This window comes from Crocodylus siamensis, chromosome 6, assembly GCF_052110815.1.
Source record: "Crocodylus siamensis isolate JL-2025a chromosome 6, ASM5211081v1, whole genome shotgun sequence".
NCBI lineage: Eukaryota > Metazoa > Chordata > Crocodylia > Crocodylidae > Crocodylus > Crocodylus siamensis.
In genome coordinates this window covers 60122962-60238630 of record NC_143400.1, presented here as the reverse complement: position 1 = coordinate 60238630, position 115669 = coordinate 60122962, and the positions used below count along the sequence as shown (strand labels likewise).

Here is a 115669-nt window from a genome sequence, read left to right as displayed (position 1 = left end):
CTGAAAGTTTTAACAGCTAGGAAAGAAACCCTCCTACACAAAAGACACTGGCTGAGGCAAAACTGGATTCTGGTGACAAGACTGCCACAAAGAAGATCAGTCTCCGCTAATGGTTACACCCCATTGGGCACGAAGTGGAGCTTCCAGCACCCAATACCAGGCACATGCCATAAGATGATAACGGTCATAATGAAGGCTAGGGCAAGACTGGATGAGGATAATGAGAGCACTATCAAGAAGAACAAACAGTTCCTCCGCTCATGGTTGCTATCCACTAGGCCTCAACCCTCTGCCACAGCAAAACCTAAAAATAAAAGAAATGGTTCCTCTAAAAGGAAAATTGTTGGCAGAGACCTGACACGCTCAACGTGTTTATAACAAAGCTAAAAGAGCAAGAGAGGGACACGGACTGTCTGTGCTAGTGTAACTAGAGAAAGCGGGAAACTACGTACACATTTCAACTGAACTAGTAACTAAAGACTAAATGTACATTTTTCTTTTTCTGTCATCTAGTTTTATAGCTTGTTTTTGGTATTGTTATTAAAGCCTTTCTGCCATGAATTGAACAAGGTGTCATGTCAGTCCTTAACTAAACTAGGTTTAAAATCCTACTTTTAACTGCAACACAAGGGACCTCCAGAAGTCATCTAGTCCAACTTCCTGCCTAGGGCAGGATCATCCCTTATTCAAACCCATTGTCTAACTTATTAGCAATGGAATAAATAAAGGAGGAAATAGAAGAGCTGGTGAGAGTAGTATGAAGGGCTGGTAAAAGAAATCAAGGAGAGGGATGAGGTGGAGTTTGAAGATTATGCCACAGGCTTTGCCTAAACAGCAGTCAGGAGCGAGTGTAACATATGTAGACATACCCTGGTTGACTTCAATTTAGCTAGTTCAGGTACCTACAGATGTGTAGCCATTGTAACACAAACTTCACAATGAGCTGAATACCTATCAGGGACTCTGTAGATGTGCTCAAGCAGTTAACCTGCCATGGGGTCTTTGTTGTGCCTTTTTCATGATTCTCAGTTCACTTACTAGCTAAGTTAGAAACTAGCTCAGCTACACCTACATGGGCTGCTGTGATTCAGGTGGAAAAACAGCAAGTCAAGGGATAGTTGAGTCAAATTCTAGTAAGAAACAGCCAAATGGTAGGAAAAAGGGGTACCTGGTACTAAATGGGCTGTGGGGCAATTTAAGTAAATAGGCTGAAGATTTTCCCACAGCAGAAAATAGGTAAAGTGTGAATCCAATTACACCTCCACAGACTAGAACGGGAGTGTTATCTTCCTGTAGTAGCTGGGTGAGGCCGGCCTTCGAACCATTCTTTGCCTGGAATGTGACATTGTTTTAATGAAATATCTATTGGGAAGGAAAAAACAAGCGCTCTCTGTCCTTTCATATTAAGTACACTTGAGCTTTATGTGGACACGTGGGCTTTAGAATGCCAGATTTGGAAAATGGTGTCACAGCTAGGTAGAATAAGGAGCAGATCATACTCATGTGTGGTAGAAAAAAAAGGATTCTCAAATTGACAGCATAAGGAGGTGGGGAGAGAGTTCCTCCTTCTGTAGGACATGGTCTTCCTCCAAGGATCATGTAAACATATTTTAACCAAAAAAATATTCCCTGCCATTGTCAGGGATATGAAATTGGCAGTCCTTGTCTCTCCTGTTCTTTATCTGTGGCCTGATAAACAGTATTGTTTTGGGCTTCTTGTGTTTATGGCATGTGAGACAGTTTAAAGTGGGTGATCATGTAAACCCTTTTGGAAAAATGGTTGCTTGTGAATGCAGGGAATGGGACTTTATGGCCCCTTCTAGTCCAATGTTCATAAGAAGATAAAAGGTCATGGTATTACTTCAATGATAATATCCATGCAGTCACTATTCCCTTAATTTTTCTTTCAAAAATATTTTTCTCCTGCTGAACTCTCTGGGATAGGTCATACACAAGCTGAAAACTGTAAGTGAACTGGACAACTCCAACAGTATGTGTCATTCTATTACCGTGTCGTCTTTTGAAAAACTAGCAGAATTTGATTTTCTCACAGCTGTCACAAGCTATGATGGTTCTGAATTTAGCAAGTAAAAGAGAAACAGGCAAGTGATCCGTACTATCTTGTGTAGTAGAATAAGAACAAGGAGCATGTCAGTGTGGTACAATGCTTTTGTTGGATGCCCCACAGAGATTATGAAGGAACTCTTTACTCCTTCTCATTTTGTATTGCAGTAGTACACAAGAACGCCACTAAGGCTAGGTGCTGTGTTACTCCTGCAAGCTCAGGAAAGTCTCCTTAAATGGTACAACTGAGGTGCATTTTTATCCTTTCAGAGTTCTAGTCCTGGCTGTATCACATGGCTGAATTGTATAATCGCTTGCTAATGATGCACGTATTTGTTGGACCAAGGCAACATACCGCTAGATGAAGTTCAGTCAGCAGCATAAACTGAATTCAGCCCAGATTCTTATGGGGTTAAAGACTAACAATTTGCCTAAAGCAGCATTTCCCAACCTTTTCCAGCATGATTACATTAATATGTTTTCTATAGCACACCTGTTAAGGCATTCCCCATCTCCATACTTACCAGCTCATTGTAGCTTATTGCCACAGCAAAATCCTGCAGCACACCTGTTCATATCTGACCTTACACCATTGTGCTGTGGCACACTGGTTGGGAAACCCTGCCCTGAAGTAACTACAGCTGTTCTTTTACATCTTCTGAAATGTGCTAGACTAAGTAGTTATTTCCAGCATTTGATTTAATTAACCAGAATTTCCAAAGAGGGGACTTAGGTGCTAACGTATTAAAACAAAGATTCCCCTAAGGCACAGCAAAGGCTAGCTTGCAGGTACTTCACATACATTCATGATTCTTATTACTGTTAAATAGGATTGCTAATCACCAAGCAGCAGTTTTGTGAGTGATCTCAATCACTTGGCAGAGGAGATACGGATCTCATTTAAAAGTAAGAGCTGCTATAAACTCCTTCCCTCACCCTCCACCAGTGCCAGATGGCAAGTAGCATAGGCTTCCTCTCCCCTCCTGTAGGTGAGTTTCTAACCACTAGCCATGCTTACTGTTGCTTGCTCTCTTTCTGGCCCAATGAATATTATTCAGTGTATGTGGAACAGCTTTAACAAAGAAGGCTTGAGGGAACTGTAGGCAAATAAAAACCTAGGACTCCGGACTAGCCCAGGGATTGATTTGATACCTCATTTGATGAGTAACAGAAAGGCTTTATTTACTACTACTATTTAAAATCAAGTTAAGTGAGCCCAAACCAAATCAAAGTCTGGTAATTAGTTATAAGATTTTTCACCAAACAGGCGATGAAGAGGCAGCCTGTTTCTCTTCAACTTCTTGAGTAAGTCCGATGCATCAGCAACTGGTGTCAGAGAGATTTCTTACTTTTGAAGCGTGCATACTGTTTGCTGTTTTACTGCCTTTTTATACCCTTAGCTTAGTATTTTTAAAGCATTCTGTTACTTGTGTAAATCAAGAGAGAGTCCCAAGTAATAACTGACAGCAAAATCCTGTTAATCAACCAGCTCATTACCGGTTATCAGAAATTTCTAATTTGAATGAGTTACTTTTTTCAGTGATAAGAGGTTATCTAGTTTGGAACATATCAAGAAACTGATTAACAACTAGGAAAAACATGAGTCCTTGGAAAACGAGGTTTACCAGACTAATTAATTAAGGATAGACATTTCATATGGTTTTACACCCGACAACTAGGAGCCTGCCTGAAATCATCCTGAATATAGCAAGATAAACTGGACGAGATACCTTATTATTTCTTCTCAGATGGCCTAGCCATGAACTCACATCCTCCTGCATTATGCAGTTAGCATCAGTAGTCTGTATTTTAACTTTTGTGAATAGGCCCCAGCTTAGCATGAGTTTCAGAGTCATCAGAACCCTGGCCCCAAATACCATTCTAATACATAAGTTAGTGTTCCCACAGTTACAAATCACTTGGAAGAGAGAATACTAGATCCTGGTTCATAGACCATTTTCATCCATGAATGAATCATTATGTATAGCTTAGGTAGAACACAGCACATGCTTTTATCAGTGCCAGAAGCATTAGACAATGTTAGGACAAAAAGTAAAAAATAATACGTGAAAGAAGATTTAAGCAAGTAGGAATGTGATTCTCCAAGGTGGAAGTAAGCCAAGGCACCGCTCTTAAATAAGAAGCATAATGGAATCTGTTTGTAACAAAAAGAGACTGGAGAAATTCTCCCAACAGAACACTGTTTCCCTCCTCTATGCCATCGAAGCACTTGGTTTGAGGTCTTTTCCACCTCTCTTTTTTATGATGCTATGGTTCAACTCTGACTGAAATAGAGCCAACTATATTCAATCACTGCAAAAAAACTGCACAGAAAGGAACAGGAAAACAGTATTATGGATTAACTAAATGTGTGGAAAGTGTCATCATGTCTTATGAATGTAAATAACAATCTGGCTGTCCTGATTTTTAAGAATTTACAGGTTAAAGTGTTACAGCTTGTGTTGGAAAGACATTTTGCATTTAGTGTTTATACATCTTCTTTCAATCTACATTCCCGTCAGCTATGACAACTTTTATACTATGACTAGACAGCATCTAGGCTTGCTAGGTGCCATGATAACACAATAATAAATACATTAAATATAAGGTGAACTGTATTAAGAGTGAATACAATTTTTTAGCAAATAACACATCACAAGTTTTACAATTTACATGTTTCAAGCAGATTTGATTCTCCCTCCAGTCACTCCTTTCCTCTCATCATCTGCTTATTCTTTATCTGTAATTGTCTATGATTGCAGCTTGAACAATCGGAGTGCTCTTTAGTTTACAGGAGCCATATACAAATTTAGACCTCAAATGTTTGTGTATGCATGCTTGTGTGTCTATTATTTTTGCTTCTTTTATATCAGAAAAATGGTATAGGATACCTAAGTAACACACAGACCTGTGTGGGTAAACAGGTGAGCCTGGGCATGGTGGCATGCGTCACTGCTTGGGATTGCACAGGAAAAGAATTGTTCATTTGTAAGCTCTGGGTCATTCTGTCAATCAAAATCATAATTCTTCTTTAGAAGTCTTTTCTTTTGTAACTTTAAGGACCAAATCCTATTTCATGTGTTATCATGATTACTTGGTTGGGATAGTTTAGTCAGGGACAATCCTGCCGCGAGCAGGGGGCTAGACTAGATAACCTCAGTCCTGCTTTCCTATGATCCGTTCAGATCAGAACTCCTTCCAGCCCTACATTCCTGTGATCCTATGACCCTGTGAAGTTCTGAACAGCCATGGCATGAAGCACATCAACAGCTATCTAATACTAAAAGACAAGATGCTGTCTTGTTAAGGCTGCTGCTTTAAGTGGATATGGGAAAAAATAAGGCTCATTCAGTCGAGGACTGTCTTCCTTTTAGCCTGGACCCACCATTCTGTTTCTCCTCTGTTCTACTTAATGTTGATATGGAATTGTGGCAACTCTGATCTTGATGCCAAAAAATGTCCTGGATTTCTGCAGTGTCTCAAGGACCTGAGAAATCTCCATAATGCCTGAAACCAGGTTGGTGTTTTTCCCAAGTGGGGGGAGAATGACTGATCTTTCCTCCTCTCTTCCTACATAACTTCCATTCTTCCCTTTATGTGGAAGAAAGGTAGTTTTCAGGGTATTTTCAAGAGCTGGACAGTGAACATACTAATGTTAGAAATAGAATATTGTTAGAAATGCACAGCTTGCATCTTGCGCCTGATAAGAAAGAGATACTGCCAAGGACTTTTTTCCTCTCCCAGCCTTGCTACAGTCTTTCTCATGCTAATTGCAGTTTCTCCCCCATCCTCTCCCTAGTCTTTCTCATACAGATTGCAGGAGCCAGAATTCAATTATCTGTGTCCTTGAAAAGGGGGGGGAAGTAAACTCTTGGTGACCTATTGTAGTTTCTGAGCATGCTTAATTAGCTGATGCATATTTACCTCTCCGCCCTGCATACTTAAGTAGTTAATTATACTATACATGCGATGTATGTAGTGATGTAACCACATGTATGCTTGTATGAAACGGAAGTGAGCTGTAAGAGTTCCTGTTTCTGCACACGTGCCCAGGAGGGAGAAGATAAATATTCCCTGCAAAATTCCTTTGTTGGTTCGGAGTAATCTGAGTTCTTGACTCTGCTCTGACCCTATTTGCAAATACACCTTTTGTACCATCTAATGTATGTGTGTCTGTGATTTTTTGCGGGCCTCCAGAGAAACGAACCGCTTTATGCATCGCTAATCTGGCACAACTAGCTTAGTAATAACAAAGCTGCTTCCATCAGCTCTACACTAGAAACTTTTGCTAGTATAACAATGGCAGGTGTGCAATTTTTGTAATATTTCCAGGCCTTCAATAGGTGCTACCTGTGGCCATGTCTGGGCCATGTCAACCTCCCAGCCTCTCTGTGGAGTACTTTCCCCACACACTGGAGTACATACAGTCTAACTACTTACACAGTTTGTTATTTACAAAACAGTCAACATATGAATGAGATTTATAGCAGAACAGGATATCAATAACCTAATTGTCGAAGGTAGGTATCAATAAACTAAAACACTCTGTACAAACTGAATCAAAGATACCCTCAGTACAACTCCCCAGCTTAAACCTTGAGACTCCAGTGAATTTCAGCAGGAGCACACAGGGTTAACAAGACATCAGCTCTGTTTCACACTGGCAGCCCAATACTCATGGCAGATATTGTTGGTCCAGAAAGTCCTGCTCTCTGCTACAGCCTGTGTGGGGAAGAGCAGCTCTCCTTGCTTCAGCTGCCTGTGGTATCTGCAAAGAGATACACACTTTCTCCAATCCCCAGACATGGCCCCTTGTGCTGATAACTGAAACAACCCTGGGTTTATCACCCATCCAGTCCCAGGCTGGTTCTCACTTAACTCTCCCCAGAGCCTTCCCAGGTCAACACCCTGCCCTCCTAGGCAAGTCTACCTCACCACCCTTTATTCCTCCACATGGGCCCTCTGCCTCACAGAGGGAAACAGGATACCAAGTTATCTTCATCTTGTCACTAAGGGCAGGTTCACTTCACAGACAGTCTCCTCCCCAAGCTCCATCCTCCCAGGACTCCTTCCCTTCTCTGAGCCTGGCTGAGTCCCTGGGCTGAGTTTCTCCCTTCTCCTGCCTCAGGAACCAATCAAAAACATGCATATGCTCTTGCAAGCAAGAACTTTCTGCAAACTTTCCCCCTCTGCCTTTGCAGGGATCCTGAGCCCTGCTGCAAATCCAGCAGCAGCTGTTACACTAGTGTAGATAGGATTATACCAGCAAAAAGTGCTTTTCTTGGCATCACTTTTACTGCTCACTGCATCAATATAAAGCACTATTATAAACTGTGGCTATAACAGAACAGTTTTTTCTGACATAGTATATACAGTGCATACAGTGCAGCTGTACCATAACACTTTTAGGTGTAGACTAGGTTTTAAAGGCCTCAGTCATAAGACTGTGGGTTCTGCTGATCTCAAATGCAGTCTCACTACTGTGAAACATCCAAATGTGTGTTGGGTGTCAGGTGAAGGACAATTGAGGAGTGCCATCATTTATTTGTGACACTCCTACTGAATGGGAAAGAAAGCAAAAGCCTCAAGGCCCTAGTTCAGGGGTTCTCAACTAAGGAATTCCTCAAGGCATCCCTCACTAGACTCAAGGCAGCCCTAGAAAAATACCAGCTCTTAGTTTTCACTCATTTTATGACTATGGAAAAATAATACAATCATAGGAAATAGGGCTGGAATGGATCTCACGAGATCATCTAGTCCAGCCTCCTACTCAAGGCAGGATCATTTCTGATGCAAACCATCCCAGCCAAGCGTCTGCCCACCCTAGTCTTGAAAATGTCCAGGGAGGGAGATTCCACAATTCCTTTTGGTAGCCTGTTTCAATGTCCAACAGTTCCTCCTAATCTCCAAACTAAGGATGAAATTACATGTTACACATAGCCCACAATAAAAGCACTTAAAATGTGAGAATCCGCATTACAACTTATTCACTGCTGCTAAGTGTGCTCTGAGCATCTCAGAATTATGCTGCTTCTGACAACAGTTAACTTTGGGCCATGCTCCCCAACTCATGTTAGGACAATTTCAGTCCACTTCCCAGAGATAAAATGAGCACTTTGCAGTCCTCCAGCATCCCAGGATGCACCACTCCCAGTCCCTTCTCCCCCACCCTTCAGCAGGGATAGTGGCCACCTATCCTAACCATGCCCCTGCTTGCCAGCCTCTAGTGGTCAGGAAAGAAGAAACTGTTAACTCCTAACGTGTGACTGCTCACAGCGGGCTCTAACTTTAACACCGCTTCATCTTCCACAGGTTCTGCGTGGTCTACATGTACCATGTGACCTCCCCCCAGGGTCCCCTGCTGTAGCTTGAGCCTGTTGCTCCTAGTCCTGTCCCCAGGGCCACAGAGAATGGCCCATTTCCATCCTCTCTATGCTGGCCCCAAAAGCTAGGAAGGGGGTTGACACAGTGGAGTCCTATTTGAAAGCTCTGGGATATCTTGTGACTTGTGTTTGTGCAGCTCTCACGCTGCCACTGCCAGATAGAGTCTCAGGGTGGGCTAGGGTGCTGCAACACCCAGTGGAGAATCGCTGCCTGGACAGCGAGTGCAACAGTGCCCTGACAATGCAGACCCCAGCCCAGGGGCTGAAGGCTGGGAATGGAGCAGGCAGACCGGGAGAGGGCAACATCAGGGGCGGCTGCCTTTCTGTGGCAAGGTGCCCTTGGGGCTTTTAGAGGCTACAGGGAATCTGCATACTGAGAACTATGACTAGATGGTCTTTGGCTCCATCATATACTGGGACTTTTGCCCAGCGCCTCTGGAGCCTCACTTCTAATCCTGATATTACAGGCGTCACTCCCCCTCTTAACCTGCCTTCTTGCGCTGCTGCTTTCTGGACGTGATGGCACCCTCCAGCTGTGCATCCTAGGAGGGGTGCCGCTTTTCTGGACATTACGGGACTCTCCAGAAGAGCGTCCTATCGGGGGTTGGGCGCCGCTGCTCCGAACATTACGGGCCTTTCCTGCGGCGCGCCATTCCGGGAAGGGGCGCCGCTACTCAGGACATTACGGGCCTTTCCTGCGGCGCGTCCTTCCGGGAGGGAGGTGGGGCGCCGCTACTCCGGACATTACGGGCGGCCTCCAGGCTTTTCCCTGCGCTGCCGTCAGCTGACGGGCGCTGGCAACATGGCGGCTGAGATCCATTCGCGGCCGCAGAGCAGCCGCCCCGCGCTGCTCAGCAAGATCGAGGGCCACCAGGACGCGGTCAGCGCTGCGCTGCTCATCCCCAAGGAGGACGGCGTCATCACGGCCGGCGAGGACAGGTGGCGCCGCCGGGGGGCCCGAGCGCCGGAGCAAGGGCCGCCTGGGGCAGCGAGAGCCGCTTCTCTGCTCCCCTCGGGCCGCCCCGGGACGGGAAGGGGAGGCGGGGCGGGGGAGAGGCAGACATGCCCAGCGTATCGCACCGACTCGGTAGCTGAGATTGAAGCTCCCAAGCGCCAGCCACTCTTCCTCGGCTCTCGGGGGTTTAGTACCTTCATCTGAAGAGCGATGGCACTAATTACACCCCCCCCCCCTTCAGTGTATTGCTGAGACTTTCTCTGGGGTTAAGCAAGACGTTGGTGTGAGTTTAACCTCTCTTCTTATGAGGAAGAGGCAGAAGATGGTGAGGGTGATTATCATGAGCACCTTGTGTTTTGATGTACACGCGCAGATTGGTGGCTCACTTCCTTTGGCAGGTGCCCTTAGAGGCCCATGGGTCATGGGGCGGGGCTGGGCAGCACCTGGGCCTGCTGCAGTACTGCTGAAGGCCTCGGCACAGGCACCAGCCCTTGTGCTTCTGCTCAGTGCTGTCAGTTTGGGGAGGGGGTCCCTGGGTCTGATCTGTGACCACGAAGCCCGGAAGAGCCCTGCCAAGAAAGGCTTGTCAAGACTAGTCCCTGCGGCTGGAGCGATTATTTTTTTTTGGCAGAACCTCCTCAGCACAGATGCAGTTGCACATCTGCCTTCGGCTGGTTTAGCTAAGGGGGCTAAAAAGTGTGATCTTCTTCCGACCTGAGTTGGCAGAAGTATCCCGGCAAAACTTAAGTAGCGTACAGTACTCCAAGTCCTTTAAATACGATGTGAGATGACAGTCTTCCGGCTTTTTAAAATTCCGCTGCCTTCTGCTTGACTTCAGACTCACTTGGCTAACTGTCTGTCTGAAAATTATGGGCTAAGGTGAAGTGTTTTTAAATTCTGAATTTTTCTTGGAGACCAAGATGATGCAGTGTATATATAAGCCATATTACATTTAGTGGCACTGCATTACCACTTATTACTATTATTTCATTTGAGGGGTTGTGTTCTTTGATTCAGTGGCCTCCAAGCTAGTTTTTACAAGCAATAGTTTCTGTGCCAGAGCTTGGAAAAAGCTGCTTGAGATTAAACTGTTTTTGTTTTGTTCATTGCTGAGACGGTTAACCACACTGGTTTGATTTACAGCTTCCTCATGGCAGCAGGTTCTAAATCTTGTCTTTCAGCTACAGTCTTTATTTTCTTCTGAAAACCCTGTGCAGCCTTGTTGGCAGCTATGGTAAAAATGGGTCAGAAACCTCAGTATGTGGACTCCACATTTTAGTTCTTCCATCTTGTAAATCCACCTCCTCAGACTAGGAAGTAGAGGCAGACTTCAGGGAGATAAGGAATAAAGGCTGCAGTGACTGATTGATACATGCCCTCCCCTGTAACATACAGAGCTACTTCTGGAACTTGCAAAGGTTAGGGGGGTGGGGTTGGGAGGAAAGGATCTAAATGAAGGGTTTGGTAATGTGTAGTAGACGTATGCCTCCTTTATTCAGCAGCAGTAGTAGAAAGTCCTACGCAAAGAAAGCAGAAACCTAGAAAGAGCAGGATATGAGTTGCCATGGCTCTACTGTTCCTATTGACTGTGAACAGGTAGGCTGTAGATTCTGCTTTTAGCTACACTTTACATTTCAAAGTGTTTCCAACTGATTTTGTATGACTGCGTCAAGTCGGAAGCTAAATCAATTTTTAATCTATTTACCTGAGCACCCGTGTGTCTCATGAGCAGAGATCCAAGTTTTCCACTTCCCATGGGAAAAACAAAGTAAAACACAGATTTTCCCCCTTTACTGGAGGAAAATGAGGATTTCTCATTTTAACAGAAAAAACAGTGGATTTTGCTATTTTGCAGTGAGCCCTCTGCAGGCTGACAGACTTCCAGCTTTCAGGGGGCTGGGAGAGAGCAGGAGAAGGGCAGTTGGGCGTGGGGGGCCATGAGCATGAAAATGCCCATGGCCCTAGACAGCCTGGAGAACAGCTCCCACAGGTAAGTGGGGGCAGGGCAGAGGGGATTGAGGCCCCCATAGGAAGGAAAGGAGTTGGGCAGGACTGGGGCTGCTGCTACCCAGCCGTGCAGAGTGCAGGGCTTGGGGCCCAGGGCCACAATGCATGGCCGCAGTACAGGGCTGCTGGTGGCTCACTCTGGGGGTGGGGGAGGGGTAGGACCAGCTCTCCGCCTCTGTATGCTCCGGGGGGGGCGTACCCCCCAGACCGTGCACAGGGTGGGGGCAGGTGCAGGATGCCTGTTGTGGGATTCAGCTCCCTTCCCCAGGGCCTCTGCGGCCTACCAGGTGTGATCTGGCACTGCAGGGAAGAGTAGGGCTGTGTAGGAAAGCTGCTTGCTGCTGCAAGCTATGTAGTGCCTTGGCGATGCATCCCCTATGTGTGGCAGCAGCACTGGGGCCAGGTGGCAGCACAGGGTTGTGCCACTCGCTGCTGCCACGCACACACGGCATGTGTCTTAAGGCCAGTGCAGAGCTCGCAGCAGCAAGCAGCTTTCCTATGTGGTCTTGCCGTTCCCTGCAGCGCTGGGTCGCATCTGCCCTGTGCACAGATCTGGGTGGTGTGGGTTCCCCCTGCCCCCCCAGAGTGCCTACAGTGATGGGGAGCTAGCCCATCCTTCCCGAGCCTGCAGCAGGGGGGTGGAGTGGGGCTGATTTGTGCTTCACTAAAGCAGCTGCTGCTGCCGCCTCCTGGAGGCAGGGGGCTGTGGGCCCAAGTCCCTGGCCCCATAGCCCTGGCAGCTGGGACCCCCCTCTGGCAGGGCTGAGGGGGGAAGGGGCAGTATGTGGGGGAAGGGGGGAAGTGAGGGGTACCACCAGCAGGGCTGGGGGGCAGGGAGTGAGGGGTATCAGCAGGGGCTTTGGAGGGGCCTTTCATCTTAATCATAGACTTTGGGGGTTTTATCAGAAGTTGTGACTCTTAAATTGGAGGGGGTGGGGGTAGGAAGCAGGATCTCTGCTCATGAGATTGGTGCTCCTTTAGTGTTTCACGTGCAGAAAATGTTATGTGGATTATGGAAAGCTTGAAAAGGAAACTTGAGGGAGAGATCATAGAGTTCTGCAGAATAAGCACTGAGGTATTTGTCTCGGCAGTTTCTTTAAATGTCATCTGTTTAGTGCGTTCACAGTAGTAGTTGTCTATAACTTCAGTAGTGTATTTGTACATAACCAAATTCTGGAGCTATAGAAGTTGACTTGATTGCTGATGTGGGGGGTGTTGGTTTTTTCAAACTAGGATTTGACTTTGAGGCAGTAGCTTAGAGGTTGTGGAAAAATAGCATTTTATGTAGCTAGGTATAAATACAGTTACAGAATGAGTTGATGATATTTGTTGAGGGGAGAGTTAGGGGCCAGGTGTTGCCTGGTAGCTTGTCTTCCAGAATATTCTTTGAAAGAAGCAATGTGAAAAGTAAGCTTTCTTGGGGACTATTGTTGGAGTGCCAGCCTTGGACATGAAAACCCCGGGTTCAGTTCTTTGCCGTGCTGTAGACCAGTGGTCACCAACCAGTAGATCGTGATCCACCGGTAGATCTTGGAGTCGATCTGAGGCTGGGGTGGGGGGCTGAGTATGCACGTATATGCCCCAGCCCAGCAGATCAGTCCATGGAGGAGGAAAGGGTTAGGGGCTATTGAGGCCCCCATGGTCAGGGACAGTGCTGCAGAGGCAGGAGCAGGTGTAAGCTGAGTGGGGCCCTGGCCAGCCGGGACTTGCTTGCTGGGGAGGTGTGCCCCCAAATAATTTTTTCTCCTTCTGCCTTGATCTGCTCCTCCCTTCCCTCCCCACAGACTTAACTGCTGGGTGGGGTGGGGTGGAGGGGCAGGGTGGCAGCCCACAGTAGATCTTGGGTTGCTTTTAAATGCCAAAGGTGATCCCCTACTTAAAAAGGTTGGAGACCACTGCTGTAGACTCTGTGTGTGACTTTGGGGTATATCTGCATTGTCCAAGGGTGGCATTGCAGCTTGTTCAGATGTCTGAATTGGATATTAAACTGTCTAGCTAAGGCACTAAGTGCAGTGTGGCTGTGGCCCAGGCTGACTTGTGCAACTGAAAGCAGTGGAGTTATGGCAGCACAAAGTATGGCAGCCTGAGCTAGCCTGGCTGTATGAGCTACAGTTGCACCTTTTGTGTTGCATTTTAGAAATCCCATACTATCATGGTATCTGCCTTCTCTATCCACAGCAGGGGAATGATTTTTAAGCATTCCTGGCAGTGCTGGTCATACAAATACATGAGGGTAAGGGGGATCTGAAGTGCTCAGACACAATGTTTATGTGGTCATCTAACATGCCGCCTCTCTCTTCTTTGCCTCCCCCACCCCCAACCTTGGCAGTATCTTTTTAGAGTAAATAATGACCATTGTAACTTTTTATTGGTAGGAGCAACTGAAATGCAGAAGTTGGGGGTTCCACTGGACCCATCAACTTTTCCATGCTCAAAATGTCTTTAGGAGGCATACAAGTAATGTCGCACTTGTTCAATAACCCATTGAGAGAAGTGTTCTTGTTGACCCCATTATGAGGTAACAGTAAATGTTATGTAGCAGTACCTGTTACAATCCTTTAACGTGTGGGTTTTTGTTTTGTTTTCTTTTTCTTTGCCTTTTTGTTTGTTTGTTTGTTTTTTTTCCAGTGCATTTTGTTCACAGTGCAGTGTAGAAAACTGAAATTCATTTCTGGATCTAGCTATGAACTGTAATATGTTTTCACCAGGATTCTGTTCCTTAGTATCAAGACTCTTCAATTTCAGTGCAGCCACTTAAACTAGCTCTCAAAAATATTTGGAAGAACCATTCAGCTGAATTGAATCATGCTTCTAAAGAGTCTCTTAACTAATGGGTCACACTTTTGTAAAGATGCTGATAAGGTTGGTCTCTCAACATACTTTGAGGTAAGCTAGTATTTATTTCTAGCTTGCATAACAGAAACTTGAGCGCCAACCAAATTCTGTTGGGTATTGAACATGAGACTGTTTCCTTAAATAAAACTTGAACTGAAACTGGAGTTCAAGAAAGATTGGGGGATTTTTGGCTGTATAGTTGTGGAGCTCAGATGAAGAGCCTTCTTCAAGTGTGAGGAGACTGTGGAAAGAGAATTATAGGAGCACTCAATCCAAGTCCCTTGTTTTTGGATTAGACCCTTGTCTACCAAGAAGTTCACTTTTTTCCACCCCCCACAAAGAGGAGCATACCATAGCTGGCAGTGGGGTAATGGAAATACTGATTTAATTATGCATCATATGTTGAAATTTCATTACATAGGGGAATCTCTTCAGGTTTTTGTTCTGCTGTTTAGAATCGTATATGTAATACTCTGCCCTCAGCAAGAAGTCTGTCATCCGTCTCTGACTGAAAAATGCACACCGACTATTAGTTCACTTCTTAACTCGCATCAATTAAGGAAAAACTTTGAGGCAGAGTTTTGCCAGTTTTGTGATTTCAGCTCTTGTTTGAGAGGAACTCTGTGTTCATAAGGCTAAGTACATGCTCAAGATATTACTTGATTAGCAAATAGCTGGCAAACCATGGAAGTACAACACAGTTTCCAAGCTCAGTATAATGTACAAGAGTCTTGAGAGGTAACAAAGGCTATTGTAGGTGCAAAATCTGCTATGCGTTTTTTTTTTTTTTTTTTTCCGATTTTTTGGTATGGTTACCAACGGTTTATTCTGACAGTAAGTAGAAAACAAAGGTAACTGAAGGGCTCTGGTCAGAAGTGGAAGGGGTTTAAATTTATTCAAACCAGTGTTGTGAGTCTAGAAGTTGTCTAAAGCAGTGGGTAAAAAAGTCAGTTTTTACTTCTGGCTGCTTTAAATTTACTGTTTGCTGACTTCAAAAAGTTGGGCCTAAATGGAAGAGGTATATTGCTATGGATCCTCATGTGTCTCATTTAATGAAACGAAATTTAGCGTCTGGTTCCTGCAGCAAGCTGAGGATGGTAGGGAAGCCATGTCACTTTTTAACTGCATGACTTTTTGATATGCTGCATGATGATGAGCTTGGGAAGTATGCAGTGCATGAGGATAGATGCTGAATGAAAGCTCATTTGTACAATAGCTTGCTTTCTAGGCTTTGAACTGAATAAAGCAGCATCCTTGGGGCAGGAGAATGGTGTCTAGCCATACCTCAAAGCTTGTCTTGTAATGCAAATGCGAAACGACCAGGCTGGAGGATGTATGGCAGGTCTTATGTTAATGTGCTAACCTGAAAAGCCTGCTGAGCTTAAGCATAATTTAAGGTTAGAATCTTAACGCAGTGGGCCAACCCGGAATGTACTAGTTGTCTGCATAGGCTTGCCCTCCTTCTGTATCTATTGTAACTAAATTTATCTTGGTTAACTAACAGATTTGCATGAGTAACTTTTTAAAAATTTAATCAGTCTTATGTTTATGTAAGTTCAAACTTTAAATAATTTCATTAGTCCACTTGAGAACACCACTACTAGTTTCTGACTTTGTTTGATAACACTTCAGTGGCAGAATCCTGTAATTTCAGACTTCCTTGTGCCTTCAGGGCATAATCTAAATATTTCCAGTATACCACTATAAACAAAAGTTCAAGTTTGTTATTCATGGATCCATAACAGAAGGTGAACAGTAGCTTGGAAAAAGCATAAGATTTAGCTTCTGCTTGAGAGAGAAACTTTAAAGGATGCTTATCTACTTGAGTTATTTTAAAGTTGGATTTTTTTTTTTCCTGATGGAGCCCTCTTCAAATATATCCAGGATGTTTTAACAAGTTTTCTGCTACTCTGCTGACTCGATCAAATTCTCAAGGTTTCCCACTCCCTTTTTTTCTGAGCATCTGATTCTGCGCTATTAAAAACCCAGGGCTGACTGGTGCCTCCTGAGTCTGGGGCGGCATAATATTTTGTGGGCAGGCCCAAGGACAGGCCAAAAGCCCCATATCCACTCCTATACTTCTGTGCCATGGCTTAAGTAGCTGTGCCCCTCCCCTTCCCCCCCCCCCCCCCTTGCTGGCCCGTGTGGCAAAAAACTGCCGTGCCCTGAGTGGTGCTGAGTCAGGGACCAGTGCCTCCTGTGCTTCCCTCCACCCCCCCATCACCTGTGTTAAAAACCATGTAAGTTTTACCTTTTTGTCCTCAGATTCAAACTGGGGCAGCATCAGGCTTATCTGTCACATCTTTACCTTGACTGTTTGTTTCAGTTCCTGGTCAATATTAGTCAATTTTTCTTTTCTGCAGCCCATGGGGAGCATTGTGGAAGTGAACTTCATGCATGAGCCAGCTCACAACCTTTAAAAAAGGAAATATGATCATACACAGAGCAAATGCTGCAAAGAGGGTTGTTTGGTGGGGTGTCGGGAGGGCAAGAATCCTATCTTCAGCAGCCTGTTTATGGGTGACTTTTCATTTGACTTTGTATTTTCATCTCAACTTTCATTTGAACTGTGGAATGGACTTCAAGAAGAAGAGGCTTGGGCCCAATCAGCCTGAGACTTGAACATTAGCCACTGGTAACATGGATGCTACTATTGTCAATCTTTGAAAAGTACTGAACAGAGTGGTGCCTATGAGCTGAGTGTGCTTGCATGGTAGAAACACTGAAGTTGCTTGTATTCACAAAAATAAAACTGAGTCTGTTTTGACAGCAAGAAGGCCTAATCTATGTATCTGCCCTAAGTCAGACCTGAGTCTTATCTTTTTTTTTTTTTTTTTTTTTTTTACCAACAGTATCCACTTAATAGACATAAGCCAGACTTTTGGGCAGGAAGTTTGAACTGGTTGTGCAGCATATAGACGGCTATGGGGGAAGCTTATTGGTGGCACTTTATAGGGAGGTTATTCAGCACTAATAGCTATTGGAGTAGCTGGAAATCCAAGAGGCCTGGAGATTAACCAGTGCAGTTGTGTGCATCACTCCTCCTAACTTCCCTTTTTTTCTCCCTTTTCCCCTTCTCCCCCTGCACAGAACAATTCGAGTATGGCTGAAGAGGGACAGTGGGCAGTACTGGCCCAGTATTTACCACACCATGTCATGTAAGTATCAAGGTCTCTCAACATTTGGAAACTTACTCTTGCCAGGCTCAGCCGTACATAAGGCTCTAGTTCTATGGAGCTGATGTAACAGCCGTTTGCTATTGTCTTTATTCATATATGAAGCCCCCTCTCTTCCTTCCCCCATATAGGTTTCATTAGAAGGGCAAAGAGATGTTTACCCAGGTATTGCAGAGAAAACTGATTTGCAGCCCATCCCACACAAAATATGTCCTAATAATTACAACTTAACTAATGTAGAAATCTATATGATGAAAGAGACTCTGGCTATGTCCTCCTGAGGATGTGTTGTCTCACTTTAATTCCTTCTCCCTTTGCCTACCCCCCCCCCACTTCTGAGCACTTTCTTCTCTGTCCTGCAGACTGTATTTCCAAGATCCTCCTTCTCTTTTTTGAGCTCTTTTTTTCCTGGTCTTACACTAACTGTCAAAAGAGCCTGTAGGTAATTAGGTGGCCACAGACAAAATTTATCACTCCCCTCTTCCAAGATGCAGATCTTAAAGTGCTTTCTTGCATCAGGTTAACATGATCAAATGTTACTTCTGTCCTGCCATTCCTGTCCTATAGTGCTAATTACCATGATCAGATCCCAGAAAAACATGGTCCGATACAATTGTACTGCCCCACATGTCATACCTGGCACTTGAAATGCCATTTCTTTGGCTTTTGATGTGAAGGTTCAACTTCTGATCTGTAACTCTTTTGGCCTTGATCAAATTCTTTTTTGTCTTTTTTTGCCTGTCTGGCTTGAATCTCCTCTTCCAGAGGCAGAGCGCCTTCATGGGGGATTTTTTTTTCTTATGGTATATGTACTTCATAAAGTAGTAGAGGAAATTCAATCAAAAACTATTTCTGCTTGCTTCCCCCCCCCTCCCCCCCGGGCCAAACAAACCTGAAGGCAGTCTAACTGTCTCCTGCTCATCAAAAACAGTCTTTTGGTCCTTGTGGTCCAAAAAGTTGAGTTACTGTGATTATATATGTACTCTAACACCTGTCTAATTTCTCAATGTACTGGCTTTCTTGGCAGCTCCTTGTTCAGCTATGGCTTATCATCATGACAGTAGACGAATATTTGTAGGTCAGGATAATGGAGCTATTATGGTAAGTTACTGCAGCAGTTTCTCTAAAGATTTCCAGTTAAGTGTAAACCGTATCAAGCTGCCTGCTGGAAAATTGTGGATTTTACTAGACTGAGTGTAACACAAATGGAGTTAGTTATAGCTGGTCCTTTATTTTGTAATTAGAAGAACTGAAAACTGTATTTGAGGCTTCTCTTGAACACTGTTTCTGTGCTGCTGATTATCCTTGCTTGTAGTGTAGATGTCTGTAGAACTAGGTTTTTCAGCTCTAAGGGGAGGGTTAACTCTGTACACCTTGCATCCTTCCTTTGTGTAGACCCTGTTCCTCTTTCTTTGCCTTTCATGTGTGTATGTAGGTGGGAAGTCCTACTCCTGACTAAACTTCAAAATGATTGAGACTGGAAACTTCTTTTCTAGGAGGAACTAGTATATGGTGTACTAAATGAATGTATGCCTGAAGTATTAGAAGACATTTTTACATTTTAAACAGCTAAAGTTAGCTAGTTAATGTATCTCTTACTTGGGCAAAACCTGAGGAGGATGCTTGAAAATAGTAGTGTGCCATTGCAGGGTGGGGTACGGTAGAAAGGAGTGGCTGTTTATGCCTGCTCAAAGTGATCGTTTTCACTTTCCCGCTGCTCGCCGGCTCTCTCCTCACTTGCTCACTCCCTCCCCAATAGGCTTTTTGTGACTTTTTTTTTTTTTTTTTTTTTCAGCCAAGGATGTATTATCTGTCCAGGCAGATGATAGTAGTAAATCTTTTTACCTTAATCTGCAGTCCATATGCTAACAGAGCATCTGCTAGTTTTTGGGGCTTCTGAAACCTTATCAATATGTAGCACAAGACATTTTCTGCCTCTGGGTGCTAGCCTGTTCATTCTGTGAGGTTATTGCTTTGCTTTCTTTGCCTTGTTTTGGTCTTGGTATGAAGGATCTTCTTCAGACAGGCTGTTTTGCATCAGCTTGAGTTCATGTACCCTTCTGCTATCTAACTTCTTTTTTTTTTTTTTCCCCCTTCCTCCCCCCATCTTTTTTTAGGAGTTTCATATCTCAGAAGACTTTAATAAGATGAATTTTGTCAAGACCTACCCAGGTAACATAGTGTGGTTCTACAAATATATTTCCTTCCCAGAGAATTTTAAGTTTCAGACCTGAATGTGAGAAAATGGAATAGTCTGACATGCAGTCTGAGTAGTTTTTGGGTGGGATGTGATTACTGTTTTTGTTTTGTTTAAGTGCAGCTTGTGGGGTGTTGTACAATTGGACACTATCATCAAAAAGTTGAGTTTACACCTGTATGGGATTTTGATTTGATAGTTAATCTGCAAAATGCTGAAGATTTTAGTTCTGACTATTTCTGTTCAGATGTAATATGTCCCTAGATACTTAAATCTGTGGATAACTAATTTATTTAGGGGCCAGTGGAGGTGGCAGAAACTGACTTGAATACGTCTTATAGAAGACTACATAGACTCTCAAAATAGCAGTTGGTGTGTATGCTAATAAGGGGAAGACTTGTATGTAGGTGATAATTAAGCAAGGATACCTTCTGACACATTGGAGCTTAAGTGACTTAAGAGCCAAGAAAGTTTTCCCACTTGGGTTCTAACATTATCTTCACTAACAGAGACCCAATGTGGATGAAATAGCTTTCTTCCAAGCATTTAGTACTACTTATAAAGAACACTTGACCAAAGTCAGTTGGTTAAGTTGCTAGTATTCAAGTCTACTTCTCTTTCCCCTGCATATTTCTGGCCTTTAGCATAAGGCCGTCTGTAGGCCTTTGAGGTAATAATCAATTGGTCTTATGACTTTCTGACATAATGTTCTTGCCTAAAATAAAGACCTCTCTTTCTTAAAAGCAACAAAAGCTCTTTTATCATAAAGCAGATGATTTTATGTTTTAATCAAGAAAAAATGCAGGGGGGAAGGTGTCTTCTACTTTTTGTTTTCTCTTCAACTTTTTGCATTAAGCTTCTTTTTTGCAGCATTCTACATAATGCTGAACTACCTAATTCACTGGGGATCAGCTACCAGTCTGTCTTGACTAGAAGGGGTCTTTCGTTTTGTGGGAGATGACTAAATGAGAGTTGTCTTGGATTTAAACCAAGTTGCTCCCCCCCTCCCCCCCCCCAATGCAACCCTGCTCCTTCAAACATGCTGATTTCATTAATCCAATTATTGTAGTGGTGAATTCAGAGCTGAACTATGGTACTCTTACTTCTGGGTTGCAGTCAGTATGGCTAGAGGTGAGGTAAAAGTCCTGTTCTTCTGGAATTGGTATCTCCAACTGCCACATACTACTTACCTTGGGTTTTTGTGTGCTTTTTTTTTTTTTTTTTTAAATGAGACTTCAGCTGAAGCACTTGTAGCAAAAAGTTCCAAAACCATTTTATTTATTTATTTATTTATTTTCCACAGCTCATCAAAATAGGGTTTCTGCTGTCACTTTCTGCCTGACATCAGAGTGGGTTATCAGTACTGGTCATGATAAGTGTGTCAGCTGGATGTGCACCAGGAGCGGAAGCATGCTGGGGAGACATTACTTTACCTCCTGGGCTTCATGCTTACAGTATCCTTTGCTAACAAATTGGAAGAACAGATTTCTTCCCCTCACACCAACTTAATTAGCTTGAAATCTGAAGTTTCCTTTCTGTATAACAATGAGGTTCAGATTTGTTTGTTTTAAATCTATCTATACCGCTGCTTCACTTACAAGGAAGGTTCTTAGCCAGTTCTTAATGGCATAAGTAAATTTCTTGGTCTTCTGCCATTCATTATCTTCTATACTGAATACAGGAGTTTTCAACCTTTTTGGGTCAGTATGTACCCCTGGCGGCCAGTCAAGAAGGCAGGAGTCCCCTGACAGCCAGTTGAGTGGTGGGGGGTGGCCCTGGCAGCCAGTTGGGATGGTCTCAGCGGGTAGTCCACACACTCACCAAGTACCCCCAGTTGAAAAACCCTGGAATATAATGAACCCAGCAACTAACTCCTAAGATAGCACCTTGTTTTTATTTTTCAAGCTTGTAAATTTAAATGACACCAAAGGAAGTGAATCTGAAATGTATCTACTGGTTACAGAAATGAATTGCAACTCCTACCAGATGTCAAAGCCTAGTTACTTTTTGTTTGGTGTTTTTTTTTCTTGTTACCAAACTATAAGAAACTGGACTTTGTGCTTTACAGCTTGTCTGCATGATATAACTTATGTTTATCAGGTTATACTTTCTTTTTAGTTGGAGACAACACTTTTTAATTACACAAGACAATGTATAAATAGTCATCAGATTTGACCTTGTGTAGAGAGAGAAAATTAACTGACTTGTATTTCCACTAAGATGTATTTTAAGTACTGGAGCAAGGTAGCTGTGCATGCTGGTTAGGTTGTAATCTCTTCTAGGAAGGCTTATTCTTGGATGCACCTTTTATTGGATGCTCTGGGTTCTCTCTCTTACCTGCCATCTCCTACTTAATCTCTTGTTAAAGCTACTCCATATCTGTAAGTATTGCTCTGTTAGCACATGGCGTTTTATGGCAGTTGGAACACAAACTTAGTTCATTGTCCCATGGTAAGTCTATCTTAAGGAGAAGGTTGTTTCTTCAACCAGTCTTCACTTTACTTTCTAGGGTTTTCTAGGCCAGCTGGAGAATAGCTTCTTTGGAAGCTTATCCCTCTGCATAGTAGGGTTGTGCTGTAGATGAGCCTTATCTGGCACTCAGTCTTATGTTTTTTCCCTTAATTTCCTCTCAACCCTAGTTGGATCTCTTCTGCAACTGGTCTCCCTCTCATTGCAAGTTTGTCCCTGTCCCAGCTGGGTGCAAGCTATGCATTTCTTCAAAATTGGTTAATCTTGCCAGTCTTTGCAGTTTTGTATTTATTGCTATTTATGAACTGTCCATTTTTGTCAGTTACCAGTTTTTATGTTAATTCCTCTGTAGCCAAGACTTCATATGAAAGCTACAAGCACCACATCAAGAGGCACTTCCTATCTTCCCCTTACTGTCCTCTTATTTCTGTTTGACATAAGTTAATTTTACAACCTTATCTTCAGTCTCTGACCTTCCAAGTATAGGTCCTTTCCAAGGTGCTCTAGCAATTGTTTCCAAGTTGGATCTGACTTATTACTTGCTGCTAAATTATTTCTGTCCCTTAATGTTCATGTTCAAGAGTTGCCTGCAGCTTGCCCCTCTGTCACTAGTTCTTTTTTTTTGTCTGAAAAGCTGTGACGTGTTCCCTTCATATAGTGCTGTGGGGTTTTCAGTATGTAATTAATTTTGCGTGGGAAGTATGTGCATGAATAGTATTATCATCATGGATTTTTTTAACGTGCTTTAAACTTGGCGACTTGTTAGCAAATGATATGGTCATAACAGCATCACCTCATAAACTGCTTAAGACTGCCACATTGACCTTCAGCCATAGTCTACTTCCAAGCCTGTCAGTCCAAAACCTGGATTTCCCAGCATTATGAACTGTAATTCCCCCAAAAGAAACAGCTGTCCAGCCCAGTGCCATGCTTACTGCTTGATTTTTATTATTACTTAATTAGCTGTAGGTGTTCAGAATTTGTCATTCAGAAGTTAAAAACAAATACATTCTAGTACTTGAGTTCCTTAGTGATTTCAAAGAAATGTACTTACAGAATTGGGTTCTTTTTAAGGTCTCCCATCTGTGCACTGGCTTGGCTTTCTCTATTTTTGAGGAATTGAGTTACTTATGAAGTAACACTGGTAGTGTAGAAAACAGCACTAAAATTGAAAGCAGTCCAATCTTACTGCATATTTATTCCTAATGCAATGCTGCATGTTCTAAATTGCCACCCCAGTGAGAATAATGTGCGTTTCTGTTCTCATTGTGAGATTGACCTGAAGGGCAGGCAAGGGAACCAAATCCATAGGCATCCAGTTTCCACTCTTATTGTGAACCAACTCCAGCTACCTTTGTAGGAATATTCTGGTATAGACTGTTAGGGTGGAAATGTAAAGCTAGATTTTTTTATTTATTTATTTATTTATTTTTTAAACAAAAAAACCCTTATTTCAGTTCTTAGTGACATGACTCCTTTTCTTTCTCTCTTAGATGAAATATTTAAATAGCAAACAGCAGGTAGCAAATACCCTTTTCAGTGTGTTCTGAGTATTCAGCATCCTTTATGAATCTAGATATACTAGTTAATTAATCCTTTTGGAATTCTCTATAGAGAGAGAAAGCTGAGTACATGTTTCTTGGCTGAGTGTTGTCTTCGAGGTGATGGCAACATAAACTTCTGGAAGAAGGAATACTGATAGACACATTATTAAAGGTCTACACAATGTATAGCCTCTGACATGAAACTTAATGGGCACACGGTGTTTGAACATGTTGCAGTAAACCAGATCTTGAAACATCTGTTTTCTTACCCTTGTGGTAATAGGCAACAGACCTCTGTCGGGAGTCTCCGTAGGTTTATTCCCTTGAGTAGGGTGGTTAGACTTATTTCTGAGATCACTTCTATCCCTGTGCTCCTAATGGTCATCCTGATCACTTAGTTTATGTGGTATCCTTTCTTTTTTTTACCCTTTGTCTTGCTTGTTTACATTGCTGGCTCATGAGCAAGGGACTTGCTTGCTGAGCAAAAGGAGATCTCTTGTCCTCTGCTTTTAGGCACTAAGTGCCTAATTTGGAATAGGCAAATTCTAATAGACAAATAGACAAATCTAACCCCAGCTTGCTTCTGTTAAGCCTTAGTTGCCATGACAATGAAACATGCCTCCCCTCGTCTCCCCCCCCCCCTTCTCCTGGCATGAAATAAATAGGCCATTCCTGTTCATATAAATGACATCTGCACACCCCCATCCCACTCCCCACAGCCTCTGCCTCTTTTCCCTTGCTCCCCCACAACTGTCAGATGCTGGCTGGGCTCTGTTCCCTGGCAGAGTTTGCCACATAGAAACACGGCCCTTCCCAGGTCATGCAGTGGTATTGGCTGCTGATTTGGCTGAGTAGGGGGCAAAATTTCCATGTGCCCTGTGCTCAGGAGGGAACCCAGCCTGAGCTAGAGCAGAGCTGCATCTGACAATATTGGCGGGGGGAGGAAGGGGGCACAAGTGCAGAGGGCAAATAGGGGGTGGAGGCAGGAGGCTGCTGTGGGTCTGACTGGCCCTGAAGCTTCCTGCCCCCCACCTTCCATTTTGTATGCAATCTAAGACAAAGGGCACTTTTTCCTTGCTCCATAATGATATGGGGAGGGGGAGGGCATCTCACCTTAGATTTGAGTAGATACAGTAATTATGGGGCAATAGAAAGTCTCATTGGAAAGCTTTGGCTTCTGTTGTGGTGTTTGTTATAGCTTGCTTTAGTTATCCAGATTGTGAGTATATTAAGAGGGCAGGTAATGCTAGCTTGCTGGTCCTTGACTCTTCTTCAGATATGATTTTGATACTCAGCATGCTTTTGTTGGTGATTACTCTGGACAGGTCACACTGCTGAAGCTTGAACAGAATATCTGCTCAGTTATAACAACACTCAAAGGGCATGAAGGTAAAGTAGCTTCCCTTTCACTTTGATTACCAAAATTTAGAATAGCCACTTTATAGCAGAAGGCATGAAATTCAAACTTGCATAACTCTTGATCTAGGTTCTAGATCAGTGGCACACTCTACCTTTTTTTAGTCTTTTTTTTTTTTTTTTTAAAAAAAGGCACCCTGCTGGCTTCTGAATGTAGTGGGCCCCCCATTTAAACAAAATAGTGTATTAAAAGATACCATGACTGGAAATGTTTTTTAAAATAAACTGGAAAAAACATACATGAATAACATTAATATTAATTATAAGTCTGCCAGTCCCTGAATGAGAACTGCTGCTCTAGAAAAGTACTATTATGGCTCCTATTGCTATAAGGTCCGAACACCCCAGACTTCATTTAGTTCCTGAAAGTGTCTGAGGCACTTGGGTATTTAAGTGTGTGGTCCAGAAAGGCTTTTTAAAAGCAAAATAAGGTTCCTTCTAGGAGCAAGGGCTTCTTGTGCAAGACATACGATTAGCAATAAAGCCAATTTTCCCTAGGTTGGTGGAAACCACTCACTTTCTCTCTTTTTTTTTTTTTTTATTTCTCCTCCCTTTTTATGCAGTATAACGAAGGGGCAGCCCTGTGAAACAAGGAGAGAAAAAGCTTCCCCTGCAGGAGAGATACTTTTACATAATAGCTGGCTCTCTGCTGTGGGAGGGGTCCAGCTGGCACAGTGCAGTGTGGCACAGCTTGATAGTACCTTTCACCAGCTTTACCCTGGGGCTCTGTTTACAGGTTCCTTCTTGGAAGGGCCTCTTGGCATAGGGCTGCCCACTTTTCCTGGGGAGCAAAGAGGCTGGCTTCCTTCCAGAGCTCCTGCCTCGTCCTTACCTGGGTCTTACCTATGTCCCCAAGTGAGCCATATCCTGTCCCAGAGTTGCATTAGCTTTTTACTGCAGCTGTTCTAGCATTTAGAACCAGTGGGGCAGCTGACCTGGGAGCAGGGACACTGCATTGCCCCTAAAAGGATCTTGTGGCACCTGGGTTGAGAATCTCTCCTTGCTGTTTGGCTTATTTAGAAAAGTGAAGTAGTGAACTTGCTGAAGCTCTGTAAGTACTCCTCTAAAGAAATATTAGGAATTAAACTTTTGATGCTTCCAAATAACCTGACAGTTCAAGTAGCTAAGAACTTGAGTTTTTTCCTAGTAAGCTGTATGGTCTTCACTGAAGGACTGACCTCTTGACCCTTCCTCAAAAGCTGGGTAGCAGCAACTTTTAGAAGTAACTAAGTTTGTGCATATAAATAGTTAAGTTTGCAGCATATATGCACCCACCAGATGGCTACCTTTCTCAAATCCAGCTTGCATTCATTGAAAAAAGAAAAGGAATGATCCATCTAGGTGATTTTAATATTTTTGCCATTTCTAAGGCAAAATGGCTGTTTGTTTTCTGCATACATTCCTTTTGCACAATTTAACTTTAACCAATGATAACTGTGTAGAAATGTGTAGGGTAGCTTCTCTAAATTATGGGATTTAAATGATTGGATTGATGCATTTGATTTCTAATTCCATATCTTGAAAATAAATGGAGAACGTGATAAGCAGGGCTCTAACTAACCCTAAAGTGGAGAATACAAGTTTCTGTGTATTGTGGCAGCTTTTCTTTCCTGTTTCTGGCCAAGAGTTGCTAACTTTCTGCTTTCAAGTGCCTGAAGTGTGTAGATTTTTAGGCAACTGACATGTAAGTACAGGGGGTTGAAAGGAAATGGGTAACTGAAGTAATCTTTCAACTCCCTGTGTCCTACAAAAAAAACAAACTTGCCATTTTAGTTGCTTCTATTTTAAAATTAAGTGATTTCTTACTTTTATTTGGAAACTTGAGCTACAATGTGAATGTACTTTGATACACAACCGAGAGCATCCCATAAATAAGTAGTAGTCTTGCCAAACTAAACAGTATTGGTTGCTTGTTTGTTTGTCTGCCCTTTGCCCTTTTAAGGTTTATTTGTGTAACTGTAGTGATTTATTGTTTAAGCTGGTAAACTGCTAAGCATGTTTACAATACGGCATATTCCCTTTTGAGTTGGTTCTTAAAATTTCCTTTCTTCTAGGAAGCATTACTTCCTTGTGGTGGGATCCTGTTCAACGACTCCTCTTCTCTGGAGCATCTGATCACAGTATTATCATGTGGGATATCGGTGGAAGAAAAGGACGAACACTGCTGCTTCAAGGCCATCAGTATGTAGCAGTGAATTATGGGGGGGAGGTTCTTCCTCGTACTCTGGCTTTGGGCATCTCTTCAGAGAGACTGAATGGTGGAGCAAGCTGTCGAGTATTAGTCATATCCTTTAGACAAGATGGAACTCAGCAATGTATCAAGCAGCATTGCAGTTGTAAGAGAATTTTTCTGTCAGCTTGGGCTCTCCTGGAGTGGGGAATGGCAGGATTGCAGGCTAAAAATAACTTTCTGAAGCTGAGGTGGGAGAAAATATTGCCCATCTGATGCTCCTAAAAGTTCCTAATATTGCAGTGCAGCGGTCAGATTCCACTGACATAATTCACCTTTCATTGGAATACTTTCAGAGGTTGGAATAGAAATGGGAAGGAAAGGGATAAAGGTATAGCATTTTGAAGGGAGAGCCACAGTCCCTCCAGGGAAGAGGGGCATGCAGATTTGAGAGACCTGTGCAGGGGCTCCCCTTTGGAAGAGATAGTGGAGGGAGAATGGGCCCACAATGGCAGACCAAAAAGTGGGAAGAGGGTTTCTGTCTGCATAGGACCCAGATATGAATGGAAGTTTAGAGTGGGGGAGAGGTGGGGGCAGAGTGTTGCTTGTAGAGCTTGTTTGTTTCATACTTTGAGCTTCACTATAAGCTATCCTAAGCCACCTTTTTATACAGGGTGGCATAAATGCATGTGAATGCACATATTTATGTAAAGTCATTTGTTCTGATGTGTTGTCTTTGTCTTGGCTTAATTGGAAGAGTACTTTTTACCTGGCACAGCTACAAAAATCTCTAAAGCATCTACACACACCTTTTGCCTTTTTGACAATCTCAACTAATTCCTACTAGTCTGTATAGCAACATGCAGGTCTAATGGGTTTGCTTAAATGTATATTGCTCTATAAATTTTAGATTGAAATAAAAATAATTAGACACTTGTATGGGTGTTTTTTTAGCTGTATCTTAATCTGTATGGTGTATGGAAATTAGTTCAGATGTTCATAGAGCCTAAAAAGTCCCATTAGTTATGACAGTGTCTTGCTGGTGATCTCCCTTCAGTGTAAGGATTTAAACTTGCTGCTTCCTGGCCTAACATAGTTCTAGCATAACTGCATCATGGCTGAGTACTCAGCAGTTCAAGTACCCAGTTAATTTCTAACCTACACTTGGCCATTGCCAGCACATTAGGCTGTTGCTTGGTAGACTTGCTTTAAGATAATTCGACAGCTGACAGGACCTGGTCACTGACTTTCAGCTTCTGCCCCTTAGGTGGGTCTTTGAAAATTCACACCTGAACATAAAAGCATTGCTTTTTGCTTCATTTTTTCAAGGGCAAATAACGTTCACTCTGTTTACAGTGACAAGGTGCAGGCCGTCTGTTACCTCCAGCTCACACGACAACTGGTGTCCTGTTCAGCTGATGGCGGAATTGCTGTTTGGAATATGGATATCAGCAGAGAGGAGGTAAGAACTTGTGCTAGTGAAAAGACTTACACTGCTGCCAGGCAGACCCATCCTAGAAAATCTTACTAGGTTAAGTTAATTTTAGTAGCCTTAGCTGTATAAGTCCGTTTCCCAGGAAATGCTAGAAATTCCCGGAAGTTCTAGAAATATTTGGAAGCATTACAGACTTGACTAAAGTGTCTCAATGCTAACTTCAGTGTCAAGTTTTCAGATGACAGCAATATTTCTGAGAATGGTAGTGCAACTTCTAGCACATCTGTAGTTCTCTTAATGCATTAATCTCTAAAGCCTGGCCAAACACTTGCAGAGAAGGTAAGGGGGTTGTGTGGAAACTAAGCACTACATCTTGTAAAAAAGATGAGGTTGTGGGTGGTGTCATTAATCCTTCATTGACAGTTGGGGGAAAAAGGATGTTAACGCTGGAAGTGGCTAACTAGATGAGAATAAGGATGTTCCTGCATTTTTGGCTTACTCCACAGCCCTTTCCTGATCAGCAGGATCTGGACAACAAGATCCAGACTTCAAACCCTGCAGCAAACTAACAATTCAGCTATAGCTTAGTCAGTTTTTCTTATTAAAGTACTGGTAACACACAATGCTGTGGGCTAAAAGCCATGTGTCGGAGGTGCATGGAGATCTTGTTAACAAATAACTGCAGTTATGACTCCTTCCCCCTGCACGTAGCTCAGCGCTGTATACTCTGGTTTTTGTGTGGCTAACTTCATGCAAGACAGTTTTTAGAACAACTAGTGTAATGCCTTTTAATGTCCAGAGCTGTTGCAGGGAGTATTTCTTTAAATTTCACTGTGAACATCTAAAACAGCCCCTACTGGTCATGGTACAGATGATGACTAATATGCCAAGACTGGGATTCTTTTGTTTCTTTCCCCAGGCTCCTCAATGGCTAGAAAGTGATTCTTGTCAGAAATGCGAACAGCCTTTCTTCTGGAATATAAAGCAGATGTGGGACACAAAGACACTAGGGTTGAGGCAGGTGAGGATATGACTCCTAAATCTTCTGCAGTGCTGCTACTGTTAATGGACTATGATGTCACAGGTCTCTACAATCTGTCTGTTCTTCAGCACTTTTAAATGTAGGGGACACACCCACTTTTTCACTTACTTTTCAATGTTAAAGGTTTAATTAAGGAAGCTTGTGTGGCTTTAGTGGTCATTGTCTTGTGTTTATATTGGGTGGTGTTCAGTTTGGAGCCAGTGAAAATCATCCTCCTCCTCCCCACCTCTACAGCAACCTAATGTAAGGGAAGATTTTAAAAAAAATCAGTCTTAATGAAGTGAGCTGGACTTCAATGAAAGTACACTGTGATTTGGTACAATAACTGTATTGTGAAAGAAGACAAAATGGCTTCAGTGCTTGCATTAGCAAACTGTTACTAGTATGCAGACCTTGCATTGGACACCTAGATGGTGTACTGAAACACTAATGCTCTTTCCTGTGTTGTTTTGCTGTGTTCATTCTATAGTGTGCAAGGTGAAATCTGTTTACCTTTCTGGGGAACCCATGGGTAGGGAAAGGATGTAGAATATATGGGATAAGAACCTGGCTCTGGAAGTCTGCTGTCATTCCAATTGAATTAAATGGGACTAGGTTTTTACCCATGGGACTATGGTCTTTAGGTGTTAACTGGTATGAAATTGTACTAGTTTTAGTCAAGTGATGCCTCCCGATGAAGTTGCTTTTAGGTAGGCCCCTCATGTTCTGAAATGCCTGTTTTTTGTTCTTGTTTGAAGCATCACTGCAGAAAATGTGGCCAAGCCGTGTGTGGTAAATGCAGCACCAAGCGGTCCAGCTACCCAATCATGGGCTTTGAATTCCAGGTCCGTGTCTGTGACTCTTGTTTTGAGTCCATCAAGGATGAAGAGTAAGTATTTTGAAAGCTCAATCAATGGTTAACTTCTTCCAACAAGTATTTTGTTTGTGAAGTGAGAACTTTTCTAAATAATTAGATGAAGTTATTTTGCCCTATCTTTCTGAAGGGGTGGGAAGTTTGGCAAGTTACAGGAAACTGGTAAAGGTACATGGGGAAACCTACAGGGTTTTTCTTGTTTGGTTGGGGGTTTTTTTTTTGTTTTTTTAAAGAACAGCAATGTAAAGGAGTATACCAGTACCTAGCAGACCTCAGTCTTCTCTAGATAAAGCATAAAAAGAGTGCCACAAACCACAAAGTTCTAGCTCAGGTTTGTGAGCTCAAATTCTGCTCTTAAAATTGAACAGAGCCTGGACTAAGCAGGGCTTTCTTATAGATAGCCACTGTTGTGAGGAATGATTTAGACTTTATAGAAGAGTTGTTTTACTTGACTGTTCTGTATTGCTGTAATGTATTGTCTGGCTCTGTCTAATGACTGTCTCCTATTTAAACTGTTTTCTCTTGCTAGTCGTGCTTCCTTAGCAACCTTTCATGAAGGAAAACACAACATTTCCCACATGTCCATGGACATCTCTAGAGGCCTAATGGTGACCTGTGGGAGTGATCGAGTTGTGAAGGTAGGATTACTTCTTCTCTACACAATGTAACACTCCATCTTTATAAAGATAAATGACAGTGTTAAGCCAACAAACCAAATTAACTTTCCTTCTTCTTAGTGGTTGCATTTCTCAGTCTGCTATAAACTGTGTAGATCTGACTCCCCTGACTTTACTCTGACTCTAGCAACAATAGGGGGGAAAAGATTACTTGGTGGGTTAACATGGAAATGATCTCCATAGATTTAAAAGATTGCTTTTATAGTTCTGCTAGTTTGGGATGATAGGGAGATAAAAATCCCTTTAATTTAAAATGGTAAGGATTCAGTTTTACAAAGCAATCCCAGCCATGCATGTGACATCCACTGACCTGCTCTGTATTATACAAATTCTCATTGTGCACTTAAACTTCCCTAGAGATCATCCTGTCTCTTGTACACTTTAATTTAATTCCCACATGTAATGAGGGGGGAGGGACTTTAAGTTTAGTGAGCATCTTGGCTGCTTGCAGACAAAGAAGGAAAAAACCAAAAAACATGCTTTACTGGAACAAGCAGCACATTACTTCAGCCCAGCTCTGCAGCATCTGTATAGATTGGGTGCTTCAGTGGGGCTTTTTGGCACTTTTAGCTAAAACTGTTTCAGTCAGGTATTGCGTAAAAGCCCCACTAAAGCACCCAATCTTTACAGATGTCAGGTAAGCCACGTCCAACGAAAGTGCTGCCTTTTTGGTGGCGGGGCATGTGTAGGGCTTGGCACAGGAACATACAGAGTTTAAAGTAAAGCACCATTTGTCTTTTTGTTTTTTAAGGGCTGCCTGCAGCCCTTAAGACTAGTCTTCTGCATGTGTACATGCTTGGACACTTCTACCTTCTTAAGTATGGGCTAGTGACTATTTCAGACTCTCAAATTTCAGATAAAATATTTATTTCCTGAGAGGCACCACTATGCATGCAATGCCAGTGTAACAGTTTTATCATAAGACCAGGCTGGCAGTAGAGCTTCTAAACAGACCACAGTGAACTTCTTACTGTGATTGAAACTACCTGCATTGTTTTTCTTGCAATCACAACTGGTAAGTAACAAGATGCCATCAGGGTCCAGTATATTTGCTTCTGTGTGCTGGGGAAGGAGATATGTGGAAGAAAGCATAGTGTATTCCTTTAACCTGCATTAGATAAAGCCAGGCATTGTGGCATAAGTAGCTGCTAAGAACCCTGGCTCCAGTGCTGGTGGTGATTTTAAGCCATGTTGTAGCAATGCTACTTTTGGACTCTAGCTGAAAATGTGCTTCTTCCGTGCCCAAATCCCGCTTTAACATCTTTTAAAAAGTGGGGGGAGAGCTGCTGTTGGAATGTGCTGTTGAGTTGCATTGGGTGTTGTACTGTTTCTGCACAATTGCAGTGATACAAGTAGGTTAAATAGTCCTGACTTATCTCGTTGGTGTTGAATTAAACAGGACTAAATTCCACTTCCACTGCATGATTATGTAGTGATACATAAACTGTTCATAGCTTATTTGAATTGAAACAATTATTACCTCTCTGTACCTTTATTCTGCTTTCAGTAAGCAGTTCATGTAACCTGTATGCTGTTTCACAAACATATTTGAAACACATGTTTTCTTGCACTTCCTCTCAGCAAAATGTGCTTTTCCTGTGCTCCCTGCTGTGCCTCATGTGCTCCACCCTCTTAGTACCCTCCTACCCTCTGCTGTCTTTATGTGCTCTCACCTGGTTGTACATACTTAATTGCCTCCTAGCTCCTGAAAAATGTACCCTTGTCAAACAGTAATGGTTTTGCATGTCAGCAACATCCATCTTAGCTTTTAGATATGAAGCTAGGGTTAAGCCAACAGCAGTTCCTTCCTACCATTGTATAGGACGAACTTTTTTGGAAGTAGTGTGTCTTGTTTTGGCAGGTGGTCAAAAAGGGATTGAAATTGTTCAGTATTGCATGATGTCCTGTGCAATTCCCCATATTGTGTTTTCTTTCAGATATGGGACATGACACCAGTAGTTGGTTGCAGCCTTGCAACTGGCTTCTCATCACGCTGATGTGGGACCTAACTGATTTATGCACCTTATGTACAGCACCATGCACCGAATGAATGAAGTCCCTCCTAAGTTTATTGCCACAAAACACTGGTTGCTTGATCTTCTGCTGCTCTTCCAGGATGGACAGTCACTGTTGTACAGCACAGCTCTACTGGACTTGACAAGAATCACCTTGATTACAGAAATGCAGTTTTGCAGCCTGTTAGATGATTGGGGGGCGGGGAAATAGCTTCACCTGCAACATGTCACCATGATGCAAGGACCTGGTTTACATGTGTTTTAATAATGTGCTCTGTCTGCTGATAACTCTTTAGATACTGTACAGGAAGGACTTATCAGAGTAAAATGGGTTTAGTGCTCTCAAATTTGTGCAAGTAGTAAATAACTTATTCTCACTTCCAGTAAGCAGTCTCTTTGGAACTACTTGTCTGGTACATAGTCACTGTCTAGATTTGCCTCCAAAGGGCAGATTTGGTTAACTTTTTGGAAGGAGGAAATATATCTTTCTTTTAAGCTGCATTTGATTAACAGGGTAGACATTCCTGTAGAGGCAGCACTGGAAGTAACTGTTTTGATTTGTAGGAAATCTTATCCACTAGCTGGCTTGGAGTGTTGTCTGCAAGCTCAGTTATATGAGAACTCATTTTTGTAAGGCCTCTGTTCTGTTCAGATAGCTTGCAACCATCTGCAAATAATCCCAGGCTCTTAGACATGCTCAAGTTATATTTAGACCCTCTTTTGGCTAATATGTATACTTTTATAATTCTTCTATAGTAGGAAAAAACTGCATGTGTTCACAAATAGTGAGAGCAGCCCATGATATGCCTCAAACCATATGCACAGTACAGATTTATTACAGTACTGTTCCAATGGAGAACCATACAGACCTTTCTTTGAGTGTAATGTTAAGAAAAATAGTCCCCTATATAATCCTAATGGATTCGACCTTTCTTTTTGTAGAAAGGTTGATAGTTCCTTCCTTTATCATGAAGAAACTGTCTGCAGTTAAAATGTAGCATTAATTTGAATACTATCTTGGTTTTGCTTTAAAATTGACGTTTAACCTTGCTGAAATATTATTTTCTAAAGCAATAATTTACCAAGGTACTGAATATTTCCTGGGAATAGTTGCCCTCCACTGCACCTTGGGTCTAATACTAGGAAATGTTGTCTATAGTACTGGTCCTTGTCTCTTCTAACCTGAGAACAGTGTGGTAAAACTGTGGCACTTCTGTGGGTGGTGTATTTGCAGGGAATGTGTAGATACAGTTGTGATCCATTGGTCTGTCAGTTATAAATTGCCTACATTCCATAAATATTTGTGTAATACCATAAGGTTATTGGCTTACAAGGGCATATTAAATAGCAAAAACAAAATCTTTTTAAGTTTTTTCAGCTTTATCATGATAGTGCATGGTGCTTTATCATGTGCTTTATCATGATAGTGCATGACCAAGTGGTGCTATGGATATTAGAAAACTAAAATTTATTGTTGTGTATCTTGATAGGTGATGATGATTGCATTCAGTAACATACTGCGAGTAGTGATTCGTGATGTATTATCAAACCCTGATCTTAACAATGGACAACTGTTATCTAAAAGTAAGCTTAATTGGGTATCCATTGAGGCACTAAAATCACATTATCAAATTTTAGCACTGGTCCTCTTCCTTTAAAACTGGCTTTGTCTAACTCCTTGTATAAACCCTCTTCAAACATACTCTTATAAGGAGAACTTGCTGGACTTCCTGTTGCCTCAGACATGGCATCCCAGCTTGCCTACTTTTTTAAACATTGCCCTTTCTAATTTGTAATGTAAAAGAATAAGTAGCAAGTGAGTCTTTTTTTGCCCGGTTTGTATTAAGAGAAATACTAGAGAAACAAGTACGTCTCTTCCCAAAGCTACTGACATCTTTTTTTTGCCAGAAAGCGCACAAAACTTCAATTCATAACTGCTTTAGCTCATGATACACTAGGAAGGGAACACATGTTTAGAATGGATGAAAAGATATTTATTTTGAACATTCTCACTCTTCACCTGTTTGTGTCCCATCTTGCGTGGTTTGCTAGCAAAGAATAGATGTAACACTTGTGAAAACATTCTTCTCTGTGATATGTGCAAAAGAAACCAGAGGCTGGGTCTTGTAGTGAAAAATCAGATTTAGTCCAATCTTGACTGTCACAAAAGAGAGACTATTTTGGGAGCCACAGTATCATCTGTTCCTCAGGGGCTTTTGCGGGGAAATCCTGGTTCCTCTTTAATAGCTACAGTATCCCAAAGCAGAAGTCAAGAATTTTAGGACTAAATGCCAGTTGATCAGAAGTATGGTGTTCTTAAAGTGGCCTGTGTTTCAGGGATGATCTTTACCAGGAGGTAAAGAGCTAGCACCACCTAGCTTCAGCTGCTTCAGTTCTTATCACACTGGTATTCTAGCTGTCCAGCCCTTTCAGTCTTTTCCCTTTTCTATGAACAAGTTCTTCCATTTTGACAATCACTTTTTTTTCCCCCGATTCTTACTTCAAGGTTTTACCAGTAGATTATACATTAAATCTCCTTCAATTAATCCTAAAGAATATATTTTCTATGATGTGCATTGAAATAAGAATTATAGAGTCACTTGGATACAACAAGGTAGTTAGAGCTGACAGGAGATCAGTTGATCACTTAAAATTAAACCTTGAGTAATTTGTACAACCCACTTTGAAGTGTACATGTCTTGCTTTAATTTAAAAAGGCACATACTGTATCTTGTGCAATTTTAACACATAGTAACTATCCCAGTGAATCAAAACGTGCAATTATTGAGGACACTTGATTTGAAGTATTACCAATATCTTTTTTGTATGACCTTTTTCAATAGAGTGAGGAGTCCTAGTTAATGTATCGTTGTTTCATTACTAGTTATTTCTGTACCCTGCATTGTTAGAAGAACTAGATGAATCTGTTCCTTGCTCCCTCTGGTCTCTCTCTCTCCTTTTTTTTTTTTAACTTTTGAATAAATGTATAATAAAATATTTCTTGATATTCTCATAGTTGCAGCAAATTAATCTGTTTTTTGACCAGCTTGCAGAAACATGGGTGTAAATGTACTACCCACAGAGTTCTAGTGCTCTAACCCAGCTTCTGAACAGGAGGCAAACTCAGGCTCCTGGTTGAGAAGATGGACATGTTGGACTCACAAAAATCATTTGGATGGAGGTCCTACACTGCACTGCAACTATGACTAAGGGCACTAACTAGTAGAAGCAGGATGTAGCCAGGAGTGTTACTGAGTGAGTGGCCACATGATTTTAAATCTTATGACATTCAGCTGGCAACCAGAAACTGTACTATGGAGCTCAGTTCTGCTAACAATGGAAATGGCTACCTTCCTTATTTCTTACTCCTGACCACTTGCTGTGACCTCTTTCCATTTACCCTTTGTCAGTGGAAGTCACAGACTAATCTGTTCAGACACCATGTAAAATGCAGTGCTTTCCTATACCTCATCTAGTTAATACGGGGGAGGGGAGTGGGGATTCAAAGACTATCAGGTGAAGTTTTAGACAGGCTTTTTGTTGGCAGTAAGCTTTGCTGGGAGAGCATCTCCAAAAACAGGCAGGAGGTGGAAGAAGAGTGGGTAAGGAACCCTCTTACAAAGTTGAGCAATATCTTCCATAAAGGAGTTTTCCTTTCTAGAGTAGCTGTTTCCAAATACAGGAAAGGCAGGGCAGTCCCATCTAACCTCCTGATCAAGAAAGCAATTAAGAATATTGCTCAATGTGGCTTTATTGAAGTGCTGGTCTAAATAGCCAGTGTGAAGGCTTAAGATTCATATGCAACTGAACTTATGCTCTGTTCTTAGTATTCAATATATGAGGTCATAATTGGCTAGACAAACTTTGAGCGATTCCAGAAAGTTTCTCTGTTGTTGCTTTGCTTTGTTTTGTTTTTGTCCTAATTGCCCTAAGCAGTCTTATTTTAAAGAGACATTGGAGATACTATATTGCACAGTTAACAAGACTATTAAGCTTACTCTGATCTGTTTAGCTTGTGAATTCTATTATTGTCGCCCTGGGCTTATCTGTAGGTTTTCTAACAACCATGGGCCATAGGCAAAAATGTTTCTACTCCTCTTAGTTCTACAGTATGAGTGTATACTTGGTCAGTTCCCATCATGCTGTCCCAGGAAATCAAGCTTCAGCAAAAAAGGAGCTGTGGTGACCTCTGCTGGGCATGTTTAGTAGTTATGTACTTTTTGTTACGTTCCTCTCAATTGGCCCATCAATCTTGAACTGCAAATACCATTCTTACACAAGGAGCTCCTTTACACAAGCCTTCTCAATGCTCATTAGACCCATGGGACCCCTTGGAAAATGCCATCTCTTGGCTTTCAGTCCTTTTTCTGCAGTTAAAAAAAAATTCTATTGCAAAAAAAACCTGAAAGACCACAACAGAATGATTTTGACACTATGGATTCCTCTTTGAAACTTCTAGGTTTAACTTGTTAATCATGCATAGGTGTTAGGTTTTCAAACTGCTAATGTTGTGTGACACCTTTACAAGAATCTTAGTTGAGACTCACTGCTTTATGCTGTGGTGTGGGGCTTTTAAAAACAAGAACATATGTAAGAGAGCTTTATCTGCAGTTCGTCACTACTGTGCTTGCAGGTTCCAACCTTGCTTGTCACTACAAATCCACATGGTACCATAAAGAAGTCCAAGTTCTATGAAGGGAGGCTTTTTGACCATGGTTTTGGGGGCAGGGGGAAGACCCTAGAGAAATAGAATACAGAGGATTCTAAAACATGACATCCTTTCCTTTGCTATGGTCTCATCAGTACCATCCTCCACATCCTTTAAGTGACAAGGGGCCTTCTGCTGCTGTCGACAAGCATCATCCTTTTGCTGTTTCAGATTGAAGATTTTCATGCACACAGATTTTATCATTTGCAGAAAAACAACAGAAAATAAATTGTTTCAGTCTTATTCATTGATTTTAGTGTGATTCAGGATTAGGTGTCTGCATTTGTCAGTTGAACAATCTGTCCTTTTCTGAGGCTCTTTCCTAGATGGGTTGTGAAATACCAGCTATAAAAAGCAACCCCCAGTTCCTAAAGCATCTTAATGAAGCTTCAAAAGGCAGGTGCTAAGAATCATTCTTTAATATTGCCTATATCCCAGAAGTCTAAATAGGAGGTTGGGGAAGAAAATTCTGGCAAGCTGTTCTGTTTGCTAAAACTAGTTTTGAAGCTAGGATGCCTGTGACTATTGGTGCTTAGATACTAATAGTGGTCTAGTCAAACCCTCCAAGTGCATGAAGGGAGAGGCTGAATTGAAGCTCCTTTAAAATGTTGGCTTTCAATCTCATGCATCCTCCTTGTTAGGGAACTATCCTGTGTCTCTTATAGTTCACTTCCCTCTAGTAATTCCATATTATCATTTTGATTTCTGTTTCTGCCAGGTGCTCCCAGCATATTATAGGGTTGGGACCCTGATTAGGTTGAAGCTGAAAAAAAAATCAATGTCCAGCTGTAGTCCTTAAAGTGCTGTGTATTTAAAATTAATTATCTGTAAATGTTCAAAAAACATCATAGACAACAAAGACTGAAAGTAAAGGTGATGTCTATATTTATGCAATGAAAGCCCAGTTTGCTTTGCAAGGATCTAAGGTATGCAAAAGAAGAATGCAGACCTACTTCCTGCTCTGAAGTACTACCTAGGTAAAAAAGCAAAGCAGATGTATAAGAAGGGAAAGGGGAACAGAGGGGGCTGACTTGCATGGTGCTTCACAGTACAGGTGAGGCTAGGTCTCCCAAATTATTCTAGTCACCTGTTCACAACACTATACTTCCTCAACATCACATCTGTTTGAGAAGTGACTTTAAGTTCTGTTTTTACTTTCCTCTTTGTAGAACTGCTATTTTCTATTAGAATTTTTTTTGGCCTTTCTTCACTTGTACATGTAGGAAGGACATATTTTTCTATGCTTTGTTTTCTTCCATGTTCTTTTACCAGTTCCTATGATAATCTAGAATCGCATGATAAAGTTGAGCCAGATTCTATGCTTTACGCTCCATGGCCACATCCAGACAAGCGTGGGTGTGTGGTATGTGACGTTGCAGACCTGTCTGTGGTGCCACACACCCCACAGATGGGTGTTGCCCACTCTGCTACCTTCCAGCGTGGGGTGACATTTCAACCCCTAGAGATCCCAGGGTCAAAAAAACCCGTGGCTTCAAGTGAGGTGGCACCCGTGGCAGTAGCACATACCACCCAAAACTGGATCCTGGCCTGCTGAAGCCATGCTGCAGCTGCTGGCCAGGTTCCCAGCTACAGGAGAACCATGGCTGCAACTCTCAGAGGCCCTCAGGACCCCAGATAAGGCTGCTAGGGCCGCACAGTTGTTGGCCACAGCCTCCCCTACTCCACCCAGGTAACCTACTGTGCACCAGAGGGCACATAACATGGGTTTTCCCTGGCTGGGGACAAGTAGCAGCAGCACGAGGTGTGCTTTTGCTTCTTGTCCCCAGGGAAACGAGCACTCATCTTACCATGGCCCATGTGACTGGTGACTTCAAGGGACTGCATGGCTTGGCATGGCAGCCATGCATCTCATTACTTCCTCTATTGTTCTTCATTGCACAGCTAGCCTGTATTGCTTTGTAGCCAGATGTTACAACTGCTTTAGCTGATTTAAGTTCTGATGGTTTTTTGTTTCTAAAGGCCCCTGACTGCCAGTCAGGCTTTCTGAGAAATGGAAAAATTGAATAATCGCAGTTGGTATCTACCCATCATGAAAATGAAACGTGTTTTAATGGAAATGCAGATTACTTGCAGAATTTCCCTCCAGTTTCCTAAGTATTTCCATTCCATTATTCCTCTGAAATGTTTGTGATAAAGAGCTATTCAAAAAACATTCAGTTACTAATACTAAAAAGTCAGGTACTTGGATATCTCTGTTCCCCTGTAAAGCAGGAAAGGGTCTGGATTGGGTAAAATGTTTATGACACTGGCTATTAAAGTTGTAGTAATAATGTTGATGCTTAGTCATAAGGCTGATACAGTCATGCACTTTCACAGATGCACAGGTCTCCCTGGGCCCTTCTATAATAGCAGGGTGATCCTCCCTACTGAAGGGGGTATGTTAGTTTATTTTTCTAAGCCTTGGTTTTCTTACCTTTTTAAATTTTAACGGAGCTAGTGCCATTGTATAATTTGTTTAAAAAGTTTGACAGAGTTAATGGGGTAAAACAACCCTGTCCAGTCTCCTTTGAGATGGGCAGGAGTGTCATGCCTACTACCAATATTCTTGCACAATTCATTATCTGAGTTCAGACCATATGCTATTCTGTCTATTCTCGTGCACTCCACCTCCACTCTCATCTTATTGTTTCTTCTTTCCTACACTTTGTGGCTTCTCCTTCAGGCTCCGTTACTCTGGGTTCTGGTTTATTTGTTGGTGACTGATGGAAAGAAGGAAATGTTTCAAAGACCTTGACTCCTGTAACTTTCCTTAGAACAGAAAGGATTTAGCCACCAAAGCGCACACAAACAACAAAGGCTTCCAACAGTGACTGGCCAGAAGCTCGTACCCCATCCTGACAGAAACAGAGTTTTCCACCTGTGTGTTCAGAAACATGCGCTCCTACAGTGTAATGACAGTTGTGGAAAAGATGCCACCTTAGTTTGTCCCCGTAATTGCACGCATGAGAATGAGTAGAACAAGAGGGATGAAAGGTGAGTGCTTTTTGAGGCAGCAACTGTTGTGTTGCTTACAGCTGCAAAAGCACTCTTCTGTTGTGCCGCAGGTGCGGTCCCTGCAGAATTTTCTCTTGCGCTCTGTTCTAAAGCAGAGAACAGAACTGCAAAGGCTTTTAACAGCTCTTTCACTAACTTTAAAACTTCCTCCAGTCAGGCAGTGGCTCTTGTCCTTGCAATTGTGCTGTTTCCTATCAGCTCGGACAGTAAAGAAATTCTTCCTTATGTCCAGCCTGAAACGGTCTTGCAGGAGTTTGTGACCGTTCGACCTCGTCATCCCTTGGGGTGCTCTGGTGAACAGACGTTCCCCCAGATCCTGGTGGTCACCCCGATAAACTTATAGGTGGCCATCAGATCACCCCTGAGCCTGCGCTATTCCAGGCTAAAGAGCCCCATGGCTCTCAGCCTGTTATCGTAAGATCCGTTTTCCTGACCTCTGATCATGCGCGTGGCTCTCCTCTGGACTCTCTCAAGCTTCTCCACATCCTTTTTGAATTGTGGAGCCCAAAACTGGACGCAGTACTCCAGCTGCGGCCTCACCAAGGCCGAGTACAAGGGGAGAATGACGTTCCGGGATTTGCTCGAGAAGTATCTATGGATGCAAGCCAGCGTTTTTGTCGCTTTAGTAGCTGCAGCATCGCATTGCAGGCTCATGTTCATCTTGTGGTCAATGATGACCCCCAAGTCTCTTTCTTCTGTAGTGCTATCCAACGTAGCACTGCCGAGCCTATAAGGATGCTGCAGGTTTTTCCTCCCAAGGTGGAGAACCTTGCATTTTTCGGTGTTAAACACCATGAGGTTCTCGTCTGCCCATTTGCTGAGCTTGTCCAGGTCAGCCTGGATCACCCGCCTATCTTCTGGCGTGGATGCTTTGCCCCAAAGTTTGGCGTCATCGGCGAACTTGGCCAGTCCACTCCTGACTCCAATGTCCACATCATTAATGAAGATGTTGAACAGGATGGGTCCCAGGACAGAGCCTTGAGGGACCCCACTGGTCACAGGGCACCATGATGAGTGACTGCCATCGATTACAACCCTCTGGGTCCGACCACGGAGCCAGTTTCCCAGCCAGCGGATCGTGGTGGACCCAAGGCCACAACCGGCCAGTTTGGCCAAGAGGTGATCGTGGGATACCAGATCAAAAGCTTTTTTGAAGTCAAGATATATGACATCAATCTCTTCTCCCTTGTCCAGGTGATAGGTCACCTGGTCATAGAAGGAAATGAGATTGGTCAAACAAGACCTACCCGCAACAAACCCGTGCTGGCTATCCCTTAGGATGTTAGCCTGGGCCAGTCCATCAAGGATGGCCTCCTTAATAAACTTTTCTAAGATCTTCCCCAGGATAGAAGTCAGGCTAATGGGCCTGTAGTTAGCCGGATCCACTCTCCTCCCTTTCTTGAAGATCGGCACCACATTGGCCTTCTTCCAGTCTTCGGGCACTACACCAGAGCGCCAGGAGTTTTCAAAGATCCGTGCCAGGGGCGGGGCTATGACGCTCGCCAGCTCCTTGAGTACCCTGGGGTGCAGATTGTCAGGGCCGGCTGACTTGAAGGTATCCAGCTTCTCAAGGTGTTCCTTCATGAGGTCAGCATTTATGGAGGGTAGGGGATCCCCATCACCCAGATCTCCCTGTCCCATAGCAGGCATGGGTTTCCCATGGGACTGATGAAAGACTGACGCAAAATACCTATTTAATAGGTTGGCTTTTTCCTGGGCATCAGTTGTCAGTTGCCCCATCTGGTTTAGCAGGGGTCCAACATTGCCCTTGCTTTTCCCCCGGCTCCCCACGTATCTGAAAAAGGACTTTTTGTTGTCCTTGATGCTTGAAGCTAGTTGGAGTTCAGTTGCAGCCTTGGCTTTCCTGGTTTGCTCCCTGCAGGACAGGACCAGCGCAGAATAATCCTCCTTGGAGGTGAATCCCGTCCTCCATCCTTTGTAGGCTTTCCTTTTTAGCCTCAGGAGGTCTGCTAGGTCCCTGGAGAGCCAGGAGGGCTGCTGTGCCTTCTTGCTGCCTTTCCTCCGTGTTGGAATAGATTTAGCTTGTTCACTGAGGATCGCTTCCTTGAGAAGCAACCACTCTTCTTGAACTCCCATCTCCCTGGGGTCATGGTACCTGAGGGCCTGACCGACAAGCCTCTTGAGCTTGTCAAAGTCGGCTTTTCTGAAGTCAAGGACTTCTGTGTTGCTGACTGACTTGCCAGCTTTACAGCGGATGGTGAAGGTGATCAGCTCATGGTCGCTGTCACCCAGCTTCCCATCGATCACTAGGTCGCCGATTAGGTCGTCCCCCGTAGCTAGTACCAGGTCGAGCAGCGCTTTGCCTCTCTTTGGCCCATAGACTTCTTGAGTCAGGTAGAGGTCATCCACGCATGAGAGAGAGCTTTGCGACCGCTCAGATTTTGCTGAGTGATCTTCCCAGGAGATGTCCAGGTAATTGAAGTCACCCATGACAACCAAGGTCCTGGAGCAAGCGACCTCAGTCAGTTCCCAGGCGAACTCCTGGTCAAGCTCAGCACTTTGAGTGGAAGGTCTGTAGTAGGCTCCCACCATTGTGTCCCCTGTGCCATTTTTCCCATGAATTTTTACGCAGAGGGTCTCTAGCTGTCCATGCCGGTCGCCAACATCAGCTTGCAGGGACATGTAGCTTTCCTTCACATAGAGAGCTACACCCCCGCCCTTTTTGTCAACACGATCCCTCCTGTACAGGGTTAGATTGGTTTCTGGATGAGGTTTAGTGTCAAATGAAAACAACCTGCACAGTAGTCCTCATACAGAACCATTGTGTGTAGCGTGATTCATCAGTCTCAGTCTTCAGAGGGCTACTTATCTGAACTGTTCACCAAACTGTGTGGTATGAGTGAAGCTCAACCCATATACTGTGAAGTGAGCCTATGGACACTGGGCACATCTACATGTGTGATTAATGCACACAAATAAACTCCAGGGTATATTGCTCTGGAGTTTATTTGTGCGCAGCACGTGGTGCCTGGTCAGAGAAGCCCTGGGCTGGCAGGGGACCTGAGGCTGTTCTGCAGCAGCTTGCCAGCCTAGGGCTGCAACTCAACGTGCTATGGAGGGGCTGGCTGGGGCACAAGGGTCAGCAGGCAGCCCTCGCACTGAAGCACTCTCATGCTCCAGCCAGCTGCTCCTCAGCATGTGGAGCCCTGTCAGAGCAGCTCTGAGCTGGGAGGCTGCTCCAGAGGCTGCCTGCTGGCTAGCCATGTGCTAGGACACCCTTGTGCCCTAGCTAGCCCCTCACAGCACATTAGACTTCTCCAGAGGCTGTTATGGAGCAGCCCCAGGTCCCCTTCCAGCCCAGAGCTGCTCCGACTGGGCTCCATGTGCAGCAAGGTGGGGGGGCACTGGCTGAGGCACAAAGATTTCATAGACATCAGGGCTAGAAGGGACCTCGGGAGATCGAGTCCAGCTCCCTGCCCAAAACGCAGGAAGTCATCTGGGGTTATAGGATCCCAGCAAGATAAGCATCCAATTTACTCTTGAAGGTGTTCAATGTAGGTGCTTGAACCACCTCCGCTGGCAGACTGTTTCAGATGCTTCAGTGCTGGGCTAGCCAGCAGGTAACCCCTGCGTTGATGCAACCTCGTGCCCCAACCAGCCTTGTCACTGCTTGCATGTACACTACAGTGCACAAAACAATGTCACAGCAGGTACTACAGGTGTTTAGCCAGACTACCTTGCAGCAGTGTTAATTAGTCTACTGTGACCTAATAGGGTTGCATCTGTAGATAGTGACATTTTACTGCCAAGCTAATTAGTCAGCTCTGAAGTCATAGGTGGCAGAAGGTGAGGGCTAACAGAGCTTAGCATCCCCAAATGCAGGGTAGCAGTAGGGCTGCAAGGCAGCCAGACTGAGGGCTTGCAGCAGGGCTGGGGCTGGGGCTAGGGGAGGGGCAGGCGCTGCAGAGCCGGTGGGGCACGGGCCTGAGCTGTGAGTGGGTCATCCAGGAAGCATGACTCCTGCTTTTATGTGCACCCTGGGAGGCATTGTGGGGGGTGTGCCCCTGGATCTCCATGGGGCAGGGCAGGCTGCCACTGCACCCAGCTCTTCCCAGCGGGGCCCCCAGGCTACATTCAGAGCAGGCAGTGGTGGCCCTGGAGGAGGGCTATGGGGGGGGGGGTCTGCAACCTCCCTGAAATTTGTCATAGCCCACCCAACCCCACTCCCAGTGCCACCACCACCACCCATCCTGAGCGCAGCCTGTCCTCCTTTGCCAGGAAGAGCATGGCACAGCCCTGGCCCCAGCCTGCAGTGGTAGCCTGCCCTGCCCCACGTAGATCAAGGGGCACGTGCCCCCTATGCACTTCCACAATACATGCAGTGGTGGAAGCCACCACCCCTTCCCCATGCCCTTCGGACAAGCCACAGCTTCATCCCATGCCCTGCTCCACCCCGCCTAGGCAGTGCCTGCCCCAGCAGCAACAGCATTAGTGTTATTATAATCGTTATTATTATTATTCTTATTATTATTTTTACTAGCCAATTGCCCACCAAAAATGATGGGGAGCATGGGGGAGAAGGGGCTGGGATGGAGTGCCACCACCTAACGCCCCGTGCTGCTGCTGTTCTGCCTCTTGCAGGGAGTGGGGTGGGGGAGCCAAGGACTCCCCTACCCTCTGTCCAGTCCTCAGCGTGGCTTCGGAATCATGGTGATGCTCCCCCACACCAGGAGCTGTTTCCGTCAGCTGATCAGAGCACGAATAAAACATTACAAACAGACAAGCTGACTTGGGCTTTTATAATAATATTATTATTATGAACAATGACAAATTGAGGCAGGGCAGGTGTGGGGGTCCCAGGGGCTCTGTCCCCTCCAGCCTGGTGGTGTAGCTGAGGGTGGCCCTGCTCTGTCTCTCAGCTCTGGGCCCCACCCAGGTGGTATGGGGCTTGTGCAGGGAGGCAGTCGGGGCTGGTGTGGGGCTAGGGGGTGGTGGATTCATTGGCAATAGGGGCACTGGCACCAGGCACTGACCCCATGCATGGGGGAAGGGGCAGCCACATGGGCGCAGTGGGCTCAAGTCCCAGCCCTGATCCCGATCCTGGGTCTGTCTTGGCTCTGCTCCCTCCTGATTCCTGCCCAGTCCTAGCCTCACTTCCTTTCCCTGCACCCCTCAAGGCCCTTCGCCCTCAACTTCCCTCACAAACTTTCCCACCGGGGGGGCGGGGTGCACAACATGAACAATGTTTTTCTGCCTCTCCCTATGTGCACAGTAAACGTCTTGTGTAGACACACCCATTGTTGCCTAGAAGTGGTGTGAATGGTGAATGTACTGCTGGCTATAACTAGTTTCATTTGGTATATGTTTTGTTCTATGTGTTGACTAGAGGTAACTTAGTGCAGTGCTTCCCAACCTTTTCCAGCCCAAGTCACACTTACATTAATAAAAAATTCTGCAGCACACCTGTTAAGGCAGTCCCTATCCTTATACCTATTGTGGTTCATTGTCAGGGCAAAATTCCGTGGCATACCTGTTCATTTCTGATGGGACACTGGCTGGGAAACACTAACTTAGTGAGGCTAAGGGAGGCAAGATGTCCTTCCTGTAAGAAGAAAACAAGAGTGGTACATCTTATTCTCTTAATGCCTTCTACTATGTATCTAACAATTGCTGTCCATTTCCAACTAGCTTAATCAGAAATGTACAAAAACATAATTCCCAGCTAACTCTTGAATGTAAATTAATGCAGAATTTTGTCTCCTATGGCCCATGATTAGCCCATTAGGTCCTCTGGGACCTAGAATTCACACTAAGTATTACTGAAGTGAATTGGACCCAGTAGGAAGCTTGTTTCAGGATTGAAACTCCATCTGTCTGAGACATACAATGACAACTGTTAAAAAAAAAAAAGAGCATCATGGCACATGGCACACAAGTAGTCAGTAACAGATCTGGGAAGGAAACGGTTTTCCTTCCTGCAACATTATTTCAAGATTTACTATTTTGTGCTGGGATGAAAACATATGGCTTCACATTTTATTGTGAAAAATGATAGTACTAGACCAGAACAGACTATATATTGAAGGGCAAGGCAGACACCTGAAACAAGGAAGATCCAAAGTTAAGTTCCTGTTCTGGCTGAATGAGATCAGTTTCCCACATCCTAGTGAGTGCCCTAGCTGTCAGTCTGTTGGCTGTTCTGGTATGGGTTCCATTCTGAACCCAAAGAGCTTCTCCACAAAACTGGTTAGTTGCTGCAAAAAATAAGTGTTGATTTCTATGAATTGACATTTATTTATTTTTTTAAAGAAATCCTCAAAAAAATTCTTGACCCTCTCTAATCAATAATAAACCCCAGGTAGCATTATCTAACTTGTATAAAGCCCATTCTTATATCCTGGAGACCTTTTGAAGTTATTACTTTTGGACTTACACATCCCATTGAATTATTATAGTTCCTGGTCTGATAGAGTTTTCTGTCTGTGAATATGACTGACCTGTATGCTTGTGTGTGATGTGGTGGAATATCCCGGGAAGGGTTAGAGCCTGGCTGGCTGTCACATTTTTCTTTAGGGCTAGGGACAGACATTCAAGAAGCCTGAGCCTGAATTGATTCAATCTTTGTAGATTAGTCTAACCTGCTAGGCTAAACCAGTTTGTAATCACACAGACATCCCAAAATGCAGAATCATGCCTACAGTGGCTCAGGCTAGAAGCCAGGGGGTGCTAAAGCAGTCCTCCCTTCCCTTCTACAGTGCTGAGCTGGGGTGGGGGTGGCCAGGCCCCAGCAGGATGCTCTGATTAGGAATCCCCCATCCACCCCACCCCCCAGCAGGGAGTTGATAACAGTGTTGATCACCCCATTAGAAAACAAAGCCTCTCTCCACTAGTTCAAGCTCTTCTTAAACAACTTTTCCAAGAAGGAACCAGTCTCCCACAACATCGACTGTTGCCAGCATGTGGGATGCTAGCTAATGCTGAGAGGTGCCTGTGTAAGGCAGATGGGAGGGAGGAATCCCTGTTTAGGAGGGAGTGGTGAGGGGAGCAGGGGGAATCCAGGCAGACACCCTGTACCTGCTGTCTCTGCCAGAGCTCCTGCCAGGGAGCAGAGGGGCAGGGCCCAGAGAGCATGGGGGGATGCTGGGGGAGTCTTGTTTAACTAAAACCAGGAAGGGGTCTTGGACAGACAATGCATAAACTGGTTTAAGCCAAATCAGTTTAGTCTGATACTACATTCAACTAGATTTATCTCAAACTGGTTTCAGCCATTTTCAAACTGGTTTATGTGCACTAAACATCTGTTCTGTTACAGGTTTAAACCAGTTTCTGATCACTTTCATAGATTTCATAGACATTAGGGCTGGAAGGGACCCCACAAGATCATCAGGTCCAGCCCCCTGCCCAAAGGGCAGGAAGTCAGCTGGGGTTAGATCATCCCAGCAAGATAAGCATCCAAGCATTTCTTAAAGGTATCCAGAGTAGCACCAGTTCTGGAGGGAGTCTATTCCAGACTCTGAAGACTCAGACAGTAAAGAAGTTTTTCCTTAGGTCCAGTCTAAAACAGTCTTACTGTCTTGTGACTGTTAGATTTTGTCTTCCCTTGGGGTGCCTTGGTGAACAGACATTCTGCCAGTTCCTGATGCACACCCCTTAAATACGTATAGGCTGTCACCAAGTCACCCCTGAGCCTTCACTTCTCCAGGATGAAAAGTCCTGTGCCTCTCAGCCTTTCCTCATAAAGCCTGTTCTCTTGCCCTCTGATCATGTGTGTGGCTCTCCTCTGGACTGTCTCAAGCTTCTCCACATCCTTTTAAAGTGTGGAGCCCAGAATTGGATGCAGTACTCCAGCTGTGGCCCCACCAAAACCGAGTAAAGCAGGAAGATGACTTCTTGGGTTTTGCTTGAGATGCATTGGTAGATGCAAGCCAGAGTTCTTTTGGCTTTGCCAGCTGCAGCATTGCATTGGTAGCTCATGTTCATCTTGTGGTCAATCGTGACCCCAAGTCTCTTTCACTTGTGAAGCTAGTGAGTGTAGCACTGTTGAGCCTATAAATATGACGTAGGTTTTTTCTCCTGAGGTGGAGCACCTTGCATTTCTCCATGTTGAATGTCATCGGGTTTTGATCTGCCCACCTCATGAGCCTGTCCAGGTCAGCCTGAATTGCCAGCCTATCCTCTAGTGCAGTTGCAGGCAATTATTTCAGGTGGAGGGCCACTTACCCAGTTTTGGCAAGCTGTTGAGGGCCGCATAGGTAGCCCCGCCCATTGACAGGTGCCCCGTCCCCATGTCACCATCTTGGGACCAATGTCCCAGGGCCAGCACCGGTGTGGCCGAAAGTGGGGCACAGGCTGGCAGGGGGCTGTCGAGCTGGGCTGGCCTGCACCAGCTGGGAGGGCAGGGAGCTGACCCAGCTCCATTGAGCCCCTCCTGGCTGGGATCCTGTACTCCTGCCGCCCTGCTCTAGGCCCTGCCAGTGCTGGCTCTGGGACACTGGTGCAGGCTCTGTGCTCCCACTGGCTCCTGTGCCCACTCACTCCCACTGGCCCCCCAGCCCTGTGGTACAGGCAGGGGCACAGCCCCAATCCGCTCTCGCCGGCAGGGAACAAGCTGGTGCTGAGTGTGGGGGAAAAGAAGCCCCTCCCCTGCCCCATAGTTGGTGCTCCGTACTGAAGCCGCTTGCAGCCTGCACAGGGCTGTCCTGAGCAGGCACAGGCACTAGCAGCTGCAGCACAGGTTGTCAGCGGAGCCGCTTTTTCCTGTGCTCAGCACCAGTTTATAACCCGCTGCCAGCCTGGGTCCCCCCTCGTCCCCCCTCTCCCCCCAGCTCTGGGCTCACCCATCGGGGCTGTGCTGCTGTGGCAGCAGCTGCTCAGTGTGGAAGAAAACAGCCCTCCCGCTTGCTGTGCTGGGCAGCGTTTGCTGTTGCTGCGTGCCCGGAGCTTGCACACTGGGCAGCAGAGGCAGCGGTGGCAGCCTACCATGGTGCAATATGGGATAGATAAATATTAATTTTCTAAATTTTTTTAGGGGTCCTGTGGGCTGAATAGAATGACTTAGCAGGCCAGATCTAGCCCATAGGCTATACTTTGCTCACCCCTGGTCTAGTGTGACCATACTTCCCCATAATTTGGTATTGTCCACGAACTTAGCCCTTCTGCTTCTGACACCCAAATCCAGATAATTTATGAATATATTAAAGAGTGCTGGTCCAAGTACTGAGCCCTGGGGGACACCACTCGTCACCATGTGCCATGTTGACTCGTTTCCATCGATTATCATTCTCTGGGTCTGATCATGGAGTCAGTTCCCCAGCCATTGGACAGTAAGGTTGTTGAGGCCACAATTCTCCACTTTTACCATGAGAACATCTTGGGAGACCAAGTCAAGGGCTTTTTAAAAACCTAAATATATGACATTGACCTCTTCTCCTTTGTCCAGGTGGTGTGTCACTTGGTCATAGAAGGAAATGAGGTTGGTCAGGCAAGACCTACCCACAACGTAGCCACGTTGGCTCTCTCTCATAATGTTGCCTTCCGTTAGCCTGTTGTTGATGGTTTCTTTGATTTTTTTCTAAGATCTTTCCAGGGATTGAGGTCATACTGATTGGCCTGTAATTTTCTGGGGGAGTGGGAGACAAGTGAAGGCCTGGGGGGCCCCCGGGCCTCCTGTTGTCCCACCACGTGGCCCAGCCAGGCCCACTCCCCCCACCCCCTGCTCCTGCCTGTGCCCCTCTCCGTCCCTGCTCACTGGGGCCTCGATCTGCCCCTCCCCTCCCCACAGCCCTTTCCCCTTCCTCTGCCCCTTCCCCCACAGATTTACCTTCTGGGGGTGGCAAGCTCCCAAATAATTTTGTTCTCCCTTGACCTCAGTCTGCACTCCCCCCCCACAGACTGACCTATGTGGGGAGGAGGGGGTGATGGCATAAGATAGTTCTTGGGTTGCTTTTTAATTTAAAAATTTATCTCCTACCCAACAAGGCTGGAGACCACTGGTCTAGGGACATAGGCAGACAAGGTTCTTTGGGTAAATCTGATATCTTTTATTAGACCAACTCAAATCACTGGAAAAATTCTTCTTTGCAAGCTTTCAGGTATAAATACCCTTTGTCAGGCTGAGGAAGCATCTGCAGTTGATGTGTGCTTTTCCTGAATGGAATGAATAGTAAAGGAGCCAGAGGCTGGTATGCATGCAAGAAAGCCAGTCAGTGAAGATGTAAATTGAGGAGTCAGTAGGTGAGAGACAGGCCTGGGGTAATCTGTAATCCTGGAATTTTGATTCAGACATTTAGTGTTTTTAAAGAAATATAAACAAGGCCTTAAATTCTGAATGGTTAGGAAGCCTCATTAATATAAATGCTGTCATTATTTTGTAAAAGTTAGTGAAAAGTTTGTCTGGGGTTCTGTTTTGGTTTATAATTTTCTTGCTTTCCCAGATGCTGCAACCTAGAGCTAGTGCCTGAGAATCTGCTGGAGATTATTTCCATTCTGTACAATTGTGTGACATTCTAAAAGCAAGCAGCAGGTAAATTTGATTTTAAATTCCTTCACTATAATCATTAACGTTACTCTCTTTACTCTCAGAGGAAACTTGCAGATGTGGATTTTTAATTTGACACTAACCTTTTAAACCCACATTTGTTTATTTTCCATTTTTTTAAAACAGTCTTACTGCAATCCTGGGTGATATGCTGTCTCTGGATTTTCATTAGGTTCTTTGAGCCCTGTGTTGCTTCAGTTGGTCACTATAGTCCGTCCACGGAGATTGTAAAGGCTCCATTTCAGTAATTCTCTTTTCAGTTGAAATATGCGATGCCACCTGAGGTTAGACAATATGCTGAAAACTCACAGAGCTTCAGGATCCCATTGCAGAGGTTTAAAAATAGTTGGCAGCTTGTATTATAATGCTAAATGGTTCCTACCATGCTGCTTTGACTCTTCTTTCTATATGAGTTCAGGTACTTTTACCCTGTTCATGTTAAAATGTGAAGATGCATTTGTATCATTCTTCTGACAAGACTGTAGGCCCCTCTGGCCACTCCTGACAAATATTTAAGTCAAAATGAAAGAGCCGAATAAACTAAAACAACACAGGCAATGATCCTCTGTCACCTTCTCACTAAACTTGGCTTTAGTCCCATTAAAGCCAATACATTTGCTTCTATGTGTTCCAATTAGAAGGCTCCAGCATACTGCAGCATTGCATACATTCAGTGTCCCACATTTAAAAATGGTGGTGAGGGTGCTTTAACTAAAACTGATTGAATGAACTTTAGTTAAAACAGCCCTGCCGCCATTTTGAAATGCAGGACATTGAATACGCGTGATGCTGGTGTTTTAATTAGAGCAGCTGTCCGGGAGCTGTTCTAATTTAAACACCCCTTCCAGCATGCGTCTAGACACCCATTGGGACCACCCATGTGTTCAAGTGTTTTGCTGAATTTTAATCTTCTGCAATGGTAGCTGTCATGTGTTGCCTGCAGAGGGTGACAACGGGTCTATACATGGTCTACAGAGACAGATGTGGGGATTGGGAGGTTGGCTGGACACCTAAGCCTTCCTGGGCATCAGGCATTATATGCTGAGACACCGGGCAGATTCCAAAATGAACGTGTGAATTCTGCTAAATGCCTTGTCACAACAAGGACACCAGGAAGGAAGGACGGATCACACTGCTCTGTACTCTCTGCCCATTATCTGCGGGATCAGCAGGGTGCTGCAGGTGGGTTAGTTACCCCAAAATGCATGGCAATGCCCCGGAGAAGTAGCACACCCCGAACTAGCTTCTCATAACGGTACCCAGGCACTCGGACTCGGCAGACTTCCCCATGCAGAGCCGGTTCTGTGTTCGGAAGTGGTGCGAGCCACAGGTAAGCAGTGCTACACCTGGGCTAGCGATCTCTGCCTTTCTGCCCGGCTCACGGTTTTCACCTTCAGTGTCCTGAGGCTGCGCCCTGTTCTCATGCAGCCTCGAGGAATGCGTCTGGGCCTAGACACGGCCTGCCCTCGTGTGCCCCAGCATCAAGCACACCCCGCGGGGACACCGGAGGCGAGTTAGCGCTTGCGGGCAAGGCCTTTCACACGAGACTGCGGAGTGCCGGCGGGGGCTCGTCACGTCTGCTGCCACGCGGTGGGGGGCGGGGGGCTGGGCCCGACCCTGCTCCCCCGTCCAGGCCCCTGGCAGGCCGAGGCGGGCCAGCGCCACAGGTCCCGGCCGCCACCCTTCCCTTCACCTCCGGGGAGCGCCCGGCTCTGCGGGCTGGCCGGGCTCCCTCCGGCTCGGGGACTTTCTCCACGGGGGCCGGGCCCGAGGCGGGGAGTTGGCCGGGCTCCGCCCCGCCAGGTGCGCGGGGCGGGCAGGTGAACCGGGCGCCGCGTGACGGGGCGGGAGGAGTTGGGCAACTTTCAGTTTCGGGCATTGTGGGAAGCACGATGCGCGGCCGGGACTGGGGCCGGGGCCGGGGCCGCACCGGCCACTGAGGCACGGCGGCGGGGTGGGGGCTGCTCCCGCGCCCGGGGCGCCATGGTGAGTACGGCCGGGCTGCGCCCCGCGGCGGCGGGAAACTTTCCTCTTGGGCCCGGGAGTGGTGGCCGCCCGGCGGGGAGGAGGCCAGTGCAGTGACTGGGAGATGAGCCAAGCACCGACTCGGCGACGCCGCTGGCCAGGTGCGGGGTTGAGCCTTTTTATAAAAGCACAGGGCGCCGGCGAGAAAAGGTCGCCGTGGTCAGAAGAGGCTGGTGCCCTCAGCCCCCGGGTGTTCCGAGCTTCGCCGCCGGCTCGTCTGGAGGCGCCTCAAACCAGCTCAGCTCCCGCTTGAGCCTCTCGGGCACGCCGGGCTTTTGTGTCGGTGGTGTCCGTGCCTGGGCTCCTACAGCCCGGCCTGATTTCGGGGTTTGTTTGGTTTGCTGTTTTTTTTTTTAGTGCAGCTAGAAAGTTTGCCGGGCTTTGAGCTAGAGGAGGGATGGTTGCCAAGCCGTGAGGCTGCAGGGGCTGGGCGGGTCCATTCACGTGGAGAAAGAGGGCCATTAGCACCTGTGGAGTGGCAAGAGATTATCAGAGGTCAGGCAGATAGGAATGACTGAGCCATGAAGTCAATTGACTCTATCAGCTCTGCCTGAATAGAAATTCCCTGTCCCTCCTAGGCAGTTGGTTTTAAAGTTTGGGTGGAACAGGACTCAAAGGGGGTGCAACTGCACCCCTCTGCCCCCAGTCTGCCCCTGGCCATGCTAGCTCCTGAATGCTATACATAGCCTCACAGCGCGTGTCACCCATGTGTGGCTCTTGCCCTGTAAGGACGGCTCTCACCACAGAGTTTGGCTCAGGAGAACGCAGTGCAGTCTTTAACCAGTTGGATGTAACTGGTGCCTCATGCTGTCTGGGTACCCTCACTTAAGGTTACTAGGTGCCGTTTAGTTAACATGCATTAACTACCTATAGATGTGCCCATTTGCTAACTGGAACGCATCTGGACACGCTGGGCTGATCAGGTCTGCTCTGTGGTGTTACTAGAATGCACTGGCATTGCCTTGCCGCCACCTGTATTAAGCCCCCCCACACTTCAGAGTCACTGCAGGGGGGGGTGCTTTAACTAAACCTTGTCAAATGAGCTTAGTTAAGGTGCCCCCATATCCATTTTGAAGTGTGAGAGGCTTAATACACCTGACAATGAGCCATTTTAATTATAATTAGAGTGGCTGTCCAGGAACTGCTCTAATCAAAATGCTTCCTTCCCTGCCCCACAATGCACCTATTTAGGCAGCCATTGGGTCCAAAGTGATTATGTTAAAGTAACTACGTACTTGTCTGGGTTGTAAACGGGTAAGAAAATCAGGGCAATTTTGTGGGTAGACCAGGCAGAAGATGAATATTTTCTGCAACACTTGTTTTTTTTGTGTCCTTAACTAGTCCCATTGAAGCAAGATGTTGTGTAGGCAAAGCACAGGGCAGCTGTTCAGATGTGGCCACAGAGTTAAATTCTGTGGACCCTGAAGACACGTAGAAATGTTTGCCTGGCACTTAAAAGAGTTTCAGTGGACACAAGTCTTTAAACAAATAAGTCTTTCTCCAACAGTCTCTGCAGTGCAAACATTGCTGTAGTTGTACTAAACTAGGGTACAGGATAAACGCCGGGGGTGTGTGGAAAAAGTGGAAATTATTTCTGTTTCCAACCTTGAAAGAGCTGGGGGAGGGGGAAAGTAATTTAGATTTTGAAAACTTCTTTTTTTTAATGATCTGAGTTACTTTTAAAATGCAGGGAAAGATGTTACGTTGTCGGTGTTTGGTAGTGTTGTCCCTGTGCTTGAAGAACATGAGTCAGTTGCTAGATGTTATGTAATTGGTTAGATCGGTGGTCTCCAAACTTTTTTGATCACGCACCCCATCAATAAAAAAAAATTTTGAGCATGCCCCCCCCCCAACATATGTATATTTATATAAATATAAATAGAAGTTCTAATTTTTTTTCCCGCATCCCAATGGATTGTCTTGCGCACCCCACTTTGGAGATAACTGGGTTAGATGTATGACACTGGTAAAAGATAAGTGCTGAATTCTGATTCCCTTTTGGCTTTTGATGCCTTATAGTAAATTTGAGTCTTGTTGTAAATATTTTTTGCTCTGCAGTCTGGAGGGTTGAAACAGTTTCTTTTCAAACAAACCCTGAAAATGTCATGCAATTTGAGGAGCTGGAGCTTTATAATGCAGTGAGGATTGGGACAAAATGCTGAGAATTCACAGTGAATTGCTTTCCACAGTAAAACTTTCATTAGAGCTGAGTGAGCCATATGGAACTGTATGTCTTACACCCACAAAAGGTCATGCTCTTGCTTAATCTCCAAATCTACCCTGTCCCTGCAAAACATGTACTAAAGGCTATGGTGTGGCTACAGACAGAAACCCTCTAGTCTGGTGGATCCTGGAAAGAGCATGTGAAAAGGAAGCACTCTGCCAGCCACCTGGCCTGTCTAGTAGCTGTGGAAGCAGCAGGTGGCAGCCTTTTGGGTTTGGCATGGGCTTTCTAAGGATATTTCTCACAAAATGTAATGACTGACTTCCTTGAGCTAATGACCACACTTTTCTCTATAGGAGCTAGGGTTTTCAGGCATAGGCATGTCTGTGATGCTTGTTACTCGATACTTGATAATACTGCCCATTGGTCAATAGTTCAAACATCAGGCAAAGGTTCTGAATTAGGGGCCTCTGACACTAAACGGCAACTTCCAGTTCTTCCTTTACTTGGAGGTCAGAGTTTGGATTTTGGCTGTAGCCAAAAAGTGCTGTATTCTCACTGGCTCAGCTAGGGCTAAGCATGCAAATGTGTCAGTTGCATTGAATGTATTTGCATTGTGCCCATCACCACACTGGCTGGGTGTGCGTAGAGTATCCAAAATAATAGTCATAAATATCAATGGAAATTATTCTTTTTCCCTATTCCTCCTTATACTGTCTTCTGATTGCAGCCTGAGTTCACCCTGCTCAGTCTGTTCCTTTGCGTGCAAATCTTAGTGAATAAGTGGAGCTTCCAGTTTGCTCTGAAGGTTAACAAGTACAAGTAGGAGTGGAAGCTAATTTCAGAATATCCCTGATCTGTGCTTTAGAAAGGTTTGCTTTCACTCTGGCCCCTAGGACATGGGATAAGGAAGCATTGCCTAAAGCTTTGCTGCTTATTGACATTTTTGAGACTGCCAATCATGCCAGTTTTTCACAGGCATAAAACTTTAAGACAAATATGCGTGGCTACTGTGCCTCTTATCTGCAGCCTTGTCTGTACTACAAGGTTCTGCCAGCAAAATTGTTAGTTTGGCAATATAAAAATATTGCACCTGATTAACCAGTGTAGCGGATGTGCAGCTCTGCTATGGAAAAAGTGCTTTTGTTGTCAGTTTAACATAAGCTGTTTGAGGCATGGTGTAGCTATACTTGTGTTTCCACTATGGGACACTGCCAACATCTATATAGAATGGCAGAAGCTTTCCTAGCATACACAAGCCCTAATGTAGGGTGGTCCCTAGTGGATTACAAATCACAAAATTAGAATTATTTTGAAAGTTCTGTTAGTAGCTCACTGTGTAATGTTGGGTAAGTCTCTTAAGCTGTCAATGCCTGGGCTTTTTATTCCATTTAGAATGGGGGCAATTATAGGAAATTATAGACTGGTCAACATTGATTCGATACTTGAGCAATTACAAGAACTAACTATAAAACAATTTGTAAATCCCTGGAGGAGGAAGGGGGTGATCACTACCAGCCAACGTGGATTTGTTAAGAATGAATTGCACCAAACTAACTTGATTTTCTTTGATGGAGCAACTACTTTAGTGGCTGATGAGAACAAGGTGAGCATAATATACCTAGACTTCAGTAAGGCTTCTGACAAAGTCCAACATGGTTATCTGATGGATCCATATTGGCTGAATAATTGCAAGTCAAGAATAACTAATTTTTTTCATTATGTCCTAACGTGGTACATTTATGTTACTGATGAGTGAGTGGGGAGCTTACTACATGCACAGATAACTTGTAAGGTCAGTAATTTTATACTATATTTTGGACATTTTGGATGAATAATTGTGCTTCAAAAATGTATTTACATTAGTGTTCCCATATATCTTGAGGTGGGGGGATGGTTTGTAGAATCCTGTCTGTGGGTTGGTGGTTTTATTGTAAGCTGCTCTGAGCCTTTTGGATCCATTTATTTGATTTCTATCCTATGCTATTCGTGTCCGAATGGCAGGAGGTTTCCAGGAAGATACCACAGTGGTCTGTTCTCGGTCTAACAGTTTAACATTTTTATTAATCACTTGGATGAAAATTTCCTCATAAAACTGGGTGGGGTTACAAACACTATTGTATAGGAATAGGATTCAAAAGAATCTTGATCAGTTAGAGAGCTGGGCCATATTTAAGCAAAATAAAAATCAGCAAAGAGAAATTTAAGGTGCTGTATGTAGGGAATGGAAAACAAATGTTAGGTATATTGGCTTGATACTAGCTTGGTCAAGAAGGCACTGGTGGTTATGATGGTTCACAAGCTTCATGTAAGTCAGCATTGTGATGCAGCTACAAAAAAAGTGCCATTTTTGGGGTGCGTTAACAGAAGCATTTTATAAAAGGCAAGGGAGATGATAAGAATTCAGATGATCTGGGACTGGGCCCTTAATCTAAAATTCTTCTGAAGTCAACTGAAATAATTCTATTGACTTCTGTGAGCTTTGCGCTCTTATCACTTTACTTGGTTTTGCTTGGCTGGAGGTATGTGCAGTTCTGGGCTCAGCATTTTAAGAAGGATGTAGAGAAAATAGGGTCCAAAGGTGAGCAGCAAAGATGATAAAAGGTTGGAATGCAAGCTGTACCAGGAAGGGTTGAGAAAGCTAGGTATGTTTAGTTTGTAGAACAGATTAAGGGGAGGGGGGAAGGGTGTCAGTGTGGTGATAGCAGATTTCAAAGATTTGAAAGGCTGCCATAGAAAGAGGGAGAACAGCTGCTCTCCCTTGCCACAGAGGACAAGTCATGAAGCAGTGGGTTTAAAATGTAGCAAAGAGCAACTCAGGTTTAGATTAAACATCAGAACACTTTTTTGGCACCAAGCACTGCAAGGCAGTAGAACAAGCTACCCATGGAAGTTGTAGGATCTTCCCTGGAAGTGTATAAGATTCTGTGTAGGTATTTGTTTGGAATGGTTTAGTTTTGCAGAGACTATGTGACCTTAAAGGTTCTTTCAAAACGTATTTCTAATGTGTACCCCTTTTAGCATGTGTATTGATGTTTGTGGGTGAAAAGTAACCTGTCACAGCAAGAAAGCTATTCTAGTGGAAAAAAATCTGTTGGAGACTTCCAGGAAATACCCTGAAAACAGTTTGTTTAGCAGAAACTACTTCAAACCATGCTGTGAAGTTCACTTTTTTGTTTTCCTGCCCATGTATCATTTTCATTATGGGGAAGGATTCTTTAAAAAGAACCCATTTAATGTAGTAAACTGTTTCAGATGACAATACTTATTTGTATTGGGGCCACAGCTGAGGCCTTCTGTGAAGAATTTGTTTTCTAAACAGACAAGCCAGGCAAAGGGTGGGGGAGGAATGGAGAAGAGGAAGAGTCTGTTTGTCCAAAGCCACACAGCAAGTCAGTTCTTTGTACCTGTAAACACTGCAATGCCATGACTTCACAATTATATCAGTGGTTGCAAGACTGCTTCCATAGCAAGACTAGTGTCACAGTATATAGCGCAGCAATAGCTATTAGTTTACTATGGCACAGGTATATAGGCACGTTGAGAAGGATTTGGGATTGAGGTCCTGATCTACACCTCCCTGAACTCAGTCAAAAGAACCATTCCACGGGCTGTGGATCTACTTTTGCTATCATTATGCTGCTTATTGGGATGCCAATCTAGTTTAAAATATGAGATTTAATTTGAAAAATTCCAGAAAATTATTTAGGTTAATTCTTATTTGGATACAAATACACGTGGAATAGGGTATTGAGAAACTGGCTTTCTATCTGGCCAAAAATGCTATATTTGTCCCCAGTTCAGGCTTGTGGAGAAATATGCGCTCACTGGGGCTGAGGCCTTCTGACCTCTGCCAGTTTGGAACGTCCCATGAATTCTCAGCTTTGCTTTTAATTACTAAAAATAAATATAGCAGTCTTCTGTTCCAAGGAATTTAAAATCCAAGCCAGGCAGGTAAGGAACAACAACAGATTACAGTAGATCAAGGAAGTGGTGGGGAGAAAAAATACATGATGTTTTTGAGGAAGGATTTTACAAGGAAAGCAGGCAGTGCTTCTGTATTCCTTTTCTCATTCCTTTCCAGTTGGGTGCTACTGTGGGAGCAGGTACTAATACGTTCTCCAGTAAACAGACTAGTCGGCAGTGGAAGATAATAAGGGTTTTTTATGTTAAAAGTTTCATAGGGGAAAAACTTGGAAACTATACACAATTCTATAGAAGTTACTCTGAAAAATCTAATGCTTTGTGTGAGAATGGAAGCTTTTTCAATTGCATTTTTGAAGTCAGATTGCATTTGGTAGCAAGGATTTCATTCTCTGCTGTTCCTGTGGCCTCCTTCACAAAGGGCTATTGGTTGGCTGTCTATTTGAAAGTGCCCAGTGTTAGCCTTGTCCACTTTTTTTTAAAGCATTCTTTCACTTCTACATTTTATATGTGTAACAATCCAATTTGGTTTTGTTGAGAAATCTGAAACAGTGATTAGCCAATCTCAAGAAGATGAACTGGTTAATCATTCCTGTGGAACAGGATATTTGATGATATTTTCCAAGGAAAGCCTGGAAAAAAGGGAAGAAACAAGTAACTTCTAAATGTTTTCAGTAGTTTGGAAAACATTTTAAACATTGTGGAAAAAGAAAGGGAAAAATACTACATAACCAGTTGCCACACTGTGAGCAGCTCCATGTAGAACACTTCTGGAAAGTGGGGGAAAAATTTAGGGGACCAGCTGATGGTAGATGACATTGCTGGGAGGGAGGGGAAAGAGTGCCTAAGGAAGAGAGTGTCAGGAAGGGGAAAACCTGGAATTTTGAGGGTGGCAGCTCAGTCTAGGAAAGTTATAGTGGGTACACAGGGAAAGCTTAACAGAAACTAGTGGGGTGTGAGGTACAAGGGGCAGTTGGGTGTATGAGAGCTTAACTGAAGTAAGACATTGGAGCAGTGTCAGTATGAGTGCCCTCCAAGATGCATGCCACTTGGTAGCCCTTGCTTCTGACTGATGCTTCGAAAAAGTCTGTAGGGTGGGTTATACAGAAGTAGACACAAAAGTAATAACAGAGGGATCTGAAAATGCTTCAAAGCACTAAAATAATGAAGGCATCAGTGACAAAATACAAATATAATTACTGTCTTTTGTATGGTCATGTTTCCTGCACTCCACCATCACTAAAAATCGGGATGGATAGAATTGGCCAAGAAATTTAGGAAGTTTATTCTTAATCTTAAATTTTTGGTAGAAAAATACCTTGGTGGGTTATAATGAAAATTGCTTAAGTGTTTTGATTTTGAATAAATTATAGTATAAACATGAGTGTGAAAGATTTTCACTTGTGAAGCAGGTACAGTCTCTCTGAGTATGCATGTAGTGCAGGCCCTGAGCCTTACACTTTTTTGCAGGGGGATCCCTATGGTCCTTGCTAGTTGGACAGTGTCCTTCGCCTCAGTGTTTCTGATTTCACTGCAGATCTTCCAGTGGGTCCAGAGGAGCTTAGAGTTAGGATTAGAAAATTTACCCTCTTGGGATCTGTTTAAGCTGCAGACTTAAACTTGGGATCTATTTAAGCTGCAGCTGGTAGTGACACAGGCTGGCCTTTTCAAAGCAAGGCAGTGTTTGTCAGACATTGGTAATTCTACTATTATAAAAGCCTAAGTCCATCTGTCACTTCATTCACACTCTGATTGGCTGACAAACAGCCAATCAGAGTGCAAAGAAGCATTCTGACAGCAAGCAGCCTGCTGCCATGATGGTGGGGACAGGGGGGTGCGGCCAGCACAGCTGGCCGCTCCACCCCCGCCCTGCTCCCTGGAGGTGGTGGCAACAGAGCAGACAGCTCCCTGCAGGTAACATGGGGGGTGGGACGGGAGTGGGCCCAGGCCCAGCGCGGTGGGGGGCGGACCCAAGTGGGGGAAAAGCCATCCTGCAGCGGTGGGAGGGGTGGAGGGGAACAGTGGACCTGGCCCAACATGGCTGCGCCACTGGCTGGGGGACAGAAGGAGCAGGCCCACTCCTCCCCAACATCGGCCCCTCTCCTGCTCCTCACATCCCCGAGTGGGCCCAGCGGGTTGAGGGAGGATTGGGTGTGCCATAGCAGTGATGGTGGGGCTAGGGGAAGACTGGCCTCAGGCCCGGTGCAGGGCGGGAGAGCAAGCCCGAGTGAGGGGGGAGAAAAGTCAGCCCGCTGTGGTGGGGAGGGCAGTAAGCCTGGCCCAGCTCAGCATGGCAGCTGTGGTGGGAGGGGAGAAGCGGGCCTCCTCTCCCACTTCCCCACATCAGCCCCGAGCCCGCTCTTCTGGTCAACCTGGGCCCACTGCTCCCTGGCCCAACTTCTCTCCACCCTCAGGCCCAGTCCGCCCCTGCATCAGGCCTGAGCCTTCTCCCTTCCCCCTGCTGCTGCGGCAGGGATGGGGGGACCCCAAACAGCAGGAGGGACGGGGGATTGGGCCCTGGGATGGAAGGGGGGGCAGGGCTCTGTCTCTGCCCTCTCCCCTTCCCCCACATCATTTTTGACAGGGAATTGTCTAGTACAGGACATAAGATCCATAGGTTAGGAAGCAAAAGCAAGCCTACATGCCTGTGCATGTTGACATTTAGGGTTCAAACTACCCGCTGCACAGAGCAGTAGTATACTTATACTTACTTAGTGACTGAATTAAAACTATGAGGAAATTTGATTTGGTTCAAATTTTTTTTTAAAAAAAGGTTGTTTTTATTCTTTTTTGACAGAATGTAATGTTTATGTTTTGGGTTGATGCACATTATGTTCATTTCACCCAAAATATTTTCCCCCTTGGTTGCATTACCTAACTTTTTCTAATCCTTAATGTCTCTTTATAATTTAAGTAAATTATAAAGTGAAAAATATTACTTCAAAGCCAATGATGAAATATGTTTTGGATTTTTGTGCTTCCCTTCTCCCTTTTGTGTGAAACTGTTCCCCAAGCCCAGACCAAATTTGTGAATGGCTTTGGTCTGCTTGAAACTCCATTTTTCAAGAACATGCTGTTTGTTGTAGAAAATTCCCTTAGTTCTACTCATGAGACAATTGAAAATCTCAGAACATTCCTGTTCTACTTGACTGTGACTTTTTTCTCCCTGGCTATAACATTGTCAACTGGGTGAGAAGTCAGTGAAAGTCAAAAGCTCTTGAATATTTATGTTTTCACCACAACAAAAACATCATAAAAAGTCTGAACCTGGGAAGAAGGCTGGGAGTAAAACTTGCAGATTGCAGCTCTTTGTGGTTGGGTTAGGCAGATAACTTTGGATATGCTAAAATACAGGATTAGGCTTAAATAGGCTGCTGTGGAGCACAGTCCTCATGAATGTAGGTTAAATTTTAGCTCACTTTCCATTGCTCTTTGCATAGATAATCACAGAGAAGGCCAGAAGAGTGGCTGCTTGGAGAACAGTGTGTAGGATGGTTGCAATACAGAATGGTGGGACTAAATCTCAAACTATGGGAATATTTATTCAATTTAAGTTATTGCTGGAACGTGTCTTGAGAAGGGGAGACCTGGCTGACTGACCCCTGTTCTCCCTCACTACCCCCTGAGTAATTTCTTTAGCTGTGGCTCTCAGCTGATTTTGTCCATATAACTCTAGCCTGTCTCTTGTTATCTGTGGTAACTAAGCAGATTTTTTTCACCTGCATACAAACAGTTATAAAAACAGCTCTCAGCTGCAGGGGTAGATTCTTTTGTTTTGTGCCAAGATAAGAGAAACTCTGGCTTGGAGGCAGGCTGCATTAAAACTAGTTGTATGAGAAAGGAGGCATGGTCACATACAGGTTCTGAATGTCTTACATGTATCCTATAAGTAAAATTATTGAACTAGCACTGAGGTTAAAGATTGAAGTTTGTCAGTTTTTAAAATGTCATCTTCCCAAGCAAACATTTCTTTTCTTTCTGCTGATCTGAAGGAAATGCTTCTAGAATACCGTGTTTAGGCAAGGAATAAGGAGGCTTTTAGGCCTACTTCCCCCCCTCTCCTCCCCTTTTCTCTCAGCTATACAGTTTGAAGTGCCGGGCAATTATTTGATCTGGAGGACCACTTAAGGAGTTTTGGTGAGCTGTTGAGGGCCAGGGGGTGGATGAGTACCAACCTGGCCTTGGTCCCCTGTCATGGCTATTTACACTACCCTATGTTGAGGGGGGATTGCAGGGGCCAGGGAGATTCCAACTGATTCTATCTGGCTCCAGGCTTGTGCATTCCACACTCACTGCTGGGGGTGTGGTGCAGATGGGTGGGGTACCCTTGACTGTACAAATGGGCTAGGGCCCAGGGTGGGTGGGGAGTAGTGCCTGGGAGCAGGATGGGCAGGTGGGGCTGGAATCACAGAGTAGTAACAGTGTGGGGTTGGAGCAGAGCCACAATCTGTTCCCCACACATCCTTGTCATGGGCACTGGTTCCATGGTCAGGGGCACTGAGACACCCCGTCTGCCCCCTCTGTCCATTGCCCCTGGTGGTGGGTGTGAGGTGGGGTGCAAGCTGCTGCCAGGAAGTGAAGCCCAGCTGCCCCACCATTACACCACCTGACCTTGTGGACTGCAGCTCCCAGTGTACCTGAGAGCTGCGCATGGGGATAGGGTGGGCTCCACTCTGTACCAGGTGGAACTTCCATGCCTGGAAGTGATATGTGCTATGGCTTGCGTTGCACCTGGGCCAGCCATGGCAAAGGGACCTGCCAGAGGCTAGATAGAATCCCACAGGCTGTATTTTGCCCTACCCTGACTTAAGTCAATGAAGATATGCCAGTGTAAGTGAAAGGGAAAGAATGGGGATAATAGTGTAGTAAAAGTGGGAAGCAGAAGACGCTGCATTTAGTTCGTACTGGATCATGAGAACTCCTGGGTCCTGCCTGTGTCCAGCTGTCTGGAAACAGAAGTTCCTTCACTGGGTGTAATGAAAATACAAGAAGGAAGTTCTGTGTTGTTTTTCTATTGTTAAAAATGCTAGAAACTTGATAATCCTGTTGGAAAGAAGACTAGCTTTACTGCCTGCAGGCAAAAGTGCCTCAACCCTGCCTATATATTCAAGAGAAAGTCATTAAGAGAGAATGTTAAAATTTGAGGTGTGGGGCTAGGTCAAAAAGGACTAGACTTGTCCAACCTGTCCTGGTACAGCCTTGGCTAATGAAAAAGGACAGAAAGCTAGCAACCATAATAAGGTAGCCCTTCTATATAGGGTGGTGAATTTTAGTACTCTGTAAAATAATTCTGGCCCAGGTAGCGAGCACTCTACCATGTTGCTTAGACATTGTAATTGTGTTCTTAAAGCTTAACTGAGGCCATTGGCATCAGAAGATTTTTCTCTGATGGATCAATATTAAATAACACAAATAGCTTTTAGCCTCCTCTAATGCCAAAATTAAAAACTGTGCTTGAATAGAGATTGTGGGTGACTTGAGGAGGTTAAAGGCTGCTTGTGTTATTGAAATAATATCAAAATACAATGAATCACTATATTAATTATTAAATGTAATAACAATAAAATTAAAAGTAAAATGATGCATATATTCATGTATAATTGTACTAACCTGATTGTTTTATAAATAATCTGTACAGAACCTTCATGACAGTCTATTTAAACCAAGCTGAAGCCATGGACCAAATTATTTAGCAGTAGTAGTCCAAATCTCTTTGCTTTAGTGTATTATTATTTTGGCAAGCATTCCTACCTGCCTTACCATGCACTCTTGTGTCTTTATCTTGGTTTCTTCTGATTTTTTCACTGTATTTTCTTATAGGACAGGGTTTTCATTTTGAGTATATAAAATGAAACAAGCTTTAATACCACTAGCATTTGCTTTAGTTTAATGATGTTTGATATTTATGAATGCATGGTAGATCACATTCATTTGAAATAATTCCTTATGCATTTGGAAAAAGTAAGAGTTTATAATGGGCAAATGATGAAAGGATGTCTTGCTTTATATTCAGTTGCTAAACTTATCTATGGGACCCTAAAATTTTGAGTGCCTTTAGGCAATACAAACATTTGTAAGTAAATTGTCTCGCATACTGTTGAGAGGTTAAATATTAACATGTTTTGTTTTCAATGAGTCATGGATTCATTACTTCCATTTTCCATTCATTGATTGCTTTCAAAATGTTAAGCTTCCTCCATCCGAAGTTTCTCCAGTAGTTGAGCTGCTTTCCATATAAATAGAACCTTACTGAATTTATGGTGAAAGTGGGCGGTGCAGTGGCTCCTTTAATCTTGCAGGCTCCCCCACATGCTCCCCCCCCCCCGTTGCTGGTTGGCTAATGGCCCTGGTGGCCCTGCTGCTTGCTGTTGACTGGCCAGAAGGCAAAAGCAGTGCCATTTTTAAAACTATGGTTTTTGCCTCTGTGCCAATCAGGAGTGAGCGGCTGGGCCCCTCCTACAACTGGGGAGGGGAGCACAGGGGAACCTGAAAGATTAAAGTTGCTGCTGCTCAGCGCACTTCCGCCATGAATTTTATTGGGTCCTGCATATAAAACAACTTTAAAAAGCACTATTAAATGCCTGTATTTGCTCCTAAGTGCATGTGTATGGACACAGGCTCCAACAACCTTTGCATTTAGGCTTTCCATTCATTATTCACAAAATGTTGTCTTAAACAGATAATAGTACAAGTATGCTTATTACTTCTCTCAAAATGTTTACAACTAGAAAATAGGAAAGAAGTACCATAAACATACTCTCTCTTCTCCCACTCTTAATGTCACTGACTGCCATAAAATAATATGCAGAAAGTTCAAGCTTTATTGCAAAGCTTTGGCCAGTCTAGTACTGCAATAGAAGCAGTTTATGAGAGAGCAGCAATTACACTTAGAAAAAATGTTATTTCTTTCCATTCCTCTCCTCCTTTTTCAAACCCCTAAAGTTCATACAACCTGAAGCACCCTCAGGGAAGAAAACAGCAATATTATTTCCAGAAGAAAGTAACTGCTTCCCAAAAGCAAACGCCTCAAATTTCATTTCCAGCTATATTTCTTCACTTCCTCTTTGCTCTGCTCAATAGTATTGACATAATGTATCACGTTTCTTGCATTGACAGTTGTGCTCATAACTACAGTCGTCTTTGAGTACATTGTATCTTAGTGAACTTGAAAGCTCAAGTTCTGTTTAAACACATGCCTAATATTTGATTAGTTTTTTAAGATTAGAAACACACTTGCTTTTTCACGTCATTAGTAATTAAGGCCATTCAAAATAACCGTTTTTTCAGTTTAACAAACAAGCAAAAAAACCAACATTCATTGTAGATTGATTTAACTTTTTCCAGGCTTCCCTGTTCCCCTGCCCTGCATAAAAAATGCTTTGGGCCCAGCAAAACAGTTTGGAAAGTCAAAACTTTTTTTCAGTATTTCCAAAACACTTTATTTTGGGGTACTTGTAATAAAAGTGAAGGGAATGACTGGACAGATTCACAAAACACAGAGTAGGGGCAAGAAATGATTGTGGTAAAGTGAAGGTAGTGTGGCTATTCCCTCCCTTTACCGAGTAGCCACTAGTGAGATCACTAAGGAGCTTGGTTCTATTCCTTGGAGAAGTTTAATCAGCATCGGTTACTTCCGGCATTATATGTTATGCTGGGGTGCTGTACTGGGCTCTCGGGGTGCATGCAAGCATTCCAATGAATGATTAGAAGTTTAGCAGTTTAGTCTGAATGGCTGGAAACCCTACTGATAGACCACCATACACATGCTGGGTGTGGGGGGAAGGTGCATGCTGTGCAGGCAGACTGCATTGTTGCTGGCACCTAGCCTTGGGCCCCAGAGCATGCATTTCAGCATGCTTGGTAGGCTCCCCAGCCTATCTGCAGACAGCTGACAGCAGGTGAGGGCATAGGTCAAAGTTGATTGGCTGGCCCATCTTACCCCTTCCTACAATACGCGTTTGTGACGGGAGAGTACAGCAGCCTGAGCTGCTCATACTCTCCAGCCACCTCTACCCTTCCAAGCTCAGCCAGACCTGCTTCCTAGTGATCTCAGAGGACAGGTCTAGCTGGGCAGGCAAAGTAAAATTGTATCATGTGACAACTGATGATGTGCATTTCACCCAGTGAAGATCAACTGTGCTGTGACATATTGTGGCACAGCTAATCTGTTTAATTGGGTAATGTCTGTTTCTAGCCCTAAGCGACCCTTTCCCTCTCCTGTTTATTGCTAATGGACTTGGACACACAGTCTGGCACTGCCAGTCTGAAAACAACCTACATTATTGCCTTCCAACAATTGTCTGAGAGTTGACATCCGCTCTTGCCTCAGTTTTGGTTCATATTGCTGGGCCATGTCAAACAGTTGGCTATTCCACTTCAAATGTTTATTATTTTGCAGAAAATCAGTAGTTTCAAACTTTAATTGTTTGTAGATCTCAGAGATTTTAAACCATTGTCAGCTCTGTACAGTAACATACAGCTAAGCTAGACACAACTTTCCAGTCTGTTTTTCTATATGTAAAATTATACAATTTATAAAACTAGAAAATGAGATGTACAGTGTTTGAAAATATAAAAACAGAAGCAAAGCTGCACTTGAGAAATTAATTTTCCCCCAACTCCCGAAGGCTTTATTTTTCAAGTTTATGCCCCAACACTGCAAATGCTTAAAGGCATAAAACTTCTTCCTGTCAGTTGTCCCAAATAACTTGAGGGGCAGACATCCTAATCTTGGTGCGCAGAGCCCAGCAGGGGTGCTGTGGGCCCCAATACAAGCCCATGATCCAAATCTGTGTGTGTGGGTCCAAGCCTGAAGTCCAGGGTTCAATCCAGCCAAAAGACTGGCCCCCTGCCACTGATTTGGCATGTGCAGCCAAAAGGCTAAGCACCATTTGTTTAAAGAAAAGAGAAGACTTGGAAAGAGTGGAGCTGCAGGAGGAAGAAGCAGCAGACATGCTTTTCTCTCCTTCTCATCCTATAGTCTGAGTTCTTATGTCCATGGCATTTTGCCAGATTTGCATTCCCTCCCCAGGTATAATCCACTCCTAGACCATACTTTACCAGTTCAGTAGCACAATTCTACACTCCTTAATTTAGGCATTAGCTTTATATAGATCACTTAAAAAGCCTTACTCATTCCTGTGGAAAAGTCTCTTTTGAAAATGCTGATGAGTTTTTTACATTCATTAATAAGCACATTGGAAGAAGGAAATTAAAGACTATGTGTGGAGAGTGGGGAAACTATGCTAAAACAGACTGACTACTGAAGCTTAATATACATCTTAATTACCAATTATAATTATACCTTTGCATTGATGTTGGCACAACAGGTTGAGGCAATAATAAGACATGAGACAAACTCAAAGTCTGTTTAAAAGATGGTAGGAGGAAGGAAGAGACACGCCTTCATTTGCTATGACATGATACGCACTGAGAAAACTGACTGGGTGGCCACAGCTGATTATGACTAAATGACTTATGTATGTTTTTATTCCATTTAACCAGGCATTTCATTTAAATCATCTGGGAAGTCTAACTATCTCTTTTCATTTTGATTTTATGTTAATATTCTGCCGAGCTCTTACTGTTCCCAATTTCCTCTGGTTCTTTTGGTAAACCAAATTTTACTTAGTATAAATAGAGCTAGTCAAAAAGTGCTTTTCTCCCCTTTCAACCATCTTCCTCTTCTGCCCCAATTTTTTTTCACTGAAAAAAGTTTCAGTGAAAATGTCTCAGCCAGCTTTGTTCCAGACTATCCACCCACTTCTAGATAAACTGATTCAGATAAAAGCAGTGACAGTTAAAGATTCTGTGCATGACAGATACTAATGATTTTAGGTGCCAGTTACAAATGTATTCCTGAATTATTAAAGACTTGAAAAGTGAGTCATACCTAGATCACAGTGAAATCTAAGAGAAATGACTTCTTAAAAAAACAAATTGTTTGATGAATATGATTACTAATTACCTTAATCTGTATTCTTAAATTAACATAAACATTAGGGCTGTGCAAAACGGTACTATTCTGTTTCGACTTGCATTTCAACATTTCAGTGGAACAGTGTTTCATTTTAAATTTCATTTCAATTTGAAACTGCTGTTCCGTTTCGTTTCATCGAAACAGTTTTGCTGTTTTGACGTTTTGCCCATAGGCTATAATGGGGAAGCTCAAAACAACCTTTAACTTTGTCATTTCGGGCCTGATTTGGATTAAACCTATAGGAATAGGTTTAATGATGTACACCTTACTGGGGTCATTTGACCCCAGTACCCTTTCCTGCCATGGCAGGGGGTTGGATTTGATGATCTGCTCAGGTCCTTTCCGACCCTAGAAACTATGAAACTATGAATGGTAGCCCCTTTTGAAGGCATGAAGCCTGCCAAGTTTCAAAAAGTTGGTGCAGGGAAACTGCACCTCAAAGTCTTGAAAGCAAAAAACTCATGTCACATGTATGTGTTAAGCCACAGCTAGCCCCTGCTGAGGCCACAAAGCCTGCCAAGTTTCAAGGAGATAGGTGCAGGGGTTTGAGGGAAGCTGTACCTTGAGCTGTGGACAAGCAAAACTTGTGACATGGGTGACCCTGCGTGTTAAGGCGCAGCAGGGTGAAAGCTGCAGGTCTGGTAGCCCATGCTGAGGCCACAAAGCCTGCCAGCTTTGAAGGATGGGTGCAGGGGCTTCTGGGTTCTGGAGCCCTGCACCTCTAGGTGCTGACAAGCAAAACTTGTGACATGGGTGGGTGACACTGTGTGCTAAGGTGCACCCTCACTCAACTGACACCAAGGCAGAAGGCAAGGCAGTTCAGACAATGCTGCCTTTTATGCAGTTTTTCCATCCCTGCCTCAGAGCACTGGGATTGGAAGAGACCTCAGGAAGGGTGACAGTCACTGGCCAGCTACACAGTCAATAATAAGAGCACTCCTTCCCCTCCTTTTCCTGCTCCCTCTCCTTACTTTAGTTTCTGTTTCCCTGCAGGCAAACATTTCAAAATGTCTTAAGTTGCCTCGTTTTGTTTTGAGGCTGACCCCCAAAAATACTCTTCTTGGGAGCGGGGTGATGCCATTTTAGAGCCAGAAAAAAACAAAATCATACACTAGAAGTCAAACACCTTCTAAAACTTACTTTAATTTTATTACAAAAAATATTTGTCATGATGCGTTTGTGTACTGTATATTGAAGGGATTGCGTAATAACTCAAAAATAAAGTCTCACTCTTTTATATTGGGTGTGGGGGTTGTGTGTGTCGGGGGAGAGTTAAAGGGGTGTGGCTGTGCAGATGGGATTATGGTATATTGGGGTGTGGGGGATTATGCAGGTAGGGTATGGGTGTGAGGTTTGTGGGGTGTAAGGGAGGGTGGGGGCTGTGAGGACCCCCCCCCCGCACATGGCACACAGCCCCTGCTGCCAACAGCAGGGAAAGCCCCATGCTGGACTCCACAGGGAAGCAAGGGGTGGGGCTCCTTCCACTCCCAATGGAGTCCACAGACCTGTGCAACGAGGTGTGGGGAAGACAGCTGACTTCAGTGCAGGGGCTGCAGGCTTGCAGTCTCTGTGATAGAGGCAGCAGCTGGAGCCTCCTGGGAACTGTGAGTGTTAGGCTGGCTCCTATGTTCTGCAGTCCTGATGTTGCAGCCTAGAAGTGCATGCTGCTGGGAGGTGCCCGGCCAGGCCAGCCCAGCAAGCTCCGTGCTGCACTGTGGAGTTCCCAGCTGCAATAATGGGACCGTAGAACACATGAGGAGCCAACCTAGCACCCACAATTCCTAGCTGGCTCCTGCTACCACCAGCCCTGACCCCCAGGGCCCCGTTATCCTTCCTGCCTCTCCCCATTCCTGCCACTGCTTCCCTTCCTCACCTGCCCACTGCTCTGGCAATGCACGGTTCCCAGCTGCAGGGCTGGGTCCACATGGTGCAGCAGGAGCCAGCTGGGTCAGGCTGGCTCCTGCTGCATGGACAGTCCTTCACCCCTCCCCTCCCCCCTGCCCATTCTTACCTGATTCTCCACTCCTTGATGGAGGAAGGTGGGAGAACAGCTCCAGGTTGCCAGGCTGGAAGCCTCTGGTAGGCAGAAGCTTCTGGCTAGGGCTGGGGGAGGCTGGGGTTGGGGTGCAGCCGAGTGGGCCTTGCTGTTGCTGTCACTGGGTTCTGCCGCCAGTTCTTCCTAGGTCCTGATGCTGCTGGTACCTAGTCACCATATTCTGCATTGGTCTGGTCCTGCAGGGAGCAAACCAGGAAAGCCAAGGCTGCAGCTGAACTCCAACTAGCTTTGAGCATCAGGGACAACAAAAAGTCCTTTTTCAGATATGTGGGGAGCTGGAGGAAAAGCAAGGGCAACATTGGACCCCTGCTGAACCAGATGGGGCAACTGAAAACTGATGCCCAGGAAAAAGCCAACCTATTAAATGGGTACTTTGCGCCAGTCTTTCATCAGTCCCATGGGACGCCCATGCCCGCTACAGGACAGGGAGATCCATTAATGCTGACCTCATGAAGGTGTCTGGCTTCTCAAGGTGTTCCTTCAAGTCAGCCGACTCTGACAATCTACACCCCAGGGTACTCAAGGAACTGGCGAGTATCACAGCCCAGCCTCTGGCACGGATCTTTGAAAACTCCTGGTGCTCTGGTGTCGTGCCCAAAGACTGGAAGAAGGCCAATGTGGTGCCTATCTTCAAGAAAGGGAGGAAAGTAGATTTGGCTAACTATAGGCCCATCAGCCCGACTTCTATCCCGAGGAAGATCTTAGAAAAGTTTATTAAAGAGGCCATCCTTAATGGACTGGCTGATGCCAACATCCTGAGGGATAGCCAGCATGGGTTTGTTGTGGGTAGGTCCTGCTTGACCAATCTCATTTACTTCTGCGACTAGGTGACCCACCACCTGGACAAGGGAGAAGAGATTGATGTCATATATCTTGACTTCAAAAAAGCCTTCGATCTGGTATCCCATGATCACCTCTTGGCGAAACTGGCCATTTGTGGCCTTGGGTCCATCATGATCCGCTGGCTGGGAAATTTGGCTCCGTGGTCGGACCTAGAGGGTAGTAAGAGATGGAAGTCACTCATCGTGGTGCCCTGTGACCAGTGGGGTCCCCCAAGGCTCTGTCTTTTCACCCATATTGTTCAACATCTTCATTAATGATGTGGACATTGGAGTCAGAAGCAGACTGGCCAAGTTCGCCAATGACACCAAACTTTGGGGCAAAGCATCCATGCCAGAAGACAGGCAGGTGATCCAGGCCGACCTGGACAGGCTCAGCAAACGGGCGGATGAGAACCTGATGGTGTTTAACACCGAAAAATGCAAGGTTCTCCACCTTGGGAGGAAAAAACCTGTGGCATCCTTATAAGCTTGGCAGTGCTATGCTGGCTAGCACTACGGATGAAAGGGACTTGGGGGTCATGACAGACCACAAGATGAACATGAGCCCGCAATGCGATGCTGCAGCTACTAAAGCAACCAAAATGCTGGCTTACTTCCATAGATGCTTCTGAAGCAAATCCCGGGACATCATTCTCCCCTTGTACTCAGCCTTAGTGAGGCCACATCTGGAGTACTGCGCACAGTTTTGGGCTCCACAATTCAAAAAGGATGTGGAGAAGCTTGAGAGAGTCCAGAGAAGAGCTACGTGCAGTGATCAGAGGTCAGGAAAACAGACCTTATGATGGCAGGCTGAGAGCCATGGGACCCTTTAGCCTGGAAAAGCACAGGCTCAGGGGTGATCCGATGGCCACCTATAAGTTTATCAGGGGTGACCTCCAGGATCTGGGGGAACTTTTGTTCAACAGAGCGCCCCAAGGGATGATGAGGTTGAATGGTCATAAACCTAAAACATAAATGTACCTTGAGCTGTGGACAAGCAAAACTTGTGACATGGGTGACACTGCGTGTTAAGGCGCAGCAGAGTGAAAGCTGCAGGTCTGGTAGCCCATGCTGAGGCCACAAAGCCTGCCAGCTTTGAAGGATGGGTGCAGGGGCTTCTGGGTTCTGGAGCCCTGCACCTCTAGGTGCTGACAAGCAAAACTTGTGACATGGGTGGGTGACACTGTGTGCTAAGGTGCACCCTTAGCAAGACCATTTCAGGCTGGACATAAGGAAGAATTTCTTTACTGTCTGAACCCCCAACGTCTGTAACAGCCTGCCATTGGAGGTGGTTCAAGCACCTACATTGAACACCTTCAAGAGCAAATTGGATGCTTGTCTTGCTGGGATCCTGTGACCCCAGCTGACTTCCTGCGTTTTGGGCAGGGGGCTGGACTTGATGATCTTCCGAGGTCCCTTCCAGCCCTAGTGTCTCTGAAATCTATGAAATCTTTGACAGGCACCCATGGGAAGATAGTAATTAATTTTATTTCTTTATTTATATAGACTAAATTAATTTTATATATACCTTTCTATATAAAATTAATTAGCATCTTCCTGTGACTGCCTGTCAAAGATGACAAGGCATATACTTATTTATTTATTTATATAGATATATATTTTTAGGAGTCCTGCAGGCTGGATAGAATGGCCTGGCAGGCCAGATTCTGCCTGTCCTTGGGCTAGATCCTACCATACTATCAATGTTTCTGAATGGTTTCCTCCATTGCTAAAATCCACAAAGTTCTGAAAACAGTGTCAGCAACCGGTAGGCTGCCTATAACAGAGCTTCCAAATTATTAAATGTAGTTCCACCAAGGAGGGGGTTCTCAACAAAGGGAAAATGTGAAAATTTTCTTTAGGGATCCTGATAGAATGAGTCCCAGGTCTTTGATCTGGAAGTGATGAAGTTTTACTTTCATCCAAACAGAAATATATAGAATCCTGCCCCACCCCAAAAAACACATACACAATCATTGGAAAAATAATTCCCACCCGCCCCACGTGCAGCCCAGCTCAGCAGCCTGCCCTCACCCTGCATGCAGATCTGGGGGGCACACCCCCCCCTACATGCCCTCCCACGGTGTGTGCAGCGGCAGGAGCTGCCCCCCTCCTCCAAGCACCTTGAACAAGCCACAGCTGTCCTGCACCCCACCTCAGCTGTGCAGTGCCTGCCCCTGCCCCCCTTCCCTAAACTTGCCCCATCATGCCCCTTCCCTTCCCCCACAATAGACGTGTCAGCCCGATACTGCTCTCCACACTGCTGGGTTGTGCTCCTGGCCGCCTGCGTGCTGCGCTGCACCTACATGAGTGCACAGGGCATTTATTGGCAACATTGTCGGCCACATCAGCCAAGAAAGCCGACTGCCTATAGTGTCAATTTTCCTTATATCGGTGCCAATACGATATGGGACCGATGTATCAGTATACCTCTATTTTTGTACATAAATATAGTTGTTCAATAGCTGGACGTTTTATTTATTTGAATGTCTAAGTCTACAGGAAGGTTGGAATATTTAAATAAATACTGTAATTACTTTATAATTGTCATGTTGAAGGGCAAGTTGATGCTTTGGAGGTGTCCTGTTCACTTCAATGGGCATAGATGTCCTTTAGGCATTAAGAGTTTCTTTATGTGCGATAATAAATTGCAAAGATTTGCCTAAAATGTTCTATTCTCTTCTCTCTTCCTACATGTACCTTTTGTTTACTTCAACATCTTTAGGCCAGAATTTTTAACAATTTTTTTAAGTAATTCAGCTCACTAAATGGTTGGCCAGTTTTCAAAAGAACTCAGCACATTCAGGGCACATTAGTTATCAAGCTGTATGGAATAAATTGGCTGTAATGTCTAAATATATTACAGCTGATATTCTAGACACGGACTACTTTAAAGAGCTTCCCCTTATTGAAGGTACTTTAATGGAAATTAAACTGTTCTGAATATCTACACTTAATTGTGGAGACTAATCTTGAGCTCTTGTCTTGGACACTAGAGAAAGTTAATAGTAAGTTCTGGTTTTAGGTAATTATTGGAATGTGAAGAACAGTTGTTTGCACTCAGCAATGCATTTTCTGTATGTTGTGTTTTAAAAGGTATATATTAATGTCTTTATGGTCATAACCATGACCTGGAGTCATTTAACATTCTACTTCACCTTTTTATTAGTTTTTGCTCCATCTGCAATATTGTTGTTTGCAGACCTATACAGCTCATAAAGATTACTTGGGAAGCTGTTGCTAGATATTAGCCAAGCCATTTCAAGGTGCATGTTTCTAACAAAATGAAAGATTATTAGGAAGTTTTCTAAAGTCCTGATTAAATGCATTTGATTTTTATATTTTTGTGCAAGAAAAGCCAAGAGTGATCAGCAAAAACAACTGCAGGTTTTAATAAGTCTCTTGTGAAAGTTGAGCACACATTCTGTTGACTGTCCCCTGCATTCTCAGCGTATTATACATAAATCTCTGCAACCTCATTCAGAGTTATTTTTAGAAGTGTATTTATTAAATGGCCATTGCTTGCTCCTGTCCACTCTGAAACGTATTCCTGCTGACCTGCTGCCTCCATCTCTGGAGAGTTGATGCTGTGCTTTTGCAAATACAATTATCTTAACAAAAGCTGTAGAGGTACCATGCTGTGCAGCTGGCAAAACATCCCTTTATACTCACCTGACTCCTGAGTCAGCAGACAAGTATATGTACAAGAAGAGCTGTACCTTAATCCACTGGGGGGGTAGCCTTGACAACTCTAGTATCATCAGGGCAGAACAAGTTGATAGCACAAATAGAAGGGCTGGGACATTGTGCATCAATCTTCCCTTTAATCAAGCTATTTTGCCAACCTTGACGCTTGATATTTTTCATTTAGCCAAGTCATCTGGATGCAATTAAACTACTAGATTCTAGGCAGTTACACAATCCTCAAAATTTTGTCAGGTGAATTTAATACTGTATTCACAAAGGCTGTTTCCTGGATCTTGACTAATCCTGCCATAGACATGTATGAATGGGATCATTTACCTTTGCAGAAAAATTATTACATTTTTCGAGTCTTCCTGCGTAATTCATAAGTCTTAGTTTCCAGATAACTCATCTCACAGTATCAAGGATGGGAATGTGCATTTACATGCTGCTTTGTGAATCTAGTGCTCTAGAGAAGTGTCTGACCTTTCAGAAAATAGGAGGGACTCTTCAAATGAACCCATCCTAAAGAACTTTATAAAGTTAGATGCCTTGAAGCCATTGGTTTCCCCCTATATGTTATAAAACATAACAAACGCAAATGAATTGTAGCTCAGCTAATTTTGCGAAAAAACCTGAAAAAAGTAAGATGTGCTGTATTTTCCATAAGAAAAAGAAATACGCATAAATAGCCTTAGAGAAATTGTTTCTTCCATGTGCATGCCCTCGCACACAATTTGAATATATAATTGTATGTGCACTAAACCAACTTTATTACCACTTCCCAAATATTTACAGCTAGAAGAAGCAGTGAGACTTTATTTTTATATCTTGAATTGTCTTACACAGCTATTTCTTTGGCTGTTGGTGCAATTCACTTTTAAATATTTAAGCAAACTATTCTAAAATTAAGAACCCACAAAAAAGTGGTTTCCCTCCTACTGAGCTTTGTTCTGTATAAAATATTTAAATGTTTTTATTAGCCACAGAGAACTTCTGAATTATGAATTAACTTTTTGTTTAAAATCCACTGCTGAGAAACTAGGAGTGTTATTTTTTTTTAATAGACATTTTGCTGCACTTCTGTTTGCTATGTGTGTTTAGTAATGTACTGGTCTTTTCTCCATATAGATATTTTATTAAAATACTTAATTGCAATTCTTTAATTCTAATTGTAATGGTAAACCTTACTACCATCCCTAATCCCCTCAGCAAGAACTCAAGTTGGGGCGGGGCAGAAGAATCAAATGAATTATGTGGAGAGGAGTTTGGGACACTGGGTGGGAAGAGGAAGGTGTTGCTGGGGCCTAGGTAAAGATGATAGAGTAATTGGAGGGAAAATGACCTGTCAGCCTTGTATTCTCTTCTCCCCTGTGTGTGAGCCAGAAATGGGGCCCCTCTACACATAGGAGATTTTGAATTCCTTTCACTGGCTTCCATGTGAGTGGGTATCCTCAGAGATCCTGGTCCTGTTTGTGTGGGGAGCTGAGAGCAGGTGTGCTGTCTGCATGCTCCTAGTACACGGCGTGAAGGCTAGAGTGAAGAGATGGGAACAGGCAGGCTTGATCAAAGTCATTGCATCTGAAGCAGTGACAGCAAGGAGGAGTGAGGATGAGAAAACTGGTGAGATGTGTGGAGCAGTGAATGTCTTGGCTATTATTTGAAGATGAAATCTTGTCCATTGGGTCTTTGTTCTTATTAAGTTGAGAATATTGCATTGAGATGAATGGGCCACTTCACACTTTTCTTAGTCTTCTGTGCTATAGAAGGATGTGTAGAGCTCCTTCCTTCTATCCACACTGTCTTGGTTATCCTGTGCTAGGAATCCTGGCATAGCAAAGCAAATGCTAATGTTTAATCTTGCACAATATTATAGTGGGCTACTAGCAGTACTATAGTTAAGGATGAAAAGCTGTTCCTATGCATGATGATTTGAGTCTAAGTGTTCTGAACTCTGAATTCTTTCACATGACATTGAACTTTCTGTGCTGCTTTGGGGGGGGGAGGTGTGGAGGGGAGGTTAAGTACAGTGCTCCAAGTTTGGCATAATTTGGGCAATAGGTTGCTAAGATGCATCCAGTTCCTTTTTCATAAAGTTAGAGGACTCTATCATGTCTTTCTTCACACGTCTGGGTCCCAAACCCTGGCTTTGGTTGTCCCCTCACTGATCTCAGTTATTCAGCATTTATGCCAGCTTGTCCTTAGCACCCCCTGCCTCCTGATGCACAGTAGGCTGGCTCCCTGAATTGGTGCATATTGAAAAGATTGATCTATGTGTGCATGCATGCACACATGTGTAGAAATACTAGCCAAGATTCATTTCCAGCCAGTCTAATTTCATATGGTCTGGTTGGTATGGAGACATGTTGTGGGTATTCAGTTTGACCTATACTTTGATAATGCAAGTCTGAAGTCTACTCTTGGTATGAAAATGGCAATGGTTTAGTGAAAACTGCTTCTATCAGGGATGGGGGGTGTTTTGGGGAGGTGTGGGAATATCATCCAATAGCACTTGCACTATTTTCCTAAAGCAGATAGCTACACATGAATGCTTCCTGAAGGTGAAGGAGTACTGGGGGTAGAAGAGTAGGATGAGAATATGATGGGGAATGGATTAGGGCTGTGGCAAGGGGTAGGGGACTGATTATGAGAAGTGATAAAGGGACTGGGAAATTTGGAAGAGAAAAGGATTTTGAGAGTGAGTGAGAAGGATGTGGACATGGAAGTAGGTATAGGTGGTAGAGCAAATAGAGAGCAGGGCCTGACAGTCCTGAACTCTACTTTCCTGTACGCATGCTATGGAAGGCATGCTTCTGGAAGGGGTGGGTTTCATCCCTTTTCTGTGACCCCACACATAAGGGGGTAGTCTTGAACACAACACAAGATCATGCCTCTGAAAGCCAGGATATACCAAATGAAGCAGCACTTCGGAAGGAAAGCCATATAGGTGGGTCCATGCTATGGTTTTGGTGTCCTGGCCAAAATGGTGGGAGGGAGAAGGACTGGGAGGACACGATGAGGGATGAAGGGCCCGGCTTGGTGTATGTCTTGGACATACAAAGGAGATATGTGACTCTCTAAAAAGCTGGATACCTCTGATATGTACACATAGTAAAACAGGTATGAGACAGAGTAACCTTTTACTTGTTGATGGATTTCACAATATTAATGGTACGTAAAGGGGGGAGGGTGATTTGGAAAAGTTAGGATGCAAGTCTTGGGGCATGGAGTTTGTGGGTATGTATTTAATTACTTTGACTGTCCTATCCACAACTAGATCATGATTTTTTGACATGGACCATATCTGCAGTTTATCCTACTGCTCCTGTTTGCATCTGCACATTCCCAACCCTTCAGAGTATGACTGTTGCCCCCAAGCCCCTACAACCAGGAGGGGCAGAAATGCTCGGAAATCTGAGAGAAGCTATATAGCCTAGTGGAGGGAGTACTGAGCTATGCAGCTCCCCTTTCAGCTTTACCACTATCTCACTAAGGGGATTTTGTGGCGAGTCCCTTCATTTCTTTGTAATCTTGATGTTAATTGTTTTGAGACATGCTGACAAATAATACTATGTGCATGCTAGGTCTTAATATCATTATGTAGTGAATAATCACGTGTAATTACAAACCTATATGAGAACATCTGCCTAAATGACAGGCAAACTGCTCGACAAGCACTTCCTGTCTAATTTGCCCCTCTTTTACCCTCCACCCCAAGGAAATTCTCGTACCAAAAAAATGTTAATGCAGAGTTAAGGCTGCCTTGTGGCATGCCATGCCCTTCCAGAATGTTCTAGTGACATCTGAAAATGAGGCAGACATCAGGGCAGGGTGGCACCCTGGGAATAACTTGTTCAGAAAGGCTTAAAGCAGGCTTGTCCAACATATGGCCGTGGGCTGCCATGCAGCCTGCCAAGCCATTTCATCTGGCCTGAGGCACCTGCTGCGCACTCCATGGCAGCGGTGGCAAAGCGAGGTGGGCAGGGCTGGCTCGTGGGCCCCAGATGATGGGGAGGGGAGGGGAGCTGCTTACCTCCACGGGGCCGGGCTCATCAGTGAGCCAGGTCCTGCTGCCACTGCCCCGACGGCTGCATGGTGTGGGGCTGCCCCAGCCATGCCTGATTAGATGAGCTGGGGACAGCATGTGCAACTTCTTCTCTGGCTCTGCCCCTTGGCCCCAGCACGTGGCCAGGGGAGCCGCAACATGGCCCGTGCCCTGCCCATGCGTGGTGGATGGGGGCATGAGGTAAGATCCCACGCGGAGCTGGGATCACCTTGGGGCCGGGCCAGGGCAGACGAAGGCACAGAGTAAGTTTGCGTGCAGAGCTGGATGCACCTTGGGGCTGGGCCGGGTCTGCGAGGCACATGGTTGCCGGAGCTGGGCTGGGTGGTCAGCAGGAGGAGCCTGGGCCAGAGGCACTCTACATCCAGCTGCCTCCTTGGTGGCTTAGGTCCTGATAATGTAGCCTGCACGGCTTAAGATGGGGGTCTGCATCCAGTCGCTGGCGGGGAGGGTGCATGTCCGGGAGCGCCTGTGCTCCTGCCCCCACCTCCCTGCCCCTGCTGGAGCAGCCCTGTGCAGGCCAAGCAGCGGCTGCTGGCACTGCCGTCCTGTGTCTGCCTCCTCACCCACCCGCTACAAGCCAGCCCCTATGCCCTGCCCTGCCCTGCCCTGCCCCACAGCAAGGCGGTGCCTGTTCCCCTGGCCAGTCTCCCCCCTGGGCGCTGCAGCTCTCTGGGCCTGGCTGCCCGCACACAAGGCCCCAAGGGGACCGCTTCTCATGTGCTGCTGGGGATGGGAGGAGCCCGGCAGGGGCTGCACTGGCTAGCAGAAGCTGAGGCGGAGTCGTGTGCCACTTGGGATGGGATGAGCCTGCACCGGTCAGTCCTGAGCAGCACGTGGCTCCACCGCCACTTCTGCTGGCCGGCGCAGACCTGGCCGGCCTCCTCCCATCCCCAGCAGCACATGGGAAGCTGGCTTCAGCTGCATGCTGCTTTTCCTGGCTGGTGCTGACCTGGGTCTGCCCAGGCGGGTCCTGCAGCACCATGTCAACCCTGGCATGGCACTGGCAAGCTGGCCGGCCCCACATTAACCCTGGCCTGGCCCTGCGGCTTCTCCAGCACCAGGTCAACCCGGTTGTAGCCAAGCAGACCTGCAGCACCATGTTAACCCAGGCACGCATTCCATGTCAACCAGCACCATGTCAACCCCTGCAACTTCATTGGTGTCACAGGTGATGTGACATCACTTCCTGATATGATACCACTTCCTGTGATGTTTCTGAATATGGCTCACTGGGTGATAAAGTTTGTGATCCAGCCCCATATTCAAAAAGTTTGGACACCCTTGACTTAAAGCATTAAATGCTTCTGACAAAGTAGGCTGTCACCAATGAAAGCTTATGTATCTGTGAACAAGCTATTTGTGTGCCACGTGCCTTGCTTTCTGTGTGCCTTCAGTCTAAATATTATGAAATGAAGACTTCAGGTATGTTCCAAAATGGCTTTAACTCGACTTTGTTTGATCAGCAACTCAGCGGTTCCATAACTCACATACTTGTGCTTTGCAGGTGGGGCACATGACAAGAGTAGCACAGAATCTAATGTTTTCCTGTTCTGAAGACCAAACTAGAGTTTAGGAGAGCTGTACTGAACAGCACTGAACAGGAACGTTTCCATGGTCAAAATGCTGAGAAATATGTCCCATGAATAACCCCCTGCCCTTCACCCTACTTGACAGCCCACTGGCTCTTGCCCACAGGATTCTACTTAACACTGTACTACCACCTACCGTGTTTCAATCTAGAGAGGCTAGTTTGCCATCTCACTGCTGGCAATCCACATGGTACCAAGACCCCCTACCTGATACTCCCTTCACAGCTCAGCACTGAAATGAGGCATGACGGATCACCAGAAGTACACACATGCCTCTTCCCTCTGTTTGCTTGCAGAAGGGAAACCCTCCCCTTCTTCCCCTCATCTCCTTGTATCATAGGCACAGTTTTGTTGAGCTGCTCTTTGAATCAATTCTTCTATGAGTCAGTGCAGCTGTATGTAAAACAGTAAATGTAGCTGGGTGGGCTAATTTTTGAAGACTGCTGTCAGCTCCAAGGAGGCAGAGTAAAGGTAACAATCAGCAGGTAGATCAGGGTGATACAGTTGACACAGTATATCTGGACTTGCTGGAGTCTACAAGTGGGAAAGGAACAAGGGAAACATCTGGGTCATATTCTGTTCACTCTCCCTTTCAGCATTCACTTTCTGCTATGGTGTGACACAGGATGTTGGGAAAGAAGGACCTATGGTCTTACCCAATACATGGCAGCTATGTTTTGTCACTGGTCTATACTTTAACTCTGCACTTCAGTTTCTCAGAGGTTTCCAGACCTTTAAACCCAAAAGTCTGGAAGGACACAAGGCAATTCAGGGTAACCTTAATTCTATGCTAATCACAGACAAGAAACTTCACTAAATAGGAGTTGAAAGGTATTCAGCACTTTTGGGGATTGGACCCAAACACTGAAAATGCTTGATCTTCTTGCTGCAGACAGCGTCCTAGCAAATACTAAAGGGTTTTCACAGGCCAAGCTGCACAGGGCCAGGGCAGGCTGATCTTCACAGTCACAGAACATCCACCTGCATGGAGTAGCTTGGCAGGGGCTTAGACAGTAAGTTTTCCACTTTCTGCTCTATAGTTCACACTACAATTCATATTTTGTAGATAAAGATGTTTGCCAGGTTTGCAGGAAGACCCTGAGTAAGAGTCAGTTTGTCTCTCAAGCTCCCCTGTTCCACTTTATATAGATATGTGGTCAAGAGAGAGGGAGGACTCTGTGACCTAGTGGTTAGAGTAGCCATCTGGGAAATCTGACTGGAAATCTCCAGTCCAAGTTTGGAAGAGCAAAGACTTAAACCTGATTGTTTGTATTCCAGCTGAGTTCCTTAATAGGTAAGACCCTATGAAGACAGACTGAGGGACCTGAATCTCTTCAGCTTCCGCAAGAGAAGGCTGAGAGACAATTTTGTGGCTGTCTACAAATTCATCGGGGGTGTCAGCAGGGAGTTGGGGACACTGTTTACCAGGGCATCGCTTGGGGTTACCAGAAATAATGGCTACAAACTGAAGGAGAATAGATTTAGATTGGAGATAAGGAAGAAATTCTTTATGGTGAGGGTTGCGAAAATATGGAATAAGCTTCCAAGGGAGGTGGTGCTATCCCCTACCTTGGAGGTGTTCAAGAAGAGATTAGACAGGCATCTGGCAGGGGTTACTTAATCCCAGCGCTCTTTCCTGCATGGAGCTGAGGGTCAGAATCTACCAGGTCCCTTCTGACCCTAGAAATCTATGAAATCTATCTGAGTTATATGGTCTCTGCCCGCCTCCTTGCCCAAGTATCTTTCAAAATGGAACAGGGGAGCTTGAGAGAAACTGAATCTTCCTATTCTGGCTTCTGTTCCTTTTTGTGTACTCACTTCCTTCTGTTCTACCTCCCCCACAAGCAAAATCATCTAACATGGATTGTGGGAAGCTTCCCAAACCCAGTTTCATTTAAACAGAAAAAGGTACCAGTTTCAGATGAAATGCAATAAAACCCCTCCACATTTGTTTTTTGACAAATCAGTATTTTATTAAAACACTTTTAAAAATATCCTGACTAGGTGTAATTTGGAATAGTCTTTAACAACTCTGGATGAACTAATTGTGCATCTGATTGAACCTTCATGACATTCACTTGCTTACTGGAGGAATGAGTTTTACTAAGGAAGACTTTTAGATGAGTACAGTATAGATGAAGTACTTGAAAGCATAGGTGCCTTATGCCTTGTAGCGATGAATGGTTTTTTGTCAGTTTCCATATTCTGTATTAGTGGTAATGGCAGGTGAATCACCGTTCAATGGGAAATTATGTATGAACTGGCATTACTGTGTTTTTTCTATTTACTCTAGATACGCTTTATATTGCTGTTCAGCCGACAAGGGAAGCTAAGACTTCAGAAGTGGTATACTACACTACCTGACAAAGAGAAGAAAAAGATCATACGGGAAATTGTACAGATTATTCTGGTTCGCAATCAAAAGATGAGCAGTTTTGTTGACTGGAAGGACCTGAAGCTTGTTTACAAAAGGTGTGAGTAGTTTTATAAGAATAGATATAAACACATATTTACATTAATGTTGTAAACACTGTTGAGAGGCAGCACAAGAGAAACAGCTGATGGCAGGAATTTTTAAAAATGCTTCAGTTAAGAACCTAAAACTAGGAACAAGACAACTTGATTCTAAATAAACTAAAGCAACCTGCCTTTCCCTAGTGGAGAAGCTGATAAGGTGAATTGCAGTTGGGGGGGAAAAAAATACTTTCATTTACCAAAGAGAAAAAAGGGTAGTAAAATCTTGAATTAAGTTTTCACACTTCAGTTAGACATGGAGTCTCCTCCTGTAATTTAATCTTGTTAATTTAAAGGTATCCTTATTTATAAGCATCCTATGCTTTGTCAGTGTTTATTTGAGGTTATCCATGGTATACTGAGATGCCTCTTGCATTCTGCCACATTGTCTTTGAAGCATTTACCAACCTGAAACTTGTTTCTTGTGTCTTCCTAGTTAGTTGCCTGATTATCAATTCCTGCTTAGTTACTATAGAGAAAAGAAATGCTTTAACTCAGTAGGCCACCTGTATCTAGCAAAGCACAAAATATAAGCACATGCTTAAGCATTTTGCTGAAGAGGGATAGACCTAGTTGCATATTGTTCTGAACTGAAGCTCCACCTGTTATGCTGAGACTAATGATTGAGTGGATTGTTTAACCCAGAAGTGGATTAACTAAATATTAACATTTGCAATAAATAAAATACGACAGTTGATCAGCTTGAGTTAGTTAATAATCCATTTTCTCAAGTGCTCACATCATATCCTTTTAAACTTCTAGGAGGCTATATTTTCTTGAGTATTGTTTTTTATTCCTTTTTATTTTTAATTTAAAAAAAAAAATCATTCCACAGTCTACCACCTTGTAGTCTACAATAGGGTTGTCATAGTATTCATGCAGATGTCATCTACCATTTGTTTTTTTGGTGGTGTAAGGGTAGCATTCCAATGTAAATGTTTGAGAAAGTATTCAGTAAATCTTCCCACCCTCTTTTTCAAAAATGATGATTAATATAATTTTTTGTTTAATTTATTTCTAAAGATTACAAAATGCTTCCATATTTAAAGAAGGGCTTTTTGTTGTCTTTGATTCCAGTTGCCTGTTTGATTTTGGTTTTTGCCTTTGCTTTTCTAATCTGCTCCCTACAGGTGCGGGCTATTTCTGTGTACTCTTCTTTGGTGGTAATTTCTGATTTCCATCCCTTATAAGCTTTTCTTTTCAATATCAGGAGGTCCAGGTCTTCCCTATTGAGCCAACGGTCTCCTAGCCCTTTTGCTGCCTTCTTTACAAAAAAGAATGAACTTCCTTTGTATTCCAAGGATCACTTCCTTGAGAAATGACCACTCTTTTTGTACTCCCATCCCCATCAGACCATAATCCTACTGCAGATCAAGGGTCAAGGATGTCAGAAGGCCTGCTGGCTGGATCTAGCCTGTGGAGTCCTGTCATTCAGCCCTCTGTGCCTGCCCATGAGTCTCGGACTGGACCCATGCACTGTGGATTTTGCATGCGTTCCCCATGACACACAGTGTCAATTCCAGCGCACAAACCATGGAGGGCCAGATCCAGCACAAGTGTGGCAAGCAGCACACTGGACCAGTTCAGGGCACGCACAGCCCTGTGTATTGGATCTAGCATGCAGGGCCAATTTTGGGGCCCAGTCTGGCCCACGGACTGGCCTCATGCTACTTGACCAGCCCTCTGGGCCTGATGAGTTGGACACTCCTACTTTAGGCCCATGCCTGAGCTGTCAGTCTCTGGCAGGTCTCAGAGGAAGAGTACTGAGGATGAGCCTAGTACAGCTTGGTGAGCATCTGAGTCTGGAGTGCACCAATGGCCTTGGGCTTTAGTACACCCTCTACCACATGTTTCAGGATACATGCCTCTGCTACAGTGTAGATGGACCCAAAGATGTCTCCCTACAGGTCCTATGTGAAAAAGAGAAACCTTAACAGTTACTATAGAGAATAGGTATGCACAGGCAGGGAAATGAATTGCATTATATCTAACTGTTGTGACCTGAGTGCAGAGCAATGCACTGCAGTGCACTTTGGGTTTTAGAAGCTGGGGGAGCTTGCGGGTTGGGGGGGAGGAATCCACCCTCAGACCAACCATGACCTTTCCATTCAATAACAGACAAACTTATTGATACACAATGATAACAGAAAAGAAACAATACAAACAATCGAGCAGTTCTATATATCTACCAAATCCTAGGGCTGTCATCAGAGTCAAAGTACATCTGACCAGGATTCAGTCTTCCCTTGAGGCTCTCTCTTGGATGTCAGCATGTTAGCAGCCTGGCAATGGGATGCTGAAGCCTACACCCTTCCCCTTCCCTCCTCCCATGGGGTGGATGAGATGGGCTGGTGGTATGCCCTCTGTCCATGGTGGCCTCGGGGACCCCTCCCGGGCAATGGGGATCGGGACCCCACTTGGGGAGGAGGAGGAAGAGGGACAGGGAGGCGGGATGGGGAGGAACCCTTTGCTGCTTCTAAGTCCTTCTTTTGTACTCTCCTTCCTTCCTGATGACTCTTGATCTGTGGCTGTTGCTGGTTGGTCGTTCTGTGTTTGTCACACACCCATGTAGCTCATCAGAGGCACACATGCTAATTTGGACTTTCTGGGCCTTCCAATTTAGTCTGTTCCCCCAAAACCAGGACTTGCCCGCCCCCCCCCCCCAGCCCCTCCTTTGGGGTCTTGTTAGCTGGTGCCACCCTTACCTTGTGTTATGGAACAGTGCCCCCTCTTTCTCAGATTGTGTGTATATCTGTTGGCCTTGTGTTAGATGGCCTGTCTGCTTTCAGGGCTGTGTGAAACTGTGAGACCCCCAGGCTTTTAGGAAATCAGTTTAGAAATCAATGCCCATCTGCCCATCCTAAACCTTTTTAATGCATATACATATACCTGTAAGCCAGTTCCCAAAAAGCCAACCTTTTAAATATCATTTTCTAAGCCAACGTTAACCACTTTTCTATTTTCCCTTCTGTATTTGTAGGTATGCCAGTTTATATTTTTGCTGTGCAATAGAAGACCGAGATAATGAGCTGCTGGCACTAGAAGTTGTTCATCGTTATGTAGAGCTACTGGATAGATATTTTGGAAATGTAAGTTTCTTTTTCTTCCTTCAGTTACTCAGGATATGTTTTTCACTTTAGTTATTTATCATATAACAAGGAATGCAAATATCTATAGTTGCTCTTATCCTACCCTTTCATCCGCTGCTTGCCCCTTTGACTGCATATGTGTCTTCCATGTAAAGCATATCAGCAGGATCAGACAGAAAAATAGTGCCAAGGCTATTATAAGGAGATGGCTTTCCATTATAAGCCCTTCCTCAAAAAGAAACCAATTTTGTTTTCTGCAGCTTTTCCCAGAGGTGACATTTAATAGATTGTTTGGGGGAAAAAGTTTAAAAAAAAAAAAAAAAAAAGGTTTTAAAACAGCATTTTTTTTTAATTCCCTCTTGCTGAGTTCTTTTAAATATGACCTGCAGGAGGCCCACTTCTGTGAATATTTTCTACTTGCTCTCTAGTTAAAGGATGATTCAAAAAGTAACTAACCGTTGCACTATTTTATATTGTCTCCTTGTTTTGTCTGTCAGAGATTATAATGTCTTTGGGACAGGGACTTACTCTGTGACGCACACAGTGTGACTACAGTGCTAGACAAGTACTTAAAACATCCGTTATAAATGTTGATTTTTTTTTTTTGTCTTTCTCTTTCTTTCCCTCACCTCTCCCCCATCCAATATATATGTTGTCTGCACAAATGAAGTAATTCCTTTTGTGTGAATGGTGAAAATGTATACCTAGTATTCTCGGGATGAGGGGGTAGTGCAAGGTTTTTTGGTTTTGATTTTTTTTTTTAAAGGTTACTCTTTGCTACACGGTGCGCATTTCAAATAGGTTTGACAGTGTAATAGCTCTTAGCATGCTAATTCATAATGCTGTAAAATTTTGCCTAAATATGTATTTTGCTCCACCAGGTATGCGAGCTGGATATTATCTTTAATTTTGAAAAGGCTTATTTTATTCTCGATGAATTTATTCTGGGTGGAGAGATACAAGAGACTTCAAAGAAATCTGCAGTAAAAGCTATAGAAGATTCTGACATGTTACAAGAGGTAAGGCAGCAGCAGACAATCAGAAGGAACTGGGCTGGGCAAGTATGTGAGGAAGCAGCGGTGCCTGCTTGCCCAGCATGCCACTCTGCCTTCCTGCCAGACTGTGCCCTCTGACTACTTCTGCTTGAATTCTTGCCAACCTGCAGGGGTAGCCTACAAACTCTGGGACTGTCCTGGCCAAACCAGGATGTACGGTCACCCTACCTATATACAGTAAAAGCATTGTTATCTGGTATGAGCAGGGTAAAGGGGGTGCTGGTTATCTGACAGTTATACTGGCCCCAGCCCACCCTGCCTCAGCCCTTTCCATTCCCCTGCAAACTCCAGGCACCTCCTCTTTCAGCAGCGTCACTAAGTAGTGTAAACAACAGAAATACTTGATGTGCATGCTGGATAGACTTGGCAAAGATTCCGGTTGCTAAAATGAGGATTTGTATTGGGAGATTAATGGAATATTTTGGTTAGTAAAATGCCAGTTAACACAGCTTTTACTGTACTAATATTAAAATCAGAATACGTATGTGCTGGAAACCTCTATCTTTGTCCATAAATAGACTTTATTGTTGTTCCCATGAGGAGTAAGTATGGGACCTTTGCTTTAGAAACCTGCAGGAATCTTTTCATGTTGTAATTTATCCAGGTGAGCCAAGGATAGTAAGAAACAGTGAATGTTATAGAGTGACTCCACTTTCAAGATGACTTTAGTATGAGAGAAATAGTTAAATGAGTTTATTAGGGCCCATGGGTATAGAAATATAAGAAACCTTAGATCTGCAGTGAAATCCGTAGACTTTTTTCACTTGTTAAGAGGTAAGGCAGAGGCAAATAATTGGAGAACTACCATAGGAATAAGCTCTTCTTTCTAGCCACCTTTTCTGTGTAGGCTAGTTTTCATTCATGGAATATACTAATGGCCAGCTAGATAGGCAAAGAGCAAATTGCATGTACAGTGGTTTTTGGATTAGTCCATTAACAGTTGTAATATGTATATCATACAAAAATCCAAACATTTTAACAGGAGCAGAATTAGAATGACTTTTTTGGTTGTACTTTATGAATCTGTAACCCCTTGATTGCTTTTTCTTGCAGACAATGGAAGAATACATGAATAAACCCGCATTTTAACTTTAAATCCATCTGAAGAGACAGAGATGCTGCATATTACTTGTAAATTCAGTTGTTGAAATTTGTTTTCCTATGTGCCAGATCCTCTGAGAGATACCAAAAAGCAATAACTAAAGGGATTTGCTTGTATAATAGTCAAAATGAAGGTCATCTACAGCAGTGTATGGGTCACAACTGCATACCTGTATTATACTGTATATGAGTTTGTTAAACTGTTATAAAACTTAATCTAGCTACCATCTTCACCCCCTGGAGTGGAATCCTTGTTTTATGACTTCTGGCTACAAGCTTTTTCACTTGGATATTAAGAACATACTTGCAACAGATATTTATACTAGTTTTGGTCTACTGCTGACTACACTACACTTTTTGTAGAAATATTCATTATTTTGAATGTAATGATTGTCCTGGTCTAATAATTTTTCTAAAGACACAAGTTTTTTGTGGGGTCTGGTTTCACAGATTTTCTCTGAAGTTGACTAAAAATTCAGCTGCTTCTCATCAGCTCAGACCCTTTCTTACCTCTTTTTTGATTGAAAATACTGATCCCTCACTCCTGAAGCCTACTGTTTCTACTTAATCCCATAAAGTTATGTCACTCCTCCTAGCTGCCTTACGATCTTCTGTTCCACTGTACTGTTAGAACCCATTTCTCTGATGCGCTGTGCTTTTGGCCCAGTATCATACTTTTCTTTTGAACCTGTGGCCTGAGCTGCTGATCTAACCTCCCTTTTTGTCGGAACTTGGGAGTCCAGGGGAAGGCTGAGGACTAAAAATATCACCTTAGGAATGTTGGTCTTTAATGAGAGGTTACTCCTAGCAAAAAGGAGGTAGATTCCACCCCTTCCTGGCGTCCCAGCTTCCCCTACATCTCAAAGTCCAGGAACAGCTAGACCTCTTAAATCTGCCTGAAACGGGCTAGTCCCAGTTTTCTAAATAGTGCAAGTTACTCTAATTTTTCATAAGAACGAGTACTTTAAACAGCCCTTTGTAGTTCTGCAGACTGCACTTAGAGATGGCAAAAAACTGAGAGAACATGAGAACAACTGGGTATCTGGACCAGTTTTCTGTGTGTGTTTGTAGGACATTTTGCTAAAATATTGCAGATTGGAAGAGAGGAGGAGTAGAACCTTGCCTGTTACCTTGTCTTACTCTCTCATAGTCATAGAGAAGTAGAGCTTGAAGGGACTTCCAGGGATCATCTAGTCCAACCCCCTGCCTGAGGTAGTATCATCCCTCTCCAAACAATCCCTTACAACCATAATCTAAACCAGTGGTCCCTGACTGGTCCATCATGACTGACAATTTAATCGCAGAGGCTCTTTTGGCTAATCCTGGGCTGTGGGGGGGAGGGGGGGGTGGATAGGTGCGCATGTATGCACCCACATGCTCTCCACCCCAACCCCAACCCAGCAGGTCAGTCTGTGGGGGAGGGAAGGGTTGGGGGTCAGATTGAGGCCCTTGCACTGAGGGACGGATGGACGGTGTGGCCCAGCCAGGAGCAGGGGAAGGTGAGTGGGGCTCCTGGGCTGCTGGGCACAGACTGGTGGAAGCCCAAAGGAATGTGCCCCCCGCCCTCCATCTCTGCAGAGGCAGTTGCTGGTGCGCCTCAAGTCCCACTGCAGCTAGCCATGTGTGGGCATGGCTCAGCGCAGCAGTAGGACTCCCATGAGGTTGGGCCCTGGCCCAGCTAGGTCTCTGAAGATCTGGTTGCCCAGGGGCACATTGTGGAGGGGCTTCCGCAACTGAACGCAGCCTAGCAGAGGCACCAGGGCCTGCCCGCTGTGCCCAGAGCAGAGGTAGGGGTGAGGGGAGGCACAGGCCCCTGGGGCCTCCACCAGCCTGCACCCAGTGGCGGGAGCCCCCCTCATGCGTCCCTGGACCAGCAGACTGTCCCAGACTGCGCCAGGCCAGGGCCTCACCCCATGTGAGTGCCATTGCTGGGCTGAGTTGTGCCTGAACGTGGGCAGCTGCAGTGGGGTATGAGGTGCAGCAGGCAGCAGCATCCACCTTCACCCTGAGCACAGGTTGCGGGGCTTGGGCTGCTGGGGTTCACCCAGTGGCAGGAGCACCCCACACAGACACCTCTGGGCCAGTGGATAGTCCCAGACCCTACGTGAGTCCCACCACTGCACCTCGAGCCCCACTGCAGCTGGCCTGGAAGCAGCCCAATGCCATGTGCATTCTACTGTTGGACTGAGGCTTGCTCCCTTCCTGCTCAGCGGTGGGCTGCATGTGGCACCGGGCCGCTGCCAGGCCAGCTGCATTGGGGCTTGAGGCGCAGTGTGCAGTGAAAACTGCTTCCACCAGTGCATGTATGGGGCTGGCATAGTATGTATTATACTGTGCAGCTTATATAATTAATGCAGTAACAACAAAGCACTTGATTATGCACATCCAAAATATTGTTTTTTTCTGGTACTACCCTTCCTTGCACTTAACACCTGCTCTAGCCATGATTTTCAGTCAGGGATCTGTAGCATCCTTGGGTACCTGGAGATCCTTTTAAGGGTGTCACAAGATGCCATACAATGTTAGCACTGTTCAATGTGCAAACATGATTTACAAGACAAACAGATTTCAAATAGAGATCCATAGTGTTAAAACCATTCTGACCTGCTTTAGGCTTTCTGAGTCAAAAAACTAATGAAAACCAAGAACTGGCATTTTTCAAAGGGTACCTTGAGTCTAATGAGGGATATCTTGCTGCTGTGCACTGCCCTTTGTGCCCCAAGTACAGGTGGGAGGGGTCACAGACCCCCAGGGCCTCTGCCTGGGTGCATGCAGTGGCAGGAGCCCCTCTGCACACCTGGACAAGCCACCCAGGCTCTGATCCTCCCACTCGCCCCTGCCCCACTCCTCCACTGCAGGAGACTGACCTGCTGGGGGAGGGGTGGGGAGAAGGGTGGCACTGGTGCCAGGTAGATCCTGGGTTGGACTTTAATTAAAAAAGTGATCTCCTACTTAAAAAGGTTGGAGACCACCAATCTAAACTCTACATAAGACTAGTCTCAACCCTGATATGACATTGACTTAACACCCTAACCAACCACAGGTAAAGCAGGGGAAATGGGGTATGTAATGTCCTGCTTCTATAAAATGGCTGTAAATACTCAAGATGTTCTAGGCCCCACCTATTGCTACAGAGGCTGGCAGAAACCCCTGCAGTCCATACCAGTCTGACCATGGGGTAAACTTCCTTTCTGGCCCTAAATATGGTGATCATTTTGACCCTGAGCAGAGGGAGAAGACCCTCTAGCCAGCAGCATCCCCTCTAAGATGCGCGGCTGTGCAGGCACACTCTTGCCACACAGCCAGGCGCATCTGCATGGCCGCTCATGCCACAGTTTAGAGGGAACGCTGCTAGCCAGGAACCTCTGCCTTTGTTCCTAGCAGGAGAATCAACACACCCCAGCTGATGTCCCCAGCCTTAGCTGTAGCCAACACCCAGTGATTCTGGAAAGGCTTAAAAACACCCTGGCACACAGCAGAAAAGGGGGTGAAAGGAAGAGCAGTAGGGCAGCATGAAGCTTCAGTAGCCAATTTGGCAGCCAAATCTCTGAAATTGGGAGACCTGTTAGGAGGTCTGAATCTAATCGGAAGCCTCTGAATCAATTTAGTGAGATTCAGGCCCAATTTGGAGATTCAGCAGTCGGCTATACAGATTTCCTTTGCATAAAGTGAACCCACTTGTGTAAATGTTCTGGGCTGCGCTGTGCCATGGTGCAGGCTGCTCATGTCAGCTGCTCCTGGGGCTGCTGCAGCAGGGGCTGGGGGGAGTGGCAGCAAGCGGAGCCCCCAGTGGCTCCAGCCTGCAGTGGTAGTCTGCGGTCATCCTGCATCCAGATCCAGGGGGACTGGGCTGTTCTCAGTGCTTGGTGCACCTACCCTGAGTGCTGGGAAGAATCAGCCTGGTATCACCAGTCTGCTGTCATCCTGTCCACAGATACTGGGGCACATGGCCTGGGAAGAGCCTGACACAGCCCCCAGCCTTCCCAGAGGGTATGAAGCAGCAAGAGGTGTGCCCCACCCCTCTTCCACTCCCATCAATAGTTCTAGTTGCAGCTGATGCTGGTTGCTCCCGGGGCTGCTGCAGCAGGGGCTAGGGTGAGTGTGGACAAGCTGTGCCACCTCCTGTGCTGCCCAGGGCTCTGCTTACTGCCACTCCTCCCAGTCCCTGCTGCAGCAGCCTTGGGAGTAGGTGACACCAGCTGCCTGCACCACGGCACAGTGCAGCTCGGGACCTGGGGTGAGTGGGGATGGGATTTCTCCCCCTTTCCTTCCTTAGTTCCAGCCTTGCTTCCTCCTTCCCTCACCACCTGGGAACATATCCCTATCTGTTAAGGCTGTCAGAAGCTTCAGTAGCCAATCTGGCAACCAAATCTCTGGATCCGAATCAGCCAAATCAAATCAGGATAGTGATTCAAATCACCAAATCGAATCACTGTCCCTCAAATCGGCCAAATCTGAATTGAATACTTGCTGCTTTGCAGAGGCCTAAATAAAGAGTAGGCAGAGGAGAAGCAACTAGCAAAGCCCAGAATCATGGGAAATATCCATGGTAGAAAATAGGCATAACTCCACTCAGATCATCCCCGACCAGTGGCTGCGCGACTTCTTTGTGAACACCTCCAGTGATGTAGAGTCCACAACTTCCCTAGGCAGTCTATTCCAACTACCTCACTATTCTCACAGTGAAGAAGTTTTTTTTGGATATCCCATCTATACTTTGCTGCAACTTCAAGCCATTGGTCTGCGCCCATCTCTCTGCCTTCTGGCAGCCCTTTGGGTATTTGAAGATTGCTATTGTGTCCCCTCTTAAGTGTCTTTTCGACAAGCTGAATTTGCTGAGCTCCTTCACCTTTTGCCAATGAACTCTTGTGTTTTGTAAAATCTTGAACACTTTGCTCTCTCTGTGGTTAGAACCCACTTCCCCTGAGGGAGTATTCTAAAATCTAATAAGCTTCAGAGTTAAGAAGTTTTTCCTGGTATGCTTTCTTTTATTCCATTTCCCTTAGTGAGACCCTTTTTGTCTACTTTCCTAATCATAAAATTCTCTTATACATAACACATGGAACTTCATCCAGAAGTGTAGATTGACTGGTTTTGTTCACTTCCAGTCTCCTCCGCCTGTTGCCAATGTCTAATTCACTTTTTTCATCTATAAACCTCTTACATCATTACTCTATTTCACCACTCCCCCATTCTTGGTGCATTCATCTGTTAATGATTTTCTAAACTCATTGACATTGTCTCTCTGACTCATTGACACAAAGTACCACATTTGCTAATTACCAACCTACCTCTTTTTTCTTTCTGTTATCTAATCTGTTTGCCAGTAAAACTGTGAGTAGTCAGCTGGTAGTATCGCACTGCTCACTTTATAATTGCTCTTCCCATCTGTTTTCCCCATATTGATGTCAAAGGAATACTTCCAGTACTACAGAAAGGAATAGCAAAATTTCTAAAGGGCTTTAAATAGCTTTCATTTTTAACATTCAATTCATGATATTGTATAGCCACTCCACTATTTTTTCATGGATTAAAATTAGGTCATTTAGAAATATTGGTCTGTAAAATAGAGCAGTTCATAATGTACAGAAAGGAGCTTTTGAAATGTTAGCACTTACATTTTAGGAATTACTTTAATAGCCATTTAAATGTTAAATAAGCTTCATTTTTTCCTTTGATTTTGTTTCAGACCAGATAATAATGATCATATTACACTGACAGTCAAATAAAAAGAGAGGTTCTTGGTGGTTGCTTTGTGTGCAACAGGGCCACAAGTTCCTTTGCCTTTCTGATAAGGAACAGAAGGCTTTCTGTCATCTTTAATAATGATCCTAGTATCAACAATATGGCAGATAATTAGATGGATTGCTTTATGAATTTGTCTATTTAGTGGAATAGCTAGGTACTCAGTTGTTCACAATCAGCATAGAACCTGAGTTAAACAGTGTGGTGCAAAGTTTCTGCTCTGCTCAGTTAGGGGACTGCAGGGGAGCTAATGTAGCTCTCATTCTTGGGTTAGTTCTACCCTAGACACAGTATAGACTAGAATATGTTAGGAATTACTGTAGCCTATGATGGTGGACAAAAGGATCATTAGAGAACTGCTAGAACCAAATGCATCCATAAAGCCTCCCTGGATCTGTGCCCTTCCATTTCTATGGAGCCCCACTGCCTTTACCATGGAATCTGTGCAAGGGGCTTGGCTACATGTACTGTATTGCTGCTGGATCAGGCGTCCTTACATTATCTTTGGTCTTAGGTCTTCTTAAAGTAGCCAAAGCACAACATTAAAAATATCTTGGTGGTTTGTACAGTTTAGTGGCATTGGTATTTTGCATTACTCAATTTCAATAGCACTTTATCCTCCCAGAAGCTTACTAAAGTTTTAGATTGTTTAATCATTCAGTAATAACATTGTCCAGTTCATATCAGTAAAGCAGGATTTCAGATAGTCTATTACCTAATGCTATTCTTAATAGCCAGCCTCAATATCAAGATAAAATACAATGCAGTTATCTAAACTCTAACCTTGATGAAGCACTTGGAGCAAAATTGGCCTAGTTTACAAAATTACTTCTACCAAAATAGCCATTGAATTCGGTCATGTTTGTGGCCTAGATTTTCCTTCCTTGTTTGCTTCTGTGGACTGTGTCTAATGAGAAGCTTTTCTCTCTTATTAGCATTCTCTGCCTGCAGGTTTCTTATTCTGATCTTGTCACCTATCGGTTGTGACAGGGCTGGTTCTTTGTTATGCTACTAATTGTGACTCATGGATTGTGGCATCATTGAACGTATCCGGGTAAATGGAGAGACATCTTTAGACTTTGACATCATTCCACTTATTTTTATCCAAGGAAGTATGATGTTAAATGATGTTTTGGGGTGAAAAAGATCAGAGGGTATTACAAGACCTCTCAAAGTCTCATGAGGTCACTGGATTTCACTCTCTCTCTCTTGTTCTACAGTTTCTAGTTCACTGAAATATTTTGCCTGTTTACAAATATTTTAGGGGAAATAACTATAAGCTGCATCATACAAAACTGTTTTTGTTTTGTAATGAAGCACCTCCAAAATGGACGTGCTCAAAACAAGTATGGGAGACCCTCGCCATTCATGGAGGATCTGTTCTGCAGATCCCAGTGAATGGCGAAATCCACAAATACCAACAGGGCTCCCCGTTAAACCCCACGGCTGTCCCCTGCTTCACCCCCCCGCGAGAAGCTGGAAGCACGGGGCTCCCCCGCAGCACCTGGGGACTGGCTGCAGCTGCTTCTGGGGGAGAAGATGCCGACGTCGCCGCTGCCTCCCTCCCCATCCTCAGTGTTCGCTTTCTGCCTGTCTGGCTCAGCTCTACTCTCCACTCAGTTCTCCCTGGCTCTGCCCTCCCCTGCCCCACGCAGCTCTCCATGCCTGCTTACATGGTGGCAGGAGCTCTGTGCAGTGACAGAGGGAGCCATGGCAGTGCTCACCCTAACCCCCCCTGCCCCACTGGTGCAGCGCACCATGAATATTCAAATCCGCGAATAACAGATTCACGAATAACAAAGGTTTCCTGTACAAACAAAACTTATGAAGAGTGCGTGCTTTCAAAAAAGTAAATCAGCCTTCAGGGAAAAGAGTGGTAATAGCTGCGTTCAGGATTAGCTTTTGAAAATTATTTGTTGAACCAAACAGCATGAGCAACATGGTCCTGTAAGAAAGCTAAATATAGATTTTTCAGTATTTATATGTAGCTTCATTCTTTTATAGCATTAGCCTGCATGGAAGTAATACAGACACAAAGACAACAATGATACATTAGGGGACAGTTTGGATTAGTTTGAGAAAAGATAAAGAGCTAAGTACTGAGCACTGAGACTTTCAAAGATGCCTAGAAAATTTAGATATGCATTGGAAAAAATATTTGCACATTCTTCCCTATTGATAGAAAAGGATGTAATAGATGTTAAGCAGAAGAGCTTCCTACTTCAATAAGTTAATAAAATTCTACTTCCCCTCAAAACACAATGTGTGCACAAATATTTTTGCCACTACAATTTCAGTTCTTGTGGAATAAGTTGCTTTACCTCCACGTGAAATAAATTTAAGTTGGAAACTTTGGTCCCATTCATGTAGATAGACTCTCATTAACTTCATCTGCCTCTTCCTAGACATGGAGTCAACTCATACAGGAACAGGTTATTGTTTTGTTTTGTCAGTTGAGGTTTTTTAGTTGTTGTTTTTAAGTACTATCAGGAATTTGCCACAACCTGCTAAAAAAAGCATAATTCTATGGAAGCTGGTGACCTTTAATAAATTCATTAAGAGTGCATATGCTTCAGCAAGGTCATATAACAAATAAAATCTAGCTGTTGTGCAAACTATCTTTTCCTATTTAAGGGATTTTTTTATAAGAATAGAATTCCTAGCCTGACACATGTATGCAAACTAAAGTTTAGAGCAGAAATAAAGGACTGTACTGCAAGAAACTTAAACTTGCTGTTATGGAAACCTGTTAGCTCTGGATATGACTAATGATATCCAGGCTAAGAGAGAAGATGCAACAACTGATGAGATTATCAATCAGCAATCCCAATAAGCAATGATGTGTAATAAAATAAAACTACAGATATGCTATTTTCTGTGGCTAATTATTAAAATTCCAAGGGTGTCAGCCTGTGATGGGATGTTTTAATATGCAGATGGCCATAAAACCATTTTGTGACTTTCCCATTTTAACCAGAACTGATCTGGACCCTCTTTGTAATTTTCCCCCCATCAAATGTCTCTTTAATCTGAGCATATATGAGACATTTTCACATGTTCCAGGTACATTCATGGCTGGTGTGAATTTTTGCATATTCTGTTAAGTCAGTGGAGCTACAGCTATTTATAACAGCTAAGGATCTGCCCCTAATGCCATGTGGCTAATACTATGTATTCATTTTAAAGTGTGCTCCAGGTCCATTTAGTACCTACGCCATATCAGGAGATGCCTTCCACTTGATCTCAGGTATATTAATCTACAAACACATGCAGTGCACCTGTTGCAGTCCAGTCAGGATTGCTTACCTCTAACAATGAATAAGGAAAATAGGAACACACCTTAAAAGTGCCTCTCTTCCTGTGCTTCCCTTTCCTCCCTTGTGCATTATAGAAGTGCTATTTTTATGCTAAATACTCTCCTTCCCTGAAGAGAAGATTTGGTTCCTATGGCTGGAGAAACTAAATTAAGAGAATTGCTAGAGGAACATCCTTCTGGGGATTCACTAACTTGCTGCATCTGAGTTTAGCTCCCTTTTCATAACACATGGGCAGGCAGCTATGGCAGTTTGTCTGTTTAAAGTTGCAGGTGAGTCTTAGCACTCTCCCTGTACCTGCCACGTACTACTGAGTACCTTTGTCCTTTCTGCTGTGGAGTAAATAGGCTAGTGGCATGGAGATTCCATAGTGAAGTCAAATTGGAAGTAACCTTAGCTCTTCATTGCAAATTTACTGGAGTTCGAATTCAGCACCAGGACAGCTCCCTTTAGTGTGCTGTGGTAGCTGAACACCACATTGCAAGGAAGATGTGATCCTGCATCACAGAGTTTCCTAAATAACTTTGGGCAGACTACAACAATGTGTGCATTTTAGTATTTAGGCTAGGGACAAACATTCAAAAAGCCTGAATTGATTCAATCTTTGCAGGTTAGTCCAACCTGGCTAAGCTAAACTGGTTTGTAACCGTATAGACATCCCCTCTGGCCTGAAAAGAATCAGGCACATGCCTGCAGTGGCTCAGGGTAGAAGCCAGAGGGCACTACAGCAGCCCTCCCTTCCCTTAGACAGTGCTGAGTTGGAGGGGGGGTGCAGGCTGCTGTGATGTTTCCTCCCCTCCATACCCCCCAGCACAGATTGTAGCCAGCATGTTGTCAACTCACTAATGATGAGAGATGTAAGGCAGAGGGGCAGAGGGAATAATCACTGCTTAGCAGGGAGAAGCCTAGTTTAAATCCCTAGTCTCTGTCAGAGCTGCAGCCAGGGAGCAGGGGAGCAGAGAGCCCCACCCAGCTCAGAGAGCATGGCAGGATGCTGAGGGAATCTCATTTATCTTAAACCAGCAAGGAGTCTGGGACAGACATTGCATTAACTCGTTTGACCCTAATCAGTTAAGTCTGATACTACATTCAACCAGGTTTATCTTAAACGAGCAGGGAGGCTGTTCTGATGTGCTGGAATTCCACCGCATTGGAGCAGACTCAATTATTCAGGTCTTCTGGAGCATGGCAGTTACTGCTTTCTAGCATCCTCCTGCATCTCGTATTAGCATTCCTGCTAGGCAGACCCTTCCTGTGTAGATATAATACAGTGACAGTTCTTTTTTCTTTTTTTTTTTTTTGCAGTAGAGTCAGAACAGCTCCCCAGAATGGCAGATCCTTTGCTGGTAAAAACTTTCTTCTGTTCATTTGCAGGTGCATTCATGCTTTTTTGGCTGGTACAACTAAGTTGGCTATAGGCCAGTGTTTCTCAACCCATGGTACATGTGCCCCTGGGAGTACATGAGATATGGGCAGGGGGTATGTGGGTGCTGCGTTTCCCCCTCACCTGGCAGGATGGAGACATCTTTGCCTGCTCGGGCCAGATGTTCTGGCTGCTGCCCCTCTCACCATGTCCAGTGGGCCAGGGGTTTCACTCCCCAGCATCAGTGTGCTGGGGGATAGGGAGGGAGACCTTGTGCAGGCTGTTTTGCCTTTGGCTGTGGTCCATGAGGAAAAAGTGGGACTTGGCTCACAGCTGTGAAACTGGAAGTGCCATGACTTCTAGTTTTGCTTTTGCCATGTTGATTGGCAGGGCGTACGTAAGGTACCAAAGGTTGAGAGTCACAGCTATAGGCCATGCTATTTTTCATGTAGCCAGTTGACCTAGCTATGCTGGCAGAAATCTGTAATGTATGCAATGCCTAGGAAGTGGTTCAACAGGAACTTGCTAGGAAAGAGAGAGGGGGTAAGGGATGGATTAGCAAGTAGTTTATGTCAGTCAACAGTGACCAGGCAGTGGGAGCAATTATTAGCATGGCTCTGAAAACATGGAGGAGTACTGAGCTCTTTGAGGAACCAAATTCATTGGAGAGAAAAATTTGGAAATCCTGAGCAAGGGACCTGCTGCTTTGGTTCTCTTATGAAACAATAAACAGGAAAACCAACCCATGGAGCCCCAAATATTTGTTAATTTCTTGGGGCAAAGGGGCAACAGCAATAATAGAAGGAAGGTGTGTCAAGGGATTTAGACTAGGGCTCTGGTCGTATGAATGCTTAATGAAAGCCAGTTCACAGCATGAAGGCCTGATGAGCTTGCCATAATGGAAAATGTTGTATTAATTACCTTGTTCTAGGCGCTGCTGAAAAGGTAGACCATAAGAAAATATTTGAATGAGAGTGTAGTAAGCTTGTGGAGCAGCTCCACAAAGCCATTCCATGAACAGAACCATAATGCATTTTCTTGTGTTTTGCAAATTGAATCAGTCAGTACAATCAAAACCTTGTGGGGAAGGGGGAGGGTGTCGCCAAACATCAAAACAAGAAATGTGCTAGTTTAGGGGAAATGTTAGGACTTTGTCTAGTTTTTCATTACTGTTAAAGGAAAAAGTTGTATAAATATTTTTTATGACATATCAAGCCCTTTGTGGAGAGACAGAAATGTCTTGTTCTGAAATTTGAAAGGTGTAGATGTGAGAGAAAGCAGCAGCCACAGAGGAAGGGAAGGAAAAACGTTTGCTCTTCGTGTTCCTAGATACTGATGGCCAGTAAAAATGGAGGATCTTAAAGACAGAAAAAGTGATTCTGTCTGTGCTTACCCAGTAACAGGGCTGGAGAAAGCAATGTCAAATCTTCTTAATGGGTGCTGATTTCCAAGAACAGTAGGTAGTCCCCAGCAAATAAAGGAAGGATTCATTTCCAGAGATTCTAACCTCTGCGCAAGGCTGACTTGAGCAGGGTGTGGGGCCTAGGGCAAATCAGCCCATGTGGGGCCCCACCCCCGCTCCAATCCCACAGACCCTAGTCATGAAGAAGCTGCCACAGTCACCCCAATTCACCCCCCCCAGGGAAGGCCCTGTCTCTGTGTCCATCCTGCCTAGGTGCTATATTTTTCCTACCACATATGCATGGAATGGGAAAAGAAAAACAGGGCAATTTTTATATCTGTTTTAAAAACAGAAAAGTCTACATTCAACCTTTACAGCCCTTATTCATAGTATCTTATTTGGCACCTGTTTTGTGCTTGTCAACAATGTTTGCCCTGAATTCTTTCTGTCCCACTTCCCATGTTCCTTCCCTTGCAGGCCTTACTTTCTCTGCCTTCCATATTTTAGTCCATCCATTCCCCCCCTTGCCTATATGCTTAAAGGTAAGCAGATGCTAAATTGAGGCTTCTGGTGTTTCTTTTTCCTCTTGGAACTGCTAGCATTAAAACACTACATGCCTATCTCTAAGGATACTATTTAAAGTGTTACTGGAAAAATAGCATTATGGAAAATTTAGGTGAGGATGTCATTAAGAATGAAGCTAAACATTCAAACAGTAAAAAGATCTCTGGTATGTAGCGCCAAATGATTGTGAACAGAAACTAGATGTTGGGTCAGTCTTGTATAGCAGCAATTTTTGAGCTGTCTACTTTACCACATTCTCTTCACTGATTGATTATTAAACACGTCCTGGAGCTGGTGTCCTATGGTACTGCACCATGTTTGGTCAGTCATGCTTGGAACTTAAATGCTTAAGTTGAGCAAGTATCACCAGAAGCAGCTGACCTATGAGGAAGCACATGCATGGCTTTCAGAGGTCCTGGGTTCAACTCCCAGATTCTGTCACAGTACGTCACAGAATTCTATTCAGGCTAGGTATGTCACCTAACTTCTCAGCGCCACCCTCTCTTTTCAGCCCTTCTCTTTGTCTTTCAATGCCTGTTTGAATTCCCTTTGCCAACTGACTGAAGACTCCAAGGTGGTAATTCGTGTATGTTTGCTTCTAGCATAACTGTTTTGAGAAAGTTGTAAACTGATGCTGGTGTAAGCAATCATATCCTCAGGGCAGCCAGGAATTCAGATAAATTAATTTCTTGGAGAGAGATACTCCCCTTACTTCATTACATTTTCATGTTGGTTAAAGGAAAAAGAAAAAGGTTTTGACTTGTAAAAGACTCTGAGGGAGCTTGCACTTAATTTATTTTACAACCACTGAGGCTTAGGCTTGAATTTGGTGGATAAACTCCTGGTTTCAGATTATCCAGTCAAGTGAATAAAATAGTATAGGTGCCAGAATATACAGAATCCTATGTAAGAGCTACATCTTAATTTATTGAATTTGTTTCTTTTTTTCCCACTACTTTGTAGTCTTTTGTAAATAAAATGCCACCCCTTTTCCCTTATGACAGAATAGCTTGCTCTGCTGAATACAAGTCTTGCTTTCAAACCTACAACCCCCCCACCAGAAAAAACAAAACAAACAAAAAAACAGGTACTTTCTAGACTACCAGTTTTGCCACTTGCTTTGTTCTTACAGCTATGAAAGTATAATGGGTTTTACACAAGAAAAAAATATGGTTGTGCCATCATCTGTAATTTTCATGATTCTTGATTTTCTGTGCAAACTTAATGCTTCATTAATGTATTTTAAAAAATATATTAGATAGCACAACTATGGTTGCTGATGCTTGATAACATACTTGTAAGGGTTCTGTTACAATTTATTCTTGTAAAGTGGTACCTGAGTAATTTCTAGAACCATTCATCAACACTTCAGAAACATCAAATAGTACAGGCTTTCAGTCTTCCTTTTCTTAGTTTCATCTCCTTATTTTTGATTATTTTCCTTGGAGTTTGGTGAGCACTTAGTGAGGAATCCCCCCTGTGCAAAATGCACATTTTGGTTCTGCCATAAGGGTTCATCCTCTCTATGGACAGATATCTTGCAGTGATTGAGAGGCTTGTGTGTCCCAGTGGTCCTCAGAGGTATGTTGCCCAGAGTCTCACACTCTTGGCAGGGTCACCCATGGCAAACAGGCTTGAGGGGAAGTTCCAGACAAACCACAGTCCAACCCCCAAATCCTCAATGGCAGATAAGGTGGAAGATGATGTTGGGATCTCAGCATTTGCAAAGATGGAAGAAGGCTTCAGTAAGATGGAGGTCTCCTGTCATCTAGGGTTCTTCTTGCCACTGCACTCAGATTTCCACCTTGTCAAGATTGTGTGGTTGCTGTTCCACATACCAGCTTCCTCATGTTAAATTCCTCAGGAAACAACATGCTTTCCTGTAACAGCATCCAAAAGCCTTGCAGTGGTGGATCAGTGGTGACAGAGACAGAACTAATGAATCCAGCAGTCTCCAGCCATGAATCAGCATGCAGGCAGTTGTAACCTGATGGTGTGCAAGATAAGACAGGGGTGCAATTTGGCAGCTGTATTATGACTGAGCAGTCCTTTTCAGGATCCCCTTTGTTTACTCCACATAGGGAGAGGGCTTCAAAAAGTGCCCTAAACCTAGGCTATCTTATCTTTTTCTGGCTGGACAACCGTGTCCAGCAGGATCATGCTCTCTGCAGTTGAAAATATCATAAAAAGACAATGATTTTTGCAACATGGAGCTTTCACACCGTGATGGATAACCATGCCAAAGAACGACCAGAAAAAAGAATGGCCATAATGTTCAGGGAACTAGCAAAATACAACATTGACACTGCAGCTGTGAGTGAAACAAGATGACCAGATGAAGGTCAGCTGAGGGAAGAGGGTGGAGGCTATACCTTCTGGAAAGGGAAACTGGCCCTGGATGGATGTATTCACAGTGTCAGCTTCATCAAGAATCAGCTTGTCAGTTAACTTATGGAGCTCCCTATGGGCATTAACAAACATGACCCTCCATCTTAAGCTCAGCAGCAAACAATATGCCACTGTTGTCAGTGTATATACCCCAAAGCTTGATGCTGACGTGATGTCAAAGAATGGTTCTACTCCACCCTTGACCATGTACTGACTAACACTCGCAAGGAGGACAAGATGATTATCCTTGGTGACTTCAGCATCAGAGTTGGATGTGACCTGGACTCTGGAGTGGCACCACTAGGAAGGAAAGACTAGGGAAAGCCAACTCCAATGGCATCCTTCTCCTAAGCAGATGTACAGGGCATGGTCTTGTCGCCTTTCAAGAAAGGAGATAAGTTTGTGTGTGGGAACTATTGAGGTATCCCCCTCCTTTCCACAGCGGTGAAGATCTTTGTTTGGATCCTTCTGAACCATCTTCTTCCTCTTGCTGAGGAAGTCTTGCTGGAATCTCAATGTGGCTTCTGATCATCCCATGGGACAACTGACATGATCTTTATTGCCCACCAGGTCCAAGAAGAGTACAAGAAACAACACCAGGGCCTGCATATGGCCTTCAATGACCTCACTAAGGCCTTTGATTCCATCAATTGTGAAGCCTTGTGGAAAGTACTAACCAGATTTGGATGTTCTGAAAGGTTCATTAAGGTCCTGAGGCTTATTCATGAACAGATGTCTGCAACCTTTCTAAGTAGTGGATTGGTGACAGATCCCTTTGTCACTCAAACTGGTGCCAGGCAAGAATGTGTCACCCCAACTCTGTTCTCTGTTTATCTGGCAGTCATCTTGGTTCTCATCAAGGCCTGCCTTCCTTCTGGAATTGACACTGAATGCTGAAATGGGTGGAGGGCTCTTCAATCTGGGATGTTTTTGGTCATAGAACAAAGTACTCGACAACCATCCTTGATTGTTAATATGCTGATGACTGAATCATCCTTGCACACACTAAAAAAACCCTCCAGACTATGCTGGAACTTTTCTGAAAAGCTGCCTGAAGTTTGGGCTTCTCTTTTAAAGTCAAGAAACCTAAAGTGCTCTATCAGCTTGCCCCAGGCCACAAATGTGACTCCCCTTCCCAAATTATCATTGAAAGACCCTGGAGGTAGTCAAGCACTTCTCTTACCTCAGTAGCCACTGCTCTTTAAGAGTAAACATTCAGGAGATACAGCACAAATGCCTTCTTTGGGAAATTGCTTTGGCTTGTCTTTATTCATTGTGATCTCTGAAAGGACACCAAGATCCAGGTCTACAATGCAGTTGCCATCCTCACACTCTGCTACAGATGTGGAATGTGAGTGACCTACCATTGTCATCTCAAGAACTTGGAGAGGTATCACCAATGATGCTTCTGAAAAGTCCTCCACATCAAATGGAAAGTCCGCCATACGAATGCCAACATCCTTGCTGAAGCCATTTGGCATATTTACATGTGCTCTGGGGGAGGGGAAAGAGGGGGGGAGGCTTTAATTAGTGGCTCTGAGAGCCTCTCTAATTAAACCAGCTGGATTGTCTCATGTATCCATGTATTTACAGCATGTCAGAGAAGCTTCCTGGCGCATATACAGTACAGGCACCCATTGTTATCAGCATTGCGTCAGTGGGCTGAACGTTGCATGCAGATACCCGACTCTCAACTCCCAAAACAAGTGCTCTACTCCCAGCTTAATAATGGCCTGAGATCCTGTGGTGACCAGAGGAAATGCTGCAAGGACACACTGAAGGCATACCTCAAGAAAACCTATGCTGACATCAAGACCTGGGAAGAGCTGGCTGCTGACAGACGCTAATGGCACTGAAACCTCAAGCATGTGGCTGCTTGTTTTGAGTAAAGTGTCTTGAAGCAGAGAAGAGAGCATCGAGGAAGGGAAAGGAGAGAAATCCTGGCTTACGACCTATCCTCCCCTGAGGAAAGACGTGTAACTTCTGTGGACAGGTCTGTGCTCAAGGATTGGACTCTAAAGTCACCTCAAGACCCTTCAATGAGCCATGGCAGAGATCATCCTTGAATCAAGGGGTTGCCATTGCCACCGATTCTTAACAGTGACTATGTAATTTGCAGCTTTTGTGCGGAAGCATGTTTTACTAGTTGACTTTTAAATAGAAATTTACAGACTGAACTTGAAAAGTATAGTTTGACTCTTCTTCTGCTGGAATTTTTTTTATGACATCAAGAGACTTCCTGGCCAAAGCTGCAGTGTGTTTGGGAGGAAGGTCAGGCTGGTACGTTGATATTCTTTTTTGCTCCTCTTTTTAATGAAAGCTCTTCCTATCATTTCAGAGGAGTGCACAGTTTGACGTCATGTGTTGATGACTCACTGCTTTTAACAGGGCAGCAAGAAGACATTAAGCTCTGTCTGCAGCAGCTGGTCTGTTACTCATTCACAGAAAGCTCAGAGAAAGTTCAAGGGAAATGCTTGTGAATAATTAAATTTCACTTTTCATTATGGGGACTTCGTTGGTTTGTGGTAAGGATCTGTGAGAATCTGAGCACTAAAAAAGTTATTTTTTGAGGCCTTCTCTAGTTATATATTTGTAAATAGCATCTGGGGTGTTATCTATACCAATTAAGCATATGCAGGATTTGCCAACTTCGTAGCAAAAATATGTATCTTGGCTCTTACTATGGTTCCTGCACTTGTGGTAAACTCTCTACACACAGACTTGTTGAAAGAGAAACAAATAGGGAAAGATTTTTGGAGAAAACTAGTATTTATGTTGTGTATGAGAAGACATTTATTTTAGTAAGAGATCAGAGTTTCTTTTTACTGACATATCCTACTGGTATTTTTAGCATGCCGCCATGTTCAGCCAGGTAAGCTACACTTGTTTAGAGGTTTTCTGTGCACCCATTAGTGCTCCAGGAAGGAATTTAAGTTATTCTATAGATCACAGTCAACTCCTGAATTAATGATGAACCACTGCCTCTCCATAGTGTTTGGGAGTGTTCTGCTGTTTTCTGTTGGATGAGATAAAAGCCATGGCTACTGGCTAACTTGCAGTGATTAAAGCAGTGGGTTTCAACCATTTAAAACTCTAGGCACCCCTCCAAAACACTTCAAAATTTTGCAGTCTCCATTAAAAAAATCCCTAATATAAATACATCATGATTATAATATAAATATTATAATTGCATACTGATTATTAATTAGTAATTAATTTATTTGATCCTTATAATATTATGCTTACACTGCTGCCACAGCTGCTGTAGCCAAGTGAATCTGCACCATGTGCATCCTATAGAGCCAGTTTTGAAGGAAGCTCTGGCAGGAGCCTGCGTGATGTCTCTCAACAGCAGATCTAGATGGAACTGTTCTGCCTACCTCTGTCTTTATGAGGCACAGTGGAGACAAATGGAGAACTGGCTACAGCAGGAAGGCACACTGCCTTGCAGTTCTTCCCCATTCGACTCATGGACCTCCTAAAGACAGAGGCTTGTGGGGCAGATCTACCTGGTGGCAACAGCATTTATCTCCAGGCTAATTTCACTGCCATAGGTAAAACTGCTCTGTGTGCCTCTGTTTTCACAAGATACGCTTGATTCTATAAATACTGTGAACAGCTGCCACAGAAACACCACTCCTGGCTGCATAATGTAATGCGGCATGCCATTCTCCTGCCATTGCTTCATTTCAGCTCCAATGTTCCTCCTTGAAAAGAGATGTGGGACATTAGTGCATGATATTGTGTTTCTTCAAAATATTCTTTTAGTGTCATCCGTGAAAACCCATTGAGGGCAGAATCAAGATGCCACGGAGTTGTACAGGTGTTGACAAAAGTATAGATTGAACTAAAGAACCTCTACTTCTAGTAATATCAATATGCTAACCCCAAGTACTGTACTGAAAGATGATAAACTATGAGACCCTAAAAAATATGGTATTTGGGGTAAAATCTTGGGTCACAGTGAAGTCAAACTTAATTTCTTTTCATTTGCTTTTTGTTTTTTGTTGTTTTTTCACAATTGGAATGGCTAAAAATCATGCCACTGCCAGAATCTCATAATTACAATGTACAGTAAAAGCTCTGTTAATTGGCACCTTACAAGCCAGCATGTTTTATTAACTGGCATCCCAGCTTGTAAGGTAAAGTGAAACCGGAAGTGCCCACCATGGCACTTCCGGTTTCTCTGAGCCCTCATGGCCCAGGGCAAAGCAGCCTGTGCTGCTGAGCTCCCATAGCTTGGGGGCATAACAGGCTGCACGGGGCCTGCCTTCTTGTCCCGCGGGGCCATGGTTTTAACCATGTACATGGTTTTAAGAAACATGTCAAATACTGCTAGGTTTGCTGTAAGAGGTGACACAGCAGAGGATTTCAGGATGGAAACAACCCAACTATAGTGGTGGAGTCTCAAGTGATTTTTTCGGTTAGTAGGGTAAAACATTCTAAAAAAAGGGTGCTTGCAATCTTGACTATATTTGTTATAATATGCAATAGTATAGGTCTTTCCAGGCCACAACTGTTGTTAAAACATTAAACCTCAAAGAATGGTGAAAATCTGATAGAAACATATGAGTCATAAGAATAGTGACAAACTGTCAATGTGGGGAAGGGGAGAATTGTTTAAAATATAACAAGCACAATATTTTTGAGGTCATGCGTATAGGAGATACTCAAAGGAAATATCCGTTGTGTAATCATGTAGCATAATTATAAAGGACTGTAGACACAGGTAAATTACTGTTTTGCTTATCTTCAAGTATCCTATTAAAATAATGAAGGATTTACTAGAGAGTTGTTGACACAGAGAACACAGTAAACTTCTAAGACAGTGGTCTGCAACTTTTTAAGTCAGAGATCAATTTGGAATTTAAAAGGAACCCGAGATGTATCTCCCCCATCCCAGCAAGTAAGTCTGTGGGGAGGGAAGGGGTGGGGGCAAATTGAGGCAGAGGGAGAAAAAGTTATTTGGGGGTGTGTCCCCCGAGCAGGTAAGTCTGTGGGGGAAGGGGCAGGGGGAGGGGAAAGGGCCATGGGGGGCAGGGCAGATAGAGGCTCCGCCCTAGCATCACTCCCTCTCTCACTGCTGGGGCCCTTGATCTGCCCCCCCCACCTGCAATGCTGGTGAGGGTGGGAGCAGGGCTGGAGCAGGGGCAGGCCCTGCACAGCTGGGACAGGATTGGATGGAGAGGTATCACGCGAGTGGCTCATCCAGAAGGTGAGGGGTGAGACACAGCCCAGGAAGGCACACAAGGGCACGTGCCTCCAGAATTGCGTGGGGTGGGGCAGGGCAAGGCAGGTTGCAGCTGCTTACTGGGGCCAGGCTGTCTCTAGCAGAGGCTGTGGCCACACTGCGAGCAAGTTGGGCAGCAGCGCTGGGAGCAGGGCTACAGGGGGCTGCAGCTACCTGAAAATTCGCTGTAGCCCCCTCACCCTTTCCCAGCACTGCCACCACCTGGCCCGACCTCAGTGCAGCCACAACTTCTGCTGGGAACAGCCTGGCACCACCTCCCAGCCCCAGCCCACAGCATTGGCCTGCCCTCCCCTGCACAGATCAGGGGCACATGGCACTCATACCCTTGGGGAAGGGGAGGGCTAGGAGGGGGCGCCAGGCTGTTCCCAGTGGAGGCTGGGGCTGCGCTGCAGTTGGGCCAGGTGGCAGTGGTGCTGAGAGAGGGTTGTGGGGAGCAACAGCAAATTTTGGGGTGGCTGCAGCCTCCTGTCGCTCAGCTCCTAGCGCCACCACACAGCCTGATAGCAGTGCGGTGCCAGCCTCCATTGAGAACAGCCTGGCCCCAGCCTGCAGCTGCAGCCCTGCCTCACTCTGTCCCATGCAATTCTGGGGCCATGCACCTCTATGTCCTCTCCTGGGGTGCATGCCCCCCCATCTCTGCACCCCCCAGATGAGCCACTCGTGGGTCTATCCTGCCCTGCTCCAGCTCCACTCCCCCTCACCACTGCTGTAGATGCCCACATTTTAGGGGGGAGGTGCCCCTCTGATCTGTGCATGGAGGAAGCAGCTCCCATTGCAGGCTGGACTTTGCACTCCAAGCCCCACTTCAGCTGGCTCAGGAGTGACCAGACACCATGTGTGTCCAGTCACCAGGCAGGCAGGAGACAAGGTTCAGCCAAGGCTGGGATGCACATGGTGTCAGGCTGCTCCTGATCCAGCTGCAGTGGGGCAAAGCCTAGCCCACAGTGGCAGCCACCACTGCCAGGCACAGGTGGGGAGACATGTGCCCCCTGGAGCTTCTGCCAGGGTGCACACAGTGGCAGGAGCCCCTGGACGAACTGCCCAAGCTTGATTCTCCAACCAACCACCTGCACAGCTGGGGCCTCACTCACTAGGCTGCCCCTCACTGCAGGGGGCCTCGATCTGGCCCCTGCCCCTTCCCTCACCCGCTTACCTGCTGGGTTGGCAGGGCATATGCACATGTGCTCAGCTCCACCAGCCCATGTTTGACTGCAAGAGGATCCACTGGTCGATCCCGATTGACCGGTTGGTGACCACTGCTCTAAGAGCCACTTCGATGGATTGGCCATGTGAGGCCTGTTCTGAAATTGATGGCTTCACTTGAGTACAGCTCAACAAGAAGTCATCTGTGTGTGGTGCCCAAAAGCAGTAAGGACTGTCCAACTTCTGGTATATGTTATGAGGAAAGTGTCAAGGAAGGCTAGCAAGAGGTGCAGAACAGTGTGGTAGGTGAGACCTAAAGATGTTTGCCTTGACATTTTGGAGGGCAGAAGACTTCTTTTTTAGGAAAAAATAAATCTAAAAAGTGTTCTCAAACTCTTTTCAGTAGCTTAATGTGATGTGGGTGAGCACTCGGGATACAAGGGGACGGGTGCCAGAAAGAGGAGGGAGCAACTCATTCTCCCATTCATTCCTTGCTCTGCTTGTACTTCCTGGCTGTACATAGCAGTACTGAAGGCAATCTGTGTCATGAAGTGCAAGATGTCCTGGGAATTGTAGTTTTGTAAAATGGCAGTGGAGTTTGTAGAGTGGCAGTGCTGCTTCTGGAGGGTAAATTGACCCCATGTTTTGCCACTGAAATCAGCATTTTTTTCACCCTCCCAACATGGGCTTTAGTAGCAAAAAAAAAAGGTGGGGGGGGGGCAAGGTAAAAGTCCCATCCCCCAGCAGCAGTAAACTCCATTACCACTCTAGAAAACTACAATTCCGAGAATGCCTTGCACTCTGTGACATGTCTGCCCACATTTGTTCTGCATGCTGTTTAATGGAGCAGTGAGAGAGGTCTGCTCTGGGTGCATTATTAGCATGCTACACTGCTGCCTTTAATTTATTTTGCAAATACATGCACATTTTTTTGTTTAACTGAGGTATAGTCATAATTTAATTTTATAACAGTTCCTATTCTATATTCCTGACATTAATTCTTTTGGCTATAATACTCTGAAAAACTCTTGATCTGAAAGAATCTTAAAGAATAATAGAAATAAAACAAAAACCTGAGGGATTGAAACAATATATGGATTGGTGAAAAGATACTTATCAAAGATACCCTTCACTTATCTAATATCAAATTCAGTCCAGGTTGTTAACCTCTGATAATTATTTAGTGGATTATTTGTGAAGTATGTCCTGGTTTCAGCCTAGTTCCTATGAGGCACGTAAAGTTAATATCCAGTGGCAGTATTAATTGTCAAGCTTATTGTTGGTTTTAGCTGATGGGTTGGGGGGTGGCATTAAAATGGACCTAGAAGATCAGCAATTGAAATAATAGAGAAGAACTTGGATTTTCCACTCAGTCTGGGCAATACAAAGGAGAGAGGTTGAATGAAGGTGACAAGGTGACTGTAGTCATTCTTTTAAATTCAGGGAAAGATCTTTTGTCAGTACGCAAAACTTGTCCATGTTCACATGATCATGTGCATCTCTGTTCTCCCTCTGTCATACATACATGGTACCATACTTGTGAATTGTATAAATTCAAACTGCTGCCAGAATTAAATATTAGACTACCTTTCCTCAGGTATGGTTCCTCATTTTTACTGTGGTCTTGTTTAGCTAGGAAAGGCTAGGTAGTTTTATTGAATTTATTGATTTTTTATTGCAGCTGCTGATATCTTACTCACACAACAATACTCTATGGATTTATTCTAACACCACAGATGATAGATTTAATGTCATTATTAATTATTAACAGAATACTTAAAAGCTGAATCATAAAACTTCTTTTACCTTTTTAAATGTTTGAAGGGCAACCATAGTTAAATAGCTGGGCTTTAAAGTTACAACAGATACTCCCTCATGCTCCTGGGAATCTGCATGTTGTTTTTTAATATCGGTGATAAATTTCCTGCCTAAATTTCCTGCCTTATTTTAACTTCTGCTATAACTTTATATAATTTAACAAGAACTATATGGATTTCTTTTTTCTATGCTTGAGACATATAGGAGTTTAACCAGTCAGGGTACCAGATATTGCAAGTTAATGGTGTTTTCTAAATGTTTATAATAGTTCAATGTTTTTGAAGTAATTGCTAGTTAGTATGTGAACCCTTAAGAGATCTGGAGGATCCTTAGAATCTGCAGTAACCCAAGTGATATGTCTATTGATGTGCATAAGTTCTGCATGGAACTGTTCTGAATTAGAGCTGTTTAAAATGTGAAGTGTTTGTTGCACAAACCCTTGCAAATCTGTTGGCTTTTAGGTTTTTTTAATGTTAATGTTTTCCCTTCCAAATAATGAGAGCAGAGAGGTTCCATCCTAATACAGTCTCTCTGGAAATGTGAAAGGATAGCTGGAGAAAGCTCTCTCATGAGAAGGTTTTTGAAAGGGGGCATGATCTCCTAGACAATGATCTTCATTGGTGCAGTTGGGGTAGTATTGTTGAGTTACAGAGAGATGTTGAGAACTTATATACATGTCTTCTAAATAGTGAAATAAGGTTGCTGGTGCTGTGTAACAGGGGGCAGCTCGCGGGGCCAAGTCTCATGTCGGCCCACCCACCTGTGTCAATGGGGCAGTCTGCCCAGTCTTGCCTGCCATGCCTTTGCTGTTCCATAAACTGTTGGTATGATGCAGGAGACTGCTCATTACTGCCCCGATGCCAGGCTGCGCTATCTGCAGCTCCAAACCTTCCCTGTACTGCAGCCCATGCCTCACAGATGGCATCCAGATTAATATAAACCCCTGGGGTCTGAGACCAGAGCACACCTAGTCTGAAGTTGGGCTCCACACACCCTGCCTCTGCCCTTAAAGTGGCAGGCACCCAAAGGTGCACTGCCACATCCTGAGTTTTTAACTGTGGACTCAAGTGGGATCAGATGTACAACTCAGCCCCCCTCTACACCTTACAAGAATTGCACAATTAACTGATTAATTGTGCAGTTACCTTGACACCACCTACACATGCATGCCATATAAGGCTCCAACCAGCTATATTTTAGACCTCAAAAATGAGTAGTAACTTTGTAGCTGGTTGCTATCAAGCTCTAATTTGCAGGTGTGGCAGGATTTCCCCTGAAACTGGGAGCCCTGTCAGCTGATGGGGCTTCCAGTTGCAGGGGTACACCATGCCCATGTAGGGCTGGGAGTCTACAACTGAGGGGACTTTCAGTCCCAGCAGCTGCTGATTCTGGGCTCTGGCAATACCTCACAATTGCAGAGACAGAGTCCCAGAGGGTGAACTTCACCCATGTGTGTGAGTGCTGTTTCATAGTTTGTAGGGTCAGAAGGGACCTGAGCAGATCATCGAGTCCGACCCCCTGCTATGGCAGGAAAGAGTACTGGGGTCAAATGACCTTAGCAAGGTGTTTGTCTAGCTTTGATTAAAGACCACCAAGGTAGGAACCAGGACCATTTTGCTTGGAAGTTGGTTCTAGATCCTAGCCATCCTGGAAGTGAAGTAGTGCCTCCTGATGTCTATTCTGAATTTACCCTCTGCCAGCTTGTGACTGTTATTTCTAGTCACTACTGGTGGTGCTCGGGGGAACAGGGACTCCTCCAATGCCTGCTGGTCCCCTCTGACTAGTTTGTAACAGACCACTAGATCCCCTCTCAACCTTCTCTTGTGGATGCTGAACAGGTTCAGGTCCCTGAGCCTCTCCTCATAGGGCCTGCCCTGCTGTCCCCTGATCATTCGAGTGGCCCTCCTCTGGGCCCTCTCCATGTTGTCCACATCCCTCTTGAAGTGCAGTGCCCAGAACTGGATGCAGTTCTCCAGCTGTGGCCTGACCAGTGCTGCATAGAGGGGGAGGATCACCTCCTTGGACCTGCTTGAGATGCATCTGTGGATGCATGACAAGGTGTGGTTGGCCTTCCTGACTGCATCCCCACACTGCTGGCCCATGTTCATCTTGGCATCAATAATGACTCCAAGATCCTTTTCTACATCCACTGCTACCCCTGCATCTAAGGATTTGGTGACCTGGTTGTAGTAGGCTACCAGGTTGGTCTGACAGAACCTGCCTCTAATGTACCCATGTTGGTTGCCTCTAAGCAGAACCTCCCCTGCTGGCCTCTCACAGACATGCACTAGGATAATTCTCTCAAAAAGCTTACCCAGGTCTGAGGTAAGACTAACAGGCCTATAGTTTCCTGGGTCCTCCTTCCTCACTTTTTTGATGATGGGTACCACATTGGCCCTTTTCCAGTCCTCTGGCACCACACCAGAGCACCATAACTGTTCGTAAAGCTGTGCCAGGGGTCCTGCAATGACCTCAGCTAATTCCCTCAGCACTCTGGGGTGCAGATTGTCAAGACGAGGTGATTTAAATACATCCAGTCCCTCTAGAAGTTCCCTGACTAGATCTTCACTGACCCTTGGCCTAGATACACCTCCCCTGGGGCCTCTGGGACCTCAGTGCCTCCCTGACTATTCTCCTCAGGTCATTGAAGTCCGCCCTCCTGAAATCTAGGGCTGCTGCCTTGCTGCAGGCCTTTGCCACCTTGCACTGGATGGTGAATTTCAGCAGGTGATGATTGCTGTCATCCAGGTGGTTGAGCACCCGCAGCCCCCTCACCAGGTCGTCACTGGTGGCCAGCACCAGGTCCAACAAAGCATTTCCCCTCGTGGGGCTGTGCATCTCCTAGGTTAGATAGAGGTCCTGAATTCTGGCTAGTTGTCACTTGATATTTTACTATCTGATTAAGTAATGAAGATGGGATAAGATTATACCCTTAGTTCTGGTCTTTTTTTAGCTTTAACATAAATACATAACTGTGTTTGCAGGCAGGACCTGAGTCTTATAAAGAAATGTGAGAGTCTCCCAAATTTTTAATTGTATCCGTTGCGTGTTCAGAAGGAAATTGGGTTACTAATTGCTACTAACATGGTGGTGTTGAAGTTGTGCAAACAAGGAGAAAGATCATTGTCATTGTCATGACATGTTATAATGAGCCT

General features: G+C 44.6%; 2 protein-coding genes across 2 annotated transcripts; both read left to right on the top strand.

The window, feature by feature from the left end:
- Positions 1-9154: 9154 nt before the first annotated feature.
- Positions 9155-36253, top strand: WDFY1 (WD repeat and FYVE domain containing 1). The gene is made up of 12 exons (XM_090051653.1): positions 9155-9386; positions 17335-17402; positions 18448-18521; positions 19538-19592; positions 20921-21071; positions 24907-25019; positions 27101-27227; positions 28573-28678; positions 29571-29672; positions 30431-30561; positions 31076-31184; positions 33161-36253. Exons 1-12 carry the CDS (start codon positions 9250-9252, stop codon positions 33218-33220), a joined length of 1233 nt encoding a protein of 410 aa, XP_089907779.1. The 5' UTR covers positions 9155-9249; the 3' UTR covers positions 33221-36253.
- A 17074-nt stretch (positions 36254-53327) lies between these two features.
- AP1S3 (adaptor related protein complex 1 subunit sigma 3) lies at positions 53328-89757 on the top strand. The gene is made up of 5 exons (XM_090051672.1): positions 53328-53445; positions 84061-84239; positions 87262-87370; positions 88252-88389; positions 89479-89757. Exons 1-5 carry the CDS (start codon positions 53443-53445, stop codon positions 89512-89514), a joined length of 465 nt encoding a protein of 154 aa, XP_089907798.1. The 5' UTR covers positions 53328-53442; the 3' UTR covers positions 89515-89757.
- Positions 89758-115669: the final 25912 nt, after the last annotated feature.

Excerpts from the sequence above, each read along its gene's own strand:
- WDFY1 (XM_090051653.1), top strand. The coding sequence starts at position 9,250 with ATGGCGGCTGAGATCCATTCGCGGCCGCAGAGCAGCCGCCCCGCGCTG. Across the intron at positions 19,593-20,920 it reads TTTTGTCAAGACCTACCCAG|CTCATCAAAATAGGGTTTCT; the intron begins GTAACATAGTGT and ends TATTTTCCACAG. Across the intron at positions 30,562-31,075 it reads GAGTCCATCAAGGATGAAGA|TCGTGCTTCCTTAGCAACCT; the intron begins GTAAGTATTTTG and ends TTCTCTTGCTAG.
- AP1S3 (XM_090051672.1), top strand. Across the intron at positions 84,240-87,261 it reads CTGAAGCTTGTTTACAAAAG|GTATGCCAGTTTATATTTTT; the intron begins GTGTGAGTAGTT and ends CTGTATTTGTAG. Across the intron at positions 88,390-89,478 it reads ATTCTGACATGTTACAAGAG|ACAATGGAAGAATACATGAA; the intron begins GTAAGGCAGCAG and ends TTTTTCTTGCAG.